Raw genomic sequence first — 125,098 nt, 5'->3', positions numbered from 1 at the left:
ATCTAAAAATGTAAAAATCATTAAAAAATGTGTATTTATGTATTCCCAATCCCCTCCTGAAAACCGCATATTAATCCGATATCACTGGACAGAATTATTTAGTGTTACCTTTAGAAGGAAACACGCTGTATAGCATACTTGCATTATGAAATAATTGTGTCACATCGAAGACATCGTCCAACGCAGTGGCGCTGAACCCTTTACTTAGATCAGGTCGCGGCCAGAATACATTTTTAAAATGAGGCCGGGAATCAGAGGGCTAATCTATGGTTTGCACTTAATTTTCTATATTCTCGCGAAAAATACCGCACGAGCTCTGTCAGATCGGTACGTGTATGAACGGAATGGAAACGTTCAAATGTGAATCACCAAAATTAAAACACATCATAAAATATTTTGTGGAACCGTATGCAGCGGCGGATTTGTTAAAAAATTTGGCCAGGGAAATCATCGTATGACCGGCCCACCATCTAATAATAATAATTTTCCATAAAAGTCTTCTTTATTCATGGATTAAATACTCAAAGAACTGTTTACTTCACGCTTACATTAGGTTTTTATCACAATCTTACAATTAAATACTATATATATAAATAAATTATTTTTATAAAATAATTTTTAATCTCAGTACATCGGTCCAGTGTTATAATACGACTACCGGCCCACCGGGAACTTTCCTTGTATCCCAGTGGGCAAATCCACCGCTGACGTTATGGTGTGGTGTCTATCGATTTGACTAGTATGAATCATGTTTAATACACGTAATTGTAATTTGAGAGTACAAATTATTTTTCTTTGCAAAGTAAAAATGTAGGCTTGTGGTCGCTGGGTTGCTTGAGGCCATTGTATTTTTATTTGGCCTGAGTAAAATTATAGAATTCCGGGATACTGGTCCAGCATGTAAATTAGCTCGCGTGAGTCTTGTCAACTCGAAGACAAGACACAGTGTTGTCCGATATGGTGATTATTGTATACGGCATATTATTCACTTGATTTGTCAATAATACGTTTTAGTGTTGGCGTATTCTGTGTCAGATAACTAAATATTCGACGTATTATTTAACACCAGACGAAAAGTCGCTAAAGTACTACCGCTGACTAGGCGAAAAAATGGTTCACTGGAATAATGAAACGCCGTGGTTCCCCTTCTACCGACGTCAACTTAAATCCTAGTAGGTGACACGGGAGGAGGTAGCCTCATCGTAGGCTGGACCAGCTTGTTAATCCGGAAATGGTACTTCCCCTTACCTCCCGAGGATGAGGCGTTTACTTCGGCTGTAACGTGGTGACTGTCGCGAGAAGCACATTTAGGGTTAAGACAACCTATGACTTAGTGAAGGGCGTGGTGGTACCCAACACGGCACTCGGTCTTGGGTTTGGTGCTGGTGGTCCTTAAGATGATTCGGGCTCATGGGATTAATTTCTTGTGGGTTCACATGACCGCGTCTCTTGAATAATGCCATATGAAAGTGCTCGTGCACAAATATGGAACCCGAGATAAATTATGATTGATATAAGCAATTAAATACTCTATGAATATTTTATTGATGAGGAAGAACGTGATCATTGCGTTAAAAATCATAACATGTGACATGTGTAAAGAGTAAATGATAGAATAGTAAACAAGGTCACAACGTGGAAGCCAGATCGAATATAACCAAGAGGACGACTAAAACAGGGGTGGAATGACCGTGTCAAAGAAAATATGAAGCTTCTAGGAATCAGGGATGGAGAAAGATTAATATTTTATAGATATGCATGCCGAGACAAAATGGAAGCGGCAATGGGTTTAAATGGTTCCAAATGAGCGAATAATAATGATAATAACAATAAAATATTTTTAAATTTTATTATTTTTAATTTCAACGCAAAACGTTAATTCAACAAAACATTTGACAGATTTACCGGTTATTACTTATTACAATGTATACTTATTGTATTATCAATGATAATAATTGAATAGTGTACGTTCATAGTTTATGTATTTATATTTTATGTATTTATATAGGTGCATAATATTATATTGGTACCGAATTCAAAATATTAATCATTAAATAATCAAATATTAATAACCCAAAATGAAAGAAAAGAAAAATAAGGTAGGGAATAAAATAGTATGGGATGTAAATATAAGATTAGATTAATTATGTTCATTCTTGTTTAAGAGAGAGGTTTTAGGATTACTAAGGTTGAAAAGCCAATCAGTGCAACTGAGTAAGTCTTGGAAGTTTAATGAAACATCACTTACTTGTTTTGTAGTTGATCTTCGAATGTCGATGAGTCAAATACTTATAATTTTTACAGCAATAAAATAAGGTTGAAACTAAGCAGACACGTTATTTAGTGAATTGATGCTGGGCACTTTTCAATAAATGCACAGAGAACGCAAGTTGTAAATTAAGAGTGAAAATTGATGCAATCGACTGTCGGTATTTACGTATTGACGACTTATAATTATTAATTAACGACACCCGGTGTTATCCCGGAAAGAATAGTCATGAGGAGCTCTTTGAAGTTTCTGATTAACATGTTGAGTAGGAGTATAGCATAGAGTATAGGGATGGTAATTTGACCAAATTTGATGTCTTTTAAGGGTTTTTCAATGTGAGATCACAATGTACCGTTAAGTTGGATCTTATTATTTGATTTATGTTTTCTGAGCGCGAGTTGAATGAACTGTTGTTTAATAATTTCTAAAACGTGATAATGTCAAATAATATATAACATTACAAAATATGTAATGAAAAAAACAAAAAAAAAAAACAAAGCATAAATTATTTTCATATTACTCGAAGTTTTCAGCACTAAAATTAACATGTAGTACATACTTTCATATTATTTTTTGGTGTTTTTATAATATGAATATAACATTGTTTGTTTAAAATTCTAAAACTTTCATAGATATTTGATAATGTAATTTTTTTATTTTCTATCGTTTTCTCTGTTAAATAACATTTTTATGTGAAACATGGTTTATGATCTTGGTATCTATAGCCGAATATTTCATAGATAAACTACATTCAGGATTTGTATAAACAAATAATATTCGATTTATTAATTACCATTAATTTAAAACTATGGATCATATAAATCTACTCACAATAACTCAATATTTCAATTTTAGTATTGGTAATTGATGGAAACTACCAAACTATTTATTAAACCAACAATAGAAATTTAACATATAACCATATTATAATTACTTAAATATTATTTACTTACAATTGATTAAATACATAAATAAATATATTAGCCAATAATTTGATTTTTACAGTAACACTATAAAATAATTACTTATAGGGTCTTGCTATAACATAAATATATATAAGGATTTTAAAACGTTTTTACATTTGTAACAAATAATTAATTACAATAATAAAATTTTCCCTTTTCATATGATTTGCGTTATTTATTTTTTTTAAACCATCAAATCGTTGGGTTTTGATATAATTAATGTAAACTGGTAACTTACAAAACTATAAAATAAAATAAATAAAAAAACATTTTACAACTATAATATAATTTTGCATAAAAACATTCCATAGCATTGAGCTTTTAAAATTGTCAGAATTATAAGAACTATTAATTTAACTCTGAATACTAAAGGACGCTATGTGTATTTATATAATATCGTATAAAATTTGTTGTTAAAAAAATAATAAGCATTATATTATTTTACATTATAAGTATATAGTTCAGTTATGAATCGGAATGGAGTATTGTATACCAGCTATAATAATTAATTAATTAGTGTTATAATAAACACTTTTTAAAAGTATTCCGAGTACTGTACTCAACATTTAAAATGCTTTTATTTATAACTATTTGAATTTAAAATAGTTATAGAAATAGGATTTTAAACCATCTTCAAATACTTTTAAAAAGTATTTCAAATACTTTCAAACATTATAAAAATTGAATTTATGTTACACAATTATCTTATATGTAGTAGTATGATAGTTTAAATGTAGCCATGTACAGAGTATAATCAAAAGAGTTGATTTAGTATTCCTTTTTAATAAAGGCTGTATTTAAAAAAAAAATATGTAAATTAATGTGATTTATTTCTTATAATAAGTAATTTTATTCAGAGTAATGGTATTGTTATGGAAAAAAAATGTATGAAACTAAAATTGTTTACACGTGTTTGAATTAATTTTTAAAATTTATATCGAATTTTTTCAAATTTTTAAAAAGATAAATATGTGAATTTAAATAATAAATTATTGTACATTTGAAATAATTCAAATGGATTTAATGGTAAATATAAAAATAAAATACATGATTAAATTTTAAGTCATAATAATATAACCATAATACAATATTATACATATTATTTATAATATATGGAAGTATATAATTAAAAAAGGTATCCATAAAAAAATTTAAATAAGTTTTCTGCAAACAGTGTTTTGGTCTTCGTTATTATCCATCGATATTACATTAACAAAATAATAACATAATAGTGGGAAAGAGAAAAATAGTTTTAAATATCTTAATCAAACTGATCACATTATACGCGTGAATATTAAATATTTAATTATGTTTAATTAATAATAAACAATGTTTTTATGTAATTGGGTGAAAAAATAAACATTTTCTTTGTAAGACATTATTGTTGTTAATATAACAACTACCATGTGGTGCACAATCAATGAATAATTTTCATTCAGTTTGATTCTGATTAATTTAGTATATCTAGAAACGTTCTATTAGTTTTACTTATTCTAAAATAAATCAAGCTATTGTCAAATTTATAACATTGAATAAAAAAAAAAAAAAAAAATGTTAAAAAATAGATCACATTTTTTCGAAAAATATAAAGTTAATAATATAGACCTGGCGATCAATTATCACCATTCTTAAATCTTCTTCTTTTTTTTTTTTATTGAGCTTTTAGTTTGTATGTTCTTTTCCTTTGTGTTTTGTTTCATACGTTCTTCTGTAGAACATTAAAAACAAATACAAAAACAAGGAGAGGTCAGCAAGCACGTACATCATAAATAGCTTAGGAATAGTGCAGCTAAATGCGTATAAACCAACATTAAATACCATGATCGATATGAATTGAATCTAAAATAAGGTAATTATTGATTAACATAATATTATGGTTTTATATTCAAGAACGGTTAAGAATATAATATTAAGCATTTGAACTTACGATTTGCATACGGGTTAAATATTTCTTCCACCATAAATATTTTTGCATATGGGGACCCAAAGCCGACAGGAAATAGTAGCTGTACATAACCGTGTGAATAAACGAGTTTATGAGACCAGCTAATAACAGTTGTTCTCCTAAGAAAAAAAAATATTTAACAAGTACATTATAAGAGTCATTGATTATAACTTTTGTTTTTTCTCATTTCTGTATTTATTTGACGAAATTACACTTTGTAATGTTCGTTCAATAATACTATTTTACATAAATAAGTAATAATATCAACAGTAGTTAACGAAATCAAAAATTGCATTACATTAAATTACACATTTGAAAATAATTATATGTTATTTCCAAAAAAAATATCGTTAAAATATCATCGCTCAAATCATTTTTGTGCAGCTTTTGAGAATTTCTATGGTGTTGTTAATTAGATTACAATTTCTTTATCGACGTAGTTGATGAACATTTATTTGTTGAGTGAAACATTCATCGCAGTTACACATAATATTTAACCTTTAAAGTCATAATCTACATATGTACGCTTTGATAATTTCAAATTTAATGTCAGTGATTTTTAATAGAATTGACATTGTTTGTAGGTAACTTATATGAAACGTTTTAGTTTTACATTTGTTTTTATATATCTATCCTGAACTATTTTATTTATAAATACATTTCTTCCTTAGCGTTAGAATAAATTAATTTTGTTTAATATATTTACAGAATTTTTTACATGATTGTGTACATATTTGCTGATTTATGTGGTATTTTTTTTCATTTAGAGTAGATATTTCAATGCTATTTTAGATTGTAAGTGAAAAGAAGAACTGGTCTAGAAATTTTATCATCAGATTTGGTATTTTTAAAGATGTTCGAGTAATAAATTTAAACTAAATATTTTGAAAAGGCAAATAAAAAAATTGTTGAATAATATCACTGTTATTATAATATATTATGCTATTTTAAATAGTTGTATGTAGGGTTCATAATCATTGTCAGATCTAGCGGGGGTACAGGGGCTAAACTGGGGCCTCAAAACAAAAATCTAACATTAAAATTTGCCTTTTTTTTATCACTATTACGTGTCCCGTATATTTTTTTATTTTATGTTGTTACTCTTAAATTAAATTAATTTTAAACCAAGATATGGTATATACTAAGGAAATTTATTTTTGGGGCCCTCAGTTGGTATTTGTATTCCGGCTTCCTAAGACTGATCCGGCACTGTTTATAATGTATATTAAAGTTCTAAACTAAACGCATTATGAAGCAACCTTGGCATGTATTTTATATAGTATAAAATAATAAATGATGCATACACGCACCTACACAAATACAAGCACACGCATTCGAATGATTTTATATAAATAATTTTATGGTTTTATGTAAATACCTATGATACATCGAAGGTTCCGAAAAAATCAGAAATCATTATTCGAATAACCATAAAGGTAATACATTTTGAATTATAAACAATTATGATATCAATTATATATTATAACTGACTCAAAGGAAATATTGTACCAGATACTCTCCTAACTAGTACACAATTCAATTAGAAGTTCAAAACTAGAAAAAGTTATTTAAATATATCTAGTTACAAACATTTATCAGTAGTTAATGAGGTTTATGAGTTCGCATTTTGATGGGAACAAATTGATTCTAATCATAAGTTAAGAACATTAATATTGGTATGGCATAAAGTGTTTTTTTTTTTCTGTACTGAAGCTCAATACATTAGTGCCGTAAGAGAGATGCAATGGGGTGCACTTACATCCTCATGGATTTAAAGAAAAAAGAAAACAATTAAAAAATGTAAGATAGAAGCTATTATTACTTTGTGGCCATCGAAAAAAACAAAAATAGCTTTATAATGTTATACAATTTTAAAACGTATTTAATTTAAATAATTTAAGCATTATTTAGAAATCAGTGCATATACTATGTATGATGCACCCCTTGATGAAATACCTGGTGGCAGTTATGACTCAATAGTTATAATGTTAAAGTATATAAATGGTGTATGGTGCATACGATTTATTGTGTTTCAAATAAAAATGTTCGGGAAAAATATTCTACAGGAAAAACACGTCCGGAGAAAAAGAAGAACCTTGTACACCAACGGACGGATACCGATTCATTTCACCTTGTGGCCAAGTCGCGATATCTAAACCATATGCGGAACGAGTTAATTCAAATTTGTCGTGTGAACAGTGGCGAATTTAATGGAAATGCTCTGGGGGAAATGATACGGCATTCGGAAAATGTTATAATTTATATTTTTTTTCAGTTCAAATCTGTTTTCTATTTAAATGAATAAATAAGTAAATAAAAATGAAAACTACCGTGTTAGAATTTTTCTCTTCAGCCAGAATCCGAGTTTGTTATATTACCGTAAATGTGACTACACGTACGATGTACGTTTGTCGGAATTAAATATAAATGTATTTTATGTACAATACTGATGTTATGATTTCATGTTTATTGTTATCACGGTTTTCATGATACACAAGTTTAACTTTCGTCGTAAAACATGACGGTTACGTAAAAAAAAAAAATTAATAATAATATCAATAATAATCTTTACCTTTTATGAACCTCAGATAGGCCCAGCATGTGATTACCATGTTTACATGATGGTAAACGTGCAAGAAAGATACTTGTGACTGTTTTTTCCTCAAGACGAAGAACACCTGAAACGTAACAGTCGCGTAAAAAACAAATGTACATCATTACGGTCACATTAAGTCGTATCATGATTTCAAACGCAAAAACAAGCGCGTTTGACGTAAGAACAACAGTACTATACGTTCACGGTACTCGAGCCCTAACTATTGAAAACATCCCTCGCATTCTTACCCTTCTGCAAATACGTTTTACACTCGTTTCGCTCTACAACGAATCTGCATCGTGTGCATTTGGTTTCGTTCTGTGTAACACGTGGGCCCCTGTAGGAATCTCGCAGCGTTCGTGGAATCGCAAAACATCATGCTTTGAACCCAGGGATACCGAAGATACCGGAAATACCGGGGTCCAGTGTTGCGTTACGGTGGACAAACGAGAGAAGAGAAAATTTGTGAACAAGGATACCACCGTGGGGACGGTGCGGTTTTTAACGCGGAAGACTCGCGCGGCTGTGGTGTGGGTAGCGCTCGCAGTAGGCGTGCGGATAACGAACGGCGAACAATAATGACGATAAATTAAATATTTAATGGATTTAACGGCCAATCAAACGTGGTAGGAAGAATGCCCGAACGTCGTGGTCATATTATTATAAAAATTATTATTATACGGAAACACGAGTCCACGCGGAAATAGATTACGAGAAATTCGGTAAACACATTTTCAATGACATATTATCGTAAAGGTAGTTGTTTTGAAAACCGATTTACGCTGGGAATTTACGAGCTTTGAGCGCACGCATAATATTATACAATAACATAGAAACATCATAAGGTTTGCGATACGTAATTATAATACTGATGCACAACAAATCGTAACGAATACCGTCGTCAGACGAACAAATATTACGTATTAAATTACTTCTACGCCTCTGCGTGAAACAAAAAATTATACCGACAGTTTGCGGGCAGATGCTTCGAGGAATATTAAATCGACATTTGCAAATACCTACTTTACGTGTTGTTATCTCTGAGAGTTCAGCGTTGCTACACAATACACGGTAACACGGAATTTTAAAATATTATTATGCAATGGTGCAACTACAAGGCAAAAGTTGGGAAAATAACGTTCGAACCAACCTTGGTGAAATAAAGTGATAAATACGCGATGCTAAAAAACCGTACGCTTATTTTCGAACGGAAACGGAAATCGTAAGAATAAAAAGCAAAAACGTTCACCTGAATTCTAGAATAATATGTTTTTTTTTTCACATCATTACTCGACTTTTTGCGTATTCCAAATGTTTCAATTCAAAAGCCGATCGTGCGTTTTTTTTGGATATATCATTATTATTATACTACAATGTATAAGAATAATACTATTTCGATAAACCGATGACAATATTTATTTTAGCTGTTCAATGAAAGAAGGAATTCATTGGTATGACTATAATGTGTGTTTCTTTTTAACCGCGTACATGATTTCTATCAGAGAGTGCTCCATTAATCACAATCATAAGAGATTACTGTTAAAAAATTATTTCTAGTTGGTATTTTCAAAAGGGATTATCTTACGAATTTCCCGGCAGTTTTCTCAATAATAGTGAAAATCTCATGAAATTTTATAAAATACAGGAAAATTAATGGCATACCGGTTTTCGACAACATTTAATTGTTACTCAAAAAATAATTGTCATAGAGACATGACATATTTAATATTAATTATAAAAAATTTTAAGTTTAATGTTTTCTTAGCTTTCTTTCGAAAATACCATCAAAATAATTTTGGTTTGAAAATAAATTTTAAAGTTCCTCATAGATATGTATATATATACTATAATTGATAAAATAAAAGTTGACAAAATGAGGTATTTCAAAGAATTTCTATAAAACAATAATAATTTTTTTTATTAAAAACATTTCATAGTTTTGAAATATTTTTATGAAATTAGTGATGTTAATAGGCACTTGAAATTTTATATTTTTCCAAATTTTTTATACTCTTTTTAGATGATGGTTAGAATATTAAAAGTTCAACCTGCTTTATTAAGATCTTTATTTCTTCCACTACATCAATAATATTAAAAAATATAAATTTATCCACTCAACCTCTTCACTCAGAATCGTTTTTTTGAAAACAATGCCACATTGGTTTCCAATTTAAAAAACCTATACAGAAATACCGTTCACCCATCATTGTATTTGACTCAATCGTCGAGTCTCAATTGATTTAAAACATTTGCTCTCTCTATATATATAGTGCTTAATAAATACAATCATCTATAATATAGTATTATTTCAATGTAATTTTTAATATAAGAATTTTTTTAGAATACTTACAGTGTCCAACAAATCAATTACTTTGGATAGGAAAAAGTACCATGAACCTTTGTTCAACTGAAACACATTTACATAATGTTTATAAAATTATGAAATAATATTAAACACGAATAATATATTTGATTAATACAAATAAAACGATGGCAGAAATTTTTTTATCTCTTCCTTAATTATAAATGTAAAATAAAACTAGATTAGTGCATATTTTTTTAAGGCTAAGAAATTATTTAATAATAATAAATAATTTTATTTTAATAATAAATATAATCTTACTTCATGTACAAGAAATTGGTTGAGATTTCGAGGCAGAGGGTGACATATATGGTTTATCTGATACGCCACTGCTCCAGGTGTAGTAAAGAACTAATAACAAAAAACAAACAAAAAAAAAAAAATTAATGGAATTTTATATGTAACACTTCATTTAGCAGGTGCGTAGCTAGGTATTTTAAAAGAGGAGGGGTGTTATTCAAAATTATACACAACAAAATAATTACTTTACGTATACTTAATTGTATAAGCATACAAACAAATTAGTACATTACACATGAATATATATTCGTGTGTAATGTACTATTCTATGAGGAAGTATTTAAATATATTATTAACATTTCAAATGTACATTTTTGTCATATGTACCTATTTTATATTGTGTATGATACAACATAAAACTACGACTTTGATTTACTAGACAAAACGGTGTAATGAGAAGTCGGATCCCGGCTTTACATTATTGGTATTTATTTCGTTATGATAAAAAGGTTTTCATCACGGTTTATGAAGAATTTTTACCTTAATAAGATTTAATTATAACAAGGCCAAAGGGGGGGGGTGTTACTACACCTGTAAAATTTCCCCCTAGCTACGCGCCTGTCATTAGTGAAATACATTTTTTGAGGTATCTCTGAATACTGGATACTGTAAAAGGATTTATTGTATTATTTACGAAATTGGTAAAAATGTATAGAAATAAATACATATTATAAAACAAATAACTAAATAAGACTACGTATTACATAACAAATTATATAATAAAATAATTACGAATACATGAAAATATTACTTCGGAGTATAATGGCTTATGTCTTTATGAATTTTTGGATTAATTTGTCAAAAAAGAAAAATCATGTGTATAAAAAAAGAAAATAATTTCTAAATTAATTGGGTTAAGACTATTAATTTAGTGTCTATCACTGAATACAAAATATAGTTGATTATTTATTATATGTAATATGTTAATAACAATTGATATTGTTTTTTAACACTAAACATAATCGTAGTATATATTTGTTCATCATCAAATTCAATAAACTTTAATAAATAATAATAATAATAATAAACTCTAATCAACTAATAATATAAAACTATATAAACTTATCTAGTTTGTATAGATGTTGTAGCACAACCGGTTATAACAATTAATTAATTTCGCTATAACACGTATACATATATTAGCATAACAAATTATAATATAACAAACACATTTGTACATTTGGTTCATTGATTTAAAATCCTTTAAACCTAAAATGATTCTGGTATTTGCATCTCAGACGTTAATCAATGCAATTCGTAGTGAATTAAAAAATCTTCCGAGTGAATATGTTGCAAGCACTGTCAATAATTATATGATTTATATCAAATTCTAGGATTTTTTGGAATGGATCCAACTACATCTGTGATCCAAAACATGCAATTTTGTCTATTCTGAATGTCAGCGTTTTCTTGATACTCGTAGTAAATAGAGATTTTTGGTTTTTCATCTTGAATTGACCATTGTTAAGATACAATAATAGTTGCTATAGCTCATATGGCGCTAAGATTTATTGAAATTAAAATTTATTCAGACTGCTGTTTCCCATTGATTTGATTGTGGTCTTCATCACGTCGTTTCATTTACTTTTTGTTTTCCATTTTTATTCGATACTTGGAAATATGTCAAGAGACACCTATAAAATATCATTATCTCTTGAGTTTTGCACCCATCCTAAAAGTCTTTTAGCCTTAATTATTCCAACCGAATAATATCCATGTGTGTATTCGTCTATCTAAACACTCTGCCTTTCTTCTCATAATCACGAAGTGTGATTAAATTAATTTGATTGGTACAATAATCCTCAATTGTACAACAATCGTTGACTCATAACCCACATACGTTGTAAAGTGGTTATTTCATACCTGACCCGACTGACCACTAACTGATGTATCGCGTTGCTTGGTCTCACGAGCATACTAATTCCCGTGAAAATTTCTTAAGCGTTCTGTGATGCTTTCATTGCGTTTATGTCACAATAATTTCTGATAACAATCATCAGGTAGTTTAAAAAAAATTATCACTAAGTTATTAACTATTTTACTCGTATAGTTCCCCCGGTATATGCTAATATCGTTTTCAGATCTACTTCATGTTTTGTATAATTATATTTAAGTACAGATTGATGATTATGGGTGTTAATAAGAAATTCTAAACTATGTCTTGGGTTTGGATCTTCTATGTTAGTCCACTAAGTTGAATAGAAATTTAACTTACTGTTATTTAAGTTTAATATAACGAATAACTGAGAATTATCTATATATATGATTATATGTGTGTGATCTATATAATTTAAATCTTTTGGGAAATATACATAACCATTGACACATCAGTATATTTTATCATGTGATTGTTTTAAGGCAACATTGATTATCGCAGTAACTTTTATGAATAAAATTTTTTTTTTATTGGTTATTATTGGGATCCGTTTTTTTTTTTTTTTTTTGTTACATATAGTTGAAATATATTTTAAAATACATGGTTCTATTTAATTTAACTAATGTTTTGTAAACAATATACTTGAGTTATCATTTACATATATATATATATTGATATTAAGAATTACACAATTTAAGTGATATGTAATTAACTAAAAATTAAAATTAAAGTAAATTTTAAATACTTAAATTAACTTATAATTTTACGCAACATATTTTTAACAATACTATATTACGCCAATAACTAAAAGTAAATATATACAATAAAGTATATCTAATTAAAATAATATAACATTCCGTGATCGTATAGATAAAAGTATTTTTTTAAATATGATTATATAAAAATCAAATCAATACAAATACTATTCGATATCATGACATATAATATAAACGATATTTTAAATTAATCCATTGTTATGTTTTTTATTGTTATAGACGTTAGATAAACCGAAAATTTACAACTTACCCACATCACAAGCCATCCATTATAGAGAGTTTGTATTGCGTTATACAGAAGCATCACGTTTTTAATATTATATGGTTTCCGGTTTTCCATCATATTTGGTCCAACTTTTAAAACGAAAAACAAATACACAGACAAAATCGATAGTACTGACCATGGCGTACTCATGAACGCCCACGAATCGACCACTTCATCTATTCAAAAATAATTGTTCATTAATATAGTATCTTAGACTTAATAAAATAATAATATCAATATAATCTACAGACAAATTATTTACAAAAATATCGATAGTTTATGGTGAATGAATATTGGAAGTGGAACAATTAATATTTGCACCATAGTGATACTCACCAAAAACTAGTTCATTCTTCAACATTTTCAATAAATGGTCCTGTGTTTGATACACAAAACTGTGTGCCCGTGTTAAGTTAGCCATGTTTTGTTCAGCAAAATAATATTCACTTGATAATATTATAATACTTTTTTCTGCGATAAAACATAAAATAATTATGGGTAAAATAAAAAAGCAAAAAACAATACGAACAACGTAATTTGTTTTATTTTTTCTGACGAAAAATTATAAGAATATGTTATGATAAAAGTAAATTTTGAATTTGAACATTTTTTGCCCAGTAGTACTAACAAATATAATAATTTCTTATTGGATGAATCGATTATAAAAGTACTCTGTTCAACAGGGATAATCATTGTTATGAAAACAGAAATTTTAAGTTTAAACCGACGTAAATCTACACGATGACTTTTTTCTGCTAAAAAATCACGTTTTAAAATTTAAAACAATTTAAAAATCATAATTGTATCATATTTTATATTTGAAATTCTCATTTCTAATGTAGCAAAATTGTATAGCTCTTTGATTTTACGACTTCATCTAATTTTCATTTACAGAATGTATGAGCATTTCACATGAATTGTATAATCATGTTTGCCTTACGTAATAAGTAATAACCATGATATGGTTCAAGGTATAGGTATAGATCGAAATTATCCGGTGGTCTTAGTACCTACATTATAACAACTACAATGGAAACATTTTAAACTTTAGTTTTGAAAATTCGTTAAAATTACTATCGTTTTTTTTTTTTTTTTTTTTTTTTTAATCGTTTCAATATTATATTTTTTTGTTTTGTTCTTTTAAAATTGCACGCTTTTTTTTGTCATTAATCAAATAATATGATTTTTTATTTCGTTGTCTTGTGTATTTATACTTTAGTACTGCAAATGTAATTTATAAAACTGAATGTTGTTCATATAAGTTGGGAGGAAATTTTCTACTAATATAAATTATTCATCAAAATCAAACCGAACTCGTTATGATTAATTGATAATACTCAGGTATAATTGTTGTACGAAAATGTTTGGAAATTGTCACCTATAATTTCCATGTGAAAAACCTATGAAAACTATTGTTAATTACAAGTAACTTATTATGTAACTATGTTATAATAATGATGTATTTACCACCCAATAATTCACATATTTTTTTCATTATTTAAACTTATTTTCAAATTCTAGTTTTTTATTTCTTATCTGTATTTACACTAATTTTTACAGAAAATATGTAAGAAAAAAAAATAAATAAATACATGGCTTCAGCAGTCTTATAGTAATCAGTACTTAGTAGGTTCCATATGGTCGTTTATACGATAATATTAAAACCGTTGGCGATTAAGTGATTATGAATTAGTTTCGAATATTACGTATCCATATTATAATACTATAACAGAATAAATAATAATAATATCTTAGAGTTCACTATTATATCGCTTATCGCTTATTATTATTATTAAATCCAAAATGCTTTTTCTCAGAAATCCTAATCGAAAATCAAAACTCGTCTCGACGCATATTACCTACATTGTAATAACACAACATTCGCATGCCAAGAAACGCGGATCACTTGCAAACCGGCGGCGGAAGACACAGAAGAAACATGCGAAAATGATTAACCCGCGAAAAAGTCGTCGACATAATAATAATTTGCGCGTTTCGATAAGCCGTAAAAGTCTCCGCCAACCAACCGACCGACCTCAATGGAACACTATACACCACAAATACTTTGTTATATATATTAATGAAGTATGCATTATATCGCGATACAAATAATGAACTATCGGTTATTATGTCAATGATCAAGGACTAATTTACTAGGCTGAAAAATAATTTTTTCAATACGTTTTTTGAAAACCGACCACCATTTTTGAGGCATCGCCTATAAATGTATTTTAAACGTAGTTAAAAGTTGAAAATGTGTCTCCGTTTTTGATACAATATATTGTCTGGTTCATGTTAATATTATTATTATTTTTTTAAATTAAATTATGTGTCTATAAATTGATACTCAGAAGCAATAAATGTGTTATAATAGGTAGCCGAAATGATTTATTATCTTTATCTAATCATTTTTTCCTACTTGTTTCAAGAGCTGAACGACATAATGGAATTTATTTGATGGTTTTACGAATCGGATTCTTTTAGAACTATTTTCTTTTGCTTCTTTCGATTACCATAAAGTTGTTAAAATATTTTCCAACTGTTATTATAGTATTTGTATAAGTGCTACAGCAGAGATAGAAGAGAAACACATGAAAATGATTTAACCCCCGAACAAGTCGTTGACATAGTAATAATATACACATTTTATTTCGCCAAAAAAGTCTCTATCAATTGCCTGACCGATTTCAATGGAACTACTACTATACTACGTAATTAGAAAATACGTGTAGTACCATAACTTGTAACGAAACAAATAACTGTCCATCTGTTTTTACGTTAATGATTATCGGATAACTTTATTTCCAATCCGAAAATTCTAATTTTTAATTAGAAAGCAATTATTATTTTTGGGATATGACTGAAACGTAATTTAATTGTAGTCAAAAATGTTTTTACGGTTTCAGCATAGCATATTGATTAATGTAATTTTTATTTACTTCGTGTTATAAAATACCTATTATCTGCATTTACCTTTCAGTATCGAATTTAACCCGTGAACGCGTCGTCGACATAATAATAACATGCGCGTTTCGATACGCCGTGAAGTCTTCGCCGACCGTCTGACCGACTTCAATGGAACCACTATACTATAATAATATACTATATTATTACGTTAAAGTGTCGTCACTCTCCGTACGCTGTGACTCAACGGCCTGATAATAGCACCGATGATAATAACTATAATAATGATATTATTAATAATAACGTTGTTGTTATACAATACGCGGCGATACGCTATGGATCGAATTCAATATCGGAGAACGGGGATGTCGAGGAGATGTGTTTTCGTGATGTGTTGAAAACGTCCTTTTCGCACGATGACCGGTATAATATTTTCGTCGACTTTAATCGTGTCAAGGAGAATGCGCGCTGCACCGATCTCGTTGTAATCCTATGCATTTAAGGTGCCAAAAGTCCACGTGTCCATTATTTGATTATTTTTCTCCGAAAGACCGACCGCTAAGTCCACGCTTGATCATTTTCGCCATTCTTCCATGTGTCCAGAAACCAAACCAAAGACCGTATTGTAATATCGTATTTATGTTTAAAAGTAACTTTGTTTTGTAGTCGAATTTATTTTCTCCTCTCGGTTCTATTCTACTCCATTATAAATGACTTTATTTTTTTTTACGCGTTTTCGTAGGATGAACTGTCTTTCATACAAATATCGAAATCAGACGTACAAAGTCTTAATAAACGTTCCCGGACCCGCGGTTGTAGAGTGCATTAAATATATATGTTCATTTTTAATACACAGTTAGTGATTGTCGAATCTACGCTAGGTGCCATAAAGTAGAAACTGCTTTCCACATACTACGTGACTTTTATTAAAAAAAAAAACAAAAAATTATTAAAAAATCAGAAAAGTGATTCGACATACTATATTTGACCACAAAGAGCGGTCAGACATATTTTGGTATAAGAATAAGAGAAGAAGATATAATTTTTGTTCCGGAGTGTTGTCTTAAAACAACACTAATAACATGGGATGAAATGTAATAATTTATCGTCATTGAATTCCAAAGCGATTGCTTAGAAGCCGGACGGTAAATCGTAGTAAATATCGAATTGCGCTCATTATGAGTTTACATTTTTTTTATGACAAAAACTAAAACATCATATAGCCGCTTTGTAAGATTACTATTTAGATACGCCGTTCATATTATAAAAATGTTACACATAAACTACGGCCGTCCAACCGCTGTCACGCGAGTTATGTAAAAATGAAAACATGTTTCTTACTGGAAAATGTGTTCGTCAGAGTCCTCTCGCTGTAGATAGTAATATATTGTTATACTATTATAATATTTTCGTCGCCGACCGGGTCCACCTGCACGGAGGGGTCACGTGCCTCCAAGTGTTTATACAGTATTGCGTAAATCGAATTCGGACGAGACACTTATAACGAGGCGGTCGTATCGGTATCATAAGCGTCGAGTTATTTGGTTTGACAAAAAAAAAAAAAAAAAAAAAAAAATAATAAAAATATGTATAAAAACCGACCGCAAAAACGAATTCGAAAAAGTCTAATGCACTACGACGACCGTAACTATCGGGCGCGCGGCAACTCGTGTTACGATGTCGTCGATAACACCCGATTACGCGCACTGTTAATATATACAAGACGTCACGTGCCTATATGCGTGCCGAAGTCGTTCGCGATTCGTCGGTTCCAAGTGCGGTTACGAAACACGATCGGTGATCGTTTGCCGTTAATCACCGTGTAAATCGTGAGTTTCTTGCACGTCGGTCTATCTGTTCACTGTACAGTATTTTAAAACGGGTAATTTAATAATTATAACAATAATTATAATCATAGGCGGTTTGACATGTTTCAGTTCAAGCATAGTTAATACCACCTACCAAAAAGTTATATTAAGCACAACAATTTACCCAGTTTCTGTTAAATTACCAATTTTATAGTACCTACCGCTACCAGTCGCCAAGACCAAGTACCCACCCTAAAAACTTCTTGGTAATTCAGTGGACCACAACATTCATGATCAAGCCGCCTCTGATAGCAATAATCGTATGTTCACGCGCGGGTCGAGTCTCGTAATTTTCAAGAAGGTTTCAGACCATGCGTTGTACCCTTGCCACCCCATCATACTGCATGTAACAGCACGCGCCCTGTATAGTGTATTACGCCATTGTGTACATAGCGATAACAATAACCATAACGGCACATTAATGTTTTAAATTCATCCGAAAAGGGCGACGGTCATTGCACTGAGAGCGTAACGACGGAGTTATGTAAATACAAGTAAATAATTATATTGTATATTGGCACCGTAGACGTCTTTTCGTGGACAACAACGAGATTTCTAGGTTAGGCGATACTCCACGGTCGGGTCGATTACAGGGACGAGTGAACAGTGTTGGCATTTCAAACTTGAAACCAATGACCTCCATTGCTCTCGAAAAAACGATTCTGAGTGAAAGAGATCGGGCGGATTAGTGTAGGATTCTTAAGATGCAGTAGAAGAATCAAACTTCTTACTGAGGCACGATGAATATTTAATGAACTAACTTTTACCAAAAGAGGGCATAAGGAATTGGAAAAATCGAAAATCTCAAGTTCCTTTAAACAGCACACATTTTATTAAAAAAATGTTGAAAAACTATGTACTGTTTTAACTAAATAACTAACATTAATTGAATGGCTAAAATCTACCTGGTTTTCGTTATTTTTATCGTTTTTTCAAAATTTAATATTCAATCGCTCTTGGTTTTTGTTTTGAAATTAATGCTAATTTTTTTAAAATTAATCAATAATAGACATTTATGATAAATTTTAATTTTCAGCAATTTTTGTCAAACACAAAATATTTTATCGATATTTTCGGAATAAAGCTAAGAAAACATAAAAATTTTAATTATCTATAAAGAACAAAAAGAATCTTAATGAAAACAAAAATTTGACTTCTTCGAAAGTCGGTATGCTATAAATTTTGCTGTATTTTTATAAAATTTCGTAATATATTCACAAACATTATAAAAACTGTAGGAAAAGTCGTGTATTGACCCTTTTAAAAGTACCAACGAAACAACATTTCCTGTTAGAAAACTTTTAAGATCGGAGTAATTCAGTTTATAGAAATCTTATAGATTAAAGTAAAGAAAAAAACTAATATTTAATAATATAAAATGCGATAGTTAATGTTATGGTTTCGAATTTCGTTAAAAATTGAAGTTTCCTACGATTTGTCTTCGTTTTATTTTAGTATTCGGAAACCTGTCGAGAAGTTCAAAAAAAATGACTCCTGCTGTTAACCTAAAGCACCCACTACGGTAGAATCTATTTCCTGATATATTTTACTTTTTATTTATGATCGGACCAATCCTTCTGGTGGAAATCGTGTAGGCAGACAAAAAAATACACACACACCAAAGCAAAACCGATACATTTCTCGTTTCATTCAGAATCTAAAATAAAATATTATTACGATCGCGGCGAAGACGTATTTATCGGTGGCACCGTGACCCCAACCAATGTCAATAACACAATATTTCCGACTTGACCGAATTATAATAATAATAATAATAAAAATCATTTCATCGTCCAGTCGCTCGTGAAAATCGTAATTCCACACCGGACTAACAGGTCACTGGGGCGAATTAACTCGCATTTATGCGGTGTGCACGCCTAACATGCGTACTACCCGTCACGCGGTTAGGTTATTGCGGTAGAGACAACCGTTGGCCCGTCCGAAAGCGATTTGGTGCCGGCGAGCAAGTGTCTCCGATTCGTAATAGCCCCCGCGACGCGGTTTGCACCGAGGTCGACGATCAACGTCGGTGCACACATTAGATCGATATCCGTATGCCTTATTCGTGTCTTCGTGTAACGCAAACAGAGATGCGTTAAACGGGGCACAAGAGGAGTCGATTGCCCCGGGGTGGCAAATTTTTAAGGATCAACATAAAATAAAAATTATACAATTATAAGTTTTCTTGTACGACTGTATAACTATAATACGTATTATTTCCATTACATATATTATTTTTTATTTTGAATTATAATTTTCTTAAGGACGGCATATTTTAATTTGTCCCGGGGTGGCTACATAGCTTAACGCGGCACTGAACGCAAATGTCATTGGGCCGATTTGATCGTTAATCTTAGTGTGATCACTAATTTTAGTGTTACGATGTACGACGTGCGGCGATCAACGGTTGTTTTGGTTTGTTAGAACGCGCCGTTATTCCGGTGCGTGTTTAAAAAATAAAACGACAGCTGTTATCCGAGGAAAATATGTAAAGACGGCACTTACCTATTATTTTAATAGATTTATAAAAACATTTTTAATCATGCTTAGTAAAATAAGTTTTCGTACAATGTTTAGGGTACGATTCATCACATGAATATGCTTTTCCAAATGTGTACGTTTTACTACTGCTATGATTTAAACGAGTATTGTGTTTTCTTTACGATACATTTTTTTTTTTTATTCGTATTGGATTAGCTAATAAATCTTTCGGCTATTCTTCCCCACCAAAATTACAATATTTATTTATTCTCTAACACGTGTCCTTAATGTTTTTTATATTTACTGGTTATTCCTTTTTTGAGCGTTTGTTTCTTGATGGAAAACACCCGACACTTGAATTGAAGAAATATATTCAGTAAATGCAATTTTTATTATTATCAATTTTATCAGTAATGTAGTCTAAACGTCTGAAGTGGATATGATACCCGAACAAAATCAAAAATATCTATAAATGTGTCCCTATAAATAAAATAATAATTTTTTTTTGATTTTTTGGCAGAATATCACATTTCCTTTTATTTTATTTTTAAAGAAAAGAACATAACCTATGCGTAGTGTTTTTATTTTTCCGATAACTTTTTTCAATAATCTATTATAGCTTAACAAAAAATTTGAAATTTTACAAATGTTAAAAAATAAATAACTCTGAATTAATTTACTTTAGCAAAATAATAAAAACGCTATATTACAGATAGTGATTTTCTCTTTATAAAAAAAATAAAAAAAATAAAATAAAATAAACAAAAAGTAGAGCCTGTACTATGAATTTAAACTAAATGGTTTTGTCCCGCGTAAAACGTATTTTTAGTCTTAAATTACTGGTGCATCACGTCCTTTTGAAATATCTACTCAGCTACCCCACGAAAACATTTAATTTCCTGGTTCCCGAGGCTTAAATAATATTTTATCATTACAATAAGAATCCGCGCCGACAGCAGACCGCGTAACCGTTAATGCAATATCATGTTTTTACGTGGTTAAGGGCATTATTTCGGACGTTATTTTTGGACGGAAAGCTTTTGAACAAACCAACTTTAATAGGTAATTTCCGTAGAAAACCTTGTCGTGTTACTGAACCGAATGGGAGAAACCGATCCACGCGGCAAGGCAAAGCGTTAATATTATTTGCAGTAATAAATCAAAACCTTGATGGGCGTCGATAAACGATTTGTGTGTAAAATCAAACAATGATTCAAAATATATAACACAATAATATTTTATCGAGTCCTTCCAAGCCTTCCTGCCCGTCTGTGTCAACGCTCATCGTACAATTTTAATTATTTTAAAAATCTGTGTTTGTACCAGTATACGAGTACACAACAAGATATAATAACCTATACGAAACAACAAACCGTACAAGTCATCAATATTATACAATATTAATTGTCCATTTTTAAGCATCTGTTTCATAAATATGACGGTTTTCAGTTTTTTATTTTTTTTGTTTTTATATTTTAAATGTCACCGAACGATCAAAAAACGAACGTAAAATATATTATGAAATTTCACGGTATTTTAGGTAATTTCGTTCCAACCTTGTATACTATAATTATTATTGCAGCTAAATTAATAAAAGTGTAGAAATCAAACTTAAAGTGAAGTTCAATGTCAAGTACAAGATACATACTATCATCAGCATCATTGTGTTCAAACGGTAAACAGTTAATACATAATTATGTGTAATTATTATATAATTGTTAATCTATAAATAATTTATATATATAATACATAAAATGTTATTAAATTGATTATTAATTATTTTTTTAATTTAATTTTTTTTTTTTTTTGATATTCTTAATTATATTATATTCTCATAACAGATAAAAATCAATTGATGTTGAAATATATAATAGATTTAGAATGTCTACAACTTGAACTTACTTTACAGGTTAATTCTTAAATTGGTTCTAGAGTGTTGCAAATTTTTTTTAAAAAATTACGTATTTAATCGACGAAAATTATGACATAGCATTAATAATATTATTACTTTAGCATATCCTAAGTTTTCAAAGTATAATGTACCACATACAAGGGAGTTTACAAAGAAGGTAGAGATGTAAACATCAACCAAAAATACGATATTTTAAATATTGTTATAAAAACCCAAAGGTAACGCAAAGTCAGGGTCCTCAAACAATATATTTAATTTGATTATAAATTATTAATAATTATTTTATGTGTATATATAATTATTATTGATTTAAATTAAAAATAAAAATAAATATCGTGTAAGTTTATATCAAGTATATATCGTTTACATCCCTGTATACGAGTGTGTATTCAATAGGATACTATTAAGGTTACCTTTGTTGAACGATCATAAATATAAGTTTTTATCGAATTCTGAGTTTGTTTTCATTTTTCCAGTAAAAAATCGCTTATGTGTAGTATTTATGAACATAAATACAACTCTAAGTGAATGTTAAACATTTTACAAAATCGATACAGTACCGCTGTAAATATAATCTTTAATCGGTTTTATAAGATTTTATTTTAGCCGTTCTTATTAATTGCGTTCTCAAGTAGAGTTTTCAATGAAACTAGTAGTACTAATAGACGAAACTCCGATTTACTGTTATTTTCGATGTATACACAGTTACCTCGTAACCATCAAAATATCAATGTTATTCTATAAATTGCTTTGTTACTAGATTTTTTTATTTTTTTATTTTAGGAGCTTGAAAACATGCACATTATTTTTATTACACAGTGATGCCAAAAAGCTGCAAGACGATATTCAATGAGCGTTAACTTCACTACCGCAGTGTAACAAATGCGCACAGCGTTCGATTAAACACTTTGGCATTATTACAATAGATGCCGGCGATAGCCGCGACTTAGCGATTAATCCCGTAACAAGATATCCAGTTACACACGTGACATTTAATTACGGTACTTATAAACTACATGATGGGCATAGGTACCAATTTCCGTCAATGGACGTGTGCACGACCGCCATTTACAAATATATGTGTACGCGCATCTTCATTTGTTTCTTCGGGTGAAGTATACTATATGACAAGGCAGTTTTAACAGTGTAGAAGTTGACATTGGAACAGTATGGAAACGTGTTGGGTCCGGGAGTAAACGTATCGATGGAAGTTTGAATCGTTTAAAGTAACGAACATGATAAATGTTTATAGGTTTTCATTATTTCCGTAATCGATCGAAAATCTAACACCGTGGAAACAATGGATTTAAAAGAGTCCATGGTTTTTAGACTTAACGTTCGTTTATTTTTCATTAATTTAGATCACTTGCACTGAACGGAGTTTTACGTAACGGCGAAGCATTAAGCCAGGTTCACACTACACCGTGCCGTGTCGTGTCTTCTAAAATAATTATCTCTGATTGACTGAACCATATTGTTACATCAAGGTATACCGTATAATAAATCATAAGTTACCTAACTAACTGGGCTAATCAATTTATTGCTAAGTAACCTTGAAATTATTTTATGACACTATGAAAAACCTAATGGAAACATTTTGAAAAAAAATTTTAAATTTCAAACTATTTATTTTATTTTATTTTATCTTATATATTTATACCTAGAAATTATGTTTAGCTTAGTATAATATACCAACAACATTTGTACTGTTATGTACGAGTATATTTAATAAAATATCTTTATTTATGAACATTTTTGTGTTAAAAAAAATGAAGTGCATATTTTTAAAGCATATTTGTACTTTTTTAAACGCATAAGTGCATGCATATTTAGTAATTTTAATTGCATTAAGTTCAGAGCCCTAATAATAATATAATACATACTGTCTACTATATAATTTAATATTCATCAGTTATTATTTATTGAAACTTATGAAAATATTTCATATCTAATAAGAAAACTGCGAAAATATGTAACCAAAATTTGATAGCATCATCATAAGATATATATTGGTATCACATTTTCAAAGCACACGGTCTGGTAAAATACTCGTCACAGTGTAGTGTGAACCCGGCTTTAGAGATCGGCCCAAAATACACTGCCGCGCATGCGCGTTTCATCAGTGAGCGTTTCATGGGATTTTATTACCAAGTTTATTGATCAAGTTACCACGAAAATCCACGTCGATTATTGATAACGGTCTGGCTTACCGAGTTATACCTGTATGTTTGCGTTCAGCCGTACAGAGCGGGGCAAGAGTGATAGCCACCATCAATGAGAACCTACTTCTAATTAAAGCCAATGTCAGATTCGAACTCGTGGAAATCAAGTCTTCGGCGACGCCTTGTTCAATTTAAATACGTATCTTAAGATTATACCATGTGCTCAAACGCTAATACAACATTTTCACGTGTATTTTTCATTTCACGTCATATTTACGATCCGCTCATAATGCAATGCGGCATTGCACATTTTCATAGTAGCCCAGAAATGTGTTAGCCATCGGCATGAAAATTATGTAATATATTTTAGAAAACACAACGATTACGGATTACTTATTAGACGATCTAAGATCCTACACACATTAACGTGATTATAATATTGAACTAAAACGATTAACGAATATCGATTTCCATACGGATAACACACAATATAAACAACATTATTCTAACGACATGTACGCAATAGGAGAATACTTATGCGCTGTTTCTACCTATTTTACATTATTATAATGCGAGGAAAAACCAAGTGTCCATTGACGCCTTATTCAATTTAAATACTTATTTTAAGATTATATTACGTGCATTTTTTATTTTACGTCATCCGCTCGTAATGCAATACAATGCGGAATTGCATATTTCCATAGTAGCCCAGATATGTGTTAGCTATCGGCATGAAAATAATGTAGTATATTTTAGAAAGCACAACGATTACGGATTACTTATTAGGCGACCTAGGAGGATCTTAAACACATTAACGTGATTATAATATTGACCTAAAACGATTAACGAATTTCGATTTCCATTCGGATTACACGCAATTTAAACAATAATATTGTTCTAACGACATGTACGCAATAGGGAATACCTATACACTGTGCCGCCTACTTATTTTATATTATTATCGTATGAAGAAAAAACTTTTTCTGAACTATATGTGTGGTTATTCTTTTTTTACGTTGGTAGATGTTAATCACATGTGGCATAACATTCTATTATTAAAAAAATGCTCATACGTCGCAAGCCGCATAGTTTTTAAATAAAAGTATAATCATTTTTGAAACATTCAAACATTATTGTAAAATATGTATTGTTATAACAATATCCGAAGATAATGATTGTGGTAATGACGCGTACCGTATGATGTTACAAGTTTTCTAGTATCCATGTTATTCTACAAGAGTCAATCCCGATTAATCGAATGATTTTATTTACGCGTTTTACATCCAGCTGTGTTTAAGCCCGCAAAGTTCGAAAAAACTCCTGATTTTATCAGTTAACTCACGTGAAGATAATGAGTTCGGATTGAAAATGTTTGCACTAAAATGGTTATTACGGCATCGTAGTTTAATCGCGACAATTTTTGGGAACGCGAATTTAATACACGTAATATCCAGTACGGAATATCATTATAATAATATAGTATTTTGTATATTTTCACTACGGAAAGGGTTCGGCTTAACGTATGTACACATTTTCTTTACAATATTAGATTACGACATTTCTTAACGGCCACTATTATAATAATTTTTCGAGTACTGAACTATAATCCACGGAGAATATGCGATAATGTATGTAAATAGTTTTTGTGCTGTTATAATTGAATTTCAATTTGATTCCGACGCGAGAAATTAGACATACCCAATGAATCGCTTTGTACGTCATGATGTGAAACAGTGATTAATATTGGAATACGAACTCCTTATGATGCGTGTTTCAATATAGTTACGTATATATAAAACCGTATTAATAGTTTCATTTTGGCTTAAATGTGTATAGTAATTTACGAATTTCTCCGAATCTTAAGGACTAGGTATGTGATAAATATAAATACCGTTGTGATAAATATTATATTACAAAAATAAAATAAAGCGAGCGAGAACGTACATTTTCTTCTCGGGGGAGCATTACATTTTAATTCGGAATTAAATTTCATATTTTAATTTGAGATGGTGATATACGAAAAGATGGTTCTGTTAATTTATCAACGAAGTATACAAGTAGCGTAGACTAATTAGTTACGTTACAAATTTTCCGAATTACGTTTTGTTACGAAAAGCTCAAACAATCCTATATTATACGTGTATAAAGTATAACTTCAGACAACAGTGAAAAGGTTAGCAGGTCATGCTCCAGTCAAGGCTCTCAACTGTAATTAATCTTACAAATATAGCAATCTGGTTCGACGTGTGTACATACATATATTACACAATAGTATCATTACGTATTTTATGGTACAGATTTTCTGGTTTACAGGATCTAATTACAACAAAAATCGATATTTTATTTACTTCGGCTTCAAATCGCATTATTAAATTCCCAAGGATACCTAAATTACTAATCTAGGGTGACCATATTTTTTAAAAACAAAACAGGACAACAATTTTAACGTCAATTATTAGAGGTAAGTGATTTTTAATAGTAACATAAGAAGACCAAAAATAATGGCTTAAAAGGAAAAAAATAATTTCACATTCATTGGATTTATTAATATTTCATTTTTAATGTTTCTGCCGATTTATTTTGGTAGTTAGTTTTTTTTCGTACAATATTGAGGTATAACGGCGATGTTGTTTTTTTCCAATTAAACTAAAAATTATCATAGTAAGATAATTTTGTAATGGTTTCTCACAATATCATTGCATCAACAGTTGTCGACATTGAATCAATTTTTCCATTCGTCCAAGATAAAGTAAAATAAAAGTACAAATGATTCCACAACATTTTCATTATAGAATACTCTTGCTGGTACCTACGTTATTTTTGTCGATTTTGACGTTTGGTGCTATAAGATATTTTAATTCAGTTTACGATTTAGTTAAAATCGGTAAATCGATAATTCCATTGCTGTTGCATTGTTTGCATTATTTATTTCACTGCTCAATCTAAGAGATTAAATCGATTGACATAGGTATTTTTTTTTTTTAAATAATTGACAAAGACAGTTATATTTTTATCAAAAAGGAATGAAAACGAAAAAGATGGCAATGAAAACGAACCAATAGATTTAAAACGAAATGGTAAGCAAATAATATACTCTGCTTAAAACTTGTTACTTCTTACAAAATTAACTAACTAAAAACGAATCGGTATAACCGTATGCTGTAGTTAAAAATTTCAATATTCTCAATAGCTCTTCAAAATTAATGTTTTTCTGTTAAAGAAGCTTCAACATTTGATTTATATCATTTATTTTTTTAGATATTTATACATTTAATATAATATAATTTCGCAATATATAATTATTTTGGTATAACAATTTTGATGAGTGACCTTAAGTCTAAATCTTCCCAAATAAATAAAAGATTATGTTCAAAAATAAAATTATAAAAAAAATTTAAAGTGGCAGCTCGTGTAATTAATTTGTGGGGCACAAATATTCCTCCATATATATAATCACAACCATCCCCCTTTAATTTCTGTTTATTTTAAATTTAACTCAAATTCAAACTCAAACTTGTATTATGTTTTTTTTTTTTCAAAACATTTTTAATTCACTTTGCGGCTCTATGCTTAGTATATGTTACTGCAAATATTAAATATTTAAAAACAATTAAACTGTGGTTTTAATTAAATTAATTATATTTTATAAACAAAATAATAGTATTTAATTATTACTGATAACTAACCCCCTTATCAGTAATATTTTTAAATTCGAAATCAATTCGTTTATATTTTCTCTTCATGAATATTTTGATGACCTCTTCATTAAAATATTTTATTCGATTTCCCATTTTTTTTCAATTGATAAAATCGCTAATGAATTTAATCGTTCTTCTGCCATAGTATTTAGTATAAATGTTTTATCCTCTTCGATGTCGAAAAATATCGTTGATCTTCTGTCTATGTCATAAGTATTATTGTTACAATACGTAAAAGTTTTAAATGTTTCTGAAAATATATGTTCCAAATTGTCAAAATCTGTTTGTTTATAAATAATTTCCAATTCAGTTTTGAGCTTATTTTTATTAAAAAAAGGGTAAGCTCCAATTGTATCGTTAACATATTATTGCAGAAAATTATTTCATACAAAGTAAAATTAGTTGATACAAAAAATTGAGACGTATTTAAATGAGTTTTATATTCGTACCTGTCTTTAACACAAAAAATAAGAATATCACATACTTCTTTTGCAACCTTTCTTTTTTTCGACACTGGGTTATTTCAATTGGTAATTAATTTTGATAATGATCTAAATTTTGTCTTTGTTTTTATTTATTTTTTTCAAATCGAGAAATCGCATTTTTTTCCTCGATAGAGTCAATGATTATATAACATATCCATGTGTGGCATTAAACAATGAAAAATATTTAATCAAAATATACCTTTTTTCATCATTTAACATTCTACGGATACCATGCTCCTGATTAATTGTAATATTTTGATTAAATGTATTTTCAATCTCTTTCATACATTTTATTAATAATTCTCAATTTTTGTAAACAATGTTAAAAATATGATTTTTGAAGTTCCATTTGGTATTGGTTGAATGTGAGATTCTATGGTTAACAATTTTATCCAAAACAGCAACTCTTTGTGGAGAATTTGAAAAAATATTAGATACGTCAGTCAAATTGTAAAAAAATTCGTACATCACGTATTTGTGCTGTAGCTTGACTTAAAATTTAATTTAATTGATGTGCATAAAAATGAACGAAATGTAAATTTTTGTATTCATTTTTTATGAGTTTTTGAATATCAGAAATTTGGCTACTCATCACATCACCTCCGTCATAACTTTGTGAGATTAATTTTTCGTTGCTTCCTGTTACTTCTATTAAGTTATATTTGATACACTCAGATAGTGACTATGCATCAAGTCCAGAAAGACTAGACATTTAATCTAGAAGTTTAATCTAGTATAGAAATCTTCCTTATAATAAATAAACTTTTTTATTTTTTAATATTTTTGGTAGGGCACGTGCCCGTGTGCCCTATAGCACGAGCCGCAGCTATTTAAATATCATAAATATTATTTCCTTCAAATTTAAATTAACTGTACTTACTAAGTATTTGGGAATATAACTTAATTTTAACGAATGAAATATGAAAAATGTTATAAACGATCATTTTTTAGAAAAATTATTATTAATTCTATTCTTCTAGGGAATTATTTTCAATATAATTGAATTATAATAGTTATTATGAACTGAATTAAGGTATTTTTTTCATGGACCTATAATTTAATTAATTATTAAACGATTGATTTGAAAAAAGATTGATCTATAAAAAATAATTTTAATGATTAATGTAATTTTGAAGTCAATCTTATAATAGGGCATTATTTATACATTCGACAAACAATATCACGAAATTTCTTATGCCACGAAAATACCTTGCTTCACACTATCTATGGTTTTATAAAAGTTCAACTGTTGTTACTAATTTAATTTTAACTTTATGTTACATTCATATTTTAAAAATGTCGAAAAAAATAAAATAATATAAGTGCTTGAAACATTTCAAAATAATTAATTTATTAATATTTATGCAATGCATACATTATAAGAGAGTATACATTTTTAATATTTTAAATTTTAATCCAAAATAATGAAATACAAAATTTCTTTATTGCGTGATACATTTGAATAATTTTAAGTTAATAATATAATTAAATAGTATAATATTACGTTATTACCTGCTCAGAACAATTTTTGAGTATGAAATTTCGTTTTTATTTTAATTTATTTTTTTTAATTAGTACTTTTGTTTTAATCAATTAAGCTCAACAATTACAGAAATACAATAGAAATCTTCATAATATCGGTTTGAACGTTTTAATTGTCATTATTAAAATAATTTAATATATATCATAACTATAGGTATAAGAAATAAATAAATTAAATTAATTTAATTATGTCATGGTTAAATTATTTCTTGGGATTGAAATAGAAAACCGTATCGAGGGGAAAACTATGAGTACAATTGTTTTTATTAACATCTGGTAACCTTCACAGAAGGAAATTTGTACCCAGAAATCGATTTTCACAAGCGCTTTCCTATTTTTTGCTAATATAAAGCCGAATAATGATGATTTAAAAATTAAATAACAGAACAAAATAGTTAATTTGCCAAAATATCAAATTGTATGACTTATTTAACATAAAAAGATACCTAAATTCTATTTCAGATTTATTGAAGTTTGAATTATTGTGACATGAATGTATATCATTCAATAAAATTGTTCATTTTAACAAATGGAATATTAATCATTTATGTGAATAAATAATATGGTGGTATCGTAAAAAATGTATTTTTTATTTTAAATTTTATTAAAATAAAGTAACTTAAAGATATCACAATTTCTTTAAAAGATAAAAATTTGAATTTTTTATTCACAGGAAACTTATACAAAATAATGTTATAATACCACAAGATTCTAACTACCCAAATTCTCAAAAAATATTATTTAGAACTAAAAATTACATGAAAAATCGATCTTCTCTTGAAAATTGTGGTTTATGTTAGGGATGGGCAACTCAAAGTAATTTGAGGACCATATTTTATAACTTTAAAATCTAGCGGGCCATAGTAAAGAAATCAAGAGTTAGAATAAGAGTATTCAAATTGGCAGTTAGTATTAATTTTAATTAATTTAATTTTACTACTCAACCAATACAATAAAATAATTACTTAATACCTATACCAAAGTTAGCTATGCCAATATGAATATAAATTATATTTTGATATTTAATGAAATTAACTGGAGTTCAATACTTTATAAAAATATAATATTAACATTTTACGATCAATGTGAAAAAATTAAATACTAATAATCCCTAAAATATAATTAAGTGATTTAAAAATGTAACACGAACCAGATAAAGAAATACTCGGCATTCAGTTGCCCATCTCTGGTGTATATAAACTGAAAAATTTAATTGTAATACATTTTATATAGTTAAAACACAAAGAAATTTTAAAATAAGATATTAAAAACACCTGTCTTAAGTAAAATTAAAAATGCTTCCCCTAATTCGAATTTTGATAAACATGTTACATAAAATAACCATATTATAAATTTTGAAAAAAAAAATATCAAATACCCAAAATAATATTTACATTAATCCAATTCTAGAAGAGTTATACATACAAAATAAAATAAAGAAAAAATAATTTAATACTATAATAAATGTATAAACCGATTTTACAAATAATATCTTATATCAACACATTTTAGATAATAATAAGTAATAATAACCAAAGAATTTATATTTTTTTACATATATATGTTTAATAAGAACTTATTTTAAATAATCTTTCTTATTAAAATAAATTCCCTTATTTTTTTTTTCATACTCAGACGCGATTTTATTGACTTTATATATGATAATGCATTGTATTTATTACTGTAAGGGTGGTAAATTGTGTATCACCTTATGTATAATATTCAAACAATAATATAAATATATATATTAAAAAGTTGTTGCCAAAAATTTAATATCATAATTATAATTAATACTTAAAACGATAATTACGATTAAAAATAAAGTTGTACATACCTGTTGAATATTTCCAAACGATTAGGATAAATTATAATTTTGAAATTTCTCATACACTGTTTGGACGAATTTCCTCGAAATTTCTGGCTTGTAGGTTTTCATAACAAATTACAAACACATTGTGTGATGGCTCTGTCGAGGACTGTGATTGAGAGTTTTCGCTGAATATATTTTCTACTTTATATCATTTCACTCTTTGTAAAAAGGATGTTCGTTATTGAAAGCCATAGTGGTCATGGTGAGGTGACCAAAGCTAAGCTAACAATATAAATAATTAATTATTATTGTTACATATTTTATACAACAATACTACAGTATATAAAATGTGTATTAATTGTATGATAAGTTTGAATGAAAATTAAATATGATAATTTTAATATGAGTATATTAAGTATATATTATTAAAATTATTGTTTCTATTACAAGCGTAGCTTCTAGAGACAATAATAATATATCAAGGTTTTTTTTTATATAGTAAAGACATTTAAATGTTATTGTACTATAAATACTTATACTGTAATTTTAAATTTTAATCTAATGCAAATAAAATTATTAATAGCTTAACATCTATAAAATTTGTTTTCGTGAGTGTATTATCAATAAAGTAATAACAAATCAATATACCGAATTTTTAATAAAATAATATTGTTTTTTTTTTTTTTATTACATCTTACTGTAATTTCTTAATACAAAAACATTGTAGTATTAGTAATATTGTTATGGAATGAATGCGAAATGAGATCTTATTTTTAGACAGTTGTAGGATATTGTCACTTTTACATATTGCCCGATCAAAGATGTGATTTGACGAGTTTGGATTTTCTGAAATGTTGAATCTTAAAAATTTCACGGCGAACGTTTCTTTTACTTGGAATTTTTAATTAACTACGAAAATTAATATGGATTATTATTTAGGAATATTATTAATATTTAATAAATGTTATTAACTAATTCTTTAGTTTTTTAACTTTTATTATTGCAGTCGATAGACAATAATAGATCAAAATTTATATTTGATCTGACACTAAATATTTTTAAATAACAAATTTATAACCTGATATACGCGAGATGATTTATAATTATAATGACAATGTAACAAAATAAAAATATTAGAATTTCATATTAGAATTGAAAAAATCATAACATTTTTCAAACTAAACGGAAATAAACTGTTGAAAAGATATAATATATGATGTAGTATCTGACATGAAAAAATTAATTGTTCTGCTAATAGAAAGTTTTTATTTTCAGCACAACGTTCATAATGAAGGCTTATAAGTATTCTAAATTGTATTAATGTAATAATCGATCACTATTGTATAAACCATATAAATCGAACTATTATTCAAACAATATAAAAATATTTTGGGAAACCGATTATATGTACTTTAAATAGTTGGGTGAAAATAATGGCAGAACTATGATTTTTAGATGTAACTTGAAAATGGGGTTAATATTTTAGACATTTTTTATTAAAATTTAAAACTGAAAAAGGTTCAGACCTCGTATTAAATGAGCCACTGAATAACAGAAACTAAGAAAAACGCCAGTCGAAGAAACAAGTAAAAAAAAAGAAAGAAAAAAGAAACGGAGAAGGATGAAATTAAAAAGCATTAATTAAATTAATTATAATCATGTTCTAGGAAAAATTATTTAGGAAAAATCTCAAGAAATACAAAATCGGAAGCGAATTTGAAAATCCAAACAAACAAAAGAAGGAAGAATTAATAAAACTATTTGAATCATAAATTTTCGAAACTCTAAAGATCAAAATTATAAATATAGCACTGTAACACAACTGAAGCATGTGCGAGTATAATATAGTTATGTAACCAATTGTATTTTTGGTAGGCCACAATGCTATTAAGAAGATCATTCTAAAAGTTTTTATATTTTTGAAGTTAAGGATATTAATATGATTGACGTAACGGTGTTCAACAATGTAAAACAATACATTTTACCTATTTCATCCAGTAGCACGTGTAATTCAAAATATAATTTTTATATTCATTGTTTTTTTTTATAAAAGTTTTAGATTTGTATAATTTTACTCGATGTCACAATAATTTTAAAAAATAAAATTATAATGTTATACTGGTTGTAGTAATTTTTAAATTACATTGCACGTTAAACGGTGGGCACTATAAATTGTTCAAATTTGCTTACTAAGCATGGGTCCAGTACAAATGAACCGGGCTAAGAGCCAATTATACAATACTCGATAATACATTTTTCCCCTAACATAAACATTATTTACTTATATACCACAACTTGTATAACGGACTACTTTCTTTTTACAATGCAAATCTATAATAATTTTTATAAAAATATGGTTTAAATGTTATACGTGAAAAACCATTTAGCAATCATAAATAACAAATAATTTTTAAACTCCCTTTAATGGAATATTTATTTCACCCCACTTCTCTTTAAAATCATTTTATTATAACGATATTTAGGTATTTTAATCCATCCCAATTAATAATATTTTTAACATATTCAAAAATGATGCAATCTGAGAATCATGACGTATTCATATGATATTTTAGTAAAGTGTTGTACCAATATGTAAATGTAATCGTATCAATTGTTATTATAAATTAAATATAATATCGACTACATCTGAAAGAAAAATTATTTGGTTTATTAATATCGTCTGTATTAGATATAGAATTTTGTTTTAATTTTAATATTTTGTATCAAATAATATTATTTTGTTCATACGCTTGCTTGTAATAATAATGCAATTAAATCAGTGAACTCTAATAATATTTATAAGATAAATAATAATAATAATAATAATAATAATAATAATAATAATAATAAATATCTATAGCGTTTAAAATATATTTTTAAACATTATTTTTAACGATATTTACGTATTAAAAGTTTCAATAAAACTAATTTTTTCTATAAAGTTCATTGATTTTTGAAGATCAATGAAAATAAAACAGTTTATATTAAAAAAGAAAAAAAAGAAAATAGAATCGTTTCAAAAGATTTTATTTCCAGTAAAATTTGTAATCATTGTTTGATTATTCATTTTTAACATTCATTTGCATTTCGTTATTTCATGAATTAATTAATGCGAATAATCGACATTTTACTTGATCTGTGTTTGATTGGTTGCAAATATCATAAAATATAATATAGATAACTTTTATAAGATAACATTTTTGATGAATCAAAATAAAATTATCGATAAAATCGATATGACCTATCGACACATTGTGTTAATGAAATGAGTAGATGATGAATTTTTCTGGACAATAATGATGAACATAGTGCGGAATTATATGTTCTCAAATGGACTTTTCAAAATACATCTCTTGCAAAAAATAAATTAAATTTTACATACATTTATCAAACATATGTCTTCATGAATTGATAAAAATACAGATCATCACTTATTTTTATTTTGCATATGACATTATTGGATCACAAAAATAAGGCACAGTTACAATAAAGATGATAAAGATATTAATAAGCTATAAGTTAAATAAAATAAATAAAAACACACAAAATAAGACTATGACTATAGGTATATAGCTAGAAGTTTATGTATGACTAGACGGGTAGACTTGGTAACTTATAAAGTACTAGCTTACAGTCTTAAATCCAGATCCTCCATACATTTCACACTTTTCTCCTCTGCTTCATGCAGTTTCTCCAGACCTCCAATAAAATATGTTTGTTGGCATTTATCGACGATATGGCGTATCGTTTGATGCATTCCGTATTCACAGATTGGATTCTAACTTTCCCCCTTTGTGCATTAAGTAACTAAATTTTCCTTGTTCCGTTCTTGCTCTATTTAATGTTGTCCATAGTGGTCTCGGAAACTCGAAACTCGGGACTTGGTTCTGGGTTATCTATCAGTAAAACCAGCATCGGTCTGACACCCGGCAATCGCCGGAGGCCCTGAGATTTACCATATTCTTAAAATAGGGACCCAACCAGGGGCGGAATCACAGTTAGAGATCTGTGGTTTAGTTATTTCAAGAAACAACTTATTAGAGTTGTAAATGAATTATAAATGTATTCCTTGTAACAAAAAAGCAATATGATCATATAATACTCGTATTTGTTTTCTAAGTTTTTTCATAATTATTACTGTAAAAATTCATCTTATTTTATGTTATCTTACATTGTGTATATGTCAGCATAGAGATGTTTTATTTTAGTATACAATTAAACTAGTGGCTTCATTTAAAGAGAATGGCTGAAAATTGGAGAATTTGCCAGTTTAGTTTTAACTTCAATTTATAGTTGGCACACTTAAAATATATAAGAAGTCTTCAAGAGGTTAATTTTGTCAACAAATATTAATTATGGGGCAGTTTAACTCCTGAACCTTTCCTAAATCCACCTCTGTACTCAAAGCAACCAAGCTAACATGAAAAATCATAGTAATTATTTTCCTGAATTAAATTAAAATTAGGTTATTCTTATCTTAATCTTGAAATATTGTTGACTTGATTTAATATAACTAGGTATAACCACTATAATTTTTACATTTTTGTTCTCTTGATTAGAATCAATGTACTTTGAAAAATTGAGATGTGTTGTTAACAGACAAATACATGAACATAATAATAATTCAATAATATCAGCTTTGATAAATATAAAAACAAAAATGAATTAAAATTTGCAGTAGAGTTTGAGCGTAACAAGAAAAAAATTTTTAGTAGGTATTTATTGAATTTTCTCCAATATTAAGTTGTTTAGAGGTCCATTGTTAATTTTTTGCCGGAGGCCCAATTAATTTAAGCGATACTGAGTGAAACGTTCCGTACACCAGAATTTTTCGATCGTTTTTTCCAGATTTCCACCGTTGTGACATTTGTTGGTTTTTCAGTTCCCATATAGGGTTTCTTGATTTAATTTTTTTGGGAGGGTACACTGCGAAGTCGTCATGTAAAGACTACTAAGCTCAGGATGTTTTATTATTTTTTTAAATTATTTATTCTGTGAGTTGCAATTTACTTAAGTCTGATGGAGCTATATCAGCAAGTGTCGGAAACTATTGTACTTAAGTGGATCTAACTATACTTAAGATGATTCGCATAGTATGATTAAATTGCGTGTCAACTTTGTGGCAATTTACGTCTCTTTCCCAAACAGGGGCTCAATATTCGACCACACTAACGCTATTGCAGATATTCGTAAGACCTTAGCATTGTTGCTCCTATTCGAGCCTATAAGTTTGGAAATTATGTTGTTTCTTGACGTCAGTTTATTTTTTTTCGTTATTAGATAATAACACACTGCCTCTGGTATATGTAGTTTATATCTCATGATCACGAATTTATTTTAGAAATCGATAAATGGGAAACAATTACAGATAAATCTTGTTGCGTTGTTTTGAACAGAAAAAAAATTCACCTCCCTCTTATCGCCCAAAACGAGCTCACCGCCCTTCGGTACGCCTTCATCGCCTCCGTTGAGAAGCACTATTTTAGAAAGTAAATTAACAGATATTGTTCTTACTTTTGTTACTTTAATGTAAATAAAACAATAATTTCTTTGAAATAACTCGTTTAAATAGTTGAGAGTTCAAAAATTAATAACAACTGACCGGTTAAAATGCATTCCAAGCCGAATAAAAAAGATTATTTATAAATTTAAAATGATCGAGTGTTTTTTATATAGTTATTAGCTAAGATTTTATTTGATCAGTTAATAAAAAATCGATATCTTTTAAAAAATATTTACGATGTTATCACAGGCTTATGAGGACGTTTAATTTTCTTATTTTTTTTTATGAAACATTGACTATTTGATAACAAATGCTAAAAGTGAATGTAAGATATGGCCATTTACGACCCTGCACTACAAAGTACGAAAATAAACATAATAACACAAAATAACATCGATAAATGTATACCGATATTTTTCACCAATTATGGCCAATATTATTATATTTAAGAAAATTTCTTTTTATTATAAGTGTTTTATAATATTTGATTATATAAGTATATAAGCTTTCCATTTTTATACATATTTAACCAGATATTGAATTCGGTACAAAGCGTACGAATGATACCGATATTATTGAAATAGTGTCACTAAAAAATAATTTATATTTTCCATATCAATAAAAGTCTTACATTATAATATCATGGTTTTCATGTGAAAACTATAGGTCACTGACACTGGTACTACAGAATCAATATTTTTGAACACTAGGCAATGCCTATTAGGCATTAACAATACAATTTGGAATTCATTACCTAAATAAAACTGCCAAAATTAATTCTTAATTTTCTGGTACCAGCATCAGCTATGAATTTTGAATTAGTGATATGAATTGTTGTGAATAAGTTATTTAATTATTAGTATGTTGTTGTTTAAACATTTTTAGTTTGTGAAGCCTACATCAGTGATATCGAAAAAACGTATTATTAGTTTGACATTTATTACAATGAATGTAGTTTAAAATTGATTTTCACACAGTTTTAAAAATGTAGGTTAAAGTGAAAATGTTTGATTAATAATATTGTTTTTAAATTTTAATAACCACCATAGATAGGATGATTTTCTACATAAAACCATACGAGCATTACGAATTATATAAATGTAATAAATTAAATGTTACTAATCATATTTATATATATATATATTATGTTGTCATTCAAGAATATTCGTTGTTATTAGGATGATAATTTTCAAATGATACAATAATGGGAAAAACGTGATCATCTAAAAATAAAAGAATATTACACTATTACAAAAAAAATGGTTAGGTTAGGTTAGTACATACTTATATGTATGTATAAAAACTTGGCTTGGTTATTTTTTTTCACACTAAACCTTAAAATATGTATTTAGGACGTTATATGGTTTACTATTGTTTAGTGGTCTAAATATATATATATATATATATATATATATATATATACACATATATATGTATTTTACTACAATAATAAAAAATTAATCAGTTGAAAATCAGTCTAAGATTATATGCGTAATTATATGAGTTATATCGTGTAACTTGTGTATTGTGTATTAGCTTAATTAATATGTATTCACTTATAAATAGTATTGTTATGGTAGATAATGATCACACTTTGATATTTATCGGTGAGATAAAACATCTCTAGGAAGTATAATTTAACGATTTCCTAAGTTAAAATCATTATAAAATAACATTGGAAATAGTTGAACTATATTGGACATAAGCATTTGAATTATTACCACCTATGTTAATTTGAGTATCTATAGAAATAAAAAATTAGTTATTTGATTAAGGCCATATTGGTCGAATAAAATAAATCTACTGAAAACCGAAAATATTTTATTGTTTAGAGCTTTGTTCAGCAGTAGTATCTCGTTATATTTATAAATAAATGAAATATAAAATATAGCTGTAAAATACTTTTAAATATTATTAAAGGGTATGCAATTGAATTGAATTAGGTTCAAACACAATTTTTATCACGGTTTCTAAACATAGTAATTTTTTCACGAACAATCGTCAAAATAAAGAAATTAATGAATATTTTTGTACGACTTGGAAAGATTATTATTTTTAAGAACGCATAAAATGAAAAAACTGTTTGGTTTTACAATATTATTTTTTCTAACGCAAGATAGTGAGTCTGTTCAGAAGTTCCATACAGTTACTTTTAAACACAAATATTGAAAACAGATGGTATATTTAAAAAAGTTCATTTTTCATTTTTTTTTCACTAGATTTATTTAGCGAAAGCAATATTAAAAAAAAAGAAAAAATATTTGTAAATTATATTAAGTATCTTATACTATAACTAAAGTATTTATATAAATTAATATTTTCATGTCTTTTGTAGGAAAAATTAATGTAAAACTAGTTCAAATGATAATTCATTGATTATTAAAAATAAATAAATTTTAAAAATTTAACATTTTTATAAGTTTTAAAAATGTAACTTATGTCCTAAATTACATTAATTTTCAAGAATATTTAATGTGATAAATTCTAATGTTGTGTCTTAATAGAAAAGCAAATAAAAATCAAATCAACACATATATTTACAACGACACACAAACAAATTCTAATTCTTCGATCCAATATAAATTCACTATTACATTTTCTTAATTATTTTATTAAAAGTTGTTAAGAATTACTTTTATTTATGAAAATATACTTACAATGATAAATTTATGATTTTAAATCATATATTTCATATTATATTTTAATCTGAAATTGAATAGAATCATTTTAATGTATTTTTATTTATTGTGTTAATGCATACAATTTATTTTATTAAATGCCACAAAGAATCATCAACTAATTGAAAAACAATAAATAAAATCATAGATGGCATAAGAAATATTGTTTTTAAATTAGAAAACAACAATAACGAAAAATGTATGTAACTTGCGATATAACAGTTAATTAATATTATAATTTTTGGTTATTTTCAGATTTATGTCAAATAATATACACGTCAGAAACTCGATACCACTATCACCAATTTTTTTAAAGCAGAAAAATTTAGTACATACTATGGTTTCATATTTAGAACAATTTGAAAATTTCTAGGCTAATTGAAAAATATTGACTAATAATATTGTAATTTTGAAATAACACTGTTTATTCATTTGTAGAAAGTTGTAAACATCATTAATAATTTAATAATTTATGCTAAATAATAACAATTCATTTTTAATGATGCATTATATGATGTTGGGTAACTAAATTTGTAATATTTTAAAATCACAAATGAGTTTAATTTGATAATATTCTAATAAGGTTGAATGAAAAAAAAATTGTATCATGTGATTTATAGTGTTTTGTATAATTTTAAATTTTACGATTATCTTAACTATAGATTTCGTCAAATATAATTATAATTTTGTGTAAATTATGAGTAAACGTTTTTCCAAACCAAAATAGTATATTTAAATACATTTAAAGTATTTCTAAAGTTCTGATCAACAATTTTCTTTTGAAAATATAATTTCTATTGAATTTTGAAAATGGTTTTTCAAATATGACCATTTTAAAATATGTATTCTAATGATGTACCCTGTTTCTGTATTTAGTATCACTTTTTATTATAACGATATTAAAATTAAATTCTTACCTTTCAATGATTCCTGATTGGTTAATATACAAGTCAATCACAATATGAGTAATATTGGCGTTTACAGATTTTAAATAATTTGCTAAATTTTTCACGACATAAAAAATCCCATCCCCTATATATTCGATTTTTTTTCCACTTCTTTAAGTATTTGATATTAATAAAACTGAACAAAAACAAAGTATTTTGTTGGCACGTTTTTTTTTATTTATTTATTTTTATTTATAAAGATACGTTAAATTTGTTCGTACTGTAGACGATTTACGGACTGAACACCACCCGATCACATTTATAAATGATGGCTAGCTAGCTTTATAGCAAATACCATTCCCAACCGATGATCATTGTGTTCGAGGTGAACAACTACAATGCATAATTAGGGAGTTCTTTATAAGATTACTTTAGTAAACATCTCTTGGTTTTTCATACATATTATCCTTGAACTTGTACAGGGTTTTTATTTATTAGATTCTTTTTGATAAAAATTTGTTTAAGTTATATTTTATCTGTATTGTTTTATAATATAAAATATATCATACGAGAATATCTAAAATATTACCACACTTATAGTTAGTACAAACCTATACAAAATTGTTCATATTTTCATGGAACACTCTGTACACTGTTTATAAATATTTTACAATACAAATTTAGGATCATTTAACATGTATTTATTCTTAGTTTTTAACATATTATATTATGTTTTCGCATGTAAAATTACAACATTATATAAAATTATATTTTACAATTCAAATCTGTTTTTATTATTTTTATGAATTATCATCTTGAAAGTTACATACGTGCTTAATAATTGTAAGGTATTAAAATCATATTTGTGTGTGTTTTTTTTAATGTTTTAATTTTTTTTTTTAATATTTTATGTAAATATTTGTAGGAGCGGTTTGAAAGTTTATTTTTACAGTGTGATTTTGATGAAAATATTACCGACTTTCAATAAAAAAATCTGTCGACTGAGTACTATACTGTATTAATAATCATTACATATTCATAATTAAATTTGAGATATATATTAGATTGCAGAGTAAGAAAATTGGTTAAAAAATACACAATAACCAATATTAATAATTGTGATAATATAGATACATAAGTATACATAAGTATAGGAGCATTTCTTAAATGTAAATGTAAATAGCTGATTAACGTCAAAATAATATAATAATAAAAATTATATTACTATATATATATATAGTGTGATACCTGCTGACTAATTATTAGAGGTATGGAGAATTGTAAAAATGTCGACCATTACTACCAGTTGGCAAATTTTAAAGAGTCTCAACCCTTCTTCCTTACTTAAATTTTTCCTAAGTTTTGTAATATATAAACATAAACTATCATATAAAAAAATATACTTATAAAAAATTAGAATTTAATTATGAATTATGTCTTTGTAAGACCATGTTTTTTAAATTATAATATAAATCTAATAGTTGTGCATTAAGAAAAAAGTCACAATGTTCTATATCAGCGGTTCTTAACCATAGGGTCGCGACACAATTTCGGATCGCCAATAATTTTAAATGGGTCAGATAAAAATTTAAAACGTTATTATAATATTTTTATTTTTAAGTCTTATAAATAATAAATGAAACCTCATGTACGTTGGTTATCACGGAGAAAAATTTCAACGAGATTTTTTGAATTAAGAACTGAAATAGAAGTATTTTTATGAGAAAAAAATTCACTGTTTTCCATCCATTTTCAAGATATAATTTGGTTGACAAAAGTTGCGTATCTATCAGATATTTTTTCGTTATTAAATGAGTTAAATTTGAGTATGCAAAGGCCATAAACTAATATGTTTACATGTTGTAATAAAAATATTAACTAAAATCAAAACCAAATCAAGAAACAAGCTTGATGTCGAACCCACGATGCGTATTTCACTTACTAACTCTAAATTGATTCATTGGTAAAGCAACATCAAGACCAAGGAAGTCATTCAATTAAAAATTATTTAAAAAACAATACAATATTATTAAAAGAAATGTTTATTTTTAAATATACTGTAATTAATATCATGACTTGTTATGAATACATGTAATATGAGTAAAAAATGTTATTCAATTAAGAGTACCAAATAGTTATTTTTTATTCTTCCATTGAATATTATTTATAAAAAGGTCGCAGGAAAAATTTGGTAAATATCTTGGGTCGCCACTACACAAAGGTTAAGAACCGATGTTCTATATTACTCGTATGTTTCACTAAAATATTTATAAATATAAATATACACACTTTGATTTTTAATATCTACTGACATTTTTACATTTTTAATTTTAATGGGTAGATTATGATCGTGTACTTAACTTTTTCCCTATCACGAATGCGTATGATTTACTCCCCCTACCACTTAAAATTATAATAGTTACAGGCGAGTTGTAATATTTGAACTATGTTTTTGAATGTAAATTTTAAATATTATTTTATTATGATATAGGTATTTCGAGTTGTTTCAAATACAATTTAATAATACAATAAGAATACAAATATTTTATTTTTCATTTATAACTATTTATTACAGAAATTAATAGTTATAACTTATTAAATTGTTAATTTTGTAATTCCACCATTGTAATGCATTCCATTCACTGCCGACGTTGCACTGGTTTCAAACGGGTACTAATTTTTAGCGTCACATAGCAACACCATATCAACGCAATCTCGCATTGCGAAAATAGACAAACGTACGCAACAGTGTACTACCAATATTTACATATTCTTTTATTGTTTTTCTATTACGTTTTGATTTTTTTTACATAAGTTTTTTTATAAAATATCATAAACAAATGTAAAAACACTATTAGGTCAATGATAACATACATCATAAACAGTTTTGGAAATTTGCAATCGAATATAAAAAGCCCGAACACGTAGAATATGATCATCACAAACTGAAACTGAAAAATGTTTTACATATATACAGAAACTAAATACTCATTATGGAACGAGTTTAATTTATAAAGATTGTAGAACTTACTATTTGAAGTCCGGTCAAGTATTTTTTCCAAAAAAGATATTTTTTGACTTGAGGCCCGAGCGCTGACAAAAAATAATAACTGTACATAATTGTGTGCACTATTGTATTGATGATTCCACCAACTGCTATCTGTTCACCTTTATAAAATGATGTATTTAATAAAATAATATTTTTAATTGCATCAAATCATTAGTTACATTATTATTAGATTTTATTCATGTCGTATAAGTTCATAAATAAAATTACACAAACAAAGTATAACTCTTATTGCCGAAAATTACAAATATTTAATTTAATTTAAAGGAACAAATGATAATATGAGTGTATTAAAATTTAAAATTCAATAGAAAATGTATTGATTTAATAGTTTGCATCAATACACTCTTGTATTCGGATTTTTGCCCTTTTGATATTTTTCAATTATTTTGATAGTTAATTATAATCTTTTACAAGTTAAATTATTAAATCACTACTTGTCGAGACGTTTAATATTTGTACAACAATTTGAATGATAATAACGAAATACTCGTATTATGTTTTCAATTATAAAATATTTTAATTTGAAATTAATACTTTGTATTACACTTACTTTTAATAAATCTTAAATGAAACCAAGAAGAAAATGCCATATTTACATGGTGGTAAACGTGTAAGAATGTAACTTGAGATTGTTTTTTTCTCAAGACGAAAAATATCTGTGAAAAAACATACGAGTATTATGAGCATACATTCTTAACTAATTTTATGTTTTTATATTAATGTATAATATTCGACAAATGCTTGAAAAATAAAATCTATTTTAAACTCAAAACCAATTTTATAAACAAGATAATATACGTGGGCAGAGCCACATTTAGAGAGGGAGGCACTGCCTATAACTCCCTCGGGCGCCAGTTTTTTGGGGTGCCAAAATTTTGTGGTCGGAAATTTGCTCACTTGTGAATCATTGAACTTTTAAAATTATTTAGAAATAATTATTATTTTTGTTTATTATATATTATTCATGTATTTATAGCTATCAGCGATCCAGAATATTATTAATATACCTAATATTAGTTCCCAAATTTGTAGTGATTATGTCAATAAACAAAAGTTATTTATAATAATATGGCGTATTATGTTATCGCGTGCGGCATGCGGTGACGTGCCTACTACACAAAAATAGCATTGATTTTAGAATATCTAAAAGGTTCATGAGGATCTATCTCCTATTTTTTCCGTCGGTAGGTCCCTTAGAGAAGCGCCAATTTTTTTTTTTGCGCCGGGGCGTAAAATATATAAATACGGCACTGCACGCGAGGAAAATATTACCTTTTCTATGTATACGTAAAAAAGGTTGTGTGGTTTTTATAGTTATTATTACTATTATCTTTTTCTAGGCCTTGTTTTTTTAATCTATCAATATTTTTAATCAAGATTGAATTGCATGATTACAACGTGGAAAAAACAAATTAAACATATTATAACTTGAAAAATCTTATATTTTACGTATCTTTAATGTGTTGTTGTGTCTTTTAACTTCTTATGAGTCGATTATTTTGGAAAACCGTCGAGGTTTGTGTGTATTTTAATAATTTATCACCGCCATTTAAATCATTATTGTTTTCCTATTTTATCTTATAACAGATTCAAACAGATTCTCGTGTAATTACAGTGCTGATGATGATATTATTTTGTGTAGTTTCAGAAATGGTATAGAGTTTTGATAAAAATGCATTATCACAGTTTTTGCCTTTCAGATGCACGTATTTTAACAATTATTGTTTTAACATGACGTTAAATAAAGCAGGATACATATAAACCCTGCGGTCGAGATGTATGGAGGCACAAGTACACGCTATTGCATCCAATATCGATTCTAATTAAACACAGGTATGCAAGACGATTTCACGTTTATTCGATATGCGTTATTTTAACACTGTTAACAACAAGTCTCGAACGGCAATTATGTACGAAGTGTTAAAATGATTTTTTTATCGTACATATGATTATTATTATTGTTATTCAACGATATCGCTAACCGAAAAAATCATGAAATAATGCAATGTCGTATTGTAATTTATTGACAGTTCATATGAGCACGCGTTCACCGTGTACAAATTGAATTTTCGTAGGGTAAAATAAAGCGTGAACGGTGTAAACATAGTGCTGGTACAGCTAACAACGTTTCAATTGATTCCATTCGAGTAGTACTTGCTAAAATACATTTGAAAAACACACAACGTTCTAACATGATATTACCCTGTAATAGGTTTTATAATATAATATTATACGTAATCCGTACGCATAATACTGGAATCTGGTTTTTAGCAACAATGTATAATTAATACACCATTCTGCAAGACTCGAAAACTGGTTTCGCACTATAGCAGAATTGTTGTGCTTTGTAATCAATCGCATGCGCTCGCCTCTACCACGTACACTTCCACATGTAAATATTTATATCAAGATACGTTATATTATTATACTGTTATACTAGTGTATTATTTATGTTATTATAATTTTGACTATATTTGACGTTATAAAATGTAATTAATAATGCAGGTTGTAAGTATACTTACGGTGTCTGAAAAATCTGCTATCTTTGATATGAAATAATACCACATGGCTTTATAAAGCTGAAACAGGTTATTTATATTTATAGTATGTTTTTTAAACAGTTTGCGTAAAACGATGACATACTATTTAAAAGTGGCAATATTTTTGATAATTTAAAATCTTTATTTCAATAGTTATAATAACGCCAAAAATAATCGATAATTTTAAAATAAAGTCCTTCCACGTAACAATATTACTTAATTGGTGCAAAATATTACTATACAGCCAAATATAAGATGTATTGAGTTACTCAATAGTAACTATGCAAGGACAATAAAAGAAATTTTTTTTAAATTAATGTATATTTTGTTAATTTTTTTTATAGCTAAATTCAATTGACCTGATGATGAGTATACATTGAAAACTAAACTGAGTTAATAAAATATACTGAGTCGAAATATTGAGTTCGGAACTTTGAATGGAGATGGACGATATTCGCTTGAATTAGCATGGGAATGAAACTAAGTAAAAAGAACAACAATTTTTGTAAAGTCTATATTACAAAACAACAATTGGTGTTACAATATATAAGACCACAGACAAGTGTATCACGTATTCCAAAACTTGTGTACAGTGATGTATGCGACCTAACGACGTCTGAAACTTGTGATAAACAAAATGCATACTATGAGAAGTTTGTGGATATCAGTTTCACATTGTTTGTGTTAGCTCGGAAGTGTAGTATTTGATAAATTTGTGATATATTTTTTTTTATTCCTTATATGCTTTATTTTCTTTTTGGTGAACTTCGTTTGTAATTATTAGTTTCTACTACTTATTAAGTTTGCTCAGATATAATAAAGTATAAGAATCAGACAGAAAAAAAAAATAACGTAATAACGATACGCTTTAAATCGAAAACTAAATTATTATTACAACACGTCATATTATACGCACTATATATAAAATGAACGAAAATATACACATATCGTAAAACGAGTATTTTGTTTTTCAATAGAGTGGTTCAGTGACCTCAACACACGGATAGTGTTGTGGAGTTTTCCGTTCGTCACTGAACGTCTTAAATTCCGCCTAGACGATACTTGACAATTTTAATATTAAAAACAATAATTATAAATTAGTTTCACTTTCTTTTTTCTTTATATTTAAAACTGGATGATAATGTGAAATGCATATTTCTCAATGAAATATTCTGTTGTTTTATAAGCTAATTTTTTTTATCTAAAATATGAAATATGTCCGGAGAAAGTGATAATAGTGATTTAATATCTATATAGTTATATCCATAGCCGGATTTAATAAAACAAACAGGTAGTGGAGTAAAAAGGGATAAAATGCGGAAAATGTGTTGAACATTTTGTACGATAGTAGTAAGTTAAAAAAAAATAATGTTCTATTAAATTAATATAAAATTGATTATTTTTTCAAACGTGTGTACATAGTTTTATTAAAATTAGTGCTTTTAAATTATCCGCTGACAGTAAGTTTTGAATGCCAAAATAGTCTTGTAAAAGTTAAAATTGCTTTGAATGTACTTAACGAGATTATGTGAATATTTTACTGTGATGGGTAAAGCAGTTTTAGTGATCATTTTTTTTACCCGACAAGTATAAGTAAGGTATAGGTATATAACTCACAACTGGAATGCGTGATAAAATTAATGCCGTCTTATTACTTTGAACGTATTTACAGCACGTATTTACAACACGAAAAGTGTTAGGAATTAAAATAAAAACTTGCAATTCCGTTATGTTTTGAATATATTTCAACAATTACTTAGTCGCTGAGATATTTAAAAAATAATAATTCAATTCCAACTTGTTCACGAACGCGTATGTAACTTACACTAGGCTACGTAAAACAATCACATTAATAATTGCACCATTTTATGATAGCTATCTAATAAATTCTGATTTGCGATACTCTTGTAAATAATAATAATACTCTAGGTAATAATATCTCGTATACAAGACTATCATATTTATTGATTTCATTGGAGAAATGGACTAGGTTTCAAATAATATTTCTTGAATTTTAATATGATATCATTACCATCGTAACTGATTTCAAAATGATATAATCTTAGTGCGTCAGATAGGCAGATAATTGATATGCAAGCCTTGGTGACTGACCAACATCATATGTATGATAAATATACTGTTATTTTGATTAGACGATTAGAAATATGTGATTTCAACTTTTAGTAAGACATCCTATTACTCATCTTTCGGGAAAGCAACGCGTTCCCGTTCAAAATTAAAATTAATCGATAAAACTACAAGTATGAGTCTTGTTATTGAAATTTATTGATGAAAATTTAAAACTAAAAATGTGATAGCAGTTTAAGCACACGTGTCGAAATATTTACACATATCCGGTACTTCTGTAAAAAATTACAATGGATTGAAAAGTTAATAAATTTGTCAGTTTAAAAAAAAAAATAATAATGATAAATTATTGTTTTTTCGTGTGAAGAATTATTTATTTAAAACATCAATATTTTTGCAATATTATTTTATTGAATAATTTACAAACGTTTTAACGTACATTTTTTATTGCTTTAAATACTAGTCATAACTGTATTTAATCAACACAATTTTATAATATACATACACACACATTGATTTATATTAACAATTAACTATAACACATTTATCTATCAGCAAACGTGTTTTGGAAGCATTTTGTCATAATTAGTTATAAATATTAAATAAGTCTTTACAATAACATTTTTTTCCTTTTTTGTAAAATCGATTTTTTGTTTTTACTTTTACTCGTTAGAATAAATTATCTTGTAAATTTTTATAGCAGACTAGGGTGATTTATTCCTACGGTAATAGTATTTGATCCATTTATTGTATGGTACATTTTTAAACCTGATAAATGCGGTTGATAAAGAATTTTTTTATTCTCGTGGCCTTGTTTCATAATATGGTACAATAGAAAGCACCGAGTCTACGTGATTCACTTACTTTCATATTACTTACTAGACATTTTATTTCATTCGACTTTGTTTACTCATTAACCGTTATTAAACGTGCTACATGTATAGTATTACTACGATTAGTACTATGATTTAAATTTTTTTTTTATGACTGCATTTCATGATAGGCATTTTATTCAACTTTCAATCGACCATAAGAAACTTGAATTAACTGGTTAAAATCCATGCCATTTTAAATCCAATAAGAGCAGGGTTACCAACCAACTGATTTTTGGCCGGCCTAACCGTTGTTTAATACCACTGCCGGTTTTGCGTAACATCATTTAGTTTTTCATAAATAAATAAACAATTTCAATGATTTATTATTATATCCTATTAGTTTTTATACTCAATCAAATCGTTAGTGGAATACATTTTTCATTTTCATATAGTAGCACTGTACGACTGTTCAGTTTCGAGCAACTACCAACTAATAGAAGCTGACGCCAAACACTCATGGCCGCAGAGGCGTATTTAGAAATACCTCTTGGGGGGATGACGACTCAAATTTTTCCTTTAATTCAGGCTCAAAATATACAAGTACAATTTTTGTTAATATTTAAATCAGATGAATCCTTAATATTTTTGGTTTTTTCTAATGTAATGCCGGATACACTTAGAATCGACTTTGGTGTAGTTCTTTTTTAACACCTGCCTGTGTTTTAAAAGTTACGTTAGTTATGTTTTATTTGATTTTTCACTAAGTATGGATACTAAGTATCGTTATAAAATTATCCACATTAAAAAAAAATTGAAGTATGTATCTCACAAATGATCGATTCCTTAAATACGGATTCAAAGTAGGGCCATTGGCCCCCCACCTAAAATACGCCCCTGAATGGCCGTGAAGGCCGTAGAGATAAGGAGACCAAATTCCGTACCCAAAAATAGTCCAACAATAAGCGCACGATTTTTCTGCCACCATTAGTAGGTCATTCGATAAGGAGGACACCATAATCCATGAATAACATGGTTTGAATAAGTTTTATTAAGTAATTTCAAAATAATAATCCAATTTTTTTTTTTTTTATGTTATACGTTGTTAAAATCTATTTTAATTATTATTTTATTTAATGAAAATACAATTCAAACGTTACGTTTTAAAGTACGTTTGCTTGATAACTTTGAACCTTCGGTTAATCATTTTTTTTTTGTCATTTTAAATGAAATTGGTTTCTTAACCTACTTGTTTTATTTTCTTTAATACTTTTAGAAGAAAATTTTTTAGAGAGGTGTACTACTCCCTGTTACATAATAAAACTTAACCATATTTAATAAAGTATTTTTATTGCTTAAGAAAAATAATACAAGAATATCACAGTAGTATAATACAAAATCAAGTAGGTATTGAAGATTAAATATAAACTTATCATTATCATCAATCTATAACAATAGTATATAATGTATATTTATAAATATAATTTATACTCTGATTTATATTATGTGTATAATGTATATGAAATATTTGATTAATCGTACTTATAAATAATATTTATATTTTGTTTAATGATGTAACTTTATTTTTATAATATATATATATATAGATATTTCTAGTCTTCATGAAATAAAGTAAAGTGGCCCTCGAAGCCTTTTTTTTTTGACTCTCATTTATAGATGACTTATATTAAAAAAAAAAAAGTCACAATAATATTATAAAAATATCGTCATATTATCGTATTTTTAATGTTTTATACTATGTGTGTACTTATGTACGTATATCGTTCAATTAATTATGTTATGTTGCGTCTTGCGTGTTCACATATTATATTGCCACTTATTTTGAATGCACATTAAAATTTGAATTTAAAATTTTTTGACACTATTAATTATTTGGTATTAATTGTTTGTCATTTTGGTAAAACATTGTTGTAAATTTCATCATGTTGAACTAAATATTAAACTTTTATCTACTTCTACTGACATCTAATATTAGTAACTAGGTACTAACCAGGTAAGTAAAAGTAAAGGAGCTGATATTTAGTATGTTTCATTAAAACTTAAAAATACATTTGCATTACCTTACTATTTAGTACACGAGACGCAACATAACATAATCAATTAAACGATATATGTACAATGTACATACATACTATGTACATTGTACATAGGTACATATTACATACTATATAGTACACAATATCGTAGGCATATAAAATAAATTTTCGCAGATTGTATAATGTTAAATTGTTTCTTACCGCAGCTTACATATCGACTATAGAAAAAGGTTGATTTTGCCGCAATTTACCATCTGCCATAATAATATCAATTTTTTCTTTTTTTTAACCCATAGTGTTTTTATGAAAGTGTAAATTGGACCGTCAACTAAAAATGGTTGGACCACCCCGGAATAAAGTATCCCTCCTATCTATCGATGCGCTCCTGGTGGAAAAATAACCGAGTGCTTTTTTTCGGACCACTTTTATAACAGGCTGCCATAAGACTTTGGTCTCCTTATCTCTAGTTTTCAGGCACATAGCATAAATTATTGATAAATAATAATTGATAATGAAAAAATAATGATTATACATTTATACGTTTTATGATATTATTTTTGTTATTTCTAAATGTTATTAGTTGTTATTAGTTAATTGTGAAATAAACCTTCCTATGTATATTTTGAGTTCAGATTTCAGAAAAACGGATAGTAATGGCAAAGTTTGTATTCCAATAATTCGTTTATTGTTTATGTTGATTAAATATTGACAGTTATTAATTTATATTTAACCTGTTTGAGTAAATGGTATTTATAACAATAAATATTACAATAAATTCGATGATTGTTGTAATAATACAATATGTCAAATTACATGTTTAGACTAATGAAATATTGTACATTTTTAATTTTATTTAAGGCCGATTATTTTAAATTTGATAGCTGGCAACCCTGAGTTACCGATTCAAGTATATATTTTAATCAAAACATTATATTTTATTTATGTGTAACTTAATATTGATCAGTAAGTATTATACATAATATTGAAAAACTTCTTATGATTTTAAATAGTTAGATAGATTAGTTAAATAATTAAATAGTTATGTTCTGTATTTTTATGATTCTTTTTGTAATTTTCAATTTATTGATCAACCTATTGATTCTTTTTATTTAAAATAATTTCACCATGTATTTGATATATTGTTGGCAAAATATTCATGCATTGACCAACGCCCAACATAAAATGAATAAATGTATACAATGAGTAATTAATACTTTATATTTATTTACAACACATTTTCCCACAGTATATTTTATTAAATATAAATATTGTAAATATAGTATACTTATTTTATACTTATTTAAAGGAATTCATTTATTCAGGTTCAAAATTTAAAATAATAATTAAAAAAAAATAAAGAAAATAGCAATCTAAAAATTACTACTGGGTATTCCCTTTTAATAAAAAAATTAATAGTTAAGGTCACTATAAACAAGCATTTTTGGATTTTTAAAATTTGTTTATTGTATGGACCGTATTGGAAGATCAAACAGATTTTGAACCACGTCACTAAATTTATAAAAATTATATTGTATTTTATGTCAATGAATATCTAATTATTTAAGAAAAATAAAAATTATAATAACAGAAGTTACTGGGACTCTTATTGAAGAACTATGTTTTTATACTATCACGTATTTTCTATACAACTGTTGTGTGTTAAGATTATATGAAACATAAAAAATGTATCCTTAGCTTATATAATAAGTATCTTAAGTAATTAGATCATCAAAGCTAATTATATATAGGGCATGATTTTTAAATGTTAATAATAGCCATGTCATCAAATATTCATTATAATTTGTAGTTACTTCACAATTACAATTACATTTAACAAAGTAAAAAAGGTCACATTTACAAAGTAAATCACACATTATACTGACCCCAGAATTTGCTACCTTCAAATACATACTTACTTTTCATTCAGGTTGTTCTTTTTTTTCATTGAAAATATTCATGGAGAGTGTATCTTAATAAGCTAATGTATCGTAAATGGGATTTACCTGATTTATTAAATATCGACCATACGGTCCTGGATCTGAGTAACACGAATGATTCCAGACATAGTCGAATGTTCCGGGCAAAAAAATAAACTGAATATATAAAATGCAATAAGTTAATTAATTAATTCATATGTCCATAACATAAATAAATTACCTTCAAAAAAATATGTAAAAATGAATCACATTAGTATTTAACTACAGTCTGTAATTTAAGGTTTCACTATAATATCATTATAGTTTATACATACACCTGTAGTAATATAGGTAAAGCATTTTTGATTGACTTAAGATAGAATTTAATTAAAAATTCTTATAGAAACTTTCTAAATTCGTATATATCTTACAGTAAAAGTATTGTTGAATCAGTTAGTTTATGAAATAACTAGATAATTTATAAAATAACTAAAACATGTAAGTAATGTATATAATTTATACTTTAGTACAAAATATTACAAAATATTATAGTTATTTTATAAATTCCCTGGCATCATTTTGTTAATGTGTCAAATTGATATATTCATGCATGTACAATATTTTTATTTTACTGCTCATCATAGTGTTATGAGCTGCCATATATGATATAACCATGTATAAATAGAAATTGTACGTAACACAACTTTTTATGAATTGTGTATGACAGCAGGTTATTATATTTAGAACAGAGTCGTAGATCAATCTATATTATATAAATATATTATATATTAAATAAATACTAAACAACAAGTCATATGTCGTCAATCGAGCAATATATAAGTGAAACCGAAATGACCACAATTCAGATGAGTTCTAGTCACGGAACTGCAAGCAACTTCACGTCACTCTATGTTAAAATTTGTTAAACACTTTGAATATTAAAATAAATGTATAAAAGTTAAAGTCTCATATCTTATTAATTAAATTTAAATACATCATCAATTGCACTACTTGAAATCGAGCCGGTGGCACGTAACAATAGCAATAAATTAGATAAAACTGCCGTTCTTGCTGTCGATGATTGCAGTGTTCATGTACGTTTATTGTATAGATACAATTATCATTATACATATATTATTGTTAAGATTGTCAATAAAATTGGTAAGGTTTAAAGTTTAGTAATAGTCTTAAAGTCGCACGAGATCAGTGTTGGTTCGTCTGTCTCTACAATAGCTTTGCATATACAAATAAATAATTAATTCAATTTAAAATAAATAAAATGATACAATGTATTTTAAATTTTAATGTATTTTATGCTTTAACATATATCAAAATAAAATTGTATGGAATAACTAGATATTCTATGAAATAATAAGTTAAAGTATAATTTCTATGTATGATTTCATACTTTAACTAACATTTGTAGGTAATTCATGAACTACCTAGTTATTCCATAAAATAACGGAATTCAATACTTTAACTGTAACATATATATATATTAAATATATTAAATTTGAATTTCGCAATAAGAATAAAATGGGAATGATTTAAAATGTTTGATATATCAGCTGCATTCTTGTGATACATAATGTTTGAATAATTAACATGAATTGAATATTAATATTTGAATTCCAACAAAATATTAATTTATGAATTGCAAAAGAAATAACCATACGTACCCAGCATACAAGCCATGCATTGTATATTGTTTGAGTAGCATTGTAGATGAGCATAATGGATTTAATGTTCATTGGCTTACGGTTTGCCATGAACTTTGGACCAATGTCCAATACAAATACTAAATACATTAAAAGTATTGTTAATATATACCATGGTTTATTCATTAACGGCCACGAATCGATTTCATCATCTATATTATATATTATCATATTTAATTATTATATAGCATTTAATTTTTAATTTATGATTTTTTTATTCCACGAAAAAATGTAAAACTTTACAAAAACAATTCATTTATGATGTACAGCAGAAGCCGCATTAGGAACACGGATAGTTGATACAATCGCGTTATTGAAACAAAATGTCTAGGGACGGATCGGCCGTATATTAAAACAATGTAAATCAATCGGATTATTGAAACAACGCATCGATTATTCGCTAAATCCGAATTGGTTCCGAAACGTCTGAATTGATTTCCGAATTTTTACGGGTGGTATTATCTGAATTAGTTCCCATTTTTTTACGGAGTAATTTCAATTTTCTTTCCCACTTCAAACAGACTTAGAACTGTCTACTTTTAGAAGGTATGGTTAAAAAATTTCATTTTTTTTTAAATTTGTTTATGCTTTTTTTGATGTAGGTATGCTTGTTTATAACACGAAAATAAGTTAAATTATTTTTTTAATGTTTTGATTATGTATGTTATTGAATTATATAATTTTAAATGTTATTATTTTTTTTATTATTTAATTATTATTATTGCGGTAAAAGTGTATAGCAAATATTAGTTAAGTATTGAATTCTGGTTATTTCATTTTTTTTTCATTTTTCCATCTCAGTTTTGATGTATGCTTGTTTTTGAATTGATTTCATGTCCCGAACTTTTTCGGTACTTCGAAGTTTTACATAAACTTCAATTTGAATTTCTTTCAAAACGTCAATAAACTGAAAGATGTTTGGTTTTGCGGAATAAAAATTTCTGTTAAACTTGCTGTGGAATGATTCACAATAATTAGTCGTTCGTTCTAAACTACTCCTAAATTCGGTCCACATTGTTGACGGAAATGTGCAATCTTCTTAAATATAATTTTGTAATATATAATCAAAGAATTCGTCCATTATTTCATTAATAGGTTTTATTGTCATTAAATCATCAGTATAGCAATCATTAATTTCTTCGGGTGATAACGGGTCGTTTTTATCCAAACCAAAAAACATTTTTAAACATCGTCCTATTTCAGAATCCTTAGTTTTAAATTCTTTGAAAAGTCCTAGTGTTAGTATTTTTCTAAACTAAGCTTGGTCCAAATGAAATCGACAACCTTTTAACTGAGCTAAAAGCTATACTTTAGAGGTAGCTACATGAATTGCTCTTTCAAAGTCGACACATATTTTATCTGGGCTTAGATAATTTTGAATAAAATGAAAAGCATTTGTATATCTATTACTAGTTTTATTTGGAAGCAGGAAAAAACTAGAGGAGCATAATAGTTATTTTTTACCGCATGAATTGAAAAAAGTTGATAAAAAAAACTTAGGGTAACATTTAAAAGTGCCATCAATAAACACAATTTTCATTTGACGTAATTCTTCCAAATTACTATTACAAGAAAATCCAATTATATTAGTTTCTGTATCATTAATAATTAAAAAGTTTTCATCCCGATTAGTTTTTACATCATAATTATTTAATATTTCATGAATTTGACTCAATGTTTTTGGCAATGTTGGTACAATACTACATTAACTAGCATAAATATTTTTACTAATTCTACATAAATCATTTGAATCTATAGTTTCAATATCAGTTTTAGCTATTTCACAACGAATAATTTTTGCTGGCTGTTCATATAATACATCTTGAACTTTTTTTTTTTGAACTATTACTTAAAATTTGTCTATTAAGTATTTTATCACTGACTTTTTTGTGGTTATGTATTATACTCTTATCGACAGTTGAATTTAAATGATTTATTTTTAAATATGACTTACATTTTCTTTTTACACATATCCAACGTTCAATGTCACCTGCTAACTGTTTTGGATATCCAAATTTAAAACCATCCAACACCACAAGTTTCTTATTTTTTTCACTGTACATGAATTTCATATTAAAAAAAAAAGTATATAACACACACACACATATATATATATATATATATATATATAACGTACAGGAAACGACTAACAAGTAACAACTAGATATTTAACCATACCACTCAAATCGTCATTATCTACTTATAATGTGTTTCTTATTTTATTTATATAAATATATTTATGATTGTAGAAATTATTAGATAAACTGTATTATCGGGAGAATCTATAGGCATAATCCACTATCGAAGGTATTTTACAAAAATAGAATGCATAAAATCTCGGAAACCAATTCGGATGCCGATATTTAGGTCCCATACCTAAATTCTGATGCAGCCAAAAAATACCGGTACCATTTGGCGTTAACCAATGTATTGTAATTAAAATGTATTTTATCTTGTGTCTTTACGATCGAAACCAGTCGAACTCTTGTAAGAAGTATACGATAATTGGATCGATGTGGGTTCACACCTTGATGTTGTAGAGATTCAAACAAAAGAAAAGATCTGTAATGCGTTTATGAATCCTTGAACAATTTGACATGCTATCACTGACTATGAAGAAGAAACAAACGAGGTATACCCATGAAGTAAAGAAATTGTAGAAGTTCTAAATGTCCTCTGGAAAGCAGTCTTGCACCTTACGCATGAAAAGGCTTTGAGCAACATTATTTTTACGAAACCATGATCATCAAATTACTCAATGCAAAACAACAGACAATGATAAACGCATATTTTAATAAAAATATACATATTTTTCATAATAAATAAAACCAATCACTTATTAGAAAAATCGGTTAATGGACACACATTTTACCTTGGTTCAAAAGTGTTCTTAATAAGCGGATTTTACTGTATTAAAATAAATTAATTAATTACCGTATTTTATTTCTTCTTCTATAGCGTTCAATATATATAATTTAAATTCGTTAACAATACCATTTAAATAGCTTTGAGTATCAGTCACATTTGACATTATTGTTAACATCAAAACAGATATCTAAAAAAAAAAAAAAAGTTTAAATTTTACTTAAATGTGTGTACTTTAGATGACGTAAAATTATGTTTGATCGTCGCTATATGTACATAGAACAAAATTGTGTCGTTATTGTAAGATTTAAGTTTAAACCAACATAGATCATGACATTTGAAAGAAGAATATACTCGAGAATATGATATACATTTTTTAAAAATATCGACTAACATGGAATAAATTACAGGTATTTCGTTTAAGAAATCTTAAATTGTCGTTATTTCTTTAACAGGCTAAATTTTAAAAAAGATATGGGTCAAGTTTTTAAAAATATTTTTCATATAATAGGTTAAAACTTTTACAAAAATAATAAAATATCTGTTCTGTTTTCCTATATTTCATCAATAAAGCAATCGAACATAATTTGGAGTCTTCCTTAGGTCTTAGCGTTATACGTAATTATACTATGATCGTTGATCATTAATCATTCAATTTCTAAATGTAAAGTGGAAATAAGAAACGAAAATGATTGACTTGTGCACTGTAATTATTGAATATAACATATAATCTTTTTATAACTGAAATGTATCACGTAAATGCAGATCTTTTTCGATTTAAAAGTTATAAATATTAATTTTGAAATTCTTAAAATTTTAGTTCATCAATCATGGAAGTATTGGTAAAAAATTAATGAAAAAACGTAAACTGTAAAGTTCCATCAAGATTGTTCCATTAAAAAAAAAAGATATTGGTCCGTAAGTGGGCCGAAAAAGTTTTTATGAAGTTAACGTCTAAGAGAGATATTGATAATGAAAGCACTGCAGAACTACTTATACGGAACTGGATAGTAATGCCCCGTTTAATTAATGTAAATTAAAAGCTACCATTGAAATGCATAAACATGTAGAAAAAAAATATGGAAAAAGAGAATTTATTGTTCTAAGTTTATAAATAAATAATTGTGTTTAATTATTAAATAATTAATGTTGGTAACGCGAAGACTAAACAGCAAAAGCTTCACCTTCGGCGCTGACGGTAATGCTCCTTCGTTTCGTACAAAACATATTATGTGTTTTGACAGACCAAGCAAATAAAATACTTCAAATACATATATATAAGCTAGTGATTACCTTATGATTTTTACTAGAAATCATATTAACTTTATTTGTTATACACTATAATATATATAGTATTTGTACATAATGTAAAAATTTTTCGAGAATTGGCTCGATGAAAAAAAAAAAAAAAGGTTAAATTAGCCTTTAGATTGAATATAAAGAAATTGCCTTTCAAAAAGTCAATATCTATGAGATCTTTTTAATTTATTAAAAATATTTTTTCCTATCGATTTGTTTATGTATTTGAAAAATATATAAATATATTCAACCGCTTGTACACTATATTTATGCTGTTTTTTATCGAAATAGTTTTTAAGGTTTAAAATCTTTAAATGGCTATATACATTTTTTTTAAAAAGGTCAACGTAAAAAAATCAAATATTTAAACATTAAACTAGGTTAGTTATGCATAAGTGTTAAAAGTTTACATAATTGAAGCGGGGAAATAGTAGTTATTACGAATAATTTTGATGTGCTTATCTATGTCAATACTCATCTTATAACATAAACTTTAATAAGAGCACTTAAAAGCTGACTAAAGATTTAATACTCGAAAATCAATTATTATTAAATCATAAATTTATAAATATATAAGATTGTTATTAAAAAAAAAAAAAATGAAAAAAGATTTTAACTTATTAAATTATGACTAGGGCAGAAGATTTTTAGCATTTTTATATTTGTTTTGCACCATCACAAAAATAGTTGAATACGAAACTTTCATTTTATACTTTTGGATGTATATTTCAAATAATTTATCATTTTATTAATACTTTTCTGCCGACGTTCTTATTTCATCTAATATACGATTAAAATAATGTCGAATTGAAAATAATTTTAAATTTTGATTAAATAAGTTGTTGACTATTCACACACGTACGTTTTTTCTAATAATGCGTTTCCAGGATCAGCGATTTGATTAATTTGATTAATTTTAACTACTCAATATTTAAATTATTTATATATTTTATAAATAAATCGCTTTAAAAATAATATAATAGCATACTTTTAATGCATGTTATAGAGGTTTTAAATGCATAAGTGCTCGCGTATTTAGTGTTTTTTTAAAGCTGGAAGTCCTCTACCCTACTTATGATCTATTGTGATGAATATTGAAAAGAAAAATGTATGAAAAGTAGTATTATTTCGTTACTCAGAATCATACAAATATATTGTATATAACAAATAATACAAACCATAATTGTGAAAATAATTGTATATAAAACCTAGTATGTATTTATAAAAATTAAAGTATTAAAGAATTACATCGAAACTTAAAAAATATTTCAGCATTTTTAGAAAGTATTTAATGGTGATACATTTAAGTGGAAACATGTTTTGCTAAATAGTTAAAAATTTATATTTTTACTTTTTATTTAGTTTGTTTATAGACAAATGTGTAATAGGTACATCGTATTAGAATTTGCTTTTTTTTATTATTATTAACTATTGAGCTATAATAGCTTTTTTGCAATAACCGTTTCAGCCGTTTTCGATTCGTGAACACTAATTTTTACTTTTATTTTAATGCGAACCTTACGAATAATTAATAATACAATATATTTTTTTTTTTTTTTTTTTATTAGGTTTTATATTAGAAACTGCTACTCTTAAATCTGTTTTTTTAACTAAATTTATTGTTTAATATTATATTTGTGAATAAAATTATTGATACACGTATTCGGTATGACTCTAAAAGTAACCAGATATTAAATGCCAATCAAATTAATATCGGTAACCACAATAGCTTATAGTCAATAATAGTTAATAATCTGTCATCAGATAAGATTACACTACATACTATATTATTCGATATGTTACTGTACATTTGTAATAATTAGATTAAATGTATACATTTTGATATAAATAATAATCTGTTCTTTATTTTTGAGGACCCACGAACTATCTTTCGCGACCACCAGGTTGAAAACTACTGAGTTATAATATCATAAAATTCATGTTAAATAAGAGAAGAGTAATTTTGGCAATATTGGTTATAGTAAAAATCATACTATTTGTTGAGAAGGTAAATTTCATTTGTAAGAATATTGATAAACATATGAGACATGCGAAGGACGTTTAAGGCGTTTCGTGCACTGGCTCTTTGTACAATTAAATATAATTAATATACCTACACATTCCATACATGTTGCATTTGTAAACAATGTGGAATTCATTTGGAAAGCTAGTCATAGAAACAATATTGTACTACATAATATTTTGTAAATCTATTAGACTAATATTTTTCCACAATTAAAATTTTTTATTTACTTCTTTTGACGCAATAGTCATTTTTAAATTAATTCTTAAATGAGAATTTAATACAACACTTCAGTAAAGAATATTAATTCTAGATAATAGAAAAAATTGAGATGACCTTGTTATAAAAATGTATAAAATAGGAGATGCTTAATATTATATAATTATTCACTTTATAAACTATTCAGTATATTATTTTGGATTAATATATAAACGTTAAGTTTACGGTTTTAGATTCACTATTACATTGTTATAATTATGTTACCAAAACTTCTTGAATTTTTTTTTATTGTTTAAAACATTTGTAGTGAAAATAGGTAAAGAAATAAGTTGATTATATTGATAAAAGATTTTTTAATTAATTATTATTTTTAAATTTATTTTTTAATCTAAAAAATTGCTAAATCTGACATAGGTATATATTTCAATCCCCAAGTCATTTAAAACTATTTTTAATTGTACTTGCTTTCTAAATATTGTCTATATTATAAGCAAATTAAAATTAGTATGTATATACAGTTTTGTTATAAGACAGTAAAAATATTTTAATTTGATATTTACAGATTTTTCTTTTCGCGCCATAACTTGTAGTGAAACATTGAAATAATGCAATTACAACTAGATAATATTATTGAAACAATCATATTTTAAATTGGATAACATAGTTTACATTTTTTTGTGATTCGAGTATTTTATTTTCAAGCCAATTGTACCTAACAACTCAAAATGTGATTTTTAAATATGATAATTTGAAAACTTGATTAACTTAAAAATATATTAAACTAACATATGGGTTATTTAATTCTAGGTTCTACTTCATCAATAACTTGTGATCCGTAAAGTTTAATACATTTTAAAATTATTAGACGTATGTGTCATAAAAATGTATACAAAAAATGCTAATGAAACGTTTTCCAAAAAAAAATATTACGGTTTTTTGTCTTTTACACGGTTAGTAATATCAGTTTTTTAATTAACGTGTTTTTTTCTTACCTTCCGGTTGATCATCTATAAATTGTTGAGAAATTTTTGAACATCTAAGACATATACTATATATATTAAAGTAAAGTTTTTTCAATGGCATTTTATGGATTATTTTTCCAAATTTTTATTATTTTTAAATATTTCTTCAGAAGTATTGAAACATCAGCTATGAATATTGTAAATACAAAATAATACGGACCACGTAAACAACATTTCTATAATGAATCACAAATAACGTGTTTTGTTTTTGAAAATATTTAGTTTTACTTATATAAAATACGACGCACATTAGCTTGAAATATTATTCTCGATAGTTTAAGATTGATGAATATTTAAACGCATATCTAAACTATTATTGCTCGTACATCAGACGAAGGTGATGTATCTAGGTGAAAAATATTTAATTTTTTTAAGATTTTCTGCTTTCGACTATCGTTGGAAAATATATTTTCGCGATATTATTTCTAAAAATTATATTATCAATGCAGACGAATTACGAGTGAAAACGTTCGATTAGCAATATTATTGTTTGCAGTTGTAAATAATTATAATAAGCTATTGATTAGGTCGAACACAATATATTTTATAAATAAACTTTTTTTTAAAACTTTTTAGAAATACATTTTTCGATCCAGCCGATTGAGATTCAAGATTTACCTTTAGTCAAGAGAGGTACCGCTCGTCTGCACAGATATTTTAAATATTTCTTTGGTGTTGTTTAATATTGATTTTACTTTTAGGTTTTATTCTCGTCGGACAATAATAAACAAATAACACAATTGTAATATTTTATATATATATTTTTTATTCAGTTACCACTTGCACGATCTGTATACTATGAAAGATGTTTTAAAACATTTCTTGTTCCGAACGCACACTACAAAGTGCCTTGATAGTATTGTGTAACATATTATGTTGTGTTTGAAGACTAAATACTTGTAATCTCATTATGGCAATATTCACTTGCGTAGTCACAGTGCTGTAAAGATTTAATGTATTACTGATTATTGGGTTCGACATTTTTGACAAATCCGTCCTTGAAAAACTAATTTAGATTCCGAAAGAAAAGAGAAATGTAAACATTTATTTTTTTATATATTCTTCGCAAACAACACACTTAGAGTGTTTTGTGAAAATACACTAAAAGTTGTTTCACTCAATGTTCAGTTTGATTAAAATTGAACGTATAAGGTATAATATAATAAGATAAAGACTTTAGTGAGACAGTTTTCATATTTTACCGATTCCAAAAACACAAGGAAAATGTACTTGCATAAGAAACCACGGCAAACTGATGATAATTTATTAACGTTCATAAAACGATTTTTCTATTAGATTATGGTTTGATTATGATATTTTATTGAATATATAATAAAATATATACAATCAGCTTATGTATACAACCTCTTTTATAACGCCGTAACTAACTGTATACAATTATGAAATCAAATCATATCGAATTAAATTGAACAGTATTTTATTATAGGCAAAAGCTAGAAAATATTAAAAAAAAGATTTTAAGATTCTCATAAAATTCACACCTGTTGTAAAATTTAAGCTTTTGTTCGAAAAGAAAGATTCTGGAATAATTTCGGTTTAATGAACAAAAAAACAAGATATACAACAAATATCGCGTTTCGATTAGTTATTTATATTTTATTACAGAGTAGGAACGGAGGTATTCAATTCAGACCGGGGGATTGCATTTGACCCAGGCCACCCACCCGATAATTTTTTTTTTCAATTTAATTGAAAATGGTAAATCAATAACACGTCTTACTGCTTCAAAATAAATTCAACTTATACATATCTAAATTTTTAAAGGCCATTAACCGGTTTTAATTTTTTGTAACGTGTCTTTCGGAATTTAGCCACCTTTCGCAGGATATAAAATTTCTGAACAATCACAAGTGTTACATGATTCATATTATTGAACGACATCCACTTTTTTTTTTTAGTTCATCTGCGGTGACTGCACTTTTACTGTTCATGGTTTGGAAAAAAATCAAACCCATTTTCATGTCGGCCGTCACGTACTATTGCTAAAATAGTTTCATCACACTGAACCCGTGAAGGTGCGATTGCGGTACGGCAAATGCGTCACGGGATCGCGCACCTAAAATCATCGGTTTCCTACGGTATCCGTGAACGCAATCACGTAAATGTTAGATTGCCGAAAAACAACGGCGTTATGTTCGTCAATAATAGTATTTTTTCTTTTCATTTTTTCACACCTGTCGAAGTTACCGAGAGAGAAATGTTGGCGTGACCCACAGGTTAAATGATAGATTTTAAGAAAAGCTTAAAATTCGGTTTCTTCTTCTTCGCATAATCTTATTATTTTCGGTGTTATTTAGCATTATCTAGATACATTATCAAAATAATTAATTATCTTTTATTTTATCTGGATAATAAACAAAGTTAGTTATCTGATGAATTATTTTAGGTAAATTTTTGAGTTATCCATCATAATTCATCTAAATAAATAAATAAATACTACTATATTTATTCGAAAAATTTGAAAAATTGAACTTGAAAGTTAAAAACTAATAATAAAACTAATGAAAACTTCATTAATATTATTAATTTATTAACTTTATAATTAATTACGGTTATCTTAAAAGTTGTGTAACTGCAATATATGTTTAGTTATATTTTTTTTTTATTTTTTTTTATTTTTTAAAAGATAATATACAATCTATACAAATATGCACAATAAGTATATTTGAAAAGAGAAGTTATACATGAATAGACTTGATATAGAAATCACCCTATGGTAACCCTATAAACTTGAATAGATTGGAGGGTGGGAGTAAGAAGGCAGGAAATTTATTAAGCGGTAGATAAGGTGCACATTTTTTTTTTTTTTTTTTTTTAATTTAAGAGGTCTCTGCACCATCTTCTTTTTAGTCTCCTACGAGGATTTTCCGGGAGCGTTAAGGAATTTAGGCTTTGAATCAGTGGATTTTCGTGATTGTTTAGGCGTGAGAAGAATCGCTTGTAAAAGATTACAGATTCTATAGTTATATTATTTAAATTGTGTCTATGAGTATTATTTTTAGGAATAGTTTCAATATAAGATAAAGACTATTCAATTTATACTTTTTAGTGACTCTTACAATATTTGATACCTAAGAAAGAGAATAAGTTCAAATTTATAAAAAAAAAAATATAAATGAATTAATAAAATAAAAAATAAAAAAACTTTTTTTTATCTAGATAATGTTTTATTTTTTATTTTTATTTAAATAAATTGTATGTAATCATATTTTATATTTATCTAGATAAATGTTTAGTTATTTTCCCGCAACACTGATCATTTTCTTGCAACGATATCCAGATTGTTTTTCCTGAATTCAAATGACGAATAACTTATTGAAATAGTTTGAGATCCATATGTTCTACATAAATCGAACTATAAAAATCACTAAGTTAGTAATATCGAAGAAAATGTATGGAAAAATAAGAAATAATTCTCTAAATAACAATACTCTAAACAAATAATTAACTTCTCTAAATAAACGGACAAATAGGTATTAAAAGTTTGTCGGCGGCTTCAATACTTCTATTTAAATGTCCACTTCAATCGCATCCATTTTAAACATTTCAAAATTCCAAAATTCCCGATTACACTAAAACAAGTAAATTAATTTTTTATTACTGATGGACGTAAACTGATGACAATTTTCAGATCGCTGCAGTCATAATCATGAAAAAGCATACACGGTGTAGCAAAACATTTCCATTGCGCGTCGAGCAAAACGTATTCACGAACACGTGATTATAGGAAATCAAGGCTTAAGAGATCGTGCAATCGCCACCGAATGTCATTCCCCATTTCATCTCCTAAATGACTAAATGATATTCAATGATGTACGAGCAGACTACGGCTTCAACCCGAAATCACAAGTTGGTGTCAATAGCAAGGTTTCAGTAAGTTCACTCGTAACGAAGGGCATAATGGTAACACTGAATAAATATTCTTACCATTGTATACTGCAAACGGCAAATAACAAATGTTTATATGAATATTTATAAAATCGACGAATATTACATAATGGACTTTTGACTAGGTCGTAGTTTCACTAGTAATGGGTCGAACCTGATTGTACGGTGTCGAACAGAATTCAAACTGAACATTGTCAAAGTATTACGAATCCGAACCGAACCGAACTAATACAATTTTTATCGAACTAAAATTCGAACTCAACATTTTTTCCTCTTCAATAATAGATTGAAGTTTTAAAAAATTTATTTACATAGTACAAAATTTAAGGCCGTGTTCTCACCAAAAGAAACTGTCAACGGCAATACAATAGCACCGTGATTGTAATTTCAGTTGAGTTACCCTTATGTTCTCATAAAAAAAACTAAAAATAAATTTAATTTACCTTTAATTTATACCTATCAATTGCATATTAATTATTATTGTTTTAATTTTATTTATTTAAGTTTACTATGATGTATTTAATATTATAAGTATGTCGAATAAATCGAATACTCGTATGTAATACATAAATTAGCTATTTATTCATAATAAAAAGGACATCATTAACTTACTAGAATTATTTGTTTTAATTGAAATTCCATTCCACTTTCTTTTATATCTTGTCGGGTATAATTAAATAATTTTATTTCATAAAGACATATATGACTTTCTATGAGTTGTATAAAAGTCACATTTTTTTTTTTTTGTTCGTTTGCCACTTTAAATAAATAATTAAAAATATAATATTGTACCTTATTAAAATAAACTATAACATAATAACCACGAGAAACTGGTGGAAAGAGACTGACATGTCGAGTTGCTTAGAAATAAATTTTAAACAGTTGAGTTGCTTTACAGTTGTATTGTTGCTGGTGAAAACATGTCGATTTAATAATACATGTCGCGTCGCGTCGAAGTTGTGTTACCATCGACAGTTGCTTTTGATGAGAACACGGCCTAATACACCTAAAAATATATGGGTAATAAATTATAATAATTATTTAACATCCAATAATATTATTTTTGATAATATTTTTAAAAATATGGAGTACAAACAACATTTATATTTTTTTCTTTTCACTTTTTCAAAAATAGATTTGCAGTTTTGAACTTTATCACACATCAAATGGAAAAAAAATCTGTGATAATATTACCTATAGATTTTTACAAAAATGATCACATGCTTCAACATTATTTTATTTTATCATATCTAATCGTAATAATATAAAGAAAATAGTAAATGCTACTATGATACCTATTATAAACTATAAACTATAGAAAATTAACTGTAGATTATTTGATAAACAATATTTTCAAGTTCAAATTTCGAAAATACCTGAATGGTAAATAGTTCTGTTCGATTTTTTTTCATTTTGAGTTCAGTTCGACATACAGTTCGACCCATCACTAAGTTTCATCGATGATTTTAAGTAAATCAAAACGTGATTTTTTAGGCTTTTGATTGTAAATTGACGTATTTTATACTGCCTTAAGCCCAACTTGATTATTATAATAATTTCACATTGTGATAAATAAAAGCAAAAAATCCCCTCGACTTTTAACGGTCCAACAAATAAATTCAGTGTTTTAAAACATTGAAAAATGTATTGGTAAAATAAATATTTTAGTTTTATTTTAAATAATTTTTCTATTAGCGAATTATAATAGGACCAATGATTGTAAGGTACTTCTCGAATGTTTTTACGACAAATTAATTTTTATTTTTCTGACCTTAGATGAAGAATATTGTACTATTATTGTTGAAGTGTGATTTCGTTATTACAATGAAAATGTTAAAACTTCGGTTCAAGAGATTTTGTTTTTAGTTTTAAATTTATTTTCCATACATTTTTTACAACTTCAACACTTATGTGCGAAATTATGACTTAAAGCATAGTTTTTTATTGTTTTTTCAAAAATACTGAATCGCTTCTAGTTCAGGAAACATTTAAAACATTTATTGTTTATTATTACTATTAAGTCACTTTAATGGAAGACTAACATATGTTTTCTTTACATCTAGCGGAAAGTATTTATGTATTTAATTTGAAACGTATATTGTTAGATATTTGATGGTTCTAATAAAATGCCTTCGGCAGTATAAAACTAAAAAAAAAAAGAATTACTATAAAACATATTATTGTTATTTTAGATTTTAAGTAGAATCTCTTGAGTTTTACTACAATTTTGTTTTTGTTTTTTTTTCGGAAACACTCCTTATGATCGTAAACATGTCGTAAATGTATCGTGTAACATATAAAATTGATCAAAAATTGCTAACTCGTATTTTATTTTTCTTAGAAATTTATTCGGTTTTGATCTTTTGATTAAATTTACGTTTTGGAACCAAGTTCTACCGGGGCAAAATATTCATTATTCTAATAGAATTAGCATAGCGGTTCCGCGGTGTTTCGACTGTAATAATTTGTTTTATAGCGATATATTTCAATTTTTATTTTTAATTGATTTATTTATTGACTGATACTAATTTGTTTAAAACGCATGACTACATTAAATTAAAATAGTTTAGTTCGTTTTTTAAGCCAGAATCTAAAATTCACATACTATAAATAATTCATTAATCATTAATTAATACTTTTTGACTCAAATTAACAAAGTGAAATTTTTTGTGAAATGTATTGATGAACTGATAAATATTAATTTTAAAAATTTATTATGGTTTCAATTTTAATCGAATTTATTCAAATTGATTCAAAATGTTCTTTTATTAAGTATTTTAAATTAGTTTAACTTGCAATTTGCTGGGACAAATTATACTGTGTGAATCATAAAAACAGATTTACAAGTCAACTGACAGAGTTGAAATAGTACTTATACTCAAACTTCACATGTTGGAATTACAAAGTTGATAGTACTCAACGGTCAAATAAATATACCTATGCTAGATACATAGATAGCTATATATGTATCCTGCACCATAAAATTACATTATTGATTTTCTTGGTTATCAATCTTATATATTACAAATTTTTGTTATGATGACAAAGAAAACTTCAGTTTCAATTTTAAGAATTACATATAAATTTTAAGAGATTTACTCATACATATACATTTTATAAAAAACCAATTACGTTTAATTGTAGAATATACAAAATGTACAAACTATAAAAACCATAAATATTTTGAGCATAACTTTAACCAATTTATTCAAATTATTTTTTAACTATTGCGTCGTGATCCAGGTGCGAAAATTATGGCACCTTGACCTTTGGAAATTGTACTAATTTAATCGAAAATTAAGAATTTACTCTATAAGGTCGTACTACAACAATTCAAATATAAATTGCTTTTAATAGATAATTACATTCATGAAAACATTATCAATTAGAAAAATTACACTTGTTGAATATATTAAAATGTATATATATATTCGTCAGTTGAATTGTGTTCCAATTATTTTCAGTACGGTATACAACATTAACACTTAACAGTTTTATAGTGAATTTGAATTAAAAAAACCTAATATAGGTAAAACAATACCATGTTTTTTGATGAACGATATGATGAATTAATAAATTAAATATTAGCGCTAAGATTATGAAATACAAGAAAAAATCCTTATAGTTTTTGGTTACAAAAATAATATAAGTAATTTAGACTAATGCTAGTCGATAAGATGAAAAATCTGTCAGAAAAAAAATTTTTTCCATTCGATATTGGTTCAACGATTCAGCTCCCAGTTCCAGGTATTGATAAAGGCTGTTTAGATGGTCGCAATATACTAGTAGTTGTTACTGAGATATAAATTCAGATTTAAAAAATTATATACGTTTAATCATATGTTGAGTTATTCTCGATTATAGATGATGGTTTCAATCAACTGAGTACCAAGAATGGAAATTTAAAACATGTGTATGCTAGGTCAGAGTTCAAGATTTGTTAAAAACAAAATTTTGAATTTTGATGAAATACCGAAATAAGATATAGTATTTCGAACTATTTCTATTCAACAATAACAGGAAGTGAGCAAGGATTTACAAAATGTACATTTTAAACAAGGTATCAAAGTCAAAAATATTTATGTGTCAAAAATAATGTATTGCTTAACTTTCTGTAACAAGTAGTAACTAAATGTAATAAAAAATAATTAATTTGTATATTAATAAAGTTATTAAAAAAAATACATTTGTTGGTTACTGTAATAATTAAAAATATTATAAGATTACACTAAACTGAAAATTATTTTAAATCTAAATATTCTAAGGCATTATATAAAATGTCAAGGAAAAAAACTCATTTCCTAGGCACTTTATGATAAAATTTACTTTTTTGATACTTTGCCTAAAATCAACCAGTATTTTATAAAATGATCGAATTATACACTGCCGATAATATGTATATAATACTCAACCAATGAAAAACTTTAAATAACCATAGACATGTAAATTTATTGTAATACAATAAAAAATAAATACTCTTGAACCTTGTAGTTAAAATTTAAAATTAATCGAAAGTTCATGGTGAAAATAGATATTAAAAGTTTTATTCCACAACTGAAAAAAGATTCTTATTCAAGTGATTTATAAGTTGATATCGTTTCACCAAACGAATACCGGCCGAAATATTATTATTATAATTATTTATTTTATGAGTATATTGAAATAAAGAAAAATTGTTAAAAATAAAAAACATAAGAAACTCAATACCTTAAAAAGGAATTTGAAAAGATAAAACCACCAAATTATTGTTATTACTATCCTTAACTGTCAAGATTAATTGTATTACAAAATCTAAATAAAAAAAAAATATATATATATATATATATATATATATATAATAATTAAGGAATAGATTTAAAAACATTCACTTATGAAGTATTTTTGTTCTTATTTAGAAACGTTTATGATTTAAATCAATCTTATTGAAAAAATGTAATAATATATATGATTAAACATGAATTTAATGGTGTATGAATGAAAACAATTATATTGAAAAAGGCTATAAGGCTATCCACTAGAGTTTAAATACATAGGTTTTTATTTACTATTTTTTTCATAATAATTATTTTCTTTTGTACTACATATTAAATATGTATTTTATAATACGTTATGTGTAATAACAAGGTAAACAAATACAAAATAATGGTGCAATAATGATTTTTTTTTCCTTCGCGTTTTGAATAATATGCAAAATAATTAAACAAATCACAATGATGATATACATGTAATTATATATTATATCTTTTATTATTGTACGGCGTGAGAAGAATAATTTTTAACTGGTTTCATTGATTATTTTAAATTATTTACATGACATATATAAGCTAATTTTTAGTGTTTTAAAATAATAATAAAAAATAAATAAAAAAGAAGGAGAAAAAATACTCCGAGTGCCTATAAGCATTTCTTTGTTTACGGTTTTAATTGTAATTAGTTAAGCCAGTAGCGGTCCGTTGGGAAAACTTCAGACAAAGCATAATAGGAATAAAGTGTAATGTAAGCATACATACTTTTTCAGAATTTGACTGTCATTAAAAAATGATTTTAAGTAGAATATATTTTAGATGATTGCCAATCGTTTGCCTGAAAGTTGATTATGTAAATACTGTGAGAGTCCTGTTAATTAAAATAAAAATAAAAGTATATCGTACCTACATAATGTTCCGTGTTATCGTATGCGAACTACTTTGGTATTGTTGTCAAGCCGCTTCATAATCTATGGTTTCGACAAGGATGCGATCAGTGTTCACATGCGGTCTTTCAATTATTATGTGGATATTTCGTGATCTCAGAAAATTTTTTCAGAAACCATACTTGACCAAAAAAAAAAAAAAACAAAATCACTCTTTTCTATATAATTTAACGCTTGATCAAAACATTTTTTGATATTAGTAGCACATTATCAGGGATTCAAGGAAATCGAAAAATAACTGTATAGTATTTCCTAAGCAGATATTTGTTCATTAAAAATATATATTTTGAATTTTTAATATAATGTACAACTAATCGAGTGCATTATGACCGATGGTAAAGTGTAATCTAAACTCAAATATATAATGTAATTTTATCTGATAATCTTTTAATATCCAAACTCAAAAGTGTACGTAACTTGAAAAAAAAATCAGCGTTAAAAAAATGTTTAAGGATAAAAGCACTCACTTTCAGTCCTTGAATTGTTAAATAGTATTTAATAGGTGTACATAATATTAAAAATTAAAACTATATATATTTAATAAAAAAAAAAAAAAACTTTGAAAATTGCAAGGGAAACAACAAAGTGATTTTTTTTTAGATTTTATTTAATTGTTTTATTTTATTAAAAAATGCAACATGATGCGAATTTTATACGCTTTAATACGTATCTATTTGAGGTAATTTTGAAACTAAAATAAGTTTTTTCCGAAGGTATTAGTCAAATGTGCGTTTTAGGTACATGATCGCCTAATTTACCGGCCATGGATAATGCCATAATAAATTATAAAGTTTATTTTAAAATCATTTTATTTTTTTTTTTTTACCTCTTTATGCTCATCACATATAATTTAATAAATTTATATTCATGATATATAGCAAGATTATCAACAGAAAGTCTTTTAACTATATTACAATATCTACTATATTTCACAGTAACGTATCAACTAGATTTACATTCATCCCGTGAAGTGTTTTGGTTTTATTGTTCGAATCGGTACATGCAAAGATAAACATTTATTGAAAATGCACACGCATAGTGAACAAATATTATTGTAGGTCATATATTCCTCTGTTTTATACCATGGTAGGTTACGTATTAGACCAAAATCTCGTAAAAAAAATAAAAATAAAATTATTTTTTTTTGTTAATATTCTTGAAAAAATATCATGGCATTATAAAATAAATAATTTAGTAAAAATAAGTAATATTTTTTTAATAGTATTAAAATAAAATATAAAAATATTAAATATTAAAAAATGATTAAAAGTTCTTTTTTAAATTTCGAAAAAAAAAATGTAATTTTCCACATACTATACAATAATATTCCAGGTAATAATTTTTTATTTGTTTTTATTTTATGTGTCATATTTTAGTTACATTGATATTATAATATAATATATAAATATATAAATATTTATATATTTAATTATACTTCTTAGGTTTCAATAACTGATAATATTTTTTATACTACCAATTATTGCTGAATTAAGTTTGGTAGATGTATAAAACTATAGACTCTCCTCGAAAAAATTTTAGAACGATAATGTATTCTTAATTATTTTGAAACTACAGTAGAAAAACGGGTTTTATTTATAATTAAATTAGCTTTTACTCCAAAAATAACTTTTGTCTTCATTTAGATACTGCATTTTTAGAACACCTATCATTTATGTAACTATTTTCGTTATTGTTATTCATTATGTTAGATATAAGACCACGAAAGTGTGAAAACTAAGATCCGAACAAATTATAATTGTCAAATTCTATAAGTCTGGAGTTGACTTGTGTTAATAATAATACTGCTTTCAAGAGTAATTTAAAACAACCGATCATTTCACATTAAATAAAAAATGAATGTTTTCAATATTTTCTATTGTTATAATATAAAATATTGATATCCAATCATTCCATTGACATTTCTATTTGAAATACTTTCCATCATAATAATTAATAAAATAAGAAAATAAAATGTTTTCATTGTGATACAATATCATAATAAAAATCATGTGTAAAACATCGAAAAGTCTAAAAAATTGCATGATCAAAAATTATTATAATTTTTTATCTACGACTGGTTATAATTCTCATCGAGCGAACTCCAAGTTTAAATGTAACGTATTATTAATTTTAAAACATATTTTACGTTGATTATAATATATAATAATCTTAACCTTAATATTAATTTTAAAGCTGTATACGAATGTTTGAAAAAATAAATAGATTTTTATTAAGTAAAATGTAATCATCATTGTGATGTCTGATTAAATTGATTCAGCGGTTCTTGTGGTGTATATTTTTGTAAAAATTGAGGAAATAAAGTTAATACAATGTAATTTGTTTTAGTAATACACAATCAGGTGAAAATGTGATTGAAGCAATGCAATTATTTAGTAAAAATATCACGTGTAATACTTTGTGTTCTCTTTAGCTCATATAAGAAAGGTATATTATTACTGTAAGTAAGATAGTGAGCCATGGGAAATCTTGGTAATGGATACGTTATAGTCGAATAATATCTATATCGTGTACACTTTGATTTAGCTATACCTCCTATAGTAATAAATATTATAAATTAACAATAATTTTGTTTTATTTAAAATATATATTTTGGTATAGCATGATTTACATAATTATAAATTCAATTTTAATTTTACATACTTAATATTATTTAAAAAAAAACAAATATTGTAGAATGAAAATATAAAGCATCAGTACTAATTGTCTGCCTAAGGTCTAGAAAATCCTTGTACACACGTTAATTTGCTTTGTCCGCGTATTATAAAATAATTAACGTTTAGTAAAATTAATTTTAAAGTCATGCACATTTCGTACGGTCAAGTAATAATTAAATCTTATTACTAATGATAATAAGTATTTTTTATATTACAATGCGATTGATAATGTGAGACTAGTTATTTTCATAAATAATTATGTATTTTACACAATGCATGTACAAAAGTTATGTTAGGGTTATACTATTAATCAGGAAATGTATCGATTTTACAATGATAGTTTTCCATCAATTTTTACAAAAATATTTTTCGATTGTTTATCTGCTTACACGGACCATGAGCATCAATCCCTTTCTCGTGAACATTTCACTGCTTGATTAATAATCGTATACCAACCATGATTGAATTCATAGTTACTATTACAATAAAAATAAGGATAATTTTCTAAAGTTTATTTCTATTAAACAGGACATTTTACGATTTCCTGGGGTTTTTTCCAGCGTAAAAATCATATTTTCAACGTAATAGAAAATAACATGTCTTCGAGTTTTAGCTGTACTTTATAAACGTCGTCTTATCTACACGAATGGATAGAAATAAAATAAAGACAATGTTATTTTTTTCCTTACTTTACACATACAATTTTTATTGATACAGTTATTTAAACCAATTTTCGATCCTTCCTGCGTTTGAAAAGATTTTTTACCTCATCATAGTTCGAAACCATTATTTTCCTTTTTCGTTTTTGATTATTTTTTTAAGTCTGGTAAATATAACGTGACGTTCATAAATTTACTAAAGTTTTAAATGAAATTAATTATCAAACTTTGGTACAGTAAATCACAATATAATTATTGCACAACATGGTTCAGAATCATAGTGCGATAATATACGCACATTCTTGTCTGCGGACAGAACCAGTTCCGAACTACATTGACAACCTACATTAAATTGCGATGCCTCTCAAACCGATTAATTAAGGTTTTTAAAAATCAGACGATATGAATTATTTGAATATTGAAAAGTGTGCAAATCAAATTACTTCGTGTAATTTTAGTTTTAATAATAATTGTATTTTCGTGCATAATGTACTCGTGAATTTTAACGAATTCGTACTAGGTGTGCTTTTTGATTAGATAAATCAAAGTATAGTATGTCACTACCGCCGTTAATTGTTTTACCTTACCAGATCATTGTTACCATTAAAAGTGTTCGCGATAAGTACTCATCAGATTTTTTTTTTCAAAATGTACAAAGCGTTTGCGGCTCGCAAATTAAAACAACGTACGGTTCAAACGTAATGCTTGTTTATAAATATTGATCGATATCGTCAGCGTCATCCATCCGTATAAGCTCGTTCGTTGATCATTCCATCTATATCACGAGCGCAATATTAAAAGTGTAAGCAATTTTATAAATTCTAATGAAAATACTGCCGTATAAATAGTTTTAAGGGAATATGTTTTTATTTTTTATCTTACGTTTGTAAAATTTTAGTTACAAAAGATTATCGAAACTATTGTGTTATTGGGAAGGTTAATTCAAGTATTGTACTGAAAAAGTGCACTTGGCGAAGAAAATATTGGGTGCGAACTGCGGTCACCGAGTCGTGCTCACTTTTAGCAGGAAACTATTACCACAGCAACCGTACACTCGACAACAAAGTTTCGACACACGATGGAAAGATCATCCATTTGTATTCGTTCATGAAAAATCCCTAACCCTATGAACATATAACAATAATAAAATAAATGACTAATTGTACACTGTAAACAGCAATTTCGCACAAATAACAGGTTCATTGTACTCAGGCGTGGATCTAGAAATGAAAAAAAAAGGGGGGGCTAATATTTTTTTTTCAAGTACATAAGATTGTAGACATTAAGTTTATAATCTTTTGTACTTTTTTTTTTTTTTTTTATTAAGAAAAAGACAATCTATTCACATAATCTGCACAATAAGTCATTATGCTAATAGTTTGAATGAACATAACATGATTCACATGATAGGGGAAGTCACCCACTGGTAATACCCCTCACAAATATTTAGGTTTTATTATATTATATTATATATCTAGGTGTAGCAAGGATGATTGTATAGTTGATGTTGTTTTTTTTTTTTCAGAGTAGTAGGTCACGATTCCAATTTCTTTTTAGTCTACGTGGAGGTTGGTCAGGGATAAGATTTGAGGACATTTTTTGAATTAAGTGATTAATGTTCGATGGCAGTTTTACGTAAAAGGATTTATAGTGACGTTTTGAAAGTTTATTTACTGTTTCGATTTGTAAGTCGTTATGAATAGATTCATTCGTTACATACCAGGGAGCACCAGTAATGATTCTAAGGGTTATATTTTGAAATGATTGTATAGAGCGGATGTTTGAAGGTTTGGCTGTCCCCCAAACTTGAATACCGTAGGACCATAGTGGTCTGATAACGGTTTTGTATAATAGTATTTTAAGTTTTAGTTTTAATTTGGATTTTAGAAGAGGCCGAAAAACGTGAAGTTTGCTATTCACTATTTTTCTTTTATTTTTTAGGTGAGGGCCCCGAGTTAGGCGTTTGTCAAGTATTATGCCGAGATATTTGGTTTCATTACTGACAGGAATATTCACGTTATTTAATTTAATTAAGAGACAGTTGTCATGGCGAAGGGTAAAAGTGACTTGAGTTGACTTGTTTTCATTTATTTTTATCAACCAGTTTTTATACCAAGCTTCGATTAGGCTAGTATGATCTTGTAGATTGTGTGCAGCTAAAGAAATATCATCGCTTGTGGACAACAGGGCTGTGTCGTCGGCAAAGGTGGCTAATAGTGTGTTGGGAGTTTGTGGAATATCGGCAGTGTAAATATTATAAAGATCAGGCGCTAGATTGCTACCTTGGGGCACTCCTGCAGTGATGATGAATCGGGGCGAAAAGAAGTTTCCTTGTCTAACAGTGAAACTTCGATTTTCTAGAAAAGATTTGATAACTAAGAATAATTGAGCTGGCATGAATTTTTTTAATTTAAATAATAGCCCGTCATGCCAGACCTTATTAAAGGTCTTAACCTAATCTGGGCAATATCCAGGAAGAGTCCAGCATAATATTGCTTTCTTTCTAAGGCAAAGGCAATTGAGTCAGTGAACCGATGGACTTGGTGTATAATGGAATGTCCTGGTTGAAAACCAAACTGGGTGGTAGGTATGATTTGATGCTCGTGTAGGATGGGTCGAATTCGGAGAAGAATCAATTTTTCGAACAATTTGCCAAGCGTTGGTAAGAGACTGATGGGTCTATATGATGAAGCTAAGTTTTTTGGTTTTCCTGCTTTTGGTATAACGATTACGACCGCATGTATCCAGATGGTGGAAAAATAAGAAAGCCGCAGCATTGAGTTGTAAATATGTGTTAATGAGAGGATACATTTTTTTGACAGATTTTTTAAGACTTTGTGATTAGATCATGCCCAGGTGCTTAACGTGCAGGTAATTTCTTGATAAGACAAAAAATTTCGTTGGGTGAAATTGATTTTGTAGGAGGAGACATTAGTAAGGGGAAAGAGATAAACTCATTAACTTGGCTCAAGTGTTCAGGATTTGGAAAAATGTCTTGGTGGGGCTTAAATGTATTAGCTAAGTGTTCGGCAAAAATAAGGGATTTTTCTTCGTCTGTTGACGCTAGCAAATTATTACTTTTGAGGAGAGGTAGAATGATTTCTCGGATTTTAGTTAATTTTTTTGTGGCTCTCCATAAAGAATTGGGAGTGGGTTCTAAAGAGTTGATATAATTCTTGTACTGTATGGCTTTGTGCTTGATAAGTTCTTTTTTTAGAAGATTTGATAGGTGATTGAATATTTTTTTGTCGCTGGGGAGACGAGAATTTTGTCATGTAGATCTCGCATTTCTTTTTTTTTTTAAATGAGTCGTAAGTTGAAAGGAAGAATGTTTTGGGGTTGTGAATTGACGAGGGTAGGTTTAGTTGAGGAAAGAGCTGCTTTTTTTTATTATTTCAACTAAGTTTTGTGCTGCATTTTCGACTTGATATTGTGTTATAAGTGAAATTCTAAGATCTATTAAATTGTCAAGATTAGTTTTGAATAAATCCCAAGCGATGGGTCCTTTGGTGAGTGAGGGCCGATCATTTTGCTTAGGTGATCCACCAATTGAGAGAATTACGGGGGTGTGATCACTGGAGATATGACAGATATTACTGATATCTGTATTAAGATGGTTTAGGATATTTGTTATGAAGAAGTCGAGTATATCTGGGTTACGATTTGAATGTGAGGGCTAGTAGGTGGGTCCAAGTGGGGACACAAACGACAGATTACAATTATTAAGGACAGAATGGAGTGTTTTTCCACTTGGGTTATTGGAGATACAGCCCCTTGAGAGTGCTTAGCATTGAAGTCACCCCTGATATGAAACGATGGCCTAGAGTATTGAAGAAACGGAAGAATGTGTCACGTTGGATGGCATGACGAGGTGGGCAATATATGGAAGATACTGTTATTGGGATACTATTTATTTTTATTAAAATACTAGTTGCTTGAATAGAGGACTCTTGGAAAGAGGTTAATATATTATGTTGGATGGAGTTGGATACTAAAATACAGGAATCTGCATGTGCTGTCTGATTTGTTTTATAAAGGGTGTAATTGTAGATACTAAATTTGGTTTTTTCAGTGAAATGGGTTTTTGTTATTAGTGCAATATCTATTTTTAAATCATTTAATACGATTTGAAGTTCATTTTTGTGTTTTGGAAGACCATTTGCATTCCACAGTAAGATTTTTAGCGGAGAAGATTCATTTGGTTGATTGTTAGTAATTTTTTAGGATGATTTTGTTAATAATTGTAGTTAGTAGTGATATTAGGGGATTGATAACCGATTTAAGATCTGATATGAAGAGTGAAAAATGTTTTGTTAAATCATTGATGTTAGTAGCAGTATCATTATTATGTTTGGGGGTGTTATTTTGGTTTGTATTTTTTAAAACATCTGCATAGTTTGCATTGAGATCGGTCTTATTAGAACAATTTGGGGAAGGGTCGTTACCAGTAAGGACTTTAACATTATTTTCTTTATAAAGTGTTATATTTGATTTTTGTGTATGGCTTGGTTTATTAATTAGTTTTGAATTGGTATTTTTTTGCTGTTGATAATTTTTGTAAGCTGGGCATCCTCGATAGTTGGCTGGATGGGGTTCTCCGCATAATGTACATTTAGGTGACTCATCTTTGAGTTTGGGACACACATTCGTTGAGTGAGAACCGTCACATTTTACGCAGCGACTCTGGTAGTTATAATAGTGCTTTGTGTGTCCGAAGTTTTGGCACCTATGACATTGCGTTAATTGTTTTTTCGGGAGAGGTTCCTCGAATTTGACTACTGAGTGGCAAATTAGGTTTATTTTGAATATGTCGTTATTATTTGATTTGGGTTCGAGATCTACGAAGAAGAGAGGAAGCGGTTTTTTTGTTTGATTCTGCAGAACGGTTGTAACTTGCTTAACTTTGAAACCATGCTTTGACAATTCGTCTTTAATAAAGTCAAGGGGAGTAGACTGATGTAAATTACGGAGTACTACTCTGAATGCTTTTTCGTCTTTGATATGGTAGGTGTGGAAATTGACCTCTTTTGATTTTAGTAATTGGACAGCTTTTCTGAAGGTATCAGCTGTATTTAATTGTAGTTTGATTCCTGATGTGTTACTCTTGCAAGTAAAATCATCAGTGTCGCAATAAAGTTTAATTGCAGTGCAAAATTTAAGAAAATCGGCATCGGATTTTATAAAAATAGGTGGTGGTTTGTGGATTATAGGTTCGGTTGGTTCGGTCGTTTCCATATTATGATCATCTTCGATGTCGAGATTAGCGTATCGATTCGGTGTTGTGAAAAAGCTTCCTATGATTGGGTGTTTATTTAATGGAGATAGTCCAGGTGATCTAGTTGAAGAACTTTTATTATTTTTAGGTGTAGCAATTATCATGTCTGTATCAGAAAGTGTGTTTTCGGTTATCGAAGGATTGAGATTAGAGTTTGTTTGATTGCGTTTGGTTATAATGATTGGCGTAATGAGCTCATTAGTGGTTTTAGATAACGGCCGAGCCGGCGATGTCGGCGGTGACTGAGTTTTTTTTAACATTTTGTTGTTGGGAGTTTGTTATTAGTGAATAATAACTTACCCAGATCCCGAAGGATCGAGAGACTGTAGACGTTCTTGAAAATAGTTTTAACAAAAAGAGATGTGTTTTAAACGAAAATGAAACAATGAGAAAAAGAAAGTCGGGTGAAAGATTATTAGTGTGTAGCATGAACAAGGCAAGATAACGCATGAGGCACGATAACGCAGTATACGTGCTTCACTGTCGACTGCCACACGGCAACTGAATCTTATGTACTTGAAAAAATAATAATCATAGATGCGTATTATAAAATAATAATTAAAAACTTTATTAACAAAATTTTATTTTATTGCATACAATAAAAACTAGACAAATGTGCAAAATATTTAGTAGTTGAAAAAAAGGTTTCAGTTTATTAGTAAATTAATTTAACCGATTCTTTGTTTTTATCCTTCCAGATTAGGACTATTTAGAATTATATAAATAATTACGATTATCATTTGGTCCTAAATTGCAATAAACAATATAATATGTTACAAGTAAAATATTGCTCATTTTTATACTTTAATTAATAAATTAAAAATTAAGGTAATCTTTTAAATATTTGAAGTACTTAGGCCTAAGAGGGATGGCTTCAGTGCCTATAGCTCCTCCCTCTTGTATTCGCGCCTGGATGTACGATAACCCTGTAAAACCTTCCTCATTACATAGATACTTGTTGTTTTCAAGACTAGATGTACAAATATTAGAAAGTCAGGGTTGAGTCGGAATAATAATAGATTTTCACTCAACTTTCGTTAATTTTATTTTTAACAACTTATTCGTATCAATGCCGTACAATGTCCGTTCGAATAGACGATGAGAGCGATCCAATCAAATCTAGATTAATTACGCCTGCGTTCGATAACGTTATTCAATTGTATCGACTACCACTGATACTTTTATACGAGCACATGGTTTAACCGTTAACTCGAATCTGTCGACAGAAAAATTTATTTGAAATTATCGGTTTGAAGTTTTTCGCAAATTTCCATTCACTCGTCCACAACCGAGCAGTGTGGATTATTATTTGCTTCACAAATTATTTATATGATAATATATGATAATAATTATCAGTAATAACAACAATAATAATATGCAACGAAGCACATCTGGCGGCCGACACGCATGCAATAATATTACGCACAAATCCTTTAAGTAATTCGACGTACGATGTGTTGGATCTAAGTCTCAGTAGGCCGGGGTGCGAATACCAATTAGAGATCCTGGAAAAAAAAAGTTCACTTTACGAATACGTATTTGTAATTATTACACAGTGATTAATACATATTACAGTTACACTTAAACAGGGTGCCTCGTTGTTTTATACAAGTGCAAAGGGTGATTCCCCGTGTTCTGCTGTTGCCTCCAACATGTTGTTAACACGGGTACGCCCACGCCACACCAGACGGCATTGCCACCGGGTGCTTTTGCAATCCGTCTGTCATCGTGTGATGCCCATGTTATCGATAATGTTGTGATATCCATGATATCGATCATTGGAATGCTCTGCACGTTTTTATTGTCATACACGTCGTCGCCGTCTTTTTGATTAATGTTTTTTGTTATTATTGCTTTTTTTGTTGTTTTTCAAAAAAACTTATATTCTACTGCTCGTAACGCACATATTGTTATAATATTTGTCCTATGACCCAAGCCGTCATGGACACGTAACGTTATATTTCTTATTTTCTTGTTTGTTCTTACAAATTTTTGGACAGTAAGGTTTAAATCTTAAATGCCCCCCCCCCCCCAATGCTTAAATCATGTAATTTAATATATTAAATCTATATATATATATTGTAATAAAATAATTATACTCATCCCTTCCTGGATACTATCAATTGTTTCCCTACCGTATCATCCGGTATCGAAGTATCAAGCACGGTATACTAAGGCCTCCTAATCTAAAATAATTTAGGTTATTGGCCACACATACTGATTTTCATATTGGCAGTTGACATTGCAATTTTTTTAGTTTTTATTTTTCAATCGTGTTCTGTGTTAGAGGGGCACATTTGTATACCATTCTACTGTAATATACATTTGTAATGAAAACAACTGAAAAGTTTTTTTTTATAGTGATTAAGGGATGAAAATAAAAATTTTATTAGTTGTTATGTTATATATGTGTCCTCCTACCACAAAATACATTTGAAAAATAATACATAGAAAAATGTCGATATTAACTGCCGATATAAAATTGATAAAACACGGTGAGACACCCTGAATATTTATTTAATATGTATTGATGTATTAAAATAACTAAAATAAAAACAAAATTTAAGTACCTTATTTACTAGATAAATTAAAAATAAATCAAAAATTAGGAAACATCTCTTAATATCTCAAGTTTTGAAAGAAGTAGTATTACAAATTATAGCTCTTCCGGAGGTATTCATTTTTTTTTTTTTTTTACTTAAATGGAATATAAATCTAAAAAGGTTTTGACTCAAAAAAAAAAAAGTTTGGGAAATAATGGGGTATCTATATTATCATATCGTTTACATATTTTTTGAGTAAAAATATTTATAACATTATTTAAATCGATAATATTCCAGTGATCAGCTAGTTAATTAAATGAAAAAATAATTATGTAGTATAAATTACAACACATTAATGTTAAGCAAGTAACAACATTTTGACTAATTATCGATAAACTGTCAAAACATGTATATTTTCTAGGAAAAAGTAAAATGTTGATCAAGAATACAAAAGAATTGAAGTCTTATAACTCACTTAACACAAACTTACGAAGAATGAGTAATTCAGAATATATATTTGAAAAGGTAACTTTAGAATGCGAAACACGAAAGCGGAATCTTACACATATATGTATATCGTACCCGCGTAACCGTCGGTTAGTTATTTAATATGTAATAGTAATTATGATACTGATAAAAAATACTTAACTATAATACAATCAATATTTATTATTAAAAGTGAGTACATACTGAATAAAAATGTATATTTTCATAACTTCATTTAAAATTACCAGTGTATGACATCGATTTTTTCAGTTAATTTAAAAAATAATCAGTTGGATCTAATTTAAAAATCAAGCTCATAAGTTGTTTATAATCACGTTAAAATGGTGAGTTATTACAACAAAAATTCAAAAGTGTAAAAGTTTTTTATATGTACTAACCTAACTTGACGCTAATTAAAAAATAAATTAACAATTTTTAATTAAGCTTAGTTTATATTTTTCTTAACGTTTATTTTAAATTCAAAAAGTCGAATAAATTAGTGGTTTAGCTAATTTAATAAATATAATTTATTACTCTCCCCCCCCCATTTGCGTTAAAAAGTTTTATTTATATTTTATTAATTTTTAATTGTTATTGAAAATTTGCTTATTGAAAAATATACGTGGTATTTTTATTTATTTAGACATTATTGAATACAATATGTCTGTATGAACCCAATACTTTACAGCAATGTAACAAATTTTTAATAAAAATGTATACGATTGAAAGGAATAGAAACGAACAAAGCCTGTTTGGTTAAAAAAAATTAATTGGGGTATCAATAATATATTGTTGTTGGCAGGATAAGATATTTAATGATACATAAATTAGCTAAGATCATAAGAAAAGTGTTGGCTCTTGTCGGACATAATGGAGTACAAAAGAAAATATGGGAAATATCATGAGAGCCGAGGAGTTATTATGGTTGCTCACTGGGGAATATTTCAGGGGTAGATCAAAGGGATGTGGAAAAAGTTGTGCAAGGTCGAATTGGAGATGAAAGAAGAAAGGAATGACACTCATTCTGTGAAGCCAAGGGTGAAGCAATGTAAGTTTGGAAAGCTTCCGCTGTTACAAATATGATCAGAGTGAATAGAAGGTTTTCTGAACGGTTTAACCATAAATGTTTTAAAACTGAAATTAGATCAGACCAATGGATTGATAAGCTTAGTAAAATAATTATTTGATCCAATTAACTATCCAACTATCCACGCAGATATTTTTATTTACAAATCACACGGCTAACTTTTTCGATAACACTATAGTGAACAAAACTTGTTCACTAAAGTGTTATCGGTTGTAAGGTATATACAATTAAAAACAATTTAAAAATAAGGCTTATTAATTTAGGCGTCATTTATTATGGTATTAAATATTATTTTATATTTTATTAGAAATCGTTCACAACAATAATATCGTCACTCATGTCATACTTAATTAAAGCTGTATTTTGTATACATAATATTAATAATATTAATAATATTAATTAAATAATTATAAATAAAAACAATAAGTAAAATAATTTAAAATTGCTTAAAAATATCATATATATCAATTGCATACTATGGACCTGTAGAAATCTAACTATCACAATTTTTACGATCCATTAATTTGTGTTTAGTTGGTTTTTACTGTTTTGGGTGCATTTTTGTAAGTTTTTTTGTAAAACAACGAGAATAAGTATAGGAAAAGCGCCACATTTGCCACATTGTAATAAATGTAAACTTTCGGGAACTGACAATTGAATAAGACTAGACCAATGAACCAGATAAGGATGACTACGAATTGAATCTGTAAATGAAGTTGAAAGTACATGATATAAGTGCGTTAGAAGTATGCCTGTAAATGTATTTCATTAATACTCACTATTTGCATTCTTGTTAAATACTTCTTCCACCATAGATATGGTTGCATATGCGGTCCAAGGGCAGCTAGGAAATAATAGAAGTACATGATTACATGGATAAATGAATTGATCGATCCAGGCAATGCCGCTTGTTCACCTAAAAACATGAAAAAAAGATAATTTTAATTAAGGTTTTATACCCTATGAGAATTAAAAATATAATTTCACAGTTTCATAATTTTTTTTTTTTTTTTTTTTTTTACCAGAAATTAATTTTTCTGGAATTATTCTCAATTTATTGTATAATCACATTGTATAAAAGTTTGCGTTTTATTCAAATGTTGTACTTATAATTATGCATACGTTATGTTACTAGTGCATTTTGTATTAAAATGTATACCAATCTACGTATGATTTCCTGCATGTATGTACCTATAAATTATTATTTTTGTTTTGATGTTCTGCTTATTTCTCTCTCTCTCGAAAAAAACGTTAAATAAAGGATTTATAATTATGATTCATAATATTTCACTATTGTGATGCAAAATTTAATTTAGTTTTATTATAAATATCTATCAAATAAATTAATTTTATAAAAATATACAATTATGAACTTTCGTATGAAGACCTTATCTCCTTTAATACTCGTACGATAGCTGTGAATATGCTTCAGTTTTTTAGTTTTGCTTATTTTCTTATCCGAAACTTATGTATTGATTCTTATTTAATAATTACTTAACGATACTATCGATAATACCTTTGATAAATCTCAAGTAGGCCCAACATGTGATGACCATGTTTGAATGGTGGTAGACATGTAAAAACGTAACTTGGCATTGTTTTTTCCTTAAGACGAAGAAAATCTAAAATAAAACAAATGATTTAATTCAAATTAAGAATTTATGTTTCAACAACGGTTTTTGTTAAGTTTATATTTCTAAAATGATATATATGTATTTGAACATTATGTATTTTTAAAGTATTGAGAATGATCTTTTACTGGTTTTTATTTCAATAAAAAAAAATTTATAGTAGTTTCAATACGAAGCTTTCGTCTCCCATCATTAGCCTTAACGCCTTAATATTGGATTCTGTAAAAATCAAGAAATACTTCGGTTTTTACAAAGATTTATTTTTTTGTGAAAACTTTTTTGGTAAGTAAAAATGGTTTAAATTTTTTCATGTTACGACTTTTGAGAAAGAAACTATGACAAAAATGTATTCTTAAGCTTAATAGAAGACTTTATTTAATTTTCACTGTAAACTTACTGAAAAATAAAAGAATAATATAGGAAAAAAAGTCAGTCATTCATTTAAAAATAACAAGCATTTTTCTATATTGGTATAAATAAAACTTGTTGTATTGTATTTAAACATTTGAAATTTGCTTATAGTATTTTATTCATTATATCATAATTTTATTTAACATACCTAAATTTTCAAAAATTTTAAAAAACATATCCATAAATATCAATATACGGTTAATAATTTTTATTCTATTACCTTTAACCTCCATTGATAAGACTAGAATCAGAAATATTGAAAAAATAATTTATATTTAATAAAGAAATAAATATGGTAAATATGATATCTATGTGTATTACATTATTATTATAGGTAACATTAAGCGTTGTCTTTGTAAAGCTTTGGTTTCCTATAAAAGCTGTGCCATAATTTAGCGGCCGTAATATTTCGTCACCATAATATGACAGTATGAAGGCCGTCTCAAAGATGTGGTTTCCTATAAAAAAACGTTTTCTGATGTTTAACAGCATATTCAAATCTCGTCTCAGTCTGCGAATGTTTCAAATGGTGTGACGTACAGTGGTGTACCACGGATGATTTAGATACGATATTATAAATATATTTGGAAGATGAAGAGTCGTCGGAAGATGAAAACTACCGTTCGGGACAAAGTGTGATGTTTAACTATTACCCGGTAACTATTTAACCACAGAAGGTGCATTTCAAGTTTTAGCCATTTACAATGTAAAGATGAAAAATTGATAATGTATCAAATCACATGAGAATTGACTTAATTTTTAAACCAAACAACCGACACAAAGATTCCATATTTCCAGAACAAGTGTTAAGTATACTTTTAAGGTAAGTACTCCAACACCTGAATTAAAAATGACTTAACGCACGTAACATTTCATGATACTAAACAATCGAATAAGAAACTAGACTTAACATATTTAATGATATCAAAATATAAAATTTCAGTACCTCGGTCAATTAAATGTTATATATTTTTTATTATTATTTGAGCTTCGTGACTTTTTACAAAATCGAACAATATTTGTTCATTTTCATTGGTCCAAGTTACGTTTGAAAACATTGCTTTTGATTACATATTGACCAATATAGGTACCGTACGTCATGCAATTGCAGTGGTGTATTTACGGGGAGGGGGGGGGGGGGTTCCCGGGTCTCGACCCCCCCAGAAAAAAATTTAAAAAGTCAAAAAAACTTGGTACGTAGGTACCGAGAAAGAGAATATTAATTTTATATTATGGGTTTTTACTTTGATTTAACTTATGGTTATTTTTGTCGCGTCGTTTGATATTGAAATTAAAATTCCGAGATTAACAAAAAAACAAACTAATAGATACAATAAACCATTAAATACTCCGGAACAATATTATCGAGGATCAATTTTTATTCCTTATCTTGACAAATGTATTACAGAGTTAGAAGAAAGGTTCAATGTTCATCGATCGATTTTATCAGGTTTCGATTCTCTATTTAGGGAAAATGGTCCCATCGAAGATATTATAATTCTTTCAAATAAATATATTGAAGATTTGCAGAATGATGGATCTCAAAATCAAATTATTGAAGCAGAATACAAATTATGGCAGAGAAAACTCATACAAACAACAGAGAAACCAAATAATGCTCTAGAGGCTATGGCTATGTGTAACCAGTCAATTTATCCAAACATATATAAACTTCTTCAAATCTTAGTCACGCTACCTATTTCCTCTGCAACAAATGAAAGAACATTTTCAAATTTAAAAAGAATAAAAACGTATCTAAGGAATTCCATGTCAGAGGTAAATTATTATAAACTTAAAAAAATATTCTTGTTATTTACAAATTAAAATTAAACACTTTGTTTATTTTTTTGTTTATAGGGAAGATTGAACGGTTTAGCGATGTTATCAATAAATAAAAACTACTCAATAAAACCGGAAGAAGTTATTGAAGAACTGGCGAGGAAAAAAAGACGTTTACCTTTTTTATTATAAAAAACTATTAATTTGTATTAATAAATCATAATAGTAGTGAAATATACATAATTTAATATAAATAATATAGTTATTACATATTTACATCATAACTCGTATGTGTTTTTTTTATATTATAAACTTATAGGTACTTAATATTTAGACCCCCCCCCCCACAAAAAATTTGAAAATATGCCACTGTGCAATTGGCTACACCGCTATTTAACGTTCCGGTTTTTCTCGATGTTAGTTAGGAAACCATCAACAACTGGTTTTTATTGTTTTAATATTTTTTACCGTTAAATTACTGCATCCCTTCGTTGGAAATCAAAGCTTTACCGTATATAATTATGATATTTGTAATATTATTTTCATGAAGTAATAAATGTTATAAAATAAACCTTACCGTGTCCAATAAATCGATGACTTTGGACATGAAAAAATACCAGGAAGCATTATTTAACTGTAAAATAAAAATAAAAAAATATTTAAGTATAATTTTATATTTATAAACTAAATAGTATAGAACAATAAATTAAAGATAACGCAACGCAATACAAATAAAATAGAATATTATAATCTACAGAAACTTACTATGTATGGTAATTACTAATTTCATGACCAAAATTAAATTTTTTCTTGTTACATATATACGAATAAAATTATCTAATTCAAAACTCCATATGTATTTTAATACTTTTTTACATTACATGAATATGCAAATATTATAAATATTGTTAAAACTCAAATGATTTTGCTTTTATGCAGTAGAGGGTTATAAAAAAATAATATCTTAATATATCATAAGATATTTTAGAACAATTATAGAAAATAAAAAAATAAAAATTTAACTAATATGCTTAATGTGTTATATATATTTTTAAATCGAATTATAGTTATACTGATTGTATTAATGTTTTAACTGTACTTAAATCCATATTTAAGCATAATGACAAGATCTTTTCAGAAAAAATCTTATATTTTATACATTAAACATATTTAATAATCACTTGAAACATCTTAACGACAAATAAGTATTATGATATTTTTTTTAGTAATGTTTTATTTCTTACCTCGTATAGTAAATAGCTGTTTTTACTTCTTTCAATAGGATGACAAGAATGATTCCACAAATAGATTAACGCCCCAGGCGTAAAAAAAAGCTAAAACCACAAAAAATGAAGCATAAATAATATAATATTCTATGTCACTTAACATTGGAAAAACAATTCACTTGGTCATTTTTACGTTAATGTCTGTGGTAAGTTTGTGTGATTTCGTACATACTTTTAACCTAGCGATTCGGGAAGTAAATATTATGTCTTAGATCGATGTCTTACAATTGCTTTTTAAGTATCTATATGTATACGTTTCGAAAGTGTGGTAAAATCATTCAGTACCTTACATTTATATGAGAGAATCAGCACGAACTTCAAGTAGTTGCCTTAAAACTATGTAGCTTCTTAATTCACATTCTAATTGGATTTACCAATGTATGGACCAAGAATGAACAATGTTAGGACGGTGCGCTCGGTATCCGAATTGTTTTCTTATCGACCTATCTGTAATATTTAATGTGAATTATGTATATGTGTGTGTGTGTGAGTGGTAACTTCATAAAAGTTAATAGGATCGTCGAATAAGTCTAGTGAGAGCTAATGTGTAGTAAGTGTAGGAATGGGCACTTTTCCGGGAAAGTAAAATAATGAAAATGTCCGGGAAAAGTTTCCAAGAATATACCCCATGACAGAAAAGTACAAGAAATGTTTGTTTAGATAAAATGCTCTTTTAATATTGATAATATATGACGTTTAAAAATAGTAAAAACTCAAATTCTATATTAATATAAAGTTGAAAAGTATTTTACTTTTATGTTATTTGTAACCACATAAATTAAATAATTAGAAAAAAATTGATAATAATAACTAGGGCTAGGATTTTAATAAACCAAAAAAACTAAAAAATTACCTTAAAATAACCAAAAAATGACAAAAAATGACATAAAAAATGTCCTTAAAATAGCCTAAAAATTACTTTAAAAAATGTCCAAAAGATAAAAAAAATGATTTTAAAATATTATAAATTTATAACTATTAATTATTAATTAATATTTCGGTACAAAATTATTTAAATTATAATATTATGAAAAAATAACAAAAAAAAAAAAATGTAGAATACTACAGTTTGATGTTTCGACTTATCATGCAATGGCCTCTTGAAATTTTCTGAAATAAACAACAAAAAATACATCTAGTGTTAATGAAAATGTATAAAAATATTACCTAGATTTCAGAGAAGTTTAAAAAATGACCCTAAATCCATTAAAATACAAAAAATTCAAAAAGAATCAAAATAAAAACTACATATTTGGACTTGTATTTGACCAAATCACATTTTGTGTATGAAAAGCTGTCCTCTAAATCCTAAAAAAAAAAATGCAAAATAATCCTATATTCTCCTAGCCCTAATAATTACCCACATAAAATTATTTAACTTCTCGTTAAACTGGATAATTTCTCAAACATAAATTAAAAACATAATACTATTAATACCAAATATTTTAATACTGTATTTTTAAAACCTTTTCAAGTACAAATTTAGTTATATTAGTAATGAGATATTAATAATACACCAAAATAATTCAAAATAAAACCATTTGATATTTCACATATAAAAATTACAACCGTAATATTGAGGAAAATTAGAAAAGTAATCTAAAAGAAAATTCCCGGGAAAATAACTTTTCTCAAGAAAATTTACCGGGAACATTTCTAATAGGACATCTCTAGGTGAGTGTGTATGTGTGTTTTTATATGTTTGCTTATAATTTAATAATTTATTAGATAAAGAGATGGATAATTAATATTATAATTATGTATGTATTATTAATGCATTTGTGTATAATATACATATATATACAAAATTATGACCCGATTGGCCCAATACGTAAAAATAATAAAGTGGTAAAATGATAATCATATGGTAACAAAGTTGTTCAACTACGATAAAATACTAAATTAAAACATAAAATTCAAATAATTCACAGCAACACAACCTATAGACGGATAAATTATTAGTTTGCCGACGTACTTAGGAAATCAACAATAACAGTAAAAATAATAACTCACGTAATAATGGCGTGCTGATCATAAGTGTTTCCTAAATATCTAAATAATAATAATATGCACACGTACTTGGCCCTACATATAAATACGATTAAAAAACTTTAAATTGTGCTGATTGACACACGTACAGTGCAAAACATAATATTTATGACGATTAGCTTACACAAAACATAATTACTGATAAAAGCCAACTATTCGAGCTGCTAAATAAAATGACTACATCCAAGTTGGGTCCCGAATTAAAAATTTGCTATACTAGTTGGATCCGGGAATATTCTGGTACTACATTAGTTGGGTCCCTAATAGTTTTTTACAGTTTATTATTTTAGTTTTCTTGCCATTAAAAATATAAATTATTAGAATCTTAGGTAATAATGGCAATAATACGCAGATACTATACCATAAAATAATATTAAAAATTTTATAAATCAAATTTAAAAATTCATATTGTTCCTATAATCGAAATAGAAATAAAAATAAAATATTGTTTAAAAAAATCACATTGGTGTTGGTAACAATTTGTAATACATTAGTTTTACAAAATCAAATCGATTCATTTTTTCTGCAATTTTTTTCATTAATTTTGTTATTTATACATTTTTCTTTTAGTAAAAAGCAGTTTATTTTTTCATAATTTCTGAGCTTTTCATTTTGATATATGTGTTGATTTGTATGTTTTTTAAAGGAAATGATTCGAAGGAATTTGTGATTCTCATTGTTGATGCATGATATTCTAACCAAATATCGAATGAAAGAAGACATCAGACTGCCATCTTGTGTTTTCTTGTATAGGTTATTCAACACCGACATATTTCATACAAGAAAATACCAAAATAATAGTAGCTAAAATAGCTAATACCAGATTACGGGAATTTTTAATATTTTTCGTTTGGATTATTTATTTACTTAAAATACTCTGTTACTTAATTACAATTATCCCGGACCCAATTAGTGTAGAACCCGAAAATATCTTGGACCCAAATGGTGTAGTACCTGAAAAAATCACGGACCTAACTAATGTTGTACCTACTATTAGATCCTATTACTTGGAACCCAACTCGTATGCACCGAATAATTAATTATTAGAGCTTGTATAGTAATTAAAAATAATCAAAATTATTTTAATTTCACTATGCAAATAATAACGATAGGAAGAGTTGTGATTAGCGAATACGAAAAAAAAACAGTAAAACGCGATTTGTGCTTTCTTAATATAATAAAGAGGTATTAACCTACGCGGTAGTATAATTTAAAATTATAGCCAGATAACAATAATAAAAACTGATTATTAGAGTTAAAAAGAAATTAATTGACCAAAACGGGCGCCGTTGTGAGTGGAAGAGGCGGAACGCGACGTGAGAGTGTCACTTTATGAATATATTTAATAATAGTATGTAATAAAGATAGAATCACGAATAAAATTAACATAATGTACAATAATTGATAATAATATGTGTGTGCGTGTGATGATAGATCGGCCGGTGATTACCATAAATTTGGTCTAATAACGGTGACAACGGCGTATTGGCGTATTGTGTTAATGACCTTGACAATCAACAGACAGTTAATTTTCTTGTTTTAATTTACATTGTAACGTATAAAATAACAAAGAACACTTATTTATATATCATAAACCATATTATTTAATAATATATAATAGAAATTTGCACTTGGAAATTGAGAATTATATAATTGAAAATTATATGATTGAATTTAAAATAAAATATTATCATCTACCTATTAATTTGAATTTTTATTTTGAATTTGTTTTTTTATATATTTTTTTATGCAAGTTGTATCTTATAATTAAAATACTGTTACAATTATCTATATTTATTATCAAATAAAAAAAATTAAAAAGTATTTTTTTTGAGTAATCAAATATTTATAAATAATAAATCATTTTAAATTATAATTAACTATGTATAATTAAGTAAAAAAGATTTGAAATATTTATACATAACTTGTCAATAGAACTTAATCTAAAATACCACAAAAGTCATGTTACCAGAAATTTTATAAGGAATACTTCAAAAAAATATAGTTTTTCAATTTTTAAGATTTACTGACGTCGCTTTAATTTTGCACCAATAAATACATCAACAAAATGGTAACCTGCACAATGTTTGAAGTTTATCACATCCACTATGTTGACAATATTCTGTTCTAAGAACGTAGTAGTAAAGGACAATAAATATTTGTCCTCAGTTTCTTACCGATTTTTTTTTTATGTATTATTAATATAAATTATATAAGGTATTATTATTGGTAATAATTTATATTATACACACAATTTGTGTTAAGTTACAATCCAGACAAAACCTAACACATATATACGTAATTCAATTTTTAATAGTCTATAATTTAATAAACTGAATATAATAAATCCTGTTGAATCTAAAAATACAAAATAAATATCACATTAATTGTGAATTTATGACGTCGTATCATGTATGTCTATGATTTTGGATTTTCTGCGTTTATTTAAAATGTTATCAAATGCGAATGAATAAAATTAAATAACTCACAATAGAGAGTGTTATATTTTGACACAACAAATATTTTGCTCTCATAGATAATTCAAGTTTATTGGTGATGCTTATAAACAGAGATTTCATGAATTTATGATCATTGTATTAATATAATAATTAAACAATGTTTTTCATTTTTTAAATATATATATACTATTTGGTTATTTATTTTTATCATTTCATGATATAAAATAAACTAGAAGTGTACTTTAAACTTTTAAAGTTGTAGCCCTTAAGATGCACTCGTTATCGATGCTTATCGATGTATTTAATGGTGAAAAAATGATCTATGCACTTATTGAACTATTGTTCATGATGATTTCGATTTTTCGAACTGAATTACCGATTTACAAAGTAAAAATAGTGAATCCCAATGAAATAAACTAAAAGTTTTAATAACGCGTGTTCGAGTTTAATTGGAATGTTTCTAAGTTGGTAATACAGAAAGTATTAAGTAAGTTATAATTTTGTATACCTTAGAAACCCGAATTTTTCCGAAAGTTTTCAAATATAATATACATTTATTTTAATTAAATTTAACTTAGCTTACATAATAAAAAAACATTGTAACCTGTTTGAAAAAGATTGTAAAATAGCATTATTTGTTTGAGTTTATATGGAGGGCGTTTTTCCATCATATTTGGACCGATTTTCAAGACGAACACTAAATAAGCTCCTATGATACTAAACACTGGTAATGCAGAGTTCATCAAAAACCACGAATCGACTTCATTGTCTGTGAACCAAACAGTTTATTTATATATAATTTTTTTTTTTTTGATAATGAAAACGTTGTTTAATTCTTATTGCTGATTCATTTAAATTAAATTGTATATGATACATAAATTATTTATATCAATATACTAACCGAATACCAGTTCCTTGTCCAGTAAGTTTAAAAATTGATCTTTCATTTCTGTAATGAAATGAGGATCGGTAACGTTCGCCATGATTGTTGAACCTGTTGAATAACAAAAGTGATAAATGTTGTATTAGAAAATGGAGAAAAAACAGTAAAACACTATCATGTTCACACTACGCCTTTGAAAAATCGTTACACATTGATCGACTGCACGTACAGTTTAAAAATGGAAGTCTTATAATACCTACCTTGAATGCATGCAGTGTTTATTAGTTCAATGCCGTTTATGAGTACATCATCCGCAGAAAACAATTTATCAAAAACTGGTTGACGATAAAAGCAATGTCAATTGCAAACCTATCCATCAAAAACTGGTTTTAAAAGTGAGGTCGACTCGAGTCATTTACGCTCTTGTTTATATATAGAAATATTATTTTTTAAATAAAAATAGAACTGGTCGCCTGAAAAACATTATTTTACTAAAATTTTACTTGACGTCACACTATTTGCGTGTATTTTCATGGATGGGTCCTACAAATAATGTTATATTTTCATATTTTACATAAATTTAATTGATTATTAATGATTGCACATTCACAGCTGGATTCAAGAATGTATAGGCTGTGAGAAGCCCGGATCAGGAAAATTTTGGGCCCGGGGCAAACAATTGTAGGGGCCTATATCAATAAGTAATAACAAAATAGGTAGGTTTTATAATCAAAAAACAATTTAATAGCTATATCTTAAATACCTAGAGTTAATATTTAAATCGTCGCAGATTCGTAATCGTAATTGACGGTATTCACTGTACTTAGGTGTTTATATGAATTTCTCCTAACCATTATCATCCTGTTAAAAGTAGACAATATTGTCGATATTATGATAGCATAATAATAACATATTATCCATTATTGATATAGTATAGCCTATAGGAAACGTTAATTTATTTAATCTAAATATTTCTGATTTAATAAAAAAAATAAAATTGTATTATCCGCCAGGGATCTATTATTGTTTGATATCTGTTATGGACTAAGGCCCATGGCCCCCTCTGCCTCCTTAATCCGAGCTTTGTTCTTAGTAAATTATCTTCAAATTCAACATGCATCTTTTATGTTAGAAACACAAGTTAAAATTTACAGAAACACAATATTTTATCCAAAAGTGTGGTTTAAATAATTTAACTGTTTAAAAATAATATACAAGAAATAAAATAATATAATTTAAAATCAAAAATAATTAATTATATTCAATTATATTGGTTTAATATATTCATTCAAGTTGTGTTTATAATTTGTATTGCAAATTAAAATGTTAAAAATTTTAGTTTAGAATGAAAAAAAAATCCTATAACATAGGTGCTCTGTTTTTATTAGAGAACCCTAACCTCCCTCTAATCTGATCTGGTTCTAATAATCATAAATATGAACGAAACATTTATGCTATATTTTAGGATTAAGTAATTAAGATATTAAAAGCACTCTGTTCTGTATATAAAAATTAAAAAAAATGTAATTTTTAAAATGTTTAACAAGTAACTGTTTAATTTAAAGATATAAATAAAACAACATTTTTATACAACATATTAACAAGGAAGCAATAATTTTTTATATCCAATATACAAATATGATTTTATAATTGAAATAATTAAAATAATATATTTTATAATATTTTAAAATATTTTAGTGTGCTTATCAAACAATAAAATAACGAAGAATACGTATATTTTTAAAAATTATAATTGTTTTAAGGTTTGAAAATGGATGTATGATTTATGAAAGGAATGGTGAAGCGATCGCTAGATAATTTATATCCTTTATAAGAAATTTTAAAAGGGTAATGCCTCTGATTTAATAAATAATAAGTTTGTATTAAAATCTTAAGTGTTTAAATATTTCTTACACGAATACAATACTTTTTGTGTTATACAATTCAAAGTTGTTTGCATAGTACGATTTAAACAATAATATTCATTTTTAAAATGTTCGATTATTGAAATCAACAACCTTAAGTTTAAAATATGCTTCATAGCTTATACAAGCCTTATAGCAATACACATTGTATGCAAATTAACTAAAAATATTGGAATAAATATTAATGATATTATAGCAAATAATTATATATATGCCATATTAACTATTAATCAGTTAACAACAGACATGTATTGTAAATGAAGTAAAACCTTTTTTCATGGACGGGACACTTTTTACCCAAAAATGACACTTCCATTTTCGCCTATACATAATAAAGTAGTTTTGCCTGTTTGTCCAAAAATGTTGTATTCCATTTCATCTATGTTTTACAATAAATATTTTGGAACGACTTAAATACTTGTATTTTAAAATTAGTTTTAATTATAACTTTATCCCAATATATTCTATAGTCTCGTGATTTAATATCAAAGATGTAATTCAAAAATAAATTTATTTTCATGAATAATATGCATTATGAGAACATATTCTTTAGGCACAAAAGTCTAAGTACTATAAAAACAAAATAATCCAACAATACACAACAAAAAAATTTAACAAATAAAATCTTATGATATTTTTGTTTTATAATGTATTGTTACTTCTTAATACTTGAAATGAATTGCATAAATATTTCCTATCTGAATAATAATTATTTTATTAGCAAAGATATAAGTTCTTTTCTTGAAGATTTTAAAAATGTTGCTTTATCATTTTTGACTATTTATAATATTAAAAAAGCACAGTTATATTTCAGAGAACAATAAAAGTTGTTTCATCGTGGTGTTATTTATGAGCATTATTTTTTTTTAAATAATAGTTTTTAAGTTCCTAATTATTTTCTAAAATGTTAATCACAGGGGAATGAAAAGAATACATGTTTTTTATAGGGGGTCAGAAGACTTTATTTTGTAAAAAATTAGATAAAAAGAGAAATGACACTACCATCGGATGAAACGTGCAATTGCGTCGTTTTCACTGCTAAAGTAATTTTTTTCAGATGATATGAGTAGTTTATTTCAACTAGGTACTGTATATTTTAATTTTACGGTTAGTAGTTATAATATTTGTTTCACGGAAGATACCTATCAATAATTATAACGACTTAATCAGATAAAAGGGTATTTTAGAAAAAATTAAAATCTCATAATTTAAATATAAATAATTTGATTGGATCATTGATCCCATAATACTACTATCTGAATTACTCGGCTTCATACAGAACAGTATTAGCTTGGACATAGTTTTTAACGGATTATTACTTTACACTACCCTAAGCCTAGTTTAATGTAACTGTTGGTTATAAAACAAACAAAACAAAATTTCAAATAAATCGATATGGTAGTTTTGGTTGTACGGTGATATACTAGTCTTTATCGGTGCCAATATTTTTTAAAATCCCTTCTTATTGCACGTCTAGACTCTAGACTCTATAGTATTGGAGCGACATACTTAGACCACTATGTCAAATTTCAAGTTCATACTTTTGTTAGTTTTTGTGATGTAGTATGATTAATGAATGAGTGGTATTTGCACTTTTAATTATTTAATTAATTTAATTTCTGATAAATAATATTAAGCCGAACTGAACTTCTCGTGTTACATTAATTAATTTGACTTTTTAATTGTGTGTGTGTGCTGTGCCTAGTCGGTAATTTATGCTTATATTATAATATCTCCATTCTTAGCTAAATTGATCATGAAAAATAATAGGAAGTCGTTTTTGATAAAAAAAAAAAAAAACCCTTTGAGCTTAATATTTTATAATTGCTCACACGAATAGGATATTATGATTACCATTAAACACACTATATTTTTCTGTTGGTTCATCGTAAGGACATTTTAGGAATAAAATAGCAATTTTAATTTTATATTTTAATAATTGCACCTAGGTACTAATAATATTCAAAATATAATCCCATGGAAATCGAAATAGAAATATTAAATGTCGTTGTCTAAAAATGTGAATAGTAAAAAGATTTTATGTATTACTATTTTTTTTTTTTTTTATTTGAATCGTGGTATGATCTGGCCAGAAATATATACAGTTGAACCTTGTACAACAATTTTTATAATTCAATCATTTTTTCATGGAAACATGTAATTTTCATTAATACACTAATTTTATTTTGTTGTTCCGAAACTGAAAGTGTAAATTATTTATGGAATCAATGGTCGTAATAATCTTAGGTAAAAAATACATTATCACATACCTGTACCTAAATATAATTATTTATAATTTTTACAATTGTGAAATGTTAATATTATTATTGTTATGCGATTTATTATTGCATTATATTATATATATATATATATATATATACTTAGTGTACATATATTGCACGCTGTTTTAATTTTGAGAATTTCAAGTGGAAAAAAAAATAATAATAATATAAAATGTACTTCTATTTGACAAAATTTTTTAGAAGAATTATCTCTATAAGGGGTCATATGTTTTTTGGGGTTGTCGAGGGAATGAAAAATTTGAAAAACACCGACGACAATTCAAAGTATAGTTATCGTTTTACTTACTCGGACTTGGCGGCGACGACTTGTCCGTTGACGTCTACGACTATATGGCCATCCGACCACGTGAAATTGTTTTCGACACGGTGACGTGTGCAGCGGATGCAACGATGTACGCAGGATGACAGTAACCACGGTTCGTCAGGAACTGGACGCCATCGTTAAGATCTGTTCGGGAAGTCACAGTGCAGGTTTTCGGGGCTCGAGGTGAACGAGTGACAACGGCTGGCTGCGAAACGTGTCCACTACTGTCTCGAACCGTCCAAAAGTTTCGACGGAAAAAGATGAAGAAATGGACTAGTGATGGTAGTGGTGGCGGCGGCGATGGGTATATCACACAACCGGTCCCACCACGATGCTTATGAGTACAATGGCCGCCTAGCGCGAGCAAAGGAAGGGCAGCAGTCAGAGGTTTGATCCTCCCCCAAAATTTCAGAAAATATGAATAATATGAATAAAAATAATCTGGCATACAAATTTAATAGTTATTTCAAAGTTTTGAAGACTTGCAAATAAAGTCTATGACTATATTGTAAAATATTTAATGGTGTTTGTTCTGCTTATAATCAATTAGAAATTTTTGATTTTCATAAACTCCAAATACTTTTTTTTTTTGTCGCGAAAGTTAAACATTAAAAGTAAGAAATGTATTTATTTTATCATATTTTCAATCTTTCATTTAAAATTCCTTTTTTTAAAGCATGGTACATTGATTTTAAGTTTAAAAGTAGTACATTCACCAATTCTTCACCTGACTTTGGTGTCTTACTCGATCTAGGAGAGTTTTGGTCTTATTATTTTTGCAACGACTTAGAATAATCTACCTAAGCAAAAACTAAATGATTTTTTAATTATTTTATACAAACTCTAGATGTTCATATGAAAAAACGTGATTGGTTTCTGGAAATATTTCATGGTAACTTACCTAATTTTACTAGGTATTCAAATTCATACTTTAATTTTCCGATGGTTGAAGTTTATAAACGGTAATTTAGGTAAATATTTTTTTCAATCAATCTCAACTAACAAATTTACAAACTTACAAATAAAAGTAGATGTGAATAAAAAGTATTTTTTTATTTTATGGAATTCGTACAATCTAATAATATAATTTATCAATTAATTTATGATGTAACTAAAAAATTATTTATGTTAGTCATATTTTTATAAATTTATAAATTTACAAATATTTCAACGTTACTTTAGAATTTTGAGGCCTATTATACAGGATTGCACAAGTTTATGATATTTATTAATTCAGTTAAGTGAAGTTTATTGAGTTTGTGTTAAATTAAGTTAAATATTAAGTTGACTCACATGAGAATTACATAAATTAAGTTAAAGTTAAAAAAATATTGTTAACATAACTGAACTTCAATTAATGAGTAGTTAATTACAAAAAAAAAAAAAAATGATTTACATAAAGCGCTTATATAAGTAATATATATATCACTTATATCAACAATTAACAGCACATATTAATTAATATTTATGATAATGAAAATGCATAAAAATCTTATTGAAGAATATTTTCTATTTCACACTAATTAAAATAAAAAAATATACATTTCTTTATAGGAAATATTTTTAAGCACAAGTCAGATTAATTATTTTTTAAAAAGTATTTTTCTGGTCTTGAAAATCAAATTTAACGTAATTAGGATAAATGAAAAAATAATACGTTAATTTCATGTTAATCTGAAAGGAAATGAGTTGAGTAATAAGTTAATTTATAGAGTAATAAAATAAGTTAAGTTAATAAGTTAAATTAACCTAATTTTTAACTTATTAACTCGTTAATGCACAAGCTTGCTATTATAACAAATTTAAAAAACTTTATAAAATATATAAATCTATTATTCAAGTAATTATAAGTAGTAGAATTTATATTTCTTAGCAAATATATAAATACTAATACCTGGGAAAATACATTAAAATCATTGATAGTATCTGTAAATATATTTTTTAAGAATTTATGTAGCCTATTAATTAAAGAGGTATTTAATTTAAACATTATATTGGTTTAAAGATAATAAAGGTATTATTGTATATGATTATTATTTACAAAAATATAAATAAATTATTATATATACCTATAGATAAACTCTATTTTATAGAATTAAAATATTTTAATAGCTCACAATTATTATTCTATATCTGAAAATAAACCTTTCAAAAATTTACATTTTGACTAAATAATAATTATAGAACACTTTAAGAAAATACTTCCAACAAGAGGGCATGTTTAAAGTACCCATAATTTATTGTACAATAAATATCAAGTTCCCAATTTTTTAAAAAGAGACACCTTTTGAACTAGGTAGGTACCTACATAGAAAAATCATTTTTCTATTGATAAAAACTATAAATTACTTTTTAAAAAATATTTTTTTTACATCTCATAATGTATTAATAATATTAAATATAAATTTTATAAATTTTATAAAGAGACGAAGAAAAAACATAGAGCTGGGAATATTTTATGGTAGTTCGGACACATTAGAAGTTACCAGAAACAGAAGACTACGGTGGGCTGGCCATGCTAGGAGGAGCCAAAATCAATTATTACATGTAGTGATTGAACAAAATCCTGTAGGTAAAAGGCTTCTGGGAAGACCAAGAATGCGGTGGGAAGATATTATAAAAAAGGATGTTGAACAGCTAGGTGGTATTTCCGATAGGAGAAATCTAGCATTGGATATAGAAGGATAGAAGATTGTTTGTGAGACGTGATGGTCTTAAAGGTCCAATTAAATCTCAAAAAAAAAAAAAAAAAAATTGTATAAAGATAATACGATAAATAAAATCATACGATTATTATTTTATGTTACCATAAAGAAATAAGAACGTAATTATTCCACAGAAAACAGGGAATTAATTGATTTTATAAAAGTGTGTGAGGTATTTTTCGCAAGTAATGCAAAATGCAAAATAAGTTTCATATAGCTTTCAATCAATCAATCGAAAATTGAATACTTAAAAATGTCACTTCCAACAGGTCATTTTTTAGGAATGTCAAGATATTTTTCAAAAGATTGCCGAATAAAATGAAAAACAAGGGGATGTCTAAAATAACGCCGGAAAAGCATTCATATTAAAATAAATGTTGATCATATTTGAAAGAAAAAATAAATGTTATGTCGAAAAACTGATTTTCTAATTTTAAATTTTAGGTTCAATAATTTTGTTTGGCAGCTGATTTTATTATATTGTGATTAATGGGTAGTTTAACATTTGAATAATCATTACCATAATTTATCTTAATCTAAATATACTTTTAAAATCAAACCAGCTGTAATAACAAAACTTATCATTAATTAATTAAAAAGTCAAAAAAACAATGAGAACAATTTTAAATCAATTTTATAATAAAATATACAAATTACTTACATTCATACACACACACACATATAGGGTTTTAAAATTTCATGAAATATTTCAATGTAAAAAAAAAAGTTAATAAAAATATTGTATCTAAAATTTTATAGTTTCATTAACTTGCAAGTGAACATTTTTACAAGCTTAATTGTATGAAATTGTAAATGTATGAAACATAGAAAATATTAACATATTTGCATATAATGTAGAAGTTATTTTACAAATTTAAGATATAATAAATCGAGTACTCTGAAGATATCTAGTTCTATAAAGAACATGTTATTTTTATTATTTCCAGTCGTATTTTTAACGAATGCGACAATATAAAATATTGAACGACTTTTTTTTTGTCTATTGAAATTGTTGAAAATAGTCGTATATTATAATTGGGTTTTTGATTTTAATATTTTTTTTAGACCTTTTTTTTAATATACACCAGGAGAATTTGAGATAACAAGAAACAAGTAATAGCCCGTCCATATAAGAAATAAATGGTGGGAAATCAATGTAGAAATATTTTCTGTGTATAATCAATATATTATTTCTAATCATCTATAATCGAACACGTTAAATGAATAAAAAATATTTTTTTATATTTCAATGAAATATTTCAAGAAGAGTGATATTTTTAATTTTGAAATATTTTAAATTCAGGACCCTATATATATTGCTTGGACTTATGTGTATATTGTATAAAGTGTATTAATTTGCAATTTATATACTTCATAATTAATTTTCTTCTACTTCTAAGTATTTTTCTAATATACATCAAATAGTAAATATTTTGTAACAGACACTTCGACAGTTTAGTAGACACCTATTCTAAAAAATTTAATGTAAGACGTGTACGGATAAAAAAACATTTATTAACAGGCAAGGATAAAGGAAATATAACTACATAATATCTTACTGTGCAATTTTCGACGGTTAAAGTTTATTAAATATATATATATATATTGCCTAATATCTCAGTGATATAAACATTTTAATTATTATTTTCGGTCTTACAGTTTAACCTTGCCTGTCTTTGAACTTTTTGATCCACTCAATAGTACTATACATTGTTGAGTTCTCGTATAATACAATTATTTATGAGGTATTTACATAAATTATTATTATTATTATTTTTTTAATTTGTCTTAAAAATGATTACATATACATTAACAACCTTAACGAGGTTGACTTGCATATTTCGTACGACAAACGTTTCGTTTTTCTTATTTCTCTTTTAAAGTATAGAACAATGATACATTTTTTAAATTATAAATTCATCGAATTTAATTGTATAATTCAGTTGATACAAAGAATTGTATTATACCGTAAAGCTAGTTTTACGATTTGTACCCAGTAAGCAATTCAATAGTTCACGAAAACTCTGCATTTCTCCAGAGCATCTTTATACTTCGGCATTCTCTAAGAAAACGTTTCATTCTTAGTTGAAGTCTGCATGGATGCTTTTCATTTACCGCAAATGAACTATGATACAACAATATAATGGTAAATCTTTAATATTGCAATTAATTACCGATACGTAGACAGTTGATTGAAGTAGTGCACTAGAGAGCTTTACTTGATAAATTTTATGACAGATGAAACAAAATCGAGTATAATATATAAAATACAATATCTCATATCACAAACGGGTAACAATCTTGCTAAATCACTTATTAATAACAAAATGTTTTTTTTTCTTTTTAAAAATTTTATTTTGTTATTTTAAATTTTAAACGTGCAATTTGGAGAACAATATGATCAGAATGCAATTTTTGATTTAGTTTGTAGTAATCATTATAATTTATTATGATTTATTTTTAAAAATTTAATGGAAAATCGATGTTTCAAATTTATTTGAAATGAAACAAAAAAAAAAAAATCATTCATTTTTATACATGAAAATGATATGCTACCTTAATCATTTCTTGATAAGACCTTGAACAATTTTTATTTACAATACGTATTTTATTTTTTTAATTCCCAATGCTCTTAGAGAAGAAAGATTTGAAAATGTATACCTTAATGAGTTGTCTATTTTGTTCCCTGGATCTTTGGAATCTGGTTATTTATTTACGGTCAAGAGTTTTTAGTGTAAACCAATATTAAAATAGTAATAAAAAAATATTAATACTTAACGTTAGAGCTTACACATTTTTAATTTAAAATATAGTACATTACTATAAATAATTTTGATGATATTTCAAACGTAAAAATGGAATGAATGCAGTTTAGTTCCCAATATATTTTTAGCAATTTTTTTTATATTGTATATTTTTGCATTTATAATCAGATGATATTTTTAAAAAAAAAATTAGGCTGAACTTCGTTTAGATTTTGTTAAAAAAACGTTTTACCAAATCAGGTATACAAATGGGTAAAACACATTACGCGTAATCATAATGTAAGTTATGTATATATATAAAACTAATCCACAAATTTACTTGCTGTGCAACTTGGGGACTTTTTGGTTTGATTATCTTTAATTGTACATACATTAACAAAGTAACCATTATCACTCGCTTCGCTCATTCGGAGGAGAACTCGCTGTGTGAGTCAAACCAAATTGAAAAGGCAATCGATTTACTATGAAAAACTACTTTGGCTGTATTGAGATAGGTTCATACCATAAGAAGTAACTACAATGTGGAATTTTTGATTTTACCGTAATTTCAAGTATAAAAAATATTTTAAAAAATAGCATTTTAGAGCATTTTGAAATTCGACCGACTTTTTTTGAAAGTACCATTTTATTGTACTAGTAAAAAAAAACACAAATTGAAAAAAAAAAATTCTAAAATTAGTTTGAGAGTTCAACAGTTTTATGCCTTAAAAACAAAAGTGATATAGAGTTTTAGACCAACATTTTTATTTTATTTTTTTAGCTTATTTATTGCAGTTCGATAAAAACTACTGAAAGCATTAAAAATAAAAATAAATATTATACATAATCTTAAAGTCTATAAAATATTTCACTCATTAAATAAAAATAACACTATGCCAAAGTTATATATTTTCGCTAAACAATAGTTTTAAGTTTTTTTCCGATTTTCCACTACATTAATGGAAAACTACTGAGAAAAAAATTAAAAATTACATTTTGATGGTACCATCTGTGTTCAATTTTCAATATAACAAGTTTCAGCATGTAACTTTTGTGCAGATTTAACAGCTGTAAAGTCTCGACCAAAAGAAAAAAAAAAGAACTAAAACATCATAGTAAAGCAAATACTTGGCGATATTCTTGCTGAAAATATTTAATCTGAAAAATGATTAAAACACATCTGATCTAAAATATAGTGATGTACGTACATTTTTATTATTTTTTTCGGTATTATTATTTGAATTAAGGCTGTTGGAGCATAGCACGTTTAAAGGAGTAATATTTAGGCATTTTATACGACATGTACATTTGAACTGTGTAATTGTGTGAGTAGTAAATGGATATAAATGTGTGTGTGTGTGTGTGTGTGTGTGTGTGTGTGTGTTGTTATTGCATTGTCACGCTCATCGACTATATTAAGAGTTCTTGAAACTTCGATAATGATCAAAATTTATAATACACAGTGTTTTATTATTTAGTAATTTACACATGTACTGGATATTTCAAATAATTCTAGTTATAGTTATGTTCTTAAACATTAAAACACAATTCGTAAAAAGTTATTACTTAATTACATAATTTATTTAATTTAAATAAATAAAAAACATGGTTTATATACTTTTGAGATATAATCATAAGCCATTCCCAAACGGTAATCTACGCTCATATCTTAATCAATTAGTTCTATTATCGTACAATGTATATATATATATATATTGAATGTGTTAAAATAGTAATTTACAGTAAATCATTACAATATTTTTTTGTTTCCTTAAAATTTCCTTAAAATAAGAATCCTATTCTATAAAATTTGAAAAAAGTCTATGGGGGGATCTAACCCCCACATCCCCCCTTGTGTACACTCCTGCATCGATGGCTCAAGAAATATAATACTGAATCGATTTTATCTTGATGATACAGTCAATATATTCTAGTGTTATGTCATTAACTTATATTTGCTTATAAACTGATATTTCTTTATATGTAAATTAAATATAGCATACATTTATTAAACAAATAATTGATTAGAACGCTGACTTCCACACATCCGATGGCTTAAAAGTGATCAACACTCTTAGCTGTAGCGAAATAAGTATTATGTTACATTATTGTAGTTGAAATTATATTCAATAAATAAATAAACAAATCAATTTGAAAACTTCGTTATTATATAAATAACAATGATGAATCGAAAAAAAAATTCCGAATAAAGATCCTTATAGGAAGTATGTAAATAATAATATTGAAAACTCAAATTTCTCATGTCTTACAATTATTATGAAAATAAGTAGTTAATAATTTCAAACAAAAATGTAATCCTTACTTTATTTTTTATTTTTATTTAAATACCTTGAGCTTTATTGTTTAAACGACCCAAAAGTTTTTATAAATATGTTTGATAATTGTATATACTTACATACTAAACATTAATATATATTGTACACATTGATGAAGTTTCACTTCCAACGAAGTGGCTCCTACCTTAATTTAAACTCTTAAACTACGTCGTAAGGTTTCGAACGCTTTAGATGTCTAATGTCCTAGGAGTTGTCTAATAATTGGATTACCATCGTATTTATATGGTAATCAAACCTCTTCAAGGATGTAGCAATGGTCCGAAGGGCGATGTAGCTGTATTGATATTAACAGAAAGTTAAGTTTTTTATTTGCCTAAAAAAAAAAAAACTTACCAACATTTTTATTTTATTTTTCTTACCACTAAAATCATTCTAAATCTGTTTATATATAAAAAAACTCCCAGTTAATTTGTTGCCTCCAAAAAAGTACTGCCCGGGGCAATTTCCCTCCTTGGCCCCCCTTAAATACGCCACTAGTCTTATACCCGTATTATTATTGTTCTGTGGTATTACGAACGCCGAAAAAGCATTTACAAGAATATTAGAATCAAAGATAACGCACCATAGGTCTAAACTGGTTATTATTGCAGCTGCGCGGTTTTTTTTAGTTTATAAATATTAAAATATAGAAATAATTTTTGATAAGAAAATAGCAATATTATAATACGCATTACGCTGTACCTACACAGAAATTGATCGTTCTCTATCAACCGCTTCAAATTCAATATTTATATATAAATTATGTCCATTGTTCATGTAATCATGTGCTATAAATAATTGTCATTACCGGACCCCAATTCTATGAATTCGTACTTTGATGTGTCAACATAATATTATTGTACAACAAAATGAATATTAGGCATGAAACGTCCGTTAATTATTAAAAACTTGTACTATACGCAGCGCACTCTCATTCACAACATGGTCAGTGTTTATCGTCAGACCGTCTTCATATTTTTCATAATTTTGTCTATGACTTTCAATTTTATTTTATTGGTGAAATATTTATATTTCGAAATGGATCGTTACATAACACAATCATTATTCAAGACCAAAAGAGTTCGCTTACAAATGAATGAAAATATTGATGCCTTATATGAATATCTTAGATAAAAATTATTTTATCTATCTATATCTAGATAAATTCAATTTCTACAGTATCTATCTATATCTAGATAATTTTAAATCCAGATATTTTATCTATATCTAGATCATTTTTTTTTATCTAAGCACAACACTGGTCTCGATTGATTTTCTAATATCTACGTATAGCAGACGTTTATTTTTTATAGTTAACTCGGTGTGGGATCCGTCTAAACAGCAGAGCATTTTTGCAATTTCTTTTGCCGAACGTGATGTTTCCAGTTGAACTAAAATTTGAGGTGCATCCTAAGGTATTTTGCTGAATCTTTTTAGGGGATTATTGTTTGATTCAATAATATTTGAATGTATTCTATATTGCTGTAACGCATAGTTATCGAGTACTTATTTATCATAATTTATCCTAATTTTTCTTTTGTAAGCAATCAGTTGCAGTTAACTGATTCTTACTTGTCAATAAAATTGTCGTATCATCGGTAAACACTGTTATCGTTATGTTATCATCTTTCGGTACATTTGACGTATAGAGCAGGTATAATATTAGTCTTAAAACGCTGCTTTGTAGTACTCCAGCTGATATATTCTTCCATTTTGTTACCATTTCTTCGTGTATAACTCGGAATCGTCAAGATCGGTCAAGTATGATTTTATAATTGCACCTTCAAGTATGTGGAAAATGTTCATGTAGTTTAATAAGTAATCCTGTGTGCCAATCTTTGTTGAAAGCCTGGGCTACGTTGAAGAACACTCCTCAGAAATACTATATTTTTTTCTGCGATATCTTTGTTTATCACGTTAGTAACGCAGTGTATTTGATCAACTATATAATGTTTATTGCAAAATCCAAACTGATGTTCTGACATAATATGTTTTTCTTCGACAATTGGTTTAAGTTGTTTGAGTAGAAGTTTCTCAAAAAGTTTAAAAAAAACTTGAAAGGAACAATATCGGTCGGTGTGATGTGACATGTTCTGGTGGTTTTCATGGTTTGAGTAACATTATTACTTGTGCCCATTTCCATTGTCCTGGAATATATTCTATGCAAAAAATAGCATTTTATATGTGCGTAAAATGAATGATTGTATTCCTTGAAAGCTCTTCAAGTATTTTAAAACTAAAATCATCATGACCCCGTCTTTTTTTGGGATTTATGTTGTAATCTATTATATTTCATTGACCTGTTTCATGGCAACTTTTAACGGAGAGAAATACTAAATGTTTTCATATGTTGAATTGAGCCGTTGGCATTTAACATTATCATGCTCAGAATCTATAGTATTTAATAGAAATACACGTTTAAGTTTCTTAGACGTATACTTCGACCTTTTCTTGTTCACTGCGGGCTCAGGTAATATCTTTTTTGCAAATGATTGATATCTGAGCATGAGATCTTTTAATGTATCTTATGGCTTTCCAAAGTGAATAATTAAGTATATCCGTTTTAAAGAGTCCACTTAAGTATGCTTCGAACGTTTCATTTTTCATTTCTTTGTTTTTATCATGAAGTAATTTGTTTACATGGTTACATTCGGTTTTATTCGTTAGATGACGTGTGCTATACCATGTTCTTCTCGCTCGACGCTTTTGTTAAACTAGATAGATTTCTTATTTCTTGTGGACAGGTAATCCGATGATTTCTACTTGTAACCATCGAAGTTGCTATTCTAGCCGCATTAATAATGTTGTTGGTAAATTTTTCTATTGTAGTTTTAATGTCGGCTCCAGTTTTTAGATGAGTTGAAAGAGTTATTGTTTTATCGAGAACACATCTAAATAGATCCCAATTAACTTTTTTATTTGTATTGAGAGTTTTTTTTTTGTTTCGCAATTGCATTGTTGCCTAATGAAATCCTTACTTTATAAAAACAATCTAAAAAGATTAGTTATAAATATTAAAAATAAAAGTATTTAAATTGTTTTTAATTTTTTAGTTTTTCCATACGTTTAAGAAAACTTATGTGAAAATCAAAAATAAGCTGTCTAAAATGCACTATATTGAATATATTATCTCAAGATTTTTTGCATGAAACTTTTGGTAAAGATTTATTACTTGAAAGTTTGATCATAATATAAAGGTCCATAAAAACCACTTAGCTCAGAATATAAAACATATTACGCCTGTTATCTAAATTGTTTTAAAATATATATTATTGAATATATTATATAAATATATTTTACCATTGGTATAAATCTTTGGCCCGTTTAATAAAGAAGAAAAATTGTGTATTCAAATCAAATAAATACATTTTTAGATTTGGGGAAGAGTAAAAAAGAATGCATTACTTCTAAAACACGTATTGTCTCTTTTTTTCGTTAATAGTATTGCGGTTATAGAAATCGTGATTTATAGTGCAATATTATATGCTATGTCCTTTCATCAGAAAACTAGATACAAAAGATTCTTTTAGCAGGTTAGAACTAGAATTTAATAATAATGCCATTATTTGATTTCATTAAATGTTATTTACGGAATCGGACCACGAAAATTAAATACAACAATACATAAATGGAATATAAAAAATTTTAAATCAAGTTTTTCATTGCCTCAGTCAACAATTTATATGTGAGTATATTGGTTTTGATTTGATTTTTTATTAATTTTCCTGTATAGACTATGACAATTACTTTTAAGTAATATATCCGTATATTGTATATTATAGAAAGCTTATTTCATTGTTTTTCGAATTTTTTCTCGCACTAGGAAAAGACATAAATATGAATACATGTTTGAAGTTCGCCTCCTCCCTACATTTTAAAAGGGTTCGGGAACGCTACTTGCTGATAGCGTATAGTCAAAGAGATCTTGTAAAAATGGTTATAATACTTTGTCTGTTGTAGTGAGTATTAAAATATGTTACATTTTAAGAATTTTGGACTTCTAAAATTGAACCATTTGTTACAACATTTTACATGGTCACTTTATTGTTTGAAGTAATTGACCAAAGATTCGATCGGGAACTAACAGTTAGGCCCGGTATACCAAAGTGAAACTTTAATTTATTAATTAAATTAAAAAGTTATGAAGTAATTTTTAGCAATATATTATAAAGACAGTTATGCTTTTTAAAAATATAGGTATCTACTGTTGTTATTTTCTAATATCAGCATAAATACATCAATGCACAATGGAAGTTTCTCACGTATATTAAAATAAACACAATTTATGTAATTTATACATTTTAATATTGTAGATAGGTAGCTATTAGATTTTTTATTTTATTTTAATAATATACAAGAATATGACATTGATTTTGCATTGTTATTTTATTAATTATTATCTACCAATTAGTCCTAATTTACATAATGATTATGAAATTATTGAAATAAAATTATGAAACATATTTATTTATTTATTGATATATATATATATGCTATTTGTAGTTCATTTTTTTGTTATTACAATGCGCACCGTAACGGTAGTAACATTATCGGTTAACTATACTTTACTGGTATATCACGTACACTACATACACACTCACACAGAAATTCCCAATATTTATAAAATATTGCTTATATTCAATCCCTTAAAAACGGTCCGATTTCAACAGCCTTGATATATTTACCACTAATGCTGTTGAAGTATTAACTTAAAGTATCGGGAATTCTTAGATCATTTTATCATTAATTTTCGAGTGCGGTATAAAAAATGAGATGTAAACGAGGTGTAATCATGATTTGTTTTATATTATTCAATCATTTAACTTTTTTTACGGAAATCATAAAATTATTTAAGCAACATTTTACCAGTATGACGATGAAAATAAGTTCTTAAATTATTAAAATTCATGGTTGATATAGATTTGGTTGAATTCATCGAATTTTGTAATTTTTCTACAACTGACAATATTTTTAAATATTGAAAACTTTGGAAAACTACTCCTGTACGGCTATTTTTTTATTTAACTTCTTTTTGATGAAAAAAAAAAAACAAGTCATTAAATTCGAGTAGTAATCTTATGGTTAAAACTAATCAATAGGTAAAATCACACATCAAATAACATATAGAAAATGGACAAAGAAAATATAGAATTAATTATTTAATGACATTTAAAAATTACTAATTTTTTTAAATATGTTTTTCAAAAAATTCTTTACAATGCTTTGTTCATATGATCAAAATATAATAACTGTTTCTTAAAGTTAGACAAAAAACTATTTATATTAGTTATTCATTTTTCAAGGATGTTATACTTTTATTATACGGTTATATGAAGTATAAAGTTCTTTGAACTCGCTTGACACAAGTTGACACAATATGTAACGTTTTTATAATTTGCTCTTCAACAGAATTTGGAAAAATTTTCTGAGTTATATTATTTATTAACACATTGGTAATTCAACATTAAACGATTGAGTTCATAAATTGACGGAAGTGACCTTAACTGCTACAACTAGAAAAATAATATTCTACAACCGGTCAGTCTCGTCATGTCACTGTTTATTATGTATATCGTTAATAGGTTAACTACCTAAATAGTACCAATAACAATATAATATCATAAACAATATTAAATTAAACTATAAAATATTACGAAAAATTTGTTTTGAATGCATGAGAATATTCATATAATTGGTTAAATCCAAGTTCCATTTTATTGTTTCAACTCGTGTTGGGTAGTTTATATATAATGCATTTGTCTAAATATCATGTTCCTACCACGCAGACATAATATATTCTCCTAGATTCTAATTAAAATGGGAGTCGTAAGTTTTTATTTCAACTCTAGGTAAAGAAATTTTCTTGTTTCTGTAAGTATCTTTTCAAACAAGGGTAAAAAATCTCTCCAATTTGTATATACCTAGTAACTTTTAGTTCATAAATTCAATATAAAAGATATCTTTTTAATTTTCTTAGTTGCATTAAGTTAGGTTAGAATTTGAATTGGTCGAAATTTGTCATTGATCACTGCCATTGAAGGCATTCGGTGCGTGAGGTGATCCTTGTGCTTTTTATTGAGTAGATTGCCAATAGGTTCCCGTTGGTTACATTATGACTGGTAGAGTTGAAATTTTTTATGAGTAGTATATAGTAAGTATAGTTATATATTATAGTAAATTGTTAGTAGTAATATAGTAGTTTATATTCCGGTCTTCTAACAATTTTTCTTTGTTTTTCATATCCTGTCTGTAGGTATTGAGCACCATATTAAGTTTTTTTTATATTTTTAGATCATCTTTTATTGCTTGGTTAGTACCTGATCGATATACATAAGTTATGATGAATATTTTTTCCGGGTCTTGTAAATATATAAATTGACAATTTACCACGATGATTTTTATTATTTATAATTTGATTAAATAATATTTGTTTGCTGTACGGAAATATTATTACAGGAGAACCAATTATTTTATGTTCCCCAGACAAACGTTACGATTTTGGAAGATTGTTCTCACCGTTGCTAGTGTATATTCCTTTCGCGGTTACGATATTCGAGATCTTTTCAACAGTGGCGGTTGAAGCAAAGCTCGTGTTCTTGTTCGTATTATTCGTCGTGGAACGTCAAGGCTGGGTACACACAAGCGCACTGAACCTGTAATGTAATGTTGCATGCGCGACACTGAGTAATTTTTAATTATCTTTGAACACGCCAACGATCCACTGTCATAACATGTAGTTTTCCGCTGAACATTTCCATGCGTAACAGCGTGTGCGTTTCAAGGGTGCGTTTTATCACTCACCAAGGGAGGGGCTAGTGGAGTTTCAAAAATTTAGTTAGTTTTTTTTTAAATCTATAAAATTTTAAATTACAGAATATGTTTTTGAGTCCCTCATAAGTAAGTCATTTTTTTCACAATACTGACAAATTTTAAATAGTTACATTATTGATATCAATTTTAATCTGAAACTGTTTTAAAAATATCGGTATACACATATAATAATTACAAAAATGAGCTATTTATTTTTAAAAAAATATATAAAACAGGTAAAATATTCATTAATGATGATTTTATAATAATTATTAATATATCAATATATAATAATACTTGGCTTTGTAAAATAGTTAGCTTAGTACCAGGGAGGGGGCTAATGCTGCCTTAGCCACCCTCTTAAACCTGCTCCTAGTACATTTCAACGATTAGAAAAACAATTGAAACACCTTTGCACACTGCGCCAAACAATCGCTTTGTGTTCGTTGAAAAAACCGAAAAAAATATAAAATTCGTTCCGACACGTACTAAAAATCGAACTAAGAAAGTTATTATATTATAATTATTCATGTAATTTTGCTTAGAATAGTTATTAGATTTAATTTCAGGTAATTTAAAATTAGAAAATTAGCCTTACGTATAATAATGTAGTAACGATTAAACCAAGTACTCGTAATTACTAAAATCGAAAATTTGTCTCTGTTATCATGGATTTGAATGATTCTTTTTTTTTTTTTGATTCAATACTGCAAAACTTCTGACATATCCTTCTACACTTCTTCCTACTCCACTTTAATACATAGTATCCTTCATTTTTTTTTTTTATTTTTTTTATTTTTATTAAAGCATATTTACAATCTATACAATTTGCACAATAAGTAAATTTGATAATATAAGTAGTAGTAAAATGATTTGAATGTCTTGAGGGAGGAAAACCGTCCATTAACAGTACCTCCTATTTAATTTGATGGGTTCATAATATGGAGACCGTTAGGCAAGAGCGTCTCTTGGCCATTTTCTTTTTAGCCTCCTCGGAGGATTGTTGGAGATGGTTATAGAGGACATGCGGGAAATTAGAGGGTTTTGGTTCGAGTGCAGTTTGGAATGAAACTTTATGTAATGGTGAGTTGCTATTTCGTTGACTGTTGGAATTTGGAGATCTTTGTGTAGTGCGTCGTTGGTCATATACCAAGGAGCTCCAGTTATTTGTCTAAGGCATATAGACTGGAAAGCCTGTATGGGTCTTATATTGGATGGTTTGGCTTGGCCCCAGATTTGGATACCATATGACCAGAGGGGGTAATAATCGTCTTGTATATTAGTATTTTGTTTTTTAAATTCATTGAAGAAGACAATAACGGACGGAGGAGATGAAGACGTGAGTTTGATTGTTTTCTTTTCTGTTTTGTGTGTTGGGCCCAGGTAAGTCTTTTATCTAGATGAACTCCGAGGTATTTGGTTACATTTTGGATAGTAATTGGTGAATTATTGAGCAAAAGTTGTGGACATTCGTTTTTTTTCAGAGAAAAATTTATTTGGACTGATTTGTTTTCGTTTATTTTAATTTTCCATTTTTGAGTCCAATTGGAGATTAGATTTAAGTGGTATTGTATATCATGGGTGGCTATGTTTGGGTCTTTATTTGATGCTAGTATAGCGGTATCGTCTGCATATGTCGCTAGAGTTGTATGGTTTGTTTTGGGCATATCTGATGTGTATATATTATAGAGTATAGGTGATAGGTCACTTCCCTGGGGTACTCCCGCTTTGATTTTATGGTAGACAGAGTAGGAACTGTTAAATTTAACAGTGAAATATCGGTCTTCGAGATAAGATTTTAGGATGAGAAAATACGGAGCAGGAAGAAACGATTTTAATTTGAACAATAATCCGTCATGCCAGACGCGATCAAATGCTTGCGCAATGTCAAGGAATACACCGGGGCAGTGTTCTTTTTTTTCGAATGACGATGATATTTTGTCGGTAATTCGATGTATTTGGTGGATCGTCGAATGATATGATCGGAATCCAAATTGAGTATTTTGGATGTTGTTTTTTTTTTTGATAATAGGGGTTATTCTTTTAAGAAGTAATTTTTCGAAAAGTTTCCCTAACGTCGGTAGTAAACTTATCGGGCGGTATGAGGTTACCAAATGTTTTGGTTTTTCTGGCTTAGCAATTAATATTATTGTTGAGAATTTCCATATTGGGGGAATGTATGATAACCTGAGCATTGTGTTGTATATGTGAGTCAAAAGAAGGATGGCTTTATTTGTTAATTTTTTGAGTATTTTGTTGTTAATTAGATCATATCCTGGGGATTTGTTGTTGTGTAGTTTAGTAATATAATATTTTATTTCTTGTGGTGTGATTGGTTTAGCTGGTAGTGACATAGGCAGTGGACTGTTAAGAAAAGTTTGAACATTTTCTATGTGTGTGGCTATATTGTGATTTGTATCCGAGTGGGGTTGGAAAATTTCTGATAGGTGATTGCCAAATAAATGAGCTTTTTCGCTGTCAGTTATGGCTAGAGTGTTGTTAGGATTTGTTAAGGGGGGGACTACGTCTTTTCTTTTGGTTTTGTTTTTTATTGATTTCCATAAGGAACCATTTACTGGTGTAAGTGATGATAAAAATGAGAGGAATTGATTGGCTTTGAAGGTTTGCAGATCTTTTTTCAGTTTATTTGTTAATTTGTTTAATTTATGTTTGTGCCCCGGGTAGTGGGTTTGTTGCCAAATTTTTCTAGCTTGGCGTTTCTTTTTTATTAATTCTTTTAAATGCTGTAGTAAATAAGTATATTGGTGTGGTTTTGTTGGTATATTCGTATTTGGTTGTGAAAAGGTTGAGCCTGTTATTGCTTCTTGGATAATTGTAATGAGGAATTGTGAAGCGCTGTCTATGTCGTCGCGAGTTTTTAGTCGGATATTTAATGAGATGTATTCGTCTAATTTTTTTTGGAATAAATTGAAATTAATTTGCCTAGAGTGTGGAATGTTGTTTACGTTTTCTGGCTTACCACCTAGGAGGAGTAGAACTGGGGAGTGGTCACTGGACAGTTCTTCAAGGTTTTTTATATTATTATTTAAGTGGTTTGGTAGCGAGGTTATGAAAAAATCTAATATGTCTGGATGACGATTTGTGTGGGATGGCCAGTAGGTTGGGGCACTAGGCGAAATGAAGGATAGGTGATTATTTAAAATTGTATTGTAAAAAGTTTGGCCTCTAGGGTTAGTTGATCTACATCCAAATACAGTATGCTTTGCATTGAAGTCACCGCCAATAATGAATGAATTTTTAAGTGTTCTTAGGAAGGTTTGGAGTCGAGGTTGTGTTATTTTTTGACTAGGAGGGCAGTAGACTGATGATATTGTAATGGGGATATGATTAAGTACTATATGTATATTTGTAGCTTGAATATAGGTCTTTTGATAAGTCGGTAATGCATAGTGTAATAGCGTAGTGGATATTAAGATCGCGGTACCAGCGTGTGCAGTACCATCGGGGTGATCTGTTCGGTGTGTTGTATAGCCTGGTATGTTGAAATGTTTCGTTGGTGTTAGGTGTGTTTCTGTAATTAGGGCGATATTTATTTTTTTGTCGTAGAGTAAGTGTTGTAGTTCATTTTTATTGTGGGTTAATCCATTTGCATTCCAGAGTAATATTGATAAAGGATGAGTTTGATTATTATTAGTTGACATTATTCATTAATAATTTGTCGATGACTGTTGTTAGAAGTGAGATAAGTGGGTTAATGAGGGATTTGAATTCATTTAAAAAAGAGGTCAATTGAGTAGTCATATTTACGTTTTGTTGGTTTTGGTGTTCGTTATTTGTGTTTATAGGATTTTTGTATTGTAGGGTTGCCTGGGAGTAGTTTTGACTGTTATTTGAATTTTTTGGGTGTGAGATACTGTTGAGAGATGGGTTGTACAAGATGGGTTATTGCGATTTGTGTTTTCTTCAGTTTTGTCAGTGTTGCTTTTGCTTGGTGATTGTTTTTTTCGAAGTTGCTGCAGGTTTTTGAATACAAGACATTCGCGATAATTTGCTGTGCTCCGTTACATAACGCACATTTGGCAGGGAGGTCTCGACTTTTGGTGCATGTGTCAGTTCGGTGGTTTTCGCCACAACGGACACATCTCGGATGGTTGTTGCAGTAAGTTCTGGTATGGCCGTAGTTTTGGCAATTTAAGCATTGTGGTGATAGTTTATTGATACGAGGTGCTTCAATTTTGACTTTGGTGTAGCATATAGTTTGGAGCTCGAATATGTTTTTGTTGTGAGGCGCTGGTTCTAGGTCTACAAAAAATAGTGGTAGTTTTATTTTTGTAACTCTATGCAGAGCGTTTGTGACGTTTCTTGCTTGAAATCCTTCTTTTTTGAGTTCTTCTTTTATGTAATCTGGTGGAGTGGTAGGGTGTAAATTTCTTATGACGATACGGTAAGGTTTGTTTTCTTTTAATTGATACGTAAAGAATTCAGCTTTTGCATCTTTTAGATATTTAATTATGGATCTGTATGCATTTACAGAGGTAGTGTTTATTTTAATCGCTTCGGTAGAGCTTTTACAGGTAAAATCGTCAATCGGTTCGATAATATTTTTTATTTTCTCGCAAAATTGTTGATAATTTTGAACTTTTGTTTTGATAAATATTGGTGGAGGTAATTTAGAGACGATTTCGTTTGCTTCATTTATTTCCATATCCGTGTCATCGTTTTGTGATAGGACACTGAATTTATTATGAGAGGAAAATTGCGTGCCAGCCGTCGTTTTAATTGTTTTTGATAACTGACTTTGTTTATCAGAATTTAAACGTTTGTGAGATTTGGGAGAGACGACCTCAGTCCATTCGTAATTGAAAACATCGTTCATATCAGTCTCGCTTAATTGGCTGTTACTCCTTACCTTTTGTACGGTGTTTTGATTGATAATTTTAATTGGGGAGATAGTCTTAGGTTTAGAGTTCATTTTTATTTAGGTGTTGTTACGTAGTAAAGATACGGACTGGGAAGACGGTTTATTATACGTTATACTTACAGAAAGTCTTGTCTTGGGGTTTTAGGCCCCAGACGGGCAGCGATTTATTTTGTTGAAAAAAAGCACTTGAATTTCTTGTTTTTTTAACACTTTTCACAACAAAAACGGTTAAGTATTTAGTTTGATTTTTAATAAAACAGTAATTATCGAATAAATTAGATACACATATTGCGAGTGCGGGACATCGAATGATCCTTCATTACGTTGCTTATTGTACTAAGAGACGCATTACCATCACCTAATCAAAATGTGTCGCTGTGCAAAGATTTCAATTACATAGTAATATATATGTGTATATATTATAATATTAAAAATTTATCTTTTTTAATATTTTTATTTATTTATTTTTTTTTAATTTTAATAGTACTTACAAATAATAATAATAATAATAATAATTTTGTATGATTTGGTTATTTGTTTAATCAAAAAACGAATAATATTGCTAAAGTATCTCACAGGAAACTCCAGGCGCAGATGAGCATGTTAAGCCCAACAATTTGGAAATTTATATCAAAACTCAGAAAAGTGGAATCAGAGAGACATTTATTATGAGTTCCTTGTAGCGGGTAATAAACCACCCTCTTTAAAAAGGATATTTGTTGATGCCGAAAACCGCATTTTGCACTTGGTTTGTTCCCATCTTTATATTTGTGGCTGAGAGCTATATATATATATATATACATATAATGTGGCTATAAATACATAACTATGATTTGTATGAGTGACGATAGTAGTACTGGTGTGCATAGACGTGCGTACAGGTACAGCTGAAGGTTTAAACTGATTCTATACGTCGGGGTTTACGATAGATATTAGTTAACTGATTTTGAGATGATCTGTAACCGTTATAGGTTTTGCCATCAAAATTATAACGATATATTTTAATACTGAGATACTTATACTTTATTTATATTATCACGTAAATAACTTTTCGCAAAAAATCCGTATGGTGTAATACAATATTAACGTTGCTTTTTAAATATATAAAAAAAAAAATAATATAATATGGTTATATACCATCAAACTACAATTATATACAACAAAGATATAGAATAGGTTAGTTGTTTGAATATTTACAGAGTGAATAGGGTCAATAGTATCGTTGGTTGGACGTGTATGGCTCTTTTCCTTTGCAAATATTGTTGATAAATGTTCAGGGTTGCTGTATCAAGTGCTTATGGCGTATTGGATGATAGCCGCGGATCGGCGTATGTACCACGTTTGAAAGATCGCGTGAAGATAATCGAGTTGGTCTGGACTTTATAATGTGCAAGTATACCGTGATCAACTCTATATCTTTAACTAGTGGCGGTGGATATTACTACAACGGCAGACACTGTCGGATCGGACGAACTCGGTCGAGTTGGGCAGTTAAGAACGGTTTGATCGTTATTTTATTTCATCTAAAGCTATCCTGGACTTTAGACTTGTGTAATACCGTGGATAGTCCGATAAAGGAACTGGCATTGGGCTAAAACACACTACGATAGAAGATTGTGGGTGTACCTCAGGCTACAACTATTTTGGTGAAATAAAATACTTTCAAATCCGGGAAGGGAAAATATACCGTGGTCGACGGAATCACGGATACTTATGCGTTCACGTCCGACACGGTTTTGGAAGCCTCTCGTTTCTAGTGACCGTATTGATGGTACCTTAAGACCGAAAAATGAATATTACCCGATCATAGACGACACAGCAAGATGGTCCCGGCGATGTTTCGTCTTGACCCGCTTTTTTACTTAAAAATATAAAATGAAAATGTAGATTCTTATTTTTGGTTGGAGCGTTTTGTATGTCTTGGCGATCAGCGCTATCTGTGTTTAGGTACATTACTGTCAAAAGTCTGTTGATGACAGGGATAAGGGATTTGTACCGATAAAGGGTAACGGTGTCCCGTTACATGGTCCATGAGCTGGGAGTTAGTAAATTGGGTCCTAAATAACCAGTGTTGGAAATAGATAATGCAAAATTTATCTAGATAAAGAAAAAAGATAATATATCCAAATTCATCTAGATAAAGATAATAGATAAAAAAAATTAAAATATCTATATAAAGATAAAAGATAATTTCATTTTTATCTAGATAAAAAAAAAGATATTTTCAAAAAATTTTATTTTTTGGTCAATATTTCATATTCTAATAATATCTATAAAAACTTAATTATAATCATTATTATCAATAGGTACCTAGGTGTTTAATGTTTATTATAGTAATGTAGTGTACCATTAATATTAATATATGATGTACGATATTTAATGATAGTTAATCACTAAAATGTTACACAAAAAAAAAAAAAAAATGAAAATTGCTCTGTACGTATCAGGATAAATACAGAATACATAAAATTAACAATATTGTTTTCCAAATAATATTAATTTGATGATTTTCGTTATTCTATAAGTAGTTTTGACTTTACGGGTTCCAAGAGTGAAGTAATGACTATTCAGCGTATGAGTTGCATGTGTATACTAAAATCAAATACCTACTATATTTGGAACTTTCATGGAAAAATAAGAAATTAAGTTTAAAAATACCAAAAATATTTACCCGACATGAAAATTCAAACAAAATGTCATACCAGGAAATAATAATTACTTATTAATAATACACGAATTATGATTATGAATACAAAATCTGTATGTACAAAAAAAAGTCAGGTTATTTACAGAATTTATAATTCAAGAATGGCTGGACCGATTTTAATGATCCCTGATTTATTGGATTCGTCTCTGTACAAAAATAAAAATTACTCTAGTCTTGGCAAGAATACACACAATTATCTAGATAAATAAAAATTTTATCGTAGATAAGTAATTAGATAACTAAGCGTTATTTATCTAGATAAGATAAAGGATAACAAAAAATCTATCTCGATAAATTTATCTAGATAAGTCCCAACACTGTAAATAACCTTTTCTTGGTGAATTAGGTTCCGGGAAAATAAAGGCAGTATGTAAGTTAGGTCCCGGAAAAAAAAGGTAGTAGGTAAGTTGGGTCCCGGGGAAAAAGGGTAGTAGGTTAAGTCCAAGGTAAACAATTTTTTTTTTAAATATCTAATAATTTTTATTAGAAGTCAATTTTAATATTATTGTGTTTTTTATTACATTTTTGGTAAGATATGAATTTAATAAGCTCACAGTACGCAATGCACAATACGAAAAATATAGTGAAAATTCCCAGATTTCGTACACTCGTGTCTATGTGTAATCATAAGAACTATCATCAATATTAGTGTTAAGTGATAACTGACACACAATATACGACAAACTAATGTACGTACTCGTATATGCCTATATACGTATCTTAATTAGTCATAATCAAAGTTACGACGTTACGAAGTTATTTGATCACAATGAAATCGATAACCGATAGAAACAGTGTAAATTGTCATTTGTAAAACAACTATGGCGAGGTAATGTAGTTAGTAGTTGGGACTCAATTTACCTACTACCTTTTTTTCCCCGGGACCCAACTTACCTAATATCTTATTTTTCCTGGGACTAACCACTTTCAAAATGTACAAAAAATATCGCGTACCCAATTTACCTAGCCCCCATGTGCTGCATTTTTGCCACGTTTTTTTTAGGCCGACCGATTTGTATGTGGGCCGCAGAAGTAAAAATTACAACCGCTTAGTCGCAGTAGGTAACCGGATCAATTCATTATTTAATATAAACAGATAAAATTGATCTGAACCAATGTTGCGGTTATATAATTTGTATTTTGAACAATTAAACCTAGTAAACAAAAAATAGGTAGAAGCTCGGCGGCGAAGATCAATTTTGAATCTACACAGAACAAATAAAAATTCTACACTAATACGTACATCGGTGGTGAAAAATGATATCCTCATTCGGTTATTCTCGTTTACGTTTGTGTTGTATTATCGCCTAACACCTAATTTAATTTAATTATTATTATAAACATAAAATTAATAAATTGTCAGCAAACGCACACGTACACATATACATACACATACGCATACACACACCACCTCACGAAATGTTGACCAGATAGATTGCAATAGAATAAAACGCCCCCTGCAAGACGTGATGTTGGGTTCGTTCTACTGCCATCGATGTGGAGGACGGAACGCTGCCCGATTTACGAGTGAAGTGATCTGTTATTCTTTTGTTTTTTTTATGTAAATAAATATTTTTCATTGTCTTGAATTAAAAAGTTTTAAAAATAATTATAAAAGGTGTTCAAATTTAATAATTTTTCTACTTTACGTATTTGTACGAATATATGAGAAAGTTGATACATTTACAAAAAGGGTATTAAAATTATATTGTATACAATATATTTCAAACTTCAATCCAGTGCTAGATCATATTCTTTGTCAGTTTGAGGGGAGAGTACAATATAGTTAGGTAAAGGTTACCTCATGCTCGAAACATCTAGTGCTAAATCTTATTCTTTGTCAGTTGTTTCGAGTGTAAAATAACTTTGGGGCTACTAAAGGAAAGTAAGCCTTTAAAAAAACCTGTTTTTGACTATCCTATTAAACAGTGCTAGATTGTATTCTTTGTAATTTAAGAAAGTTAGTTGTCCGGGCAAATTATAAAGTTTTTCTTTACGTGCTTGTTTGACGGTTAGAGAGTTCAATAACCAACAAATACTTCGTTTTTGAGTTGCTATACGTCAAGCGTTTGCGTGGCGTATACAACAATTTGTCAGCTGTTAATACATAAGTAATTATATTTGAGCCGCTGTAATAATTGTTCTTACAGCAAAGTACATTGTGTACGAGGTACCTTTGCGTACCTAATACAATCAACATTTTGGCGGTTCGACATTAATTCGGTTGATTGTTAAAAAATGGACCGTTATATTTTGTGGTCTGCGTCTGCAATTAAAGTCAGCGTACACTTGTGCTGGTATGTATGTTGATGATGTGATGCGAGGTGTGGTAGTCTATTGATAAGTGTGGGTACGGTTAACTTTTTAAAAGTGAAGGGAACGGGATGAATTTTTTTGATTAATGCTTGACGCAACGATGTTAGTGGTTGACCATGACTGAGAGAACGACGAGATTTTTGATATGGATTTGTTTGGCGTTGAAACAGAAAATGATTTGTGATTATTTTATTGATTTTTTTTTTTTTGTTCGTGCGTATTGTTAATTTTAATTGGTACAAACATTTTTTTAATTTTTTTTTCTTATCGATTTGGTGTAGACGTATTGGACATATTTCCATAATAATGGTATTGTTATTGTTCTGCGA

At 27.5% G+C, this 125,098-nt stretch overlaps 4 protein-coding genes across 9 annotated transcripts; 1 reads left to right on the top strand and 3 right to left on the bottom strand.

The window, feature by feature from the left end:
• Nucleotides 1-4,381: 4,381 nt before the first annotated feature.
• On the bottom strand, nt 4,382-41,619 carry LOC112688094 (elongation of very long chain fatty acids protein AAEL008004-like). 4 transcript variants are annotated; one of them, XM_025561110.1, is made up of 10 exons: nt 41,315-41,619; nt 32,241-32,498; nt 16,328-16,443; nt 13,691-13,825; nt 13,340-13,530; nt 10,399-10,488; nt 10,126-10,182; nt 7,752-7,857; nt 5,162-5,298; nt 4,382-5,073 (listed from the first exon to the last, which is right to left on the bottom strand). In XM_025561110.1, the coding sequence occupies exons 2-10, from the start codon at nt 32,291-32,293 to the stop codon at nt 4,897-4,899; spliced, it is 1,062 nt and encodes a 353-aa protein (XP_025416895.1). In that variant the 5' UTR covers nt 32,294-32,498; nt 41,315-41,619; the 3' UTR covers nt 4,382-4,896. The 4 variants fall into 4 exon arrangements, with proteins under 4 accessions (XP_025416895.1, XP_025416896.1, XP_025416898.1 ...); XM_025561111.1 differs by having other exon boundaries at nt 32,241-32,493; XM_025561112.1 differs by lacking the exon at nt 16,328-16,443 and having other exon boundaries at nt 4,386-5,073; nt 41,315-41,617.
• A 2,275-nt stretch (nt 41,620-43,894) lies between these two features.
• On the bottom strand, nt 43,895-63,757 carry LOC112688101 (elongation of very long chain fatty acids protein AAEL008004-like). Of its 2 annotated transcripts, none has more exons than XM_025561127.1 (8): nt 63,532-63,757; nt 58,420-58,540; nt 55,447-55,637; nt 53,855-53,944; nt 46,877-46,933; nt 44,905-45,010; nt 44,316-44,452; nt 43,895-44,235 (listed from the first exon to the last, which is right to left on the bottom strand). In XM_025561127.1, exons 2-8 carry the CDS (start codon nt 58,526-58,528, stop codon nt 44,074-44,076), a joined length of 852 nt encoding a protein of 283 aa, XP_025416912.1. In that variant the 5' UTR covers nt 58,529-58,540; nt 63,532-63,757; the 3' UTR covers nt 43,895-44,073. The 2 variants fall into 2 exon arrangements, with proteins under 2 accessions (XP_025416912.1, XP_025416911.1); XM_025561126.1 differs by lacking the exon at nt 63,532-63,757 and adding an exon at nt 62,884-62,940.
• Nucleotides 63,758-85,530: 21,773 nt separating this feature from the next.
• On the bottom strand, nt 85,531-100,546 carry LOC112688098 (elongation of very long chain fatty acids protein AAEL008004-like). Of its 2 annotated transcripts, none has more exons than XM_025561123.1 (8): nt 100,252-100,546; nt 95,756-95,848; nt 95,431-95,623; nt 90,305-90,392; nt 89,638-89,694; nt 86,756-86,861; nt 86,019-86,155; nt 85,531-85,943 (listed from the first exon to the last, which is right to left on the bottom strand). In XM_025561123.1, the coding sequence occupies exons 2-8, from the start codon at nt 95,835-95,837 to the stop codon at nt 85,770-85,772; spliced, it is 837 nt and encodes a 278-aa protein (XP_025416908.1). In that variant the 5' UTR covers nt 95,838-95,848; nt 100,252-100,546; the 3' UTR covers nt 85,531-85,769. The 2 variants fall into 2 exon arrangements, with proteins under 2 accessions (XP_025416908.1, XP_025416907.1); XM_025561122.1 differs by having other exon boundaries at nt 90,305-90,396; nt 95,435-95,623.
• On the top strand, nt 88,136-89,252 carry LOC112688099 (52 kDa repressor of the inhibitor of the protein kinase-like). The gene is made up of 2 exons (XM_025561124.1): nt 88,136-89,057; nt 89,139-89,252. The coding sequence occupies exons 1-2, from the start codon at nt 88,539-88,541 to the stop codon at nt 89,250-89,252; spliced, it is 633 nt and encodes a 210-aa protein (XP_025416909.1). The 5' UTR covers nt 88,136-88,538.
• Nucleotides 100,547-125,098: the final 24,552 nt, after the last annotated feature.

The sequence above is a fragment of the Sipha flava genome, unplaced genomic scaffold, assembly GCF_003268045.1.
Source record: "Sipha flava isolate LNK unplaced genomic scaffold, YSA_version1 378_pilon_pilon, whole genome shotgun sequence".
In the NCBI taxonomy this organism is placed as follows: Eukaryota; Metazoa; Arthropoda; class Insecta; order Hemiptera; family Aphididae; genus Sipha; species Sipha flava.
Note: the sequence above shows the minus strand (reverse complement) of the source record. Positions and strands in the feature narration are given on the sequence as shown.

Bases quoted from the DNA above. Each gene is read 5' to 3' on its own strand.
- LOC112688094 (XM_025561110.1), bottom strand. From the start codon at position 32,293: ATGAGAAATTTCAAAATTATAATTTATCCTAATCGTTTGGAAATATTC. The intron at 16,444-32,240 runs GTATGTACAACT...ATATTATTATAG, and splicing joins CGTTTGGAAATATTCAACAG to TATAGTGGTTCCATTGAAGT. The intron at 7,858-10,125 runs GTAAGTATTCTA...GTTACGTTTCAG, and splicing joins TAATTGATTTGTTGGACACT to GTGTTCTTCGTCTTGAGGAA.
- LOC112688098 (XM_025561123.1), bottom strand. From the start codon at position 95,837: ATGGCGAACGTTACCGATCCTCATTTCATTACAGAAATGAAAGATCAA. The intron at 90,393-95,430 runs AAGTTAAATTTA...GTGGTTTTAGCT, and splicing joins GTTTTTTTATTATGTAAGCT to TTTTTTTACGCCTGGGGCGT. The intron at 85,944-86,018 runs GTGAGTATTAAT...CTTCATTTACAG, and splicing joins ATTTAACAAGAATGCAAATA to ATTCAATTCGTAGTCATCCT.
- LOC112688099 (XM_025561124.1), top strand. From the start codon at position 88,539: ATGGTTATTTTTGTCGCGTCGTTTGATATTGAAATTAAAATTCCGAGA. The intron at 89,058-89,138 runs GTAAATTATTAT...TTTTGTTTATAG, and splicing joins TAAGGAATTCCATGTCAGAG to GGAAGATTGAACGGTTTAGC.
- LOC112688101 (XM_025561126.1), bottom strand. The intron at 55,638-58,419 runs GTAATTAATTAA...TATATAATATAG, and splicing joins AGAAGAAGAAATAAAATACG to ATGATGAAATCGATTCGTGG. The intron at 44,453-44,904 runs GTAAGTGTAATA...CATTTTATAAAG, and splicing joins TCATTTAAGATTTATTAAAA to GTGAACAGATAGCAGTTGGT.